This window comes from Cimex lectularius, unplaced genomic scaffold, assembly GCF_000648675.2.
Source record: "Cimex lectularius strain Harlan isolate CLEC.00 unplaced genomic scaffold, Clec_2.1 scaffold94, whole genome shotgun sequence".
NCBI classification, from domain to species: Eukaryota; Metazoa; Arthropoda; class Insecta; order Hemiptera; family Cimicidae; genus Cimex; species Cimex lectularius.
Window position 1 is genome coordinate 1,396,040 of NW_019392668.1, and position 144,179 is coordinate 1,540,218.

A 144,179-nucleotide genomic window follows, 5' to 3' on the forward strand; every position below is an offset into this window, starting at 1 on the left:
GTCTGACAGAGAAAATGACGAAATTACAGATTCCTCATCGAAGATCTCAACCAAATATCACATAAGTGAGTTCACTGTATATAAAACAATAAAATTAAAATATTGCAATTAATTAAGGTTTTCAGTTGAGATAAAAAAGTCAATGGCACGAACGGGATTCGAACCCACGATCTTCGGCTTGATACGCCGATTTTATCTCAACTGAAAACCTTAATTAATTGTAAGATATTAATTGGTCAAGCGGACCACGAAACTAGTGACTAAAATTAAATTTTACTGAAAAAATCGATTCATATCACACGATAAACGAAATTTTAAAAACTATAAATATTTAAATTAATCAACCATTTTACGTGAGGGTTTGGTTGACATGAAAAAGCTAGCGTCACGAGCGAGATTCGAACCCACGACCAATTCGAAAGGTTGTAGGTTGTGATGGGGAGTCGGTGTCCGAGTGGGTAGAAGTCACGATATCTCAAGTGTGGTGATTAGTGGCCGTTAGTCGATGATTATTCAGAAATCGGGGGATGCGGTCTGGTGTGACGAAGGTTTCAGAAAAACATTGTCTTTATCGTGCCAACGTTTCGATCTTTACTGGGATCATCTTCAGGGCCTGGATTTACAAACATTGTTTAAATTTAACAAATACATGTAGGATGTGGGAAAAAGTGAATTTATACAATGCAAAAAATATATTTTTTATATTCAATCAAAGTATATCTACTAACTCAAAGTGTTTGTTTTCTGCGTACCCAAAAAATTTTAAAATTAGTTTTAATATAAGACCATGAATAGGCAGATTAGGATGACGAGTGGTGATCAACTACACGTCTGTTCTTATCATTCAATAGTATAAAGTGATATCTGTTGTTAATTTATTTGAATAATAAAACCTAATAATATGAAGTATAAAGAGTACTGAAATTGAAGCAAAGTAACACTAGCGCGAGGCATAGTTTCAGGGTTAATTTATTTTTTCAACTTCGCTCTGCATTTCGCCACCTCTCATCTGTGACAGAATTTTAAATGGTGAAATGTAAAGAGCCTGACTGGAACACCGCGAGGATAAGCGGACCAGGAACGGCGATTATCAATGGCAAGATATCGGAGGACGTGTGAACGAAAATGTCCGCCACCTTGTGCCCGCCACTGGAACTCGTTCACCCTGGAATCAGTTTTCAACACCGCCTGGCGAGCCGAGGATAAACTGGAGAAAATGGCCCTCTTCTTCAACTCTTTTTCGTAAAACTTACTTATTAATTAATTGAAAAAAGTTATTCGGTCAATCGGACCTCGAATCCTAATGGACTTACTTATTCTGTTCACGCAGAAATAAATAACACTTAAAATAAATTATCTTTTTTCTTATCAGAGTCGAGGATTTGACGGATAAAGATTTGATTTGTTGACACAAAAGATAAATACTAACTTTTTTCAATTAATTAATATTTATGAAAAGTGTTGGTCAAGATAAATTAAAATAAATATTAATAATTGAAAAATGTTAATTGGTCAATCGGACCGCGAACTGTAATGGATTTAATAAATAGTAACAAAATTTTATTAAATTCATTATATTTAGTGGTCTATTGGCCAAATTACCTCTTTCAATTACTTAATCGTTTTACGTAAGGTTTTGGTTGAAATTAAAAAGTTAGTGTCACGAGCCGGATTCGAACCCACGACCTTTGGCTAAATACTCCTGCTGTCACCACTTGAGCTATCGTGAATTCGATTCATTCGGACACCAGCTCCCCATCTCAACCTATAACCTTTCAAATAAAATTTTATGCTTAATTGCTATATAAAAAAATAAGGAAATTTTGATCATTTGTTAGATTTGTTAGCCCATTTAGGTTTTAAATTGAGAAGGTAATTTAGTTTATCTACAAAAAAAATTACATTTTTCTTTCCTAAAAGAGAAAAAGACCAAATACTGCGCAACCTTACTGAAAAATCCCTAAACTACCTTTTCAATTTAGTCCTTAGGACAACCTATCGTCATATCGTCTAGAAGTAATCAATAATTACTATGATCTCAAAACCCAATGCGCCTTTCCACCTAGCAAAACCATACAGACCTATTTCCTTAAACTCATTTCTACCTAAACCAGAAAAATCTTCATTAAATGTATCTATCCGTTCCTAAACTCCCAAAACATAACACCGAACCACCAAATGAACTTGCGTTCAAATCACATCACATTGAACATGGTCTTCGAGATGACTCTTCCAGCCTTGAGCGAGGAGAGAATTGCCATGGTGTACTTCTTGACGTTGCGCGAGCTTTCGAACGAGTTTGTTTTTCCAAGTTAAAGGCTCTTCTCCCCTTAACGTATCACCTAATCCTCATATCTTACCTGTCCGATTGGTATTACCAAGTTGGAAAAGACGCAGACCTGTCCTCTTTCTTTCTTGGGGGATTGGAATTCCGCAAGTAAGCATCCTGGGCTCTCTTATATTCCATGTGCCGATATCCCACTAAATCCACATTCCTTGCTACATTCAAGGACGACACTTTTCTTTTTCTCGCATCAAAACCCAAATGTGGTGCTCTAACATCCAAGCCCATCTAAACGATATCCATGGATGGACAATAAAAGTTAATCAAAACGAATGTATACCCATATATGCTGATATAGTAAAATATCTAGGGATGTTTCTCGATAAAAGAATGACATGGAACAGCCACACTAAATTGAAAAAACAGGAACTTAACAGACGATACCAATTTCTCTTACTTATACTAGACAAACGAACCCGACCCTTCTGGACCTACGGAATAGAACTATGGGGCCCAACAAGACAGTTTCAGGCAAAATGCTCCAACTCCAAAAGAATTCAGTCACTTCAGTCAAAAATTCTCTGTAAGATCACGGTGCACACCGACCTTCAAATCCTTTTTGTCAAACTCATCCTTTGTCAATATTTAGATCGATATTTTAAACATTATTAATAAAAATGCCGAAATTCCCAACGCCTTTCTTTTGAATGATCCCTATTATAAATCTAATTAATTAGATCAGTCCGGTAGTCTAATGGGTCCAGACTGCCTATGCTATTATAATTTTTGATAATTTTTTTATTATTACTGATTAAATCCAGTACTCAAATTAGAGTTCGTGGTCCGATTGACCGAAAAACTTTTTTCAATTAATTGAAAAACAGCAAAAAAGAGGCAAAATTCAAAAGGTTGGGTTGAGATGGGACGTTAGTGCCCGAGCGGATTGAAGTCACGATAGCTCAACTGGTAGAGCAGCGGCGTATTTAGCCGAGGGTCGTGGGTTCGAATCCCACTTGTGACACTGAATTTTTAATACCAACCAATACCTTGCATAAAATATTAATTAACTGAAAACAAATTATTATTACTAAATTCACTAATTTCGTGGTCCGCTTGAACAAATAATATATTACAATTAATTAAGGTTTTTAGTTGAGATAAAAAAGTCTATGACACGAGCGTGATTCGAACCCACGACCTTCGGCTTGATACGCCGCTGCTCTACCACTTGAGCTTTCGTCACCTCGATCCACTCGGACACCAACTTCCCATCTCAACCGCGCCTTTTGAATTTTCGCTCCTTTTTGCCATTTTTCATTTTTGGAGAGCTTTAGTGAAGTATACTTCATTATAAATAATTAAATTCACTAATTTCGTGTCCGCTTGACCATTAATATATCATAATTAATTAAGATTTTTAGTTGAGATAAAAAGTCAATGGCACGAGCGGGATTCGAACCCACGATCTTCAGCTAGATACGCCGCTCTCTACCACATGAGCTATCGTGACTTCAATCCGATCGGATGGTAGATGGTACAGCAGCGGCGTATCTAGTCGAAGATCGTGGGTTCGAATCCCGCTCGTGCCTTTGACTTTTTTATCTCAACTAAAAACCTTAATTAATTGTAATTATTATTACTCTTGGATTTGTTTATAATATTGTAAATAAAAGTATCTATTTATCAGTCTAAATCGGATGAGTAATCATTCCATTAACACTGTAACAATTCATTGATTAACCTTGAAATAATATAAATAAGTATTTTACGTAAACACATTTCTCATAGTACTTGAAATAATTAAGTTCTGCCTCATTGTTTTTTTTTTTTTTTTCAAAGGTTACTCTCGAGGTATGAAAACAGTGCAACAGATCTCGACAGGAATTAACATTGATAGCCCTCCCCCTGAATTAGAAGAGGTGCTTGTCCGAATTTATTGTGGACTGACCTGATAAATGCCAGGGCCGTTAAATCAAGTAACAAACCGTTGTGAGTGGAGGAGGGTTCGTGAAGGGGGTTAATAAAAAATCGAAGGTGCGTTTGTGGGGAGTTTAAGGGCATTAATACTGGAGAGGGTCCAGATTTAATAACGCCTGTCCGGGCGAGGGGCCAGAACGCCCTTAACTTATTTACATGCGTACAATCCGCTTTAAACTGACCTGTTCTCGGCTTTTATGATGTTGTGATTTTATTAACTTAACTTGAGAGTCGTCGTTTTGCTATCTTACTAAATGGAGGCTTGAATATTTGATAAATTATACATTTTTTTCTGCGGCCGATGTATGACTATTTCATAAGTGAGGATGCAGACAAAGAGAGTGATGGAAATTCAATGGAAAATGCTTGGTTTCGAAGCCAGGACCGATCCTTTTCAAAACCGAGAATCACCGCGGTCTCATGTCCAGCAGGACATTTTAATTAACCAATCATTTTTTAATGCTAAAATTAACCTCTCTCATACCTTTATCCGCCGTACCAAAATGATTAAAATTTATTTGACCGCACGGAGTTCTATATCGCAAAAAATAAAATTATTAACATTTTTTTAGCACACAAAATACAGTCACATGCTTGCTAGTGCAGGATAATGATAGGCCCCATAGAGCACTTATTGTGTAAGACTACCCGAATGCGGTTAGAATTGAGTGCTTGGTGTGGCCGACTCGAAAAACAAATTTGAACCCAATCGAACACATTTGGGGCTGACTTAAGAGACGAAACTCAAGTCCTAACACCCTAGAAGAGTTGGAACCGGCTGTTCTTGATTCATGGGAAAGAATTCCTCAGGAGTTTACGAGATTCTTTTCCATGGAGCGCAAAGGCGTTTAACCGACTTGATTCGTGCCAGAGGTGGAAATAGTCTGTATTAATGGGTACAAAATAGTTTTTTTTTACATCTTTATTTGTTTTTTAATTTTCTGTTTTACTTACTTATTTTTTTGTTCTTTACTCAAAATTTTCTTATTAAATTGCTTATTTTTACAACCAAATCTATTTTAGTTATGCAAAAATTGGATAAACCTTACATAAAAATTTAAGGGTGGTCCATTAATTTTGTCCATCAGTGTATATACTGTCATAATTTTGGGCTTTTTATCGTTTTATCTAATTAAATACAATAATAAATCACTAGTTTTCGTGGCTCGCTTGACCAATTAATATCTTTCAATTAATTAAGGTTTTTAGTTGAGATAAAAAAGTGAAGTGCGTGAAAACTTGAAAAAGTTAAAAAATTGAGTGTCACGAGCGGGATTCGAACCCACGACCTTCGGCTCAGTCCGCCGCTGCTCTAACTTGAAGTCAGGATAGTTCAAGTGGTTAGAGCTATAAACTTTTTTTATTTCAACTAAAAACCTTAATTACTTGAAATATAATAATAATAATCCATTTATGTTTAATGGTTTAATTAAACGAATTACTTCTTTCAATTAATTATTCTTTTTATGTAAGGTCTTGGTTAAGATGAAAAAGTTAGTGACACGAGCGGGATTCGAACCCACGACGTTCGGCTCAATACGCCGCTGCTCTAACCACTTTAACTATCCCGACTTCAGGTTAGAGCAGCGGCGTACTGAGCCGATGTTCGTGGGTTCGAATCCCGCTCGTTACACTAACTTTTTCATCTGAACCAATACCTTAGTTAAAAATTATAATTAATTTAAATAATTAATACGATTATGACTACTAAACACATATATGGATTAATATATTAATTTTAAACATTAACTAGGAACATCTCTTTGCAATTTTGAAATCGCTGGTTTCAAGCAGAATGAAGTTGAAAATGAACCGATATAGAACAAAATCGAACATGGCAAAAATATTCTTAACATAGAAATTGTTACAGTATTGGATAATTGTCAATACTTTGGAATAAGCCGGACAATAATGCGTTTGTACAGTTTATCAAATTTCAAGAAAAGCTTGTGAAAATGAGTATTTTTCCCCGATTTAATATTCATTGCAATTTTGGGGTATTTTACTTGGAAAACCTGTTCGGCATCGACATAGCTCCGAGGGACCTTACGAAAAAAATTAATTAATTGAAAGATATAGTAATAATTGTTTATATCACATTTTGGCGTTAATTTTTAAACTGTAAATTAATTCAATTTATTGAGATCACTTTGTAAATTACATGTGTTGTAATTTTGGTACATATATGTATGATTTGTTTTAATAACCGTCTACCAAGGTTATTCTCAGTTTTTACGAGTTTTACAGAGTCAAGATCAAATTTGTTTATGTGAAGTTAAGTATGGTTACTAAGTTCATAATCTTCAATCTTCATAAACATAATCACGAACTCAAAAACACATTTGATCTTCACTATGTAAAAATCGTATCCTATATATTTCTGTTGACTAATTCGTTCACGAAGGTATTGTTTAGTTTGACCATAGTATAAAATGGCACATGGTAAATGATATTTCACAACTCTGAGAGTGGGTCTTTGCTTTTAATTTTGTAAAGAATTGATGAACAATTTTGTTCTTAAAATTGTACAGTAGCTTGCCAGAGATAGAATAATACTCTTCAATTGACTTCAGCCCTGATTTACAAATATCATTGATCATTTATAACGATAATAAACGCCAAAGGGGGCGTCAGTTTAGGCGATGACTCGGCGCTCATCACTGTAAGGTAAAGGTCCTGGGTTCGAATCCAGCGGCCATGCATTCGAACCCGACATACTTACTACAAATGGGTTGTTTTCAAAAACACCGGCACCCTGAGGGTTGATATGACCTCTGCAGTTGCGAATCTTCGTTTAAAAAAAAATTAATAAAAATAAAATAAAACGCCAAATGGGAAAATGGCATTTCAATATGCTGACTGTTATAATTATGTAGTTAAACCGTTGTAGATTAAATAAACAAAGTAAAAAAACAAGTATAATGAAAATAGAGCTATTAATGAAGGAATGATATCCTCAAATCCGTGTGTAAATATATCACCGAGGACGGCCGTGACAGGAGTTAGAATTAGTGGGTTTATTTTCACTGCTGTCAATATCAGTTGGAGGGATATCAAAAAGTTGTCGGCTTTTTAGCCCGCCACCCTGACCACGTAAAAGGGCGAACAGCCAGTCGGATAAATGCACAGGGCGTCGGAGCCCTTTGGGAGATTGCGGCTGTGTAAAACAGGTGATACTACCGACCGGTACGGTGTAAAACGGGCCCGACTCCAAATAATTCATCGCCGGCCGTGTTGGCCACTCTGCTAATGGCCTGCGGTGTTTTTCCAATCGTCCCGGCGCGAGGCGCGGACCCGTTTTTGAATTATTTGTGGTTTTTAACACCTCCCTCACTCGCGCCCCTAATCAGGACCACAGCCCTCATTCCACCCGACGGACACCAGATTCAACCATTTTTTTCACTAACGCTAAATAAAACTTCCCCTGGCGTGTTTCGAAAGATTCACCTGTCATTCGTTTACTATGGTTTTTACCTTAACCAACAGACTATGAAAAAGGTTTAAAATTACCTTTTTCATGGATTTTAACGAATAGGACTTCCAATCTGCGGTCATTGTAACATAATCCAACTCTAAGCAATAGTAATAAGTACTAATAACAAACTATACATTCAACATTTTTGTTTACGATTGGGATTACTGGATTATGTTTTTAGCTGGGTCATTAGTATCTGCCTTAAGCCAGATGCCCAGGAGATCGTCGCTTCTCAACCTACGGGGTTATGCTCCATCGGGGGCTTTCGACAGCTAGGTCGTTTCAGCCTCCCAAAATATAATCTAGCTTAAAAGTAACTAACAACTAATACAGCCGCACAAATAAATACTTTCAAATCAATGTACAATATACTCGTTCTGATTAGTCTGTAGAGTACTCGACATTCCTCCATTGACCTATACATAGTGTTAATAATCTAATCTAAATACGGGTAGATGAGGTACTTTTATAAATCTACCGCTATGTATTCTAAACAGACACACTGCTGGAGAGGCAAAGGTGACGGTACATTTCACCATCAGCCCCTCACCAATCACACTAATAAATACACGCACTCAAACACAACACATAAAACTGATCTATGTACAACAAAAAACCCACTTCATACAAAAAGCAAATGAGGGGGCTCAAAAACACATACTGTGTCCGAGAACCATTCTTAAATTCAGACGCATGTCTATAGCTCTCTGTAAGGATCCAAGGCATCACAAGTTTTTATTATGTGGGATAAATCGAGCAACTTTTCTCTGCATGAGAGGCATCCTGATTAGCCGGTGGATTACGATAATCCTCTATCTATCTACACACAATAGTCTAATCTAAATTGCGCACACTGCTGGACGAGCGATAGTGACCTTATATTTCACCATCAGCTCCTCACTAATAAAGTCACTAACTCAAACCAAACACATAACCACAAAGCATATAAAACAGATCTATTTGCAATAAAAAAAACCCCACGACCTACAAAAAGCCGAACAGGGGCTCAGAGGCCCGAGAACCATTGTTAACTTCGGCAGCCTACACGCTCTCAGTAAGGAGTCAAGGCATGACGACACACATCAAACAACCTTTCTCTGCATAAAGGACACCTAAGCGGATTTTGGCTCAAGTGCAGGTATGACCTATTCTTAATCTACTAAGGACGATACCTTTTCCGACTTAGAAGGTCAGAAGTATTTGTGTGTCGCATCTATTGGTACATTTCAGTTTTCTAAAGTACAGTATATTAGGCAAAACGAACTTATAACCTTTTCCGACCCAGGATCTCGGGGATAATGTTTATTCTTTTCCAAATTCTTGAATGAATTGACTTTCAGACGTTTGAAAGAGTTTTTTTTAAATCCTTCAAGGGGATAAAAATGTTGTCGTCTGTATATCTCCTTCAAATCGAAGTAAAGAAAAAAGGAAAGTGAACAGTTTTTAATTTATAGTTCGACTTAAAGCACATGTGTCGGAGGAGTGACCGATTTACACGGCCCCCGGGGGTGGGCGGGTGGTCGGAAAGGGTGAAACTTTTAATCGGGTGCCTTGTCCTCTCTGTATGGGATGTCGGCGTGGTTGCGACGGGGGATTGGACTTTGGGGCGCTTTAATTACATGCACATGCAGTGACTCACGCAATCACTGGCCATTTACAACGCCTTCCGTCATTTGTCCCCTTTACCTATCTACAGTTACAGGAAACCATTTGTTCAAATTCCAATTCTACTCCCCCGCCGGGCACGGTGGCAGTAAATTGCGAAATTCATTAATCACGCCGCGCGTTATTATTCTCCGCCTGTTTTCACTGTCTTTCTGTATAATTTCACCGCTAACAAACCAGCGCTACTCATATTTTTTCTTCCTAAATGTACATAAATTATTATGCAAATATTATGCTAAAAAACATCTTTACAGCCGCAATCAAAAATCAAACTCACCTTAGTTTTACTTATTTCAGCATGGATAAAGTTTAAAATAGTTTAAATTATCATCAACATAATTAGGATGAAGCTCATAAAAAGGTTTCCGATTATTTTGGACTGTTTGTCAGAACGAAGTTAGGTCTCATACTAAAGGCAATTATGATATTTCAGCCCTCAATATATGAGAGTTTTAAAACCTGAAACGTTAATTAATAAACCCTTATGTTTTTTAGTTAGTCCTATTTGACCAAAGAAATGATTTAAATTGATTTATAATTTTTAGGTCGTGTGGTTGAGATAAAAAATTCTGAATCCCGCTCGTGACACTAATTTTTCATCTCAACCAAACTTTACAAAAAAATTATAAATCAAGTTAAATAATATTTTTTCAATTAATTAAGGTTTTTAGTTGAAATAAAAAAGTCAATGTCACGAGCGGGATTCGAACCCACGACCTTCGGCTTGATACGCCGCTGCTCTACCACTTGAGCTATCGTGATTTCGATCCACTCGGACACCAACTTCCCATCTCATCCCAACCTTTTAAATTTTCCCTCATTTTTGCCATTTTTCAAATGTCGTGTAATCTATTTGAGATGAGAAGTTAGCGTTCGAAGTCACGATAGCTCAGGTGGTAGAGTAGCGGCGTACTAGCCGAAGGTCGTGAGTTCGAATCCTGTTCGTGACATTGACTTTTTTATCTCAACTAAAGACCTTAATTAATTGAAAGATATTAATTGGTCAAGCGGACCACGAAAACTAGTGAATTTAATAATAATGTTGAAAACTTAAGTTATGTAACTACCAATTGAATCTGTGGGGTGATGAGCTTGTAGTTTGGCCGTTTATGTCTGCTAATCATCGCCGTTTTGTCAGTGAAACACCTTACGGCTTCTCATCATCTTCAGTAGGTTTTTTTAATCTGTACTTATTAGGATCAGTTTTATAAGGTTGATGAGAATAGAAAAAACTGACAGCGTTTAAAATGATAAATCACTCTTTACTTAGCAATTTTCAGTGCATGTCATCAAGGTTCATCAAGCAGGGAGGGACGTTGATTTTTCAACTGTACTAGAGCGTTACTTAAAAACCTGGATATATCAACGTAAAGCATATTAGATGAAGAAGTTTTTGTGAAATTTGACAAGTTGTAGGTATTTTTTTGTAACCTCAGCAGAACGTGCAATCATGACCAAAATTTTAAATTTTTTAATTTTGACATGTTCCAACTGATATTGGCTAACATTTTATGTCATTCACATTATTGGAAATAGAAGTATCTTACAGAAAATTTAGCGTTCTTTCAAACGGTGTAATTGGATTTGTTGTAGTCTCAACATTTTGGAAGTTGTAAGCGTTTTTATGTGGTAAGGTAGTGAAAAGTTGAAAAAACCTAAATTGACGAATATCTTCAAAATAGAGAACGTTCGGAAAATTTTCTCCTGAGCACTTTTTGCTCCAAACGAAGAGTAGAATCGATTCCCTGAGTGTCGTCAGAAGGAACTGGGACACCCTGTATAGATTCATAATTTGTTAGCACACCATTGAAGATGACGAAAATAGACAGAAATGACAAATCTATACGTTTTTCAGCCCACAGACTGAAGTGTGAATTTCAGAAATGTTTACTTTTTAAATATCCATCTGCAACTCAGGAAGAAAAGCTCGGGAAGAAAGACAGACATACCACTTATAGTGCAAAATCAATTTATTGAGATTTATTAAAAATTAAATTTTTTGGAATTTATTACTTTCCCAGTTTTAGTCCATCAACTGAGGGGATGCAATCCTTCAACCACGGTTTTTTCTTTTCCTACATAAATTTTTTCATATTTGAAAAAATAATTAAATCAGCAATCATAATCATAATTAAAAAAGAAATTGCACTACTGTAAAGGTTATTAAATGGAGTACGTTTTCTCAAATTTGCTGGTCTCTAAGTTTGGAAATAATAGTTTAGAATTACCATGGTAAGTTTTTCAACTTCGAAAAATTTTTTTTTTTCAAAGTTCTCGCTACTAAAACGCTTATTCTCGAACGTTTACAAGTTTAGTATTGTATGATATATCTTATTGGAAATTTAGCGTTGTTTTCAATGGTATCAACGGATTTGTCCAAAATCTTTTAGTTTTGGATTATCATTGTTTAAGTGAAGCAAGGTATTTCACGAATCTTAAAAATGCAGAAAAAAGGGAATAACCCCGAAAATGTTGAGATTCGGACCATAGTTAATCACGGCTTTTTTAATGTAGAATATACTGGCAAAGTTTTTACCACTAGTAGCAGAACACCCTGTATACCTGATTTCGTACTGATCTTGGCTAGGTACTGATAACGGTCTGACCAACTAGAAAATAAGGCCGACCCTGATGATGGGAAACGACCAAATTTCGTGTTCATCTGACTTCAAAGAAAATCTCGCGAAAATATAGCTCTATTGCATTACGTGAAGTTCTAAAAATGTTAAAAATCTCTATGAAACCAAGTTGATTTGGAAACGTTTCAACTTTTGTCGATTTTTCTACGGCTATTGAATGGGTTCGTTCTTGGTATACCGACTGCGGTGAAGATTTTACCACAGTTGCCCATGTGGCACACACGCTCTCTTCCAGAAAGGCAAACATGTGTTGAAAACGGACAAAAAGGCCTTTCTGGCACGTGGATATCCTCTCCGACCACCCCTGGAACATCCGGACGAGGCTCGGAAACATTTCGCCCATCTGAGGTATGGATTGATGAATGAAATGCGGAAAGTCGCCCTAAACTGTTTCCTGGAGGGACTTAACAATTTGAAAACGACCAATTGTGTCCTACAAAAACAATTTTTTTAAATTATCAGGGTTGTCTAGTACGCAAGGATAACTCACTTGTCCTCATTATGATGTTAATGTTCTGCGCAATTTCAGAAAAGTATCGATTATGTTTACCACATTTTATAATTTCAAGGGAATTATACATTGTATTTTTATTAGACGAATTATTTTTAATCTAAAAGCAGTTTTCTTTTGGCCAAATACGCATTCATAAAATTCCGAAGACAGCTTTATACAAACTTACCAGATTGTGCTTGTATTATGCAGAACAACATAATACGTTTACCAATACACAATATTTTTTATGTTCTTTACAATACGAATGAGAATATGACAAAAGTGGGGCGTCGGTGGCCGCAACGGTTAGGCGTTGACTCGGCGCTCATCACTGTAAGGTAAAGGTCCGGGTTCGAATCCAGCGGTCCTGCATTCGAATCCGATATACTTACAAATGGCCGTTTTTCAAAAATACCGGCACCTCGAGGGTTGATATATCCTCTGCTGTTGCGGAAAAAATATGACAAAAGTTTTTTATAAGCCTAAAGCTTTTATTAATTAAATTATAAATTAAACGGGTGGTGTTACACTATGTAAAATTAATTAAATATACTTTTTTTAACATCAAGCCGAAATTTAAAAAAACTGATGTGTGTGGTGATTAGTGACCGTTAATCGATAATTATTCAGAAATCGTGAGATGCGGTCTGGTGTGATGTAGGTTTCAGAAAAACATTTTCTTTATCGTGCCAACGTTTCGATTTTTATTGAGATCATCTTCAGGGCCTGGGATTTACAAACATTGTTTACATTTAACAAATACATTTAAGATGTGAAAAAGTGAATTTATACAATGCAAAATATATTTTTTTAGTATTCAATCAAAGTATTTCTACTCACTCAGTGTTTGTGTTCTGTGTAATTGTGCCATTGTTACGTGTCGTGTTGAGTCTCAAAACGACACGCAAGGATGGCTCAGTTACACAGAATACAAACACTTTGAGACCGCAACTCACGATTTCTGAATAAAAACTAATAAGGTACACTTCAACGTAAAACTCTTTTAGATAATGATCAGGGTAATGTGGTAAAATAATTAACAGACCAAATCTCGATCATACCATAATACCTACCTATCATATACCTATCTATATTGAGCTGAAGAAGGATCAAATCAATAATACGGGTTATCCCACAGGAAGGTGGAAATATAGTTTGACAAACCCTTTCTTCGGTCATTGTGAGAAACGCGGTGTAATATTTGGCGTCTTCAGGGAGAAGTATCAAGGATATACCGAGATCAAAAATTCATTAGTTTTTATTTTAAAAAATTAATTTTAATGGTTTGGTAGAAAGAAATTTTGGTAGGGAGGTTGGGCACTCTCAACACGACACGCAAGAATGGCACAATCACGCAGAAAAGAAACATTTTGAGCCCTGAAGATGATCTCAATAAAGATCGAAACGTTGACACGATGAAGTAAATGTTTTTCTGAAACCTACGTCACATCAGACCGCATTTCACGATTTCCGAATTCAATTCACTAATCACCACACGTTTGGTAGAAAATTGATCAAAACACCTGAATACCATTTTTTATATAATGAATTTAACTAACAATTTATTTCATGGTTTTGCTCATACAATTACAACATTTTCGTCGACAAGCATCAGAACAGGACACGCGTATTTTTTGTAGTTTTTTCAAACTATGTATATGTAATTTTTTCGTTATATTAATTACAAAATTTCTATTTGAATGTAAACCAAATTAAACGAGATCAGAAATTCATGTTTTTATACAAATTATTTAATTATGAAGGTTAGGAAGAAAATTTACCAAAACACCCGAATAACTTTATTTAAAACCTTTCAATTAATTAAGGTTTTTAGTTGAGATAAAAAGTCAGTGTCACGAGCGGGATTCGAACCCACGATCTTCGGCTAGATATGACGCTGCTCTACCACTTGAGCGGTCGTGACCTCGATCTACTCAGACACTAATTCGAATCCCGCTCGTAACACTGACTTTTTTATCTCAACTAAAAACCTTAATTAAATGAAAGATATTAATTGGTCAAGCGGACCACGAAAACTAGTGAATTTATTTAAAACAATTAAGTTTAACAAACAATTTATTGCATGGTTGTGCTCATAAAATTTAACTAACAATTTATTGCATGGGTTTGCTCAAAATAATGCATTAAAAACAAAATAGGCGATGCAATTGCGATATTGATTCTTGACGTCGCATAGATGTGCACACCCTACATAAATGTGACAAGGCGTCGGGTAGCGTCGCATAGCGTTGCATCGGGTAAGTTTCCCTGCTTTAGACATCTGTGGTGTAAAATGACTAAACGACGCTGTATAACTTCGAAATTTACAGATGTAAATAAACCAGTATCGAATATTTTAAATATTTACGATCTGTTATATACAGGGAGGGAAGTTGGAGGAGAGAAAAAAGGGACATCAACATGAATGTAGCGAGAGAAAATCAGTGATGAAAGAATTATGTAGTCCGAACTTTATTTATTTTCACGTTTAATAAACTTAAAAAACAGTCAAATTTTAACCTTGTCTGGGGGGGGGGGCAACGGCTAAGCCGTTACGGTATGAAGATCATGACGACATTGTTAGGTAAAGGTCCGCTGGATTCGGACCAAAATACAAACTTTGTCTTCAAAAATCCGGACCCCGAGAATATAGTTATTGGTATATAGTTGAAATACCCTTGTAAAAAATTAATTTATAACTCCATTATATTTCCTGGTCTATTGAGCAAAATACTTCTTTCAATTAATTGATCTTTTTATGTAAGGATTAGTTAAGGTTTTTAGTTGAGATAAAAAAGTCAATGGGACGAGCGGGATTCGAACCCACGATCTTCGGCTTGATACGCCGCTGCTCTACCACTTGAGCTATCGTGACGTCGATCCACTCGGACATCAACTTCCCATCTCAACCCCACCTTTTGAATTTTCCCTCCTTTTTGCCATTTTTCAAATGTCGTGTAATCGGATTGGATTCTCGACGACAAATGAAATGGCCACGGAGAGCTTTAGTGAAGTATACTAGTTCGAATCCCGCTCGTGCCATTGACTTTTTTATCTCAACTAAAAACCTTAATTAATTGTAATATATCGGTCTTGATATATTGGTCAAGCGGACCACGAAATTAGCGAATTTTTATGTAAGGTTTTGGTTTAAACGAAAAAGCTAGTTCCACGAGCGGGATTCGAACTCTCCAGTTAAATACGCCCCTGCTCGACCACTTGAGCTATCCACTTCGATCCATTCGGACACTTGACCCCATCTCAACCTACAACCTTTTGAATTTTCCCTTCTTTTTGCCATTTTTCATTAATATATTAATTAATAACGTTACCAAACTTAAAAACACATATACAGTTGGCTACTGTTCGAGCCCAGTGTGGGACTGCGATGGAATATGATCATCACAAAGTTACTCGTGTGACGTCGCGTCATCGTGCCTCAATATTCGACTTCCCTAATCAAAAATAGATCTAACAGTTGCTCATAAATATATTTGATTCAATATAACATAGTATACGTTGAAAAAAGTGAGAGCTTAAATTATGTTTAACGTGAATTTCCGGTCCTTTTCAAACGATTTAGAAGTAAGTCGGGAGTGACCAGGGTTAAAAGCACGGTCATTTTCCTCGGGTAACTTTGATTTTAAAACAATAAGGGTCGAGCCGAGTGAGAAGGGTCGGCTCGTAAAAGGACGGCTGAGGTCCATTCCTGGATATGGATTACAGGCGAAGGGTCGGCCCTGTTACAAAGGGGATGAATTAAAAGAGGGGCCCGACGCGGAAGGTGGTCAGAAAAAGATAAATCGTTGCAATTAGAGTCCGGGAAAGCGTAGGGCGGACTTTGTCAAGCTCAAGTCCTCCGCCCCAACCCTTGCATCAACCTCTGATCAGCCCCACCGCATTAACAACATTTAATTCTCAACCCCCGCCTTTGGTTAATTTACTTACCTACCTTTATATCAAAGAAACCCATTCACCCTTCCCCTCCTTATCAAAGAGAACAGGCCTCTTCAGTGATAATCTTACCTATTTAATTAAGAACGTTTTTGTTTCCTTCTAGTTTTATGATTTGCAGAGGGCGGATTCCCTCTTTTTGCTTCTTCAATCGGTTTTTCTAACTAATCTCTTACAAACAACAAAGAAAACATTAAAAAAATTGTATGCCCTGAATAAATTAAAGATGATCATGAAAATTGATTAAATCAATTATGCAGATCTTTATAATCAAAAATGTATTGCAGCGTAAATCAAGTAGGATAAGTTAAATAAGCTCTTAACTAGCTTGGTCGGTGACCATCTCTTTTATGGCATTGGCTCGTCCTCAGTGTTGACATTTACACTGGCATACACACGAGGCGTAGTAGGCCAGGCAGGACGGACCAAAATACTAAAACGTCCATACTAAAGACCCCTAACCTGGCAGACCGAAGACCTTTACCAAAATGTTTACCACTTTTTAAAAAAACATTTGTTGTCAGGATACTTCAGAACCAGACCAACTTTAAAATTTTAAATGGGATTAAATGTCCGAGTGGCGATCCACTATACATATAATCCCAGAAAATCTCGTGGGTTCGAATCCCGCTCGTGCCATTGACTTTTTTATCTCAACTAAAAACCTTAATTAATTGTAATACTTTTTAGTGGTGTAATTTCTTTTTTAATTACTTTTACTTTAAATAATCAATAATAACTCCAAAACAAAGAGAATTTGGACAAATCCGTTGGTACCAATGAAAAGTACATTAAATTTCCAATAAGATGTGATCAATACTCAATTTGTAAACATTCCTGAAATAAGCGTTTTGTTAGCGAGAAATTTGAATTTTTTTTCAAAATTGAAAAACTTACTATGGTGATTCTAAACTACTATTTCCAGACCTGGAGACCAGCGAATTTCAGAAAACGTACTCCATTTAATATCCTTTTTAGTGGTGTAATTTCTTTTTTACTTTTACTTTAAATGTTCAATGGTTTAATGCATATATCAAAAGGTCTTACGGTCTACCTTTTGATATATGCATTAAACCTGGCAAACATGAAATAAACTCACGAAGTTCGGTCTTAAACAACAAGGATGTTTTTGTTAAATTCCGTAGTCTGGTTTTTAAAATTATCCTGGTATGCCTGTCACCAATTTTCTAGTCCGTCATCGGGCCAGCCAAAAAAACCAACGAGACTAGGCGTATCAGATAATCGAAAACCAGACTTCAGGTTCGTATATGAATTAATATGAAACAAACGAACTCCAGGTTGAAACTACCCCAAATGTGATGTGACTAGTTCAAAAAATTCTTTCAAGTATTTGTTTATGTACGGAAGGACGTGAGGAAAGAAAGGAAATTCTTTAGTTTTTATTTGTTTCGTACCATCATGGTGTGCACATTATCACTGTTTTAGTTTGCCATGCAATCTAGTATTCATAGTTTACCATGTATCATAGTTTTGACTAGCCAACCAGTCAAAAAGGACCTACCTGACTACTGGTCATCACCATGCAAACACTAAGAAGAAATTTATTTAGAAATCGTGAGATGCGGTCTGGTGTGATGTAGATTTCAGAAAAACATTTTCTTTATCGTGCCAACGTTTCGATCTTTATTGAGATCATCTTCAGAGCCTAAGAAGAAAGATAACTTCTGACATAATGAAATAACTCAACGTGAAGTATATTCATGACTCTAGGTTCAAATAAGCCCAATGGAAGTGTGACTTGTGTTCAAGAATTGTTTTAAGTAATTTGTTAACATCTGGATTAACACGAGACAGGACTGAGAAATTTTGTAGTTCGGTGTTTCCTCTCAGCCTTGCATGCCTATCATTGCTGTTTTAGACATGTTAAAGTACATCTATGAACACGACGACAAAAAGAAATTCTGTAGTTTGTTTCTTCTGATCACACTGGTTTGTCTGTCATTGGGATCACAATGACTGAAAACGATCACACTACAAGCCCACCACTCTACAGACCTCAAGAGATCACTTCGGACGTATTCAATAAGAAACAACCCATATGTGTATTTAGTAGACATAGTTGACCCTTAGTAATTATTTAAATAAAATTTTTTTATTTAAGTCATTGGTTGAGATGAAAAAGCTAGTGTCAAAATAACTCAAGCGTTTAGAGCAGCGGCGTATTGGGGAGAAAATGGTTCGAATACTACTCGTATTTTTTTTCCATCTCAACCAAGACTTTACAAAAAATGTATAATTACTTAATTTAAACAAGAAACAACGCTGGGTAATCGCACAAAAGACCAGGTTCAAACAACTCCAAGGGTGTCGTGACTCGTTCAGATGTTTATTTTTTCGGTTCTATTTTTAAGTATAGCTTTAAACATGAATTAATAAAGAGAAATCTTTACTTCCTGGTATGCCTGTCATAGCTTTTTTAGTGTGATAAAAATGGCAGCTGCATACAGTCTGCAATTTGTGTATCAGAAAGTTCGAAAAACACACTACAGTCCTGCACAGATCTCTAAAAGAAATATCAGTTTTGTCGTATTAAATATGACCAAAGGGGAAGTGAATTCAAAGTCCAGATTCTAAATATGCCGATAAGTAACTAGTCATCATGATTGTACTTAAATCTTTTTGATTTATTTTGATATCCCCATTCGAGCTGTTTTGGTCTGTAAGACGCGTTTAGCTCCATGTTTATATTTTGTAGTGCATAGAAGGAGACAGGAAGTTGATATTTGTCTGATAGGAGAAAACACCAAGAACAAGCAAACCATATTGGTATGAAAACTTCAGGTTTACCACCCCGCAAACCCTAATAGGAAAAGATGATTATTCGGAAATCGTGAGATGCGGTCTGGTGTGACGAAGGTTTCAGAAAAAATTATCTTAATCGTGCCAACGTTTCGATCTTTATTGCGATCATCTTCAGGGGTCAAAATGTTTGTTTTCTGCGTAATTGTGCCATTCTTGCGTGACGTGTTGGCACTGTCAACAATTACGCAGAAAACTAACACTTTGAGCTCTGAAGATGATCTCAATAAAGATCGAAACATTGGTACGATAAATAAAATGTTTTTCTGAAACCTACGTCACACCAGAACGCATCTCAAGATTTCCGAATAATCATCGACTAACGGTGACAAATCACCACACACACCTAAGAGGAAAGCTTTAAATAATTTTGGTTGGCAACTATAACCTGGTTACGAATGACCTGGGCAGCAAAAAGAAATGGCATACAATCCAAATAAAAAACAAGATTATAAAAAATTAGTAAAAAAACCAAATTTAGAGGTTATTAGCTAAAAATGTTATATTGGGCTTACAGAAAGAAATCTTCACCATATTTGAATAGACCTACAAATTTTCATCATTCAGTTCATTAAGAGAATCCCATTAATTTCTCTTATCGCTTACAGAAATCACTTCAAAATTCACTCAGAATATTGTAAAAATCAATCTATGTTTAACTTTAGAAAATATTAGCAGCATGATTAATCTGATGAAATGAAAAACTTAAGGTTTCTCGTTGGTATCTATAAAAAAATTCTCATTCCGATTAATAAAAAAATGAAATAACACAGTCCTCGAGTCAATTAAACATCTCATAAGGGATTCTTTCGTACAGATCTACAATTTTAAATTAATGACCGTGTAATCAACATTTACCCCATAAAATATTCACGTATCTGCTTCAATTAGCAAACATTCGTTGCGAACGAACATGTGTAACTTAGGGGCCGTGAATAGACTATGGCCCATGCGTCAATATCAGTTTAGGTTCCTACAGAACGGAAGCTGTAAGTTTAAAATTTAACAAACACGTATTCACAGTAATTTGGAACACATCTCAGGTATGCACGATAGCATCACTAAAATGGATGTATGAAGAAAAAGACCGCGTAATATAACAATCAACCCTTTACATGTTTTAAGTTATTTATTCATGTACACATTTAAATTTAAGCCAAAGATTTATTTGTTTTAATTGTATCTTCTGTGCGATCGACCAGCCCTTATTCAATAATAGTTGTAATTAATTTTTAAATTCGTATAGACATTTCACAAATTCTTGACAACTTACAGGTCCGTAGTTAAAATTGAAAAAGTTTAAACATGTTAAATAATAAAAAACCTCCATCTTCACTACTATTTTAAATAAATTTATTTGTAACTTGACTCTAATAATATTTATTCAGAAATCGTGAGATGCGGTCTGGTGTGATGTAGGTTTCAGAAAAACATTTTCTTTATCGTGCCAACGTTTCGATCTTTATTGAGANAAGAAAATGTTTTTCTAAAACCTACATCACACCCGACCGCATCTCACGATATCTGAATAAAAATCGAAACGTTGGCACGATAAAGAAAATGTTTTTCTGAAACCTACATCACACCAGACCGCATCTCACGATTTCTGAATAACGGTCACTAATCACCACACATTTCTAATATTATTATTATTATTAGAGTTAAGTTGTCGGGCTACTCGTGTTACACATTTTTCCAGTAGATTCTACATCCAAAATGGAACCAACAAGTCCTAATTAACTATGGTCCGAATCTCATCAGTTTCGAAGTTATTCCCTTTCTTCTGAATTTTTAAGATTTCACGACCTTGCTTCACATAAACTAAATTATAGATAACTCCAAAACTAAAAGGTTTTGGACAAATCCGTTGATACCATTGAAAACTACGTTAAATTTCCAATAAGGTGTGATCAATACTAAACTTGTAAACGTTCCTGAAATAAGCGTTTTGTTAGCGAGAAATTTGAATTTTTTTTTTCAAAGTTGAAAAATTTACTATGGTTATTCTAAACTAATATTTCCAAGCCTAGAGACTAGTAAATTTAAAAAAAACTTCCTCCATTTAATATCCTTTTTAGTGGTGTAATTTCTTTTTTAATAATAAATGTGTACATTAATTACAATAACAAAATGTTTTTCTGAAACCTACATCACACGATTTCTGAATAATTATCGATTAACGGTCACTAATCACCACACATTTCTAATAATATTATTATTATTATTAGAGTTAAGGTGTCGGGCTACTCGTGTTACACACTTTTCCAGTAGATTCTACATTCAAAATGGAACCAAAAAGTCCTAATTAACTATGGTCCGAATCTCATCAGTTTCGAAGTTATTCCTTTTCTTCTGAATTTTTAAGATTTCACGACCTTGCTTCACATAAACTAAATTATAGATAACTCAATAACTCGGACAAATCCGTTGATACCATTGAAAACTACGTCAAATTTCCAATAAGGTGTGATCAATACTAAACTCGAAAAGGTTCGTGAAATAAGCGTTTTGGTAGCGAGATGTTTGAAAAATATTTTTTTTAGTAGAAAAACATACTATGGTGATTCTAAACTAATATTTCCAAGCCTAGACACTAGTAAATTTAAAAAAACTTCCTCCATTTAATATCCTTTTTATTGGTGTAATTTCTTTTTTAATTACTTTTACTTTAAATAAGCAACAATAACTCCAAAACTAAGAGGGTTTGGACAAATCTGTTGTTACCACTGAAAACTCCGTTAAATTTCCAATAAGATGTGATCAATACTAAACTTGTAAACGTTCCTGAAAAAAGCGTTTTGTTAGCGGGAAATTTGAAAAAAAATTTTTTTTTTCAAAATTGAAAAACTTACTATGGTTATTCTAAACTACTATTTCCAGACCTGGAGACCAGCAAATTTCAAAAAACGTACTCCATTTAATAATACGTAATATAGGAAATGAAAAAACGTGGCTGACGGACTGGTAAGTTACGAATTCTTTAACCAAGGTTTTATCTTTTTCTTCATCAATTTCTTCATCTCTGAAAAGTAATTAAAAAAAAATTTCACCATTAAAAAGGATATTAAATGGAGTACTATTTTTAGAAATTTGCTGGTCTCTAGATTGGGAAATAATAGTTTATTGTAGAATCACCATAGTATGTTTTTCAACATCGAAAAAAATTATTTTTTTTCACAGTTATCACTAACAACGTTGGTGAAATGAAAGCGCTTTAGTAGCCAGAATTTTGAATTTTTTTTGAAGTTGAAAAAATTACTATGACGATTCTAAACTACTATTTCCAGATCTGGAGACCAGCAAATTTCAGAAAGCGTACTCCATTTAATATCCTTTTTAGTGTGTAATTGCTTTTTTAATTACTTTTTCAAAGATGAAGAAATTAACAAAGGAAAAGAAAAAACACCGTGGTTGAAGTATTGGGCTACTAAAACACTTATTCCTCCAACGTTTACAAATTTAGTATTGATCACATTTTATTGGAAATTTAACGTAGTTTTCAGTGGTATCAACGAATTTGTCAAAATCCTTTTAGTTTTGGAGTTATCATTTATTATTTTTTATTTACTTATTGTTTGTTTATGTTTTTTTACTAATGTGCATTGTTCAGATTCTAGGAGGGCTTGTCTTGTTCCAAACTCGTTTGTTTTGTCTTGTTTTTTAGCTGCTAATATCAACCATTCACATGGAGGTTTACCCGAAACGCCTAGTTTAAAGATAAATTTCGAGGCAACAAACACACAACTACACCCAGTATAAACAAACCGGAAGAAAAACTAATAAAAGAAATATTTCTTGTTGAATTTTGATCTGGTGAATTCAACTCCAGAAGGTTCGGTGCTGGGTCTCTTACTACAAATAAACTTCTATCTAGTTTATCTCATCTCATATATATTATTATGCATAAATGTATGTTTTATTTGTTCCATTAAACAAAGTTATTATTTTATGTGTGGTGATTAGTGACCGTTAGTCGATGATTATTCACAAATCGTGAGATGCGGTCTGGTGTGATGTAAGTTTCAGAAAAACATTTTCTTTATCGTGCCAAGGTTTCGATCTTTATTGAGATCATCTTCAGAGCCTGGGATTTACAAACATTGTTTAAATTTAACAAATACATGTAGGATGTGGAAAAAAGTGAATTTATACAATGCAAAAAAATATTTTTTATAGAGGTCGCGATAGCTCAAGTGGTAGAGTAGCGGCGTATCAAGCCGAGGGTCGTGGGTTCGAATCTCGCTGGTGCCACTGACTTTTTTTATCCCAACTAAACACTTTAATTAATTGAGTGATATTAATTGGTCAAGCGGACCACGAAAACATCACACGATTTCTGAACAGTTATTATTTTAATTGATTTTTTTTAATGCAAAATATGGTCGAGTTGAAAAATTAGTGTCACGAGCGGGACTGGAGCCCACATCGCAATCCGAATGTTCGTGTTCGAGTCTCACTCGAGACCCTAATTTTAATTAATTAATTGAGCGTAAAGGACAACTTTTGTCTTCCAGCTCAAGGAAATCAAAGTTTAGGCAGGTTGTATTGGAGCGGTAAATACTAATAATAAATATTTTACTTGTTTTTTATTTGACTTTATTTAAATTATTTATTTTAGTTCTTGTTCTGTATGCATATAATTGATAAATATATCTTCACTAAAAGCAAATAAAGATTTAATATTATTCTTTATGAAAGGTATTGGTTCATGAAAATGTAACGATGAGCTGGGTTATCGACCTGCTGGAAACATGAAGTTTTTCGGAGGATCTACGGAAGAGGTCAACACAGAGAAAAAACTTCCTTTCAGTTTTCGCCGAGCTTTCGACAGTATAAGAACTGTCGAAAGCTCGGCGAAAACTGAAAGGAAGTTTTTTTTCTGTGTTGACCTCTTCCGTAGATCCTCCGAAAAACTTCAGGTATTGGTTGAGATAAAAAAAGTGAGTGTCACGAGCTGGATTCGAACTTACGATCTTCGGCTAAATACGCCGCTGCACTACGGATGATACCAGGCACGATAGCTCAAGTGGTCGAGCAGCGGCGTATTTAGCCGAAGATCGTAAGTTCGAATCCAGCTCGTGACACTGACTTTTTTTTCTCAACCAATACCTTTCAAAAAGATTAACTAATAGAAAAAAGTTAATTGGTCACTCTGACTACGAACTGTAATGGATTTAATTTATTATTATTTATCGATTGTTCGCAAAATGATATTTTTTTAAAAAAAATATTCAACATAAATAGTTACATATTAATCCATTTATGTTTAGTGGTCTAACTGACCAAATTACTTATTTCAATGAACATAATTAACATAAAAAGAATAATTAATTGAAATAAATACTTACTTTTTATGCGCACGTTTCCTTCAGGTTTATGCGGAGGACTTTGTTAAGTTTCTTCACCCGATTCCATAGAGGAATAAGACGAATTCGCGTCGTGACGTTTTAGAATATTGTCTTTGCAATAATGAGATATTAAAACTATAAATTAGACTCAATTTGATGAATTTGAAAAAACAGAAATAAAGACAACGCGATCAACGTATGAAAATTAGTGTTGGGCAAATGAAATTTTGTTGAGATTGATAAATTGACGGGGGCCGGAGAGGGCGTTTTAAGGGGGTGAAAGTGAGTGGAGAGCCGTTGAAAGAGAGCGGTGTGATTCGCGTTATCTTCATAGCGGGCGATAATTCCGCCGGTGTAAATAAAAGGCGTTGGGGGAGGAGTGGCCGCCGGGGGTGGGTTGTAGAAGAGTTAGCGATAAGGAGGGTGGATAGGTGGTGGGGGAGTACATGTGTCCGCGGTAGAGTTTGCGTGGTTTGGTCGCCCCCTCTCCGCCGAGCCTCAAGCCGCACACCACTCAAACCCTCAGAAACCCGCTAACTATATAGCCGCTAACTATAAACGGGGAAAACCGGGATGAAGAGGGAACGGATGGGCTGATGCACTTGACTGCGACCACCGGGATGTCGCCCCAAGAGGGGGCCAACCCCCTCAGCGACACCTACACCAAGATGACCTCGGACATCCTCGCAGAGAGGACTCTGGGCGACTTCCTCGCGGAACACCCCGGCGAGCTGGTCAGGACCGGAAGCCCACATTTCGTCTGCACCGGCCTCCCGTCACACTGGAGGTCGAACAAGACTCTGCCGGTCGGGTTCAAAGTGGTGGCGCTGGGTGAAGTGATGGACGGGACGGTCGTCACCGTCAGGGCGGGCAACGACGAAAACTACTGTGCCGAGTTGAGGAACTGTACCGCCGTCATGAAGAACCAGGTCGCCAAATTCAACGACCTCAGGTTCGTCGGGAGGAGCGGAAGAGGTGAGTGACCAACGCTAAGAATCACTTGTGACTTTTTGTCGTGACATCTATGTCTGAATATCTTATCATCTTATTTTTTCTGACTGCTTAAATAGCACTCTTTTTGAATGACATCCAGTTTTCACAAAACCCGCTTGGTAGCGATCATAAAGAATTACCCTTTTGTTATAATCATCACAACTATTTGACGACTCGATCCGCTTTTAACACAGTGAAGGCGATTCTCTAATTAGTACATTCAAAACATTTCTTCTTGACAGATATTTTATTAACCATGACAAAAGTACCTTGTCAGTCGTTTTCGACCACGTTCGTGTTCTCACAGCCTACGAGGGCAATTGAATCGTGCACGCTAAAGATAAAACGGGTCACAAGGGTCAAAAAACGGGCCATGAAGTTTCTCGACATCGACCTACCTCCATCATTGGTCTCCCTGACAGACAGATAACGTCGCCGGATTTATCCAAGCCCTTAAAGCTAATGAATCATTACCTATATATTTATTTAAACTGTTTGGTTCTTACAGTGGGAATAAAATCATCACCGACTAAACGTCGAAACTGGCCGGTCCAGGTGTTTTATACCGTGCGACAGAAGAGCCGTTTTTTACGAGAAACGAAACACTTTTTCGCGCATGACATCTTGGCCGATATCAACAAGTCTCCACTCCGAGGATGACACTTTTACGTTCTACCTATCGACATCGGTGACATCCCCTTCCTATAAACTGCCCTCTTTCTCTCTTAAGTTTTAATTTACTCACCCCTCTTCCGAGACACGCCATCCTCAATCGGAACCCTCCCTCCAAACACACTCAACGCTAATTCCTCTTATTTCCATTTTCCCACTTCTCACGCTCATAGTCATTGTTAGCACCGACGACAATTAAATTACAGTACAATCATACACGAAATATACTACAATTACAATGATAAATTATAAAAAAACAAACAGTGTTAAGCGTTAGCTTATCGTCAGGGAAAGTTGATTTATTCGTATGGATAAACCATTGACCGAATTTGCAAGGTGATAAGATGTTAAGCGAAAAAGTCGACGACTTAATCAAAAACGTTTTTCATTCGGCAATAAAATCTATTCTGTTATTTGTGCCGGTAAAAAAGGATTTATTCGTTGGGAAGTGAAGAGGGCCCGTCGACAGTACACAAACCGTCCCACGCAAAATATTAACCGGAAAACATTGATACACCCGCGGAAATACACTTTTTGAACCGGTTCAGAGCGAATGAGAGAAAGTGTGAGAGGGAAAGCCGCCGGAACAGTTCACACCTCGCTTCACAATTTTTCCCGAACGAAATCCCATTCCCTGCGTTGAAGGGAGACATCGTCGAAATTTGTTTATTATACCGAGCCCTTTTCCATTTGCACCACTGGCGCACATTTCAAACAATTAATTACTTGCAGACAATCGTATCATTTCGATTCAGAAGTGCAGAACCAAGCAAGAATGCCATAAAGTGACTGTATATTTAAATTGCTTTTTTTATCGACACTCGTTTGTTAAACAACATTTAAACTCAATACAGTCAACGTTGATTGATTTAATTATTGGAAATCTTTAGACTATTTTCCCTCGTGACTTTTATCGTCTAAAATAATATATTGTACTAATAAAACTATATTGGAATACTTCAAGTTTCAATCCAAATTTTAAAAATATTGAATAACAGATTACTCAAGCACTAATTCTTAAAAGATAAGACAGCATAATGTTTTCTTAGAAAATGATTTTTATTTATAATTTTTTGGTTTATGTAAAACAAAAAGTAAACACATTCATTTTTTCATTTATTTGGAAATTTGGTGAAATTTCACCCATCATCAATATCTATTTTTTGTATAAAAAGACATTCCCTATTTTACATTTTATTAAAAACACTTTATATTGCATTAAATTTATAATTCATTTATTATTATTATTTATATTCTTTATAATAGCAAATTATAAATAATATACAATTTATGGTATGCTTTTTGATAAAATGTGGCAAAATATAAATATCGGTGTTATACGTCTTTGTATAAAAAATATAGATGCTGATGAGGGTGTAAATTCCGAAACGAACATAAAAATAGATTTTTGTATTTACTTTTTCGAAATAGTGTTAAATAATCAAATAACTAAAAACGTAAATACATTACTTATTTTCAATTATTTTTCGTTTCGGGAATTTTCCCCATCATCAGTATCTATATATTTTATAAAAAGGCATAAGTATAACATTGATAATCATATGTTACATTTTTTTTAAAAGCTGGCCTAATATTGTATTAAATTTAGAATTTATTATTATTACTATATTATTTGTAATTATTTGGTCAAACGGACCACGAACCCTAATAAAATTATTTGTAATAATAAATTACAAATTTAATACAATATAAGATAAGCTTTTTTATAAAATGTAAAACATTATATTATACGTACGTCTTTTTATATAAAATATTGAAAATGATGATGAGCGTAAATTCCCGAACGTAATATAAATGAAAATAAGTTATGTATTTACTTAAAAAAATGGAAATGTTTTCTAAAATAAACCGAAAAATTTAAATAAGACAAGTATCTGCATTCATTTTTTTGTTGTACCTCTTTCCCGAGGCCTTTTAATATTTCGTTTCAATTTTTACTACTTAATTTTTTTCAAAATACAATTTTTACTTGTTGCTTCATTTGAAAGAGATATCGTATAAAAAAAACTGGCGTCGAATTTTATCAAAAATGAAGAAAATTTACATTTAGAGCTTGTCGGAAAATACTTAACTGTATAGAAAATAAAAGAAACAGCACTGCAAAAAATCTGATTTTTAGATGAGCTAATTACAAATTTTGGAGTAACATACAGAAACTCTCTTGTAAAACAATTACAAACATTAAAAAAAGGAAAAAGCTATCAGAAATAAAACGAGGGTAATCAAAAGCGCCTATGCACTTCCTGAACTCTATTTTTTTATACAATTAATTAAGGTTTTTAGTTGAGATAAAAAAGTCTATGGCACGAGCGGGATTCGAACCCACGATTTTCGGCTTGATACGCCGCTGCTCTACCACTTGAGACACCAACCTGCCATCTCAACCACACCTTTTGAATTTTCCCTCCTTTTCGCCATTTTTCAAATGTCGTGTAATCAATTTGATTCTCGGTGAGAAATGAAATGGCCACGGAGAGCTTTAGTGAAGGATATTTCATTTTAAACATATTAAATCCTCTAGTTTCGTGGTCCGCTTGACCAATTAATATCATACAATTAATTAAGGTTTTTATTTCAACTAAAAACCTTAATTAATTGTATGATATTAATTGGTCAAGCGGACCACGAAACTAGTGAATTTATTTTTTTAATGTCTATATTTTTTACCAACTACAAACATTCTTCCACATTCAGTATCTGAGAAACGAATAAATCATTTTTTCAATAAGGCAAGATCTCGAAAAAGTCTAAAAAAAATATGGTGTGATGATTTAAGAAACTGTTAAAGATGATCGGGTTGAATTAAATTGGAGCGTAGTGAGTTACTTTAGTTCGGGATGAACTAGAACCTGGAAAATTCACCGGAAAATTATTCACCGGAAATATAAAATTATATATAATAGAAAATATTAAAACAATTCTTTTTTTACTTCCATGAAAATGTATGTAATACATCCGAAATGATTTCTCTCAAAATTGTGTCTCCTATCACTTAAGATGTCCTTTATCAAAGAAAGCGAAATAATTTTCAATTAATACAGTTATTTAACATTATTAACCTTTTTGAAAATTGTATCCAACGCTTGTTTTTAAGAAATTTAGGAAGGAATAAAAAGGTGCTTATCGACGATAGGGTTGGTTTCTAGTTGTACTTAAATTCAACGTGTGTAAAGTACTGATAATTGCGACGTTTTAAAATAAGTGTCTGACATTTGAATTTATTAAAATATCATTTTTAAATGTGATTTATTATTATTGTTAATTATTTATTATTTAGCAATTATGCGCAGAATTTGAGAATCATTCCTCACAATTGTTTTTCTTTTAGAAACTAATATTTGTCGTTGCGCTTTAGACCAGAATCTACTTGAAAATCATAGTTACCGGCTTTTTAAAATACCACTTGGTGTGAGTGTCGTGGCGCGGTCGATCCTTGTGTGCGGTGCCCTCCTAGACTATAAAACCGCAAGCCACTCCTCTCCGCATTCGCCAGTTGTTCAGCATCTTCCAGCTTTATTTTCCCAAATTCTCCATTTTCTATGCCGCAGTAGAATTGCACCTTTGAAGACACTTACGTTCTTTGTTACCATTATAGTAAACTATGATCTTTGGACGAAACTGCACATGCTAGCTTTTCCTTTTTAAATATATTTTTTAACAATAGCCTATCAGTGATCGAATATTTATTTGTTTGTAAAATAAAGATAATTATATATTATGAAACGATCTGAGATCAGGTCAATTAGGAAAAAAACATTCAGTTTCTTCGTCAAGGTTTTAATAAATGTATCCCTTTATCAGGACTTAAAAACTTTAATCAATAATTCCATTAGAGTTCGTGGTCCGATTGACCAAATAACTTCTTTCAATTAATTAAACTTTATGTAAGATGGGGGTTGGGTAAAAAAGTCAGAGTCACGAGCGGGACGACCTTCGGCTAAATACGCCGCTGCTGTCCCACTTAAGTGCCACTTAGTAAAGATATACTTCATTATCTCAAGCAATATTTTGCATAAAGTTTAATTAATTGAAAGAAGTTATTTGTTCAATCGGACCACGAACTCTAAGGAAATTATTGATTAACGTTTTTAAGTCCTAATCGATTTAATAAGTAAAATGAAGTATATCTCCACTAAAGCTCTCCGTGGTCATTTCATTTGTCGCCGAGAATCGAATAGATTACACAACATTTGAAAAATGACAAAAAGGAGGGAAAATTCGAAATGTGGGTTGACCTGGGAAGTTGGTGTCCGAGTGAATCGAAGCCACGATAGCTCAAGTGGCATAGCAGCGGCGTATTTAGCCGAAGGTCGTGGGTTCAAATCCCGCTCGTGACTCTGACTTTTTTATCTCAATCTGTCAGTACCTTACATAAAGTTTAATCAATAATTTAAAACAGTAACCGATGTAGAAAGGCTATTCTCAATTTTGTAACACATTGGTACAAAGAACGATGAAATTAAAAATTAAGATCATATGGCATCAATCCCGCCCCGAGGAATATTGAGTGCTCTGGGGGAGAGGACCTGACCAGACATCTATGTTTATGATTATGTATATATGTTTATTGTATGTTTTGTTTCTATTCTGTTGACTACCTGAGGTACAAACGAGATTAGGATATCGACGTAGTATACATCTAAAAGCAGACAGTAATACGAGCAAAAAACATAAAAAGTAGGAAAACACGCAGAAGGATGACCTCAACTGTTTGTCGGCCCATAAAACCCCCTACTTTATATATGGCATCAGAACATGACCATTCTATAATTGCTAATTAAATTATTAATTAAAGTTTCGTAGTCCTGATGAAGGGGATATATCATAGAAAGGGGTCGATAGAAGGACTAAGTGTTTCATCCCTTATTAGCCTTATCACTGATCCTATTTTAATATTTAATTATAATTGAAGGTTGGTTTCCAAATGTTTGGGAAATAATCTTAAAAACGACTAAAAGAAAAAATTGAGGAAATCCTTATCGATATATTTTTCTGTATCGTCAACTCACTTTACTTGACATCAACCCTCTTTCGAAATGACAGGCCGACTTGAATTGAAAGTATAGTTTGATAGTTACCTATCATCTGGGTCTACTTATCATCGCTGATTTTCGCGGTCAGACCCGTTTCGCCATTTCGCCATCAACAGCGTATGCGCTGTTTTTCTATGGACTGACAAAAATCAACGAGGATAGCCAGACTAAGGTGATAACTATCAAACTATACATTTATCACCCCGCAGAACGCAGAAGGAAATAATTCATTGAATTGAAAGTATGGAATTATGTACTTAGTTCACCGTCCGTCCACATACATGAACAGCATTTAGAAAACAGTTTTTTAATCGTTTATTTCGATAAAACATAAATAATTGAAAAAAATTAAAATCAATACTTTATTACAATACGCATTTGATGATATACAGTTTATTTAAACAAATGTTAAAATATGTAAAATGAAATGATAGTCGCCCATAAATATTTTTTTAAATTTATTATTTATACACTTGGGCCAATTGCTACGGTTTAGTAAATTTGATAACATTTTAAAACACAAAACAAAGTGAACAAGAAAAATATATATACTTAAATAAGAAGAACTATTCGTTAGTAGTCAGCCCTATACAGGGTGATTTGCTACTCGTATGACCAAGTTCTTTCTCCGATTCTTAACCCTTTCACAGATTTCAACATTGTTGTTTTCATCTAAGTACCACGGTTTTCGTCAAAAATCAACTCGTCGCTTTTGTACTATTCATTTTTGGGAACTCCAAAAAAGCACTGAAAAGTGCATTATATTTTCTCTAAAAAGGTACCTTTCTAAAAGTTTCAATTTAATTTTTGGTAAAATAACAAACACTATCTTTCAAAAACTGCTAAATTTAAGATTCGTAAAAATAGCTAAATTTGCAACTTGATTTCAACAATTCACGTTAGAGATTGGCAAATTTCATAACAACTTCTTCGTGGTAGAAAGAATTCAATTTTTGACATGGCCAAAATTTATTTCTCAAAATTCACTTAAAAAGAAAGTACAAAAAGAAAGAAAAACACATAAAAAATATATAATAAACGTAGCAAACAACGAACGCAAAAAATTGGGAAAAATACACTAAAAACAGATAAAAGACAAAAAATACAGAATTTGTCAAACTCAACAAATAAAAAAGGCCCAAAAAAAATTCAACGTAATTTGGTCGTTAACTATGTTTATTGCCTGTTAAATTTTTTTTTTTTTTTTTTTTTTTTGTGGGTAGTGTAGATATATCGTCCAATTTATCTGTCTTGGGTGTTCGCTGTTTATTGTCTGTTTTTTGATTCATTTTTTTCTTCTTTTTGTGCTTTACTTATTAACAAAACAAACAGTTGAACAAAAAGTTGAATTATGGATTTACCCCATTTCTCTTTTTCAACATCCACATGACTTTTTTCTCATTCAACATAAAAGTTGAGCGATTTGGTTCGATGTAATTAAAGAAAAGATTATACAGCTTGAAAGTTTATAAAACGAAGAAGTTGTAATAAAATTTGCCAAGCACTTACCATGATTTTTTCAAATGAGGTTGCAAATTTAGTTTTTTTTTACAAATTTCAAATTGAACAGGTTTCGAAAGACTTATTGTTTGTTATTTTATCAAAAATTAATTTGAAACTTCTAAAAGGGTACCTTTTTAGAGAAAATTTATTGCATTTTTTAGTGTATTTTTCGATTTCCCTGCCATTTGTTTTGTAAAGTCAGTTTGTCTAGCAATGTTCTAAGATGTGTAAAGCGTCTGTTTATTTCTTATCTTTTGAGTTGTGTGTGGTGGTACGATGTCGTTTGTCAATGTATAGCCCGTGTTAGCGGAATATATTGGTTGGTGGGAAAACAATACTACAGTGACAGGAGCAGTTATTATTCTCCGAATGGTGAAAGTACCTGGTCCACCTTCCACCGATCGAACCATTGCTCAAACAATATGACACGGGTTTGCAGGTTTCTGATTGAGACGGCAGGATCTTTATGAGAATAGATGAAATAAGGTTGGCGGTGTCAGGTGGTGAGGATCGTTTTAGGAAGGATACGAATATCTGCGGTGTATACTGTGTAGAGGATGGGCCTTAAAATACTGCCTTGTTGTACACATGCATCTGTGCGATAGCCGGACTCATGCATATTTTTTTATAGTAATCTTTATTTGTATGCTATACATGAATTATACACATTACAATTTGTTCTTAACAGTATAAAATTCCGGCAAAACACTAACACTACCAATGCTGGCATTCAGTTTGATATCGGGTTCAGGCGAGGAATTCACAGAGTCATCGTCGTTCCAGGCGACGTGGAGGGTTCTTGGGATGGGAAGACGTAGAGAGAGCTTGAGCTCTCCCAGTAGGGTTAGGATATTGAGGTGAAATATGAAGAAGCGGCAGCGGACCAATTTTTGACGAAGGGAATGTTAAGGTCATTGTGGATAGTGAGGTTGGAGACATAATAAGGCGTTTGGAGTTCTTAGGACTTTTTATTGAAAAGCTTGATTCCTTGGATGATAGATGGTATCCGTATGTCTAAATAGGTCAAAGAATTAAACAGTTAGTTTGTTCTGTACAGTCGTGTCTGAATTCGGTCCTAGAAGTCATCGCAGTTGTCCAAATCGTCTATTTAGTTCTTGTCTTTTGAGTCTTGTGTGAGGATTCTATGACAATCTACTGTCTAAGTATTTTCGTCGATGTCGGTAGTAATTTAATGTTAACGTGGACAAGGCTGTTTGTTTAGCGTGAACGTAATTCGGGTGCATTTGTCCTCGTTCAATTCCATTTTCCACGTTTTGCACCATTCATCAATGAGCTCACCATCCATGATATTAGAGGTAGGATTGGAGTTAGGAGATAAAATAGGTTTAGAGATAGTACTGGGATGTATCTGCATACATATATTATATAAAGATCGGTTTGTCTTCCGATCTTTATATAATCTTTCTCGGTTGCCGCATCTCACGCTAAGCAGCAGTCAGCTAATAAAATTTTAAGATTTAGTAAAAAAGGAGTCGGCAGGAACTGCTTTGTGCCAGACCCATAAATACACTAACAGGCAAAAAATCCCACTCACTGATTTTTTTCATTTTCTCGATAAAAGAAAATTCTGCCCTTAATTTGTCTCATTGTTTTTATAAATAAATATTTGTTTATGCTATGTTTTAAATTGGGAATATCAATTAGAGGCAAACATACAATGTTTACTTTTTACGGAATTTAAAATGTTTATTCGGTCTCGTTTGAATTCTGAAGCAATAAACTGTTTTCAAGTTTTCAGTCAAAAAAGTTTTCATCTTTGTTTTCTTACTTTTAATTTTTAAACTTAAAAATGCCACTTAGTGCTGAGGATGTTGCGCGTGGTGTGTCACTTATTGATGATGGTCGTTCCATCAGGAATGCGGCTATCGCCATCGGAGTTCCCTACGAAACTGCGAGACGCCGTTAGACGTTTTCGAGAAACTGTGTGCTACCATAGAAGGCCCGGTTCTGGGCTCCCTAGGGTAACAGAGCCACAGGACGACCGTTTTTCGACTGAGAGTTTTTCGAAACCGGCACCTTACAGTCGTTCAAGCGATTCATCAGCTTCAGGAAGTTCGAGGTGCCCCAATTTTTGAACCTCGAAGAAGAGTAAAGCAGTATGGTCTGATGACTATTCGCCCCGTAATAGGACCAGAATTGACCAAAACAGAAGAGTTGCACGGCTCGCATTTGCTCGAGAACAAAGCCATTGGTCTTTGGACGATTGGTCTGTTGTTCTTGTTGTTCTACAGATGAATGTAGATTTTCTGTACGATCTCCAGATGGGAATGAACGAATTTCAATGGAGGGTCGCCCAGAGTTGGTTGTTGTTCATGGAGGGTCTTTCACGCCCACTCGCTATTGATGAAATATTAAAACATCGTGTTGCCTATCCTCGATGAAATCAGCAACAATCTTATTCTAATCCACTATCATGCCCGTCCACATGTCGCTCGCATAGTACAAAAGTACTTTCAACAGCATAACATCAGAGTCTTAGCCTGGCCAACCCGTTCTCAAGACTTGAACCACATCGAACATGTATGTGATAACCTCAAAAGACGATTAAGAGCACGCCCATCACTTCTGATACACGCCTCGATCTTGAAAGGCCTCTTCGTGAATAATGGGCTAACCTCCAGCAAAAGAACATTTCCAGACTGATGGAAAGTATGCCGAGGCGTCTTCGAGATGTAATTAAGGCATGAGGACGAAATACGGGGTATTGAAATGTTAACAAAATTAAAACAAATTTTATCTCTCCGTCTTTTATTTTTTAAATTTTAATTTTCATTTTTCTTAGCGATTTACCCTTTTTTTTAAAACTTTTTTTGACAAAGGCTCAATTATTAAACGTTAAAAAAACGTGAAACTTTGATTAATGTATAAAAATATATACCAATCAACTTATATTACAAGTTGGCGGAATATTTAGGCCTGTCAGTTTATAAAAAATTGTATTACTAGAACAGTCTTTAATATGTTAAAATGATTAAACAACTATTTTATTCATTTGTTAATGGTGCAAGAATAATTACTGCAGTACCTGCAATAATAAAAAGTATGGGGGCAAACAACTTTTTGTCTAATGGAAAAATGGGTTAGTTGATGTGCTTTCTATGGTATTTAGAAGAATTTTCACGCATAATATAACAAAAAAATTATTTTCCATTTAGATATGGTGTTTTTGTTTTAGGCGAAACGTGAAAAGGTTAAGTTTGTATTTAAATATGATTTAATTAAAAAAAAACACAGGCCCTTTTCTGTGATACGTTTTTTAAAATTTAAGTTCAAATAGTACGAAAATAATTTTAGACCTTTTCAACGTCATGTTTTTGATGGGTTTAAAACACATTGTCATATATGGTCATTGAGGAGTCGGTGGCTGCAACGGTTTAGACGTTGACACGGTGCTCATCACTGTAAGGTAAAGGTTCCGGGTTCGAATCCAGCATACTTGCAAATGGGCTTTTTTTTCAAAAACACCCACACCCCATGGTCGATGTAACCTCTGCTGTTGAGAACCCTCGTAAAAATAGATAATATTTAAAAAAAAATATAAGGTCATTGTTTTATTACGCTGCCACACTATTTTGGTACAGCAGTACGTGCCATTTTATCTGGTTGGCGCTCATAATTGCGATGGCAAATTGCAGGCTGTGTGTCAGTGATTTTCATCCTTTTATTGATCACTCATTGTAGCATTGTCACACAAGGATGGACACATTAAATGCAATTTCCTTTTTTAGGGCCCTCACCGGCCGGCGAGCCGCTACAAATGGGCGGATTCGTCCCGCTTTGTGCAACGGACGGTCTCACCTCGTAACAACCCGATATCGAATGTTTTATTTGATTGAGGGTTGCTCGTTTATTGAAACTTGTCGGCCGATGTTCACACCGTTTATTGGCCACTTCAATTGGCTTTGTTTCGCTTTCAGAAGTTCGTTTTTCCCATTTCCCAGTCATTTACCCTTAAAACTCGTTTAAATGGGGGGACCAGGACGGAAACCGAGGCCACTCCTCTTTATAAATTGAATAATTTTAAAAGGACTTTAAAATCTACGATTCGGTTTTTCATTTTGGCTAATAAATCGGGTAATATACAGATACACCTACAAAATTATAATATCAAATTTTTACTAACAATAAAAATACAAATAAATAATTTGGGCTGCATTACCCAATATGACAATATGACTTCCGAATAATTTGTGAAGAGTGGGTATGGAATTCTGATGACAGATAATTGTCCAATACCGCCCCATAAATGAATAATTTAAAAAAATATACTTAACGAAAAGCAACTTGTTTAAAATTGATTAAATTTGTGAACTTTCCTCACAGGGTCTGCGAGTGTTAAAACTCATGCCAAACTGAAGATACCTAAATGCCAAAACGACCAAAATAGTTAAACCTATAAATATTACACACATTGACAACACTACTCCATCACCATAAATAATCTAGGGGGGGGAGTTGATGAAATAAATACTCATATCATTACACACATGCGATTCGCGCTAATAAATACTTTCAATCACACGGACCATTGGAGCTATGGCATTTATGGCATATTCAATATAAGCCTACATGTTCCAAAACAAATTAAACAAGGGCTAAGAAATCGAAATTTGATTTTAAAAATTATTATAAATGTTTGATAGCAGTAGATTGACCGTTTTGATCATTTTAGTTTGATTATCCTCACTGTTTTTGCCTGTCAGATACAATAAAGATTAACAAAACAGCATTAAAAAAAATGAAATCTAACAACTTAGAACAACGTACAAAGTAAAGCCAATTGAAATAAGAAAGTACAGGCTGTTTAAGATTTAAGACGGTAAATTACGTGAAATATAAGCGAACATGTATTGTAAGATCTTATATTATTATTATTATTTTACATTAAGTTAAGCTCTTAAGCCCAGTCTTAGAATTATGTTTGTTATTGTTTTATGACAATTTCTTGGTACAATGTAGTAAAAATTTACTGCTTAATTGTTCCTATGCTCTTTGATTATGTCCATCTTAAATTGTAAGAATTTTTCATTGGATCTGCGGGTGGTGAATTTGTGGGTTGGTCGTTTCCGATCATTTTGGTCTAGCTCACTTGATGGATTGGTCTGTCAGACTCGCCATCGTTAGTGCTGGGTCTGTGCGGCTCCCTCTCCCTGCTTATAACCTTGATGCCTCGTATTGAAGAAGTGATACGGCGAAACGCATCCGACAGAAACATGGAGGATAGGCAGGCCAAAATGATCAGAAATGGCCAAACTACATTTTTCTTTCGAACTACCAAAGGCTTATGCGGAAAGTCCAAAAAATTTGTATCCTCCAAAATCAAAATTTCCACTCCTATTTAGTGCAGCATAACTATCAAAAAAGATGGGGGGAATGTATTCCTAGCTTTTTTATTTCCCTGGCGCAGTGTTCAATCGCTATGATTTCAGACTGGAAAACTGTAGCATATTTACCTATGTTTATTGTCAGTTCGGTTTTTGGATTCATCCCGAAGACTCCAGCTCCCTTTCCCTTGTCATTTTTGGAGCTGTCTTTAATTAAAATTGCTGACTTTACTTCGCGCCAGTCCCAAACTCTTTGCTTCTAGTATGTATTGTATAAATCATGAGATGACAATGTTTTATTTGCCCGTTTGATTCTTTCATCTAAGCCAATTATGTTGCACTTTATCGGTTGATGGTATCTCAAACACATCTACTTTGGATCATTCCAACATTCACTGTTTACAAGCCGATTGGGGTACCACCATTGTGTTTGACCATGAGCATGATTAAAAATCAATACGGTCTGTTTGTAATCAGTTGGGGCTAAATGAGCAAGCCATTAGCACAGGAAGGGTTCGACCCTCCGGCCGGTCGACTCGTTCATAATTTATCCCTCGGCCGAATGCATCTGGCCTTTGCCGGTGAGGAAAATTGATTGAAGGTTTGAAATACTGAAACGTAAAATTAAATTGAACTTCAGAGACTATGGATTGTTACAATTGTGTTTTCTTGTACGTTAGACAATAAAAGAATCTCGAGGGGTCTGCGAGTAGTCGAACTTTGGTCCGCAGCTTGACAGTCATCCACCATCCATGCCCGAATATTCTCGCATTTTCTATCTATCGATTTAAGTGACCAGACTGCGGAAGAGTGCAAATTAGGTCGACATTACATCTAAACAACATTACCAAGTAAAATAAATATATTTAATAATAATCAGATGTGTCACTTATATTTAGTGGTCTGATTGACCAAATTAAAGAAGTAATTTAATGTTAATTAATTAAGGTTTTTAGTTGAGTTAAAAAAGTCAATGGCACGAGCGGGATTCGAACCCACGATCTTCGGCTTGATACGCCGCTGCTCTACCACTTGAGCTATCGTGACCTCGATCCACTCGGACACTAACTTCCCATCTCAACTGCATCTTTTGAATTTTCCCTCCTTTTTGCCGCTCGGGCCATTGACTATTTTATCTCAACTAAAAACCTTAATTATTTGTAATATATTAATTGGTCAAGCGGACCACGAAATTAGTGAATTTAATGATTAAAAATGAAGTATACTTCACTAAAGTTCTCCGTGGCCATTTCATTTGTGGCCGAGAATCCAACCCGATTACACGACATTTGGAAAATGGCAAAAAGGAGGGAAAATTCAAAAGGTGGGGTTGAGATGGGAAGTTAGTGTCCGAGTGGATCGAGGGCACGATAGCTCATGCAGCGGCGTATCAGGCCGAAGATCGTGGGTTCGAATCCCACTCGTGCCATTGACGTTTTTATCTCAACTAAAAACCTTAATTAATTGTAATACATTAATTAATTGGTCAAGCGGACCACGAAAATAGTGAATTTAATGTTAATGTGTAGAGTTAATAATATCAATAATCCACTATGTTTAGTTGTCTGATTGACCAAATTACTTCTTTCAATTAATTAATCTTTTTATGTAAGCTTTTGGTTAGAATGAAAAAGTTAGTGTCACGAGCGGGATTCAAACCTACGACAGAGCAGCTGCATATTGTCGAAGGTCGTGAGTTCGAATCCCGCTCGAGACACTAACTTTTTCATTTCAATCAAAACCTTACATAAAAAGATTAATTAATTGAATAAAATGTATGTTAAATATCTGGAGGATTGAGATTTTGGATAAGGATTCCAACCTTTTCTATACTGCGGCCTATATCGTTGTCCCGGCCGGTGTCCATGAATATGACCTATGGTTCAAAATGCGTTTTTTCACAGAAAGCACTTTCCTCTGCTTTGCCCATATTCTTTAGGAGGGGCAGTCATCGGTATAGACATATATTTTACTCAAATTTTGCTGAGAAAGAAGAATACCTTCGTTTTCTTATTTTAAATTTGTAAATCCTTTAGCCTCATACCTGGTGCTTTATTCAGTTCTTGAGTTGTTCATTTCTTAAGCTATTTTTCCAGCTCCCAGTTTACCGCACTCTTCGGCTCGCAAATAGTGCTTCCGTCTCATGAGAAGAAGGGTGTCCTTTCTTTGGCCAGTTGGACAGCCAGTTCATTTCCTTCTCTACTTTCATGTCCGGGAACCCAAATAACCATGTTTTGTTTTCCTAGTGCCACAGAGGTGTCAAGCCGTCGATCCATGTATAGGGCCATCTCATATGACATTAGTTCTATAGTAAAATTGACCATGAGTAATAAAATAAACGACTTGGAGTGATATAGGTTATTTTTTCAAATAATCACATTTTTATGTGGCCATGTGGAATGCATAATCGCCCAAGTAGGAATTAATATGTTTACTTTACTATCGGAGGGCAAAAGACCCAGTTTAGGCAACCACGCAATCCACAAAAAGGAACAGTTCGCCATTCCTGGCTGTATGTCAGTTAGGCGATTTTCTTCATGTTCCTATTGTGAGTTTGTGCGCCTGCCTCTCCTTGCTTATACCACTGACGCCACGCTATGAAAATGACAAAATGCCAAAACATATCTGTAGCCAAAGTAAATCAAAATTAGGAAATAATTCACCTTCAATCACCCAACAATATCGGTTCTCGTTACAATTTTGTTCTATTGTTTAAGGATCTCCTTTATTTTACTAGAATGTATGTTATTTTAAAAGAATTCAGAAATGTCCATCTTTAAAAATCCTTACTTAGCCATGACTTCGGGCATAGGTATATGCTATTTTTGTTGATTAGGATTAGGGTTGTGGTCTTCAAACAGTGTGGTGTTCAAACAACACGAATCCTAATCAACATCTTAGTGACAGCTGGTTGATCGCATATCAAACATATGCTATTTTTATTACCTTCTTATTATTTCCATGAAGCTGGGTGAACTGCCAAAGCAAGCAGTAATCACACGGACCAACTGTGAATATGGCGAGAGCCGGAAACTTGCTCGGCAGAAAAAAGATATTTAGCCCAAATTAATCACAGACGACCTAAAAATTATGAATTTTAATTCTAATACGACGGGAGCGGGACGATCCCTAATTTTCGACGCCAAACGGCTGTTGGTCGTTAAGTCCATCTGTATGACGGGAATTACTTTATATAACTTTCCACTTTTTTTATACGTGCAATCATCAGTTTGTAAGGAAAATGATATATAGAGATTTTGTAACATAAAAGTACAATATCACGGTTAAGCATCGATAAAAATAATCTATGGAAAGACAGTTGTGTCTGAAAATCTCCGATCGGTCAATCACTTAAATATGGTAACGTACAAAAAATCTGGATTAAAAAAAGGCTTAACGTCAAATGGCGGTTGAGAGGATTAAGGTGACAAATGGACAGGACGGGTTGAGAGGTGGTGGGTTTGATTAGCCGTTCTAATTGAGGGGAGCCGAGGGATTTTTATAAGTGTGACAAATGCGAGTTTGTCCATTAGCGGGATGCCACTTGTAGAGCATGGACACCTGATAAATGGACGAGGTGACCTTTTTTAATTCCTCTCCTCTCTTCTCATTGACTTAAAACGCTCACTTGACGTGGATTTCCATTTTCACGCGTCGCTCTATCTTTAACTCGCTTGGCGTTCATATTTATTCATATTCGTATTAACAACTCGTCCTATAAAACTATGTTTATTTATTTAGCGTTAATAACAAATACCTTAAATTTAATTTTTTCAATTAATTAAGGTTTTTAGTTGAGATAAAAAAGTCAATGTCAAGAGCGGGATTCGAACCTACGAACTTCGGCTAGATACGCCGCTACTCTACCACTTGACCTATCGTGGCTTCGATCCACTCGGACACTAACCTCCCATCTCAACCCCACCTTTTGAATTTTCCCTCCTTTTCGCCATTTTATCTCAACTAAAATCCTTAATTAATTGAAATATATTAATTGGTCAAGCGGACCACGAAATTAGTGAATTTAATAAGTTAAAATGAAGTATATCTTCACTAAAGCTCCGTGGCCATTTCATTTGTCGCCGAGAATGAAATAGATTACACGACATTTGAAAAATGACGAAAAGGAGGGAAAATTCAAAAGGTGGGGTTGAGATGGGAAGTTAGTGTCCGAGTGGATCGAGGGCACGATAGCTCATGCAGCAGCGTATCAGGCCGAAGATCGTGGGTTCGAATCCCGCTCGTGACACTGACTTTTTTATAGTTTATAGTCAACAATGTTTAGTGGTCTATTGACCAAATTACGTCTTTCAATTAATTATTCTTTTTATGTAAGATCTTGTTTGAAATGAAAAAGCTAGTGTCAAGAGCGGGATTCGAACCCACGACCTTCGGCTCAATACGCCGATACTCTAACCACCAGAACTAGAACAACTGAAATCAACTAGAAAACCGACACATCAGCACAAGCAATAAACGTCCGAATAGAGGGAAAACACGAAAACCCCACTAGTTAGAGCAGCGGCATATTGAGCCGAAGATCGTGGGTTCGAATCCCGCTCTTGACACTAGCTTTTTCATTTCAAACAAGATCTTACATAAAAAGAATAATTAATTGAAAGACGTAATTTGGTCAATATATCATCTCAACCAAGACCTTACATAAAAAGAATGATTAATTAAATTTAATATTCTTATTATTGGCGTAATATTTTTATAACTCAAAATTGATAATTGCGTAGTTATGAATATAAGGTGGGTGAAGACTCGCAACAACGCAACATAGCGGAACACGTCCTAAATTATATTAAGTGATGAGAATTTTTATTTAGAAGGATGTTATAGAAAAGAAAACCCAAGTGCTCCTTAGTATTTTTTTATTTTTACTTTTCATTGGCCCATCCTCAGCAAAGGATAACTTTTCAGTTTGGCTCCTTTCAAACGACGATTTGATATAGGCATACTACCATTATGGGCATGATTAGATATATGGAATTGATAGTCCAATTAAAAGATCTATTGTTTTTCGTACAATTTAAAAAAAAATGCATCACTGTATCATTTTCTTCATAAACGGATTATGTAAGATATCGCCATGTAAATAATCATATATCCTATATATGTTTTTCCCCTTACCCGAATAAAAAACTTTCTTTCTGCTTAAAGGTTAAAAATAAAAAAAATAACAAAAGCTAACAACTTGATCAACAAACTGATTACTGCAAGTTCTAAATTTTTACTGTTGTTAAGTCATAACTAAAAAGTCCACATTATTGTTACCATTAACCCTTAGTAACAGGTATTAAATTATAAAAATAGTCTACATTACCATTGAAATCCTGATATCACAGTTTTGACAACCAAATTGAGTCTAACTCTTAACAACAAGTCCTACATTATTGTATCCATTAAATCATTAAAAGAACATTCTAAATTACAGGTCACTCATAACAAAAACGTGGTAAATGGTTTCAGCCATAAACTCATAACAACGAATCCTAAATTGTTGCTGGAATTAACCCCATAACGATTCTTCAAATTTTGTCATTGTCTCTTCACAACAAGTTGTAAACTGTTTTTGCCATCAGCGTCAATCATTGTTTACAATTACTCTGGATAACAAGTCCTAATTTGTTACTTTATTTACCAAACAAGACAAGTTTTTGCCATTAACTCGAAAAAAATCTTAAAATTTTGTTGGCATTGACTCATCCAACTCTTAACTGCAAGTCGTAAATCGTTGCTCCCACTAAGTCATAATCGCATGTACTAAAATATTGTTGTCATTAAATTTTTTCAACAAACATTCAATTGTTGCCATTGACTCTTAAAAACAAGTCCTAATTGTTGTTGCTGTGAACTTTGAATAAATCTTCTATTTTTCTTGTCACTGACTCATACACACACTGACATTGGTATTTTTGCTCTGTACACGTTGCTTTTATTTTCCTTTAAAGGTCCACACCGCCACATCCAATCCAGAGACCGTCGATATCGCTAGTCTAGGCTAATACTTAAGTAATCAATGTTTTTTATCCAGTTTAGTTGTTAGAGGTTCGACCATCTACATTCTAAAGTACATTCATATCAGTCATTAAATACTCAGCATTCCATCAAACTTTACACTATACTATCTAGATTTACATTAATCTAATTGAACGTCAAAGTGGTACTCAATATTCCACCACCTGTCCTCTAGCAATACCCATTCACGCTAATAAATTCACACTTATGCAATAACAACCGTTTCTTCCTAGACTGGAACAGGAGACCCAAATACTCGTTGCCATGCTCGAGCACAATTCTTAAATCCGGTGGCATTCCTGCGCGCTCTCTGCATGGAGCCAAGGATTCGCACCCTCCTGTTAGGTGGGACATATCGAGCAACTTTTCTGATAATGACGATTATTTCAGAAAATTTTATTTTTATTAGTCTATTTGGAAATATGTTATTGTACACTCTTATTAAGGAAAAATTACTGTTCCAACAGTTTACGTAGTAGACGTTTAGAATTTGTATTACAGAATATTCCAGTCAATGCAATTTTTTCTCAGTCTATAATTATTTCTCATAAATTCGCAAAAGATAAAATTTCGAATGTGAAAAATGGCAAAAAGGAGGGAAAATTCGAAAGGTTGTAGTTTGAGATGAGAAGTTAGTGTCCGAGTGGATGGAAGTCGCGATAGCTCAAGTGGTTAGAGCAGCGGCGTATTGAGCCGAAGGTCGTGGGTTCGAATCCCGCTCTTGACACGAGCTTTTTCATTTCAAACAAGATCTTACGTAAAAAGAATAATTAATTGAAAGAAGTAATTTGGTGAATCACACCACTAAGCATTGTTGTTATTATTAACTCTAAAAAAAAGTTCAATTATTGTTGCTTTTTACTCTTAAAAACAAGTCCTAATTGTTTTTGCTGTTAACTTTGAATAAATCTTCAATTTTTCTTTCCATTGACTCATCAACTCTTAACAGAAAGTTCTAAGTTCCGTCATAAAATCATCACTACAAATCCTAAAGTATTGCAGCCGTTAGATTTTAATAACCAGTCTAAAATTGTTGTTATTATTAACTATAAAAAAACGTTTAATTATTGTTGCTTTTTATTCTTAAAAACAAGTCCTAATTGTTGCTGCTGTTATCTTTGATTAAATCTTCATTTTTTCTTGCCATTAACTCATTAACTCTTAACATAAAGATCTAAGTTGTTTCCGTCATAAAATCATAACTACAAATCCTAAAGTATTGCAGCCATTAAATCTTAATAACCAGTCTAAAATTGTTGTTATTATTAACTCTGAACAAACATTCAAATATTGCTGCCATTGACCAATCACAGGTCCTCAAATTATTGTTGCCATCAATAACAAATCTTAAATTGTCGCTATAAATGACCTTTTTATGTTGATGTTGTTTTTAACTGGAAACAAATCATCAATCCTTGGATATTCCTCTTTTTTTTTGCTTAAATTTGTGTCAAATGTAGTGTCCAAAACATATTTAAAATAATCCCGAAATATAACATTTTCAACCACCTAAAACCCTGCTCTACCTGACAACCTTTATACAGGATTAAGCTGTTTCAACTCTTATAAAAATTTGCTTTAATAAAAAATTATTGAATAAATTAAAATGTATTTGTTTTGATTTAACCGTTTTATAACCGTTGTGCCATTCTTCGTACGACCGTCGACTCTCGCAAGAGTTTCCTCCTTTGCTCGTAAGTGCTCCCCCTCGCCGGAGATCGAAGAGGACTTTTGAAGTCCCGAGTCTCCCAGATTAGCTTGTCCCGGCCGTAATGAAATACGGGAAGGTACGATGAAGATGGTACAAGCCAGTACGTGGCGTGCCCAGGCCACAAAGCACGCCAACACATACTGACACGAGACCCGGATTATCATATTCACGCGTTTCATGATCATAATTTCCGAACAAAACGGTTCTAAATTGACTGGCGTGATTTGTAATACACATCTTATCGTCTGGAGAAAAAAAAAATTCTTCTCGGAAACGTGTTTTAAAATAAGCTTATGATTATTTGGAACCAATTCCACATTTCATGAATTTTAATATCAACAAATTAATAGAATAGAGAGGCTTCCCAAACTGTAGTCTGCGGACCACCTGGGGGTTCGCCGACCCAAACTAACGAGTCCTTTAAAAATAAACGTTAAATGGATAAATAAAATTAAAAAAACTAATAACAATGAGTACAACAAGTAAGGTAAAAGGTCCCGGGTTCGAATCCAGCCGCCCTGCATTCGAACCCGACATACATACAAAAAACTTTTTTTTCAAAAACACCGGCACCTTGAGGGTTGATATTCTGTATATATCTGCTGTAGCAAACCCTCGTTATGAAAAAAAGGAGTACTGAAAATAATTTTATTTTTATTTTGCTACAGGATTTATGTTAAATATATTTATATATAACAAATATTAAATTATTTGTATTTTCCACAGGCATGCTTTAGCGATGAAAAAAATGTCAGGCACTGTTAAGAAAGTTTTGGATAAGTATGTTCAAATTATTAATTAAATTTCGTCGCGGCCATTGAAGCTAAGAGTTTTCAAAATACTACGTGTCGATAAGGGAAGCCTTCGTCATTCCCAGCTTCACCAAACGGAAGTTAGCTGGCCATCTTGTGCGAAAGCACTTTCACGATTACAGGAATTACGGTCTGACGTTTTCTCTCTGTTGATAGACCACAATGTCAAAATTTCAGTGATGAGAAACGGCAATGTATTCTGTCGTATTTATCAAGTATTTTCATTAAAATTAATGAGATGGGCCTTTCTTTGCATTGGAAGAGTATCACAACTTTCGATTTTAATGACAAAGTTCACGTCTTCAAAAGAAAAATCCAGTTTTGGGTTGGATCTGTTGTGAAGGAAGAGGAGGAGCGTTTTCCTGTGTTAAATGAATTTAAAAAAAAACACGTGGAGCTTGCGTACGGCACGTTGATTTATGAAATATGCGACCCTTTGAAGTTTGTAGATGTCTTTGAGCACTACTACCCAACAGCTTGAGATACAATGCTGCAAGACCGTGAGTGGGTAGTCAAGTCGTTTTCAATTTCGACTTATATTTCTTTAGACGTCCGTTAACATTTTATCCGTTCACCGAAAAAAAAACTTGTTCTTCTTCCATTTGCCACTATTTACTTATGCGAATCCGGATTTTCTTTCTATACAGGCACCAAAACTTAATAGCTATGTGTGGTGATTAGTGACCGTTAAGCGATAATTATTAAGAAATCGTGAGATGCGGTCTGGTGTGATGTAGGTTTCAGAAAAACATTTTCTTTATCGTGCCAACGTTTCGCTCTTTATTGAGATCATCTTCAGGGCTCAAAGTGTTTGACTTCTGTGTAATTGTGCCATTCTTGCGTGTCGGCACTCTCAACACGACAGACCTGAAGATGATCTCAATAAAGATCGAAACGTTGACACGATAAAGAAAATGTTTTTCTGAAACCTACATCAAACCAGACCGCATCTCACGATTTCTGAATAATTACTTAATAGCGATGCTGTCTTGATGCTGAACCCGACATCCGTCTCCAGCTATCAAAAATTAAAATCAATGTATCCAAACTGTTCATGCTAAAACAACGTCACTTTTCTCATTTCTCATTATTGTGTAGAGATTAGTGACCGTTAATCGATAGTTATTCAGATGTCGTGAAATGCGGTCGGGTGTGATGTAGGTTTCAGAAAAACATTTTGTTTATCGTGCCAACGTTTCGATCTTTTATTGAGATCATCTTCAGGGCTCAAAGTGTTTGTCTTCTGTGTAATTGTGCCATCCTTGCTTGTCGTGTTGAGAGTGCCCACCAACAATTTTATCATTATTGTTCAAATTATTACTTTTGAATTTGGCTTGAGTTTTACATACATATTGATTCCGTTCTGTCAAATTTGATTTTTGTTAATTATTCAGAAATCGTGAGATGCGATCTGGTGTGATGTAGGTTTCAGAAAAACATTTTCTTTATCGTGCCAACGTTTCGATCTTTATTGGGATAATCTTCAGGGCCCAAAGCGTTTTTTTTTTCTGCGTAATTGTACCATTCTTGCGTGCCGTGTTGAGAAGGCACTCGGATAGCGTTTTCACAGTGATAACCCTCTCCATCACCTAATTAGCAATGGACTGGCTAATTTATAAAACTTTAGTTTACTTCATAAAAGTATCTAATTTTAAATACTTGAATTCGTGGGGTCCGCCCTGGATTTGTTTTGCTCGAGGAGTCCGCTGGCTAAAAAGTTTGGAAAGCCTTGGATTAAAGCGATAAATGTTTATTTGTAAGAAATTTCAACATTAATAACAAAAACATGTAGAGGTAGATTGCTCGATGTGTTCCACATAAGGTTTTCACGATTTGACTCCTACTGAGAGCTTGTAGGCTGCTGTCGAATTTAAAACGGTTTTCGGGCGAGTTTCTGGCTTCACTGTTCCGCTTTTTGTAGCACGTTTTTACTGTATGCGAATCTGGTTTATGTGCTTTGTGGTTATGCGTGTATTTATAAGTGTGAGTGGTGAGCGGCTGATGGTGAAATGTAACGTCACCATCGTTTTTCCAGCAGTGTGTGTGTTAAGTTCGATGGCGGAATGTTTAACCCCCACCGACCCTAATTTAGATTAGATTATTTTTTGGTATCAATTCCATGTGAGTTATAAAAAGTAATTCCCTTACTTATTTAGACATTTGGAGAATTTACACTCCTTATCAGAATTTTTGTTAAATCATGCAAAATGAGAGGAAAGCTCAACTTTGACAGATCTTTCCAAGTGGATGTAGAAAATAGATATCTTTGGAAAATAGGCGGCCACAAGATGTGGCCCTAATGTATTACACAGATGGATCGAAGATAGAACTCAGAGTACGCGAAGGGATAAAAGAGGCCAATTTCACACTACTAAAGCTTCTTAGACTAACATCAACAATTTTCCAAGCGGAAGTCCATGCAATACAATTCAGTACAGGAGTTAATACAGAAAAATGAATCTCCACCGAATAATCAGAATGAGTGCAATGAACATAGGTCTAAACGTGTTTATTACGGAAGTCCGTTTTAGGCTTGATTATATTTTCCATGCGTGGGGATGATGACATAACTGTCGCAATCACCCGTTGGTTGGGGAGTGAGATCTGGCCAACTGGTTTGTGGGTGTACTAGTGACTATGCCACATAAAGTGGCAGGTGAACTCTCCTGAGTTATTGAGGTCGGCATATCGGGGAGAGACAATCCTCGGGGTGAAGTCCAATAACAAAAACAAAAATGTTCTTCGGCGTTTTTCGTATAGGAAGGATATATTGATATTATATTAACCCATAAGATTATCTTTGTAACAGTAAATATTGTCAATTCGCACGTCGAAAATCGTTTCAATGGCAGTTTCTAATTATTTTCTTTCATTTATTGGTTTCAGGAAAAAGCTTCACTTTGACCATAACTGTGAGCTCGACCCCTCCACAGGTGGCGACCTACACAAAAGCCATTAAAGTCACAGTGGACGGCCCTAGAGAACCTCGATCGAAAACGAGTAAGTGTCTCCTTTTGCAAAAATAATACAAATCGTTCATTGTTTTTCATGCGGCCGAAAGTAACTCAATTATCAGTTAATGGTTTGACTTAACTTTACAGACTTATCAGATTTGATAAATATATATTATAAATCATTTCTTGCAACAAGAACGACTTTATACATCTCTGAACATCCTGTTCTGTGTTTAATACTCAAAATTTATTTTATTTTGGTTGTTTGTCAACCCCTTTTTACTTTTATTTTTAGTAATAAATAATAGCAATTAAGTATTTATGACCAAACAAATAGAGATGGGTATTTGCAACTACAAACTTAACATACTAATTAAAAAAATTAAAAATTAATGAACGAGAAACCCATACTGCTGCATGTATAAAAAGAGCTTCAGTCATCATATTACAATTTTTTTGAAATTGAAGCACTTAGGAACACAAGAGGAAAACAAAAAATGGGAAAATGATTAAAGCTAGATTTATAATTTGTGGTTTATATGTGTAATTTGGGCAGTTTTAGGGTCGACAGCTGAGGTCATCGACGTCCTCTTATTTTCTTTGTTTTGCTGTTTTTTCGCGCATTTTGACTCACATGACTCCGTTTTGGTCGTCAAATATGATCTATATAAAGAGCTTCAGCCATCAAATTTTATCCTTCTTCTGAAATTTAAGCAGTTACGAACAGAAGAGGAAAACAAAAAATGGGAAAATAACTAAAGCTGCATTTATAATTTGTGGATTATATATATAATCTGAAAAGTTTATGAGCCAAGAGCTGAGGTCATCGCCTGTCCTCGGTGTTTTCCTTCTTTTTCTCATCTTTCACGCGTCCATGACTCACATGACTGTTTTACTCGTAATCTTTAAGAAATCGTCGAAGATCATTCTGCCTCTCGACGACGTTGAAGTCTCTTCCTACACAGCCTTCGGTTTACCCTTCACAGAGAAAAGTCCAGAATATTTAAGCAATTTTTATTTAAAAAGCCGTACATTTGCCATACTATAAATGAATCGTTACAAAATATTTTATATAATAATTTTTTATTTTAATTAGAGATATCGATTTTTAAAATACATTGCCTTCAACCCTTTTTTTATTATATTTATGTCAAAAAACAAGCCATAATACTTGATAAAGAAAGAAATATATAAAATCGTATCCTAGCTTCTACAAAATACGATCTCAAAACGCATATGAAACCCCCAAAAAAACCTAAAGCCGGAAACGCACTTACCCGATGCAACCCCATGCGACGCTACTCCATGCTACCCGATGCAAATTTAAAGTCCAATTTTCCATAAGAATGTATTACCCCCGTGCACATCTGCCCAATGCTATGCAACGCTACCCTACTCTACGCTCTGCGATCCACACTGTCCAGATTTTCATCGGGTAGCATCGAGTACAGTCGAAGCGAAAGAACCGAACACCCATACTTTTATTCAAACAACATGTATTATTGTCTTTATATTAATTACAACATACTTATTTTAATATAAACCAAATTAAGCGAGATCAAAAATTCGTTAGTTTTTATTTAAAAAAATTTTTTTTAATGGTTTGGTAGAAAATTGATCAAAACACCGGAAAACCATTTTTTGATATAATGAATTTATTATAATGAATATATTATTTATAATGAATTTATTTATTACACGGTTTCGCTCATAAAATTTAACTAACAATTTATTTCATGGTTTTGCTCATAAAATTACACCATTTTCGTCGAGTAGCGTCAGAACAGGACACTCATATTTTTTGTAGTTTATTTCAGACTAAGTGCATGTAATTTTGTCGTTATATTAATTACAACATTGTTATTGTAATGTAAACCACATTGAACGAGATCAAAAATTCATGGGTTTTTATAAAAATTATTTAATTATGATGGTTAGGAACAAAATTTATCAAAACACCGGAATAACTTTATTTAAAACAATTAAGTTTAACAAACAATTTATTACAAGGTTGTGCTCAAAATAGTGCATTAAGAACAAAAGAAGCATTGCGATTGAGATAGTGATTATTGTGATGCACGCTGTGGCGTGCGCTTGACGTCGTTAGTTGTGCAAACCCTACATAAACTTGACAAGGCGTCGGGTCGCATCGGGTAGCGTCGCATAGCGTTGCATTGGGTAAGTGTGTTCCTCGCTTGAAAGAATATCTACGTTGACGTTTGATCTAGGTCAATGTCAAACGAAACTTTAAGAGATTTAAAGATAAATCTGATAAACTTATAATCATAGATGGATGCCCAATGATTTTTCTTTTTTATCTCCGCTTACGTTGCACTTCTTTCCATTCGATATATTGCCTTTATTTAATTGGTTTTGTAGTCGATTTGTTCGTTCATCGCTTTATAATGGTATGGTATGGTAAAAAAGGATACTAGGAAGCGGGATTTGCGCTCCCCAGGCACTGCAGCCTTCTGGCTTATTGTACCTTCCTAGTTCCTTAGTTCAGTGCAATAGACTCAATCCTTCTTAGAAGAATCAGGTCATTGACTGTCGCTGCAATTTGATTCCTTAAGTTTTTTCCGTACGTTAGGTTAAATCTCCATTGAGCTGTTGCTTCGCATTCGAAGATGATATGAGTGGCTGTTTCCTCCTCCTCCTCATTACATAATCTGCAAATGGGATCATCGTTGTATATACCCATGTTGTGTAGATGTTTACTCAGATGCCAGTAACCGGCTAGTTGTCCTACCACTCCTCTGAGTTTGGCCCTCTTCAGTTGCAGCAGTGCTTGTGCCAGTCTTGGTAAGGGTTGTTTCATAATAAGTTTACCATGTCTAGCGCCGCTAGAGTTTATCCACTTCTCCTTTTGTTTTGTTTGGATCCATTCTGCGATGGAGGATTCTATATTTGTTTTTGCCATCCCAAGTATAGGTGCGGGGCCTATGTATGGTCTTGCAGATCCTCCTCTCGCCAGACAGTCTGCTTTGTCTTACCCAAAATTCCCCTGTGCCCTGGCACCCAAGATATCATCAGGTTGTTGTGTTTCCCCAGGTTTTGGAGATTTTGGATGCATTCACTGACTAATTTTGATGTGATTCTTTTACATGCTAATACTTTAATGGCTGTTTGGCTATCAGTTGTTTAGTAACCAATTTTAAGATTTTCTAGGGCACAAGCATTGATGGCATGTATTTCTGCTTGAAAGACCGAAGAGTACTTCCCTAATGAGTTTGATTGCTCATGTTTCGGGCTTGTACACAAAACGCCTGATCGGGTTCCTTCGTCTGTTCTGGAGCCATCTGTATACCATATCCTTATATCTGATGCTCTACTGTGTTCTTCCTCTCCTTTGTAGTCCGTTGAGACTTTATAGGAATTTGTGAAGAACGTTTCCGGGATCATATAATCAGTCCATATTTTTAATAAAGGGTGTCTGATTTAGTGGATTATGGTTGTACGCCCGAATTGTTTAGTTCCTTTCCAATTTAATTGTTTCTGGAGCCTAAGTGAGCTTTTCCTTGCCTCTCCTTGTATGAATATTTTCAATGGAGGTAGGATTAGCAGAGTTTCTAATGCATTTGTAGGGGTTGCTCTCATTGCCCTTGTTACCGTACCATACCATACCATCACTTTACAAGCTTAACTTAAGCATTTACAAGTTATATGAACTGAGCTTGATGAGCACAGTAGATTAACACCGTCATGGATCGATGCCTAGATGATTGAACGAAAAATCGCGTTGAAAAAAAATTTAACACTTAAGCTTTCCAAACAGCTGATAAGAAGCAAACGATACTGGTATTTTTATAAGTTCAACTGATGTTCATGAACCGATCTTTGCATCTTGAACACGTCATGAAATTGTCATAAATAACCCATTTTATACCAAAAGGAATAAAAGCTTAAAACGAGTGCTCGGTTTTTTGTTTCATCTCATTTTCATTTGGCCGAATGGTCGCAAGACTCGCGGTAAAATGGGGGGTGGGCGATCCTCGGGCGGCGTTCCGGCCGGGGGTTGAGCGCCCAGTTGCACCCTTATATACGTCGCCGGATTCCGTAAATATTTCCCGTTGAAATTGTTTGGAGACTTGGTGGGAATTATTTTAACCCAAACGGGACGGGAGCATTCCCCAATTCGGGAGCCTCGGCATAGTTTGCGACAGTTCCTTCCGCTTAATCTTGCGGTCCGTTTTCTCAAAACTTACATGCGTCTCGCTTATAATTCTTCTGCTAAAGACCGACCGCAAAAGGCTGAGAAATATACGGTCTGGACCGCATCTCACGATTTCAGAATAATTAAATTAATATTTTATGTTATTTCGATCATTTTCGTCTGTTTATCCGCTGTTTTGATCTACCAGACGCGTTTTCGATTCCTGCCATCATCTGTGTGATTTCCATTTAATCGAGTCTTTTTATAACATTGGGAAAGGCGGAAAAACGTTATTTTTGTCTGTAGCTGTCTTTGTACTCTGGTTTTGTCTATCTTTTCTATTAGTCCTTGTTAAGTCATTACATATTTTCCTTTGATGTGTGTACAATGCTTGAAAGAATTATGCGTATGCGCTGTTATTGTAGGTATTCAGAAGTTTTAGTCCTTTTTAAACGTCCTGGAGTAATTCAGTAGTTTTCGTGGTCCGCTTGACCAATTAATATCTTTCAATTAATTAAGGTTTTAAGTTGAGATAAAAAAGTCAGTGTCACGAGCGGGATTTGAACCCACTATCTTCGGCTTGATACACCGCTACTCTACCACCTGAGCTATCGTGACTTCGATCTACTCGGACACTAACTTCCCATCTCAATCCCGCTCGTGACATTGACTTTTTTATCTCAATTAAAAGTCCTGTAGTAATTTGAAGGTTGTCTGTTGTTCATGACTCGTCGTTTTGTGCGAGGTGAGTCGAATAGTCATATTTTATTTTATTAGGTTTCGTAGTCCGCTTTACCAAATAAATTCGTTTCAATTAATTAAGGTTTTGGTTGAGATAAAAAAAGTCAATGTTACAAGCGGGATTCGAACCCACGACCTTCGGCTAAATACGCCGCTGCTCTACCACTTGAGCTATCGTGATTTCGATCAACTCGGACACTAATTTCCCATATCAACCCCATCTTTTGAATTTTCCCTCCTTTTTGCCATTTTTCAAATGTCGTTTAATCGGATTGGATTCTCGGCGACAAATGAAATGGCCACGGAGTGCTTTAGTGAAGTATACTTCATATTGCTTAGTACATTTTATTAGGTTTCGTTAATTTTATGTAGTTTCACCTCAATGATATTTTTTGTTCTTTTTATTTTATTTTCCGTACTGCACGTCCGGTGTTTGTTTTTTTTCTATGGAAACGAATGTTATTGTATATTACGATTAATTAAGGTTTTTAGTTGAGATAAAAAATTCAATGGCACGAGAGGGTTTCGAACCCACGATCTTCGGCTAAATAGGCCACTGCTCTACCACTTGAGCTTCCCATCTCAACCACACCTTTTGAATTTTCCCGCTTTTTTTGCCATTTTTCAATTCCCGTTCGTGCCATTGACTTTTTTATCTCAACTAAAAACCTTAATTAATTGTAATATATTAATTGGTCAAGCGGACCACGAAATTAGTGAAGTTATTGTATATGCAGGGTGTTCTTTTTAGCTGGCCCAGCTGAATATTTCTTGAGATAGCACTATAGATAAACCAGAAGAAAGTATTTAACATTTTTTTTAGTCTAGCTTAAATTTTTACCACTTTTTAAAAAAACATTTGTTGTCAGGATACTTCAGAACCAGACAAACTTTGAAATTTTAAAACCCACTATTTTAAAAAAAATTTCCACTGAAAAAGGGTGGCGCAAACAGATTCAAATAGGTCAAATAATAACAGACTTATGGCACAGAATGTGAAAAGTTTCCATTTTTATTATTTTATCTCAACCAATACCTTACTTAAAGATTAATTAATTGAAAAGAATTTTTTTGATCAATCGGACCTCGAAACCTAATCGATTTATTATTAAGCATTTTCATTTGCTTTTTTTGGTGGTAGTCGATTTTATGAATTTCTTAGGATGATGTTAATGGGCCTGCTACCAGCTGGTTTTAGTTAAAAACCCGTACTTTTTGAAAAAAGGTACTCTACATGCCTGGAACTTCAAGAACAAAAAATATGAACACAGATATTTTCGAAACATATAAATTCCTTTTTATTAAAACATGAAACCGTTTATTAACTAAAAACGAACGTACCCATGGAAAGTAAACTCATCGATATATTACAAGAAATTCATAACATTTTCCATAATGTGTGTTTTCATTTTTTGCTTTGCTTTATCATTGATTGTTTTGGTATTGTTTACACAAATGGATTCGTTGGATTTAGACAACATGGAAATCTAATGTAGTTAAATACCAACTTTTGTTTACCTCCATGAACTTTAAATATTCTTCAATAAGTTTTTATCAGTCCGTCAAAATGAGCCGAAGTTTTGAGTTTTGCTTGCCAAGATCGAGTTTATATGTCGATATTTTCATTGAAAGTGGCGGAACTGCTTGACGTGCAGTCGAGCTGAACTCCCAAAAGTTTAATCATCGCTCGTAGGTGATCAACAATTCGCTTATTCTGTTTCACACAATATGAGAAGATGTGGATCCGTTTGGGGCCAATCAAGAAACCGGCCGCATCATTTTGACGGAGGAATAAACATTTTGTTGTATCTTCTGGAAAATTAACTCTCCTCCATTCGAATTGTCCTCAGAACATGCAATTTTAAACTATTGGGCTGGTGAAAAAATAATTCAGGTTTTGGCTATTAAACTATTTTTAATTTTTATAAAATAAAGAAAATTTATTAGAAATTTTACAATCTTGACATCTTTGCCAACGTGTAACAAGCGAAATAATTGTTTAACCAAAAATTAAGGGGTTGTGCTGTGTCAAGAAGCACTGTCTTGAGAGGTTTCTAAAAAACCTCAAAGTGCGAACACAAAATTGTCACGGTTCTCTGGCTGCTGGTTTTTATCGAAATTGACTTCTTTATAAAGACCTATTGACCTCGAAAACCCAACTCGATATATTGAATGAGAATGTTGCGTGGGACATCTGGGAAACCGCACTGGCTACGGGCCTTGTAGACTTTCCCACCCCGCACTCATGCTTGTATTGTTGGGCCAAACCGGATTTTTCACCTGCTACTTTTTCCTTCCAGCCCGCGAACAAAGTCGTGATTTCAAACAAAATAATTATACAATCCAATAGTTATCATTCCACAACAATTCCATTTATTATATGTTCTATGTGCAATTTTTTCCCAGTTCTTTCTATGCCTGGTTTTCTTAATTTAATTCTTGTTTGACCAGTCGAACTAAAAATTTAAACAACTTTTACAAAATTGACTTCTTTGACTACGAACAAGTTTTGTAATGTCATTTTAAGTCGTGTGATTTCCCTGTGTGGTTTGCCTTCACTTGAAAACTTGAACTTATGCAAACAGCACATACAACACTTCAATATACTCATAAACACACTAATTAAAAACAATTCACACACATCATTTACACTGTACAAATTAGAAAGAAAAAGGACCGAGATTACAAACACCGACTGGAACGAACAAAACATCCTTGACGACAATCCACCTAAGCCATAGACAAACAAAGATACACGCACTCCTCATGACGTTATTAAAAAGGTTGGCCTTTATAGAAATCCCACAGATCCAATAATAAATCATTATTTGTTTTTAATTTACGTAAAATCTAAAAGTACCATGTTAAAAATACCTTGCATTTTTGTGAGTTTTCGAGGCACCAAAGAAGATGAAGATTGTGAATAGTCGAAATATGTCCAACAGATTAAACTAAGGATGATAGGAAAAAATATACCCAATAACCTGGCAAGAATCCTTTATAAAAAGAAAACAAGCATGCATTTTTTCAATGTTTCCCATTTGACTGGTGAATAATGCTATACGGTTCTACTAGGACAAAGTGAATCATGGAAAAATCTTTGGATCACCTCCAGTCCGTAATTCCATATCGGCTAGGGTGTCGTAAATCAGTTTTCGTGAGTGAGGATTCCACGGGAATATCATTTTAGTAGTCTCGAGGGGAGATTTTTTTAACGGAGAGTAAAGTTAATGTGGGTCAATTTGTTTGTGTTAAATATTATTCTTTTCTTTTCATACTAAGACTCTAGTTGTTTGAGGTTTGTTGAAGTTTTCGAGTGAAAATAACAGTATCAGAGTTACTGTATCGTCTGCAAATGAGATGGTTTGACACTGAAACGATGGAATGTCACCTTTGTACACCTGGTATAGCGTGGGGGACAGAACGCTACCCTGAGAGACCCCAGTATGGATAGGGGAATAGTCTGAGAGGAGGGGGTAGCCTTCAATGACTAAAAAAAACCGGCCAGTGAGACAACTGTGCAGTATGAGATAGAAGGTGTAAGGAAGGTTATCGTTAAACCTGAACAGCAAGCCCGATTGAAAAACTTGATCAAAAGCTCTGCTTACCGCAAGAGAAGCCCAGTAACGCCCCAACTCAAGGAAGGAAGAGGTAATGTTATAACTACGCGAGGCACTATTGGACAATTACGACTCAAAAGGAGCTTTTTTTAATTTTACCCAAAATGGTTACTGAACTTGATCTACATGAAGTAGTACAATGTGTTGATTTTTTTTCTTAGTTTAGGGAACCTTCAGATATACGAGTTGTGTAGTGTTCCCAAGCTATATGGAAGTAAGTTGTACGAAGAACTGGATTAAATAGATATGTAATGAATATGGTAACCGTCTTTTAGGAAGGTTTTGGAAACAGTTTTGAGTAATAAGATCAAAATCTGGAACTTTCTTTTTCATTTTAGATGTTGTGGTAGAATGAACGTCAGAAGGTGAAAAAAATTAGGATGTTCAGATAATTTAAAATTCCTAATTCAATACTATTTTTTTTTTGTTAAATTTTCCGTTGAAAAATATTTCAAAATATTTTGCCAAACCAGTATGCCTGTGCTCTGACCATTATTCCAAATGACATACTTGCTTTTTTCGTAAAAAATATTTTAATAAACAACTGGTGATAAATTTTTTATTTATTTTCTACCGAAAAGTCTGAACAGGATTGAAGTTTAATATTTTATTGATTAATCGGAGATCGTGAGATGCGGTCTGGTGTGAAGTAGGTTTTAGAAAAACATTTTCTTTATCGTGCCAATATTTCGACCTTTACTGAGATCATCTTCACACCAGACCTCATCTCACGATTTCCGAATAATCATTAGCTAACGGTCACTAAACACCACACACTTTAATATTTTATTTTTTATTTTTTAGGCAGTGCCCTCCTTAACTGTAAGTAAAACCTATGCGAATTTAATTTAATACTAACCATTTTACATTACCTGTAGTGTGGTCATTTCCGACCATTTTAATCGAGGATATTTATTTAATTATAAATTTTTTATTAAAATGATGGTAAACGACCAAAATGCTGCGTCATTACCTTGAAGTTCCCAAGAGATGACTTAATTTTTTTCCATCTATAAATTGTAAAATATGTACAAAATATTAGTAAAAATTGACAAAATAACTGTTATTTTCTTGATTTTTCTGTGTGTTAATTTTATCTGTGTGTTAATTTTATATGTTTTTTTTTATGTTTATAAAATATGAATATGAATCGTTTAAAAATTTGGCTCACTTTCGAAGATAAAAGTAAAATGTTAAAGGGTGAGGATGCGTGGCCATCTCCGTAGTAGATTCCATTTCGTTCAGTGTTATCTCATTTTATCGTTTGTTTTTTCCTCCTTATTGGCCCCCGGGCCGGCCATGATGTTTCCTTATTGGCCGGATCGTGCATTTAGGGTTTTCTTTAAGTGGAACCTTTTGTAAACAGAGCGCCACATGGAGGTTTATGCTTCGCGGCCTGCTTTGAAGCCTCCTGTTTTCTTTACGCGTTTTCTTTTTTGTCATAGTTAAAAGTGGCGCCTCTCCCTCGCACGGGGTTTTTATTATCAACACGACCCAAAAAAAACCGGCACATAGAAAGAGACTAACGATCCACCGACAAAGCTTTGTTTCCCCCAGCTTTGTCGGTCGAGATACATCAACCGGCGATTCCTACATCGAAACTATGTTTAATTTTTCCAAATGTCATAGACGAGGGCTGGGGTAGTCAATATGGTTTGCATCACCGACTAATGGGCCTTTCAAACTTTTTTAAGTAAACATTTAAATATAAATCTCCATTGATCATTAAGTAGAATAATTAGGGCTATAAACAATATCAAATCCAACCCCAAAATAAAAGAACTCAACAGCTGTGCTAAGACAAAATGTAGAAGTTATTAGGTTGTAGTGCCCTTCGCTATACCGTAGGTTTCTAAAGTTGTTTTGCATTTTGTATACCATTTTGGGGGTGATCGGTATCCTAGATCTAATAGAAATGGTTGAAAACCTGGAAATTCCAACACAACTAAGACCTCGGCCCTTACATGGAAAAACTAGTTAAAACAACTACTTTCTCGAATTTTGAATTTTTGGGTCTTTTTACAGCAGAAGATCTTCACTGTATATAGCTCGAAGACTCCTTTTTAAGAATATCGAGTGTACGACCCGGTGCGCTGGGACATGTCACCGACTCAGAAATCTGGTTACGGTCGAACTGTTTGACCAACTAATTGTTCCAGCAAGCAAACAATCAACGCCATCGCTGGACATAATGCAAATGTTGAAAGAATATTCTGATTACTAGTAGCTCAGTGGACGAAAGAACATAATCGTCAAGAAATAGAAACAGACTTAAGTATTACTCAATTCCCTAGTTAATTGGTCCGCTTGACCAATTAATATCTTTCGATTAATTAAGGTTTTTAGTTGAGATAAAAAAGTCGGTGTCACGAGCGGGATTCGAACCCACGATCTTCGGCTAGATACGACGCTGCTCTACCGCTGAGCAATCGTGACCTCGATCCACTTCACTAAAGCTCTCCGTGGCCATTTCATTTGTCGCCAAGAATCAAATAGATAACACGACATTTGAAAAATGGGAAAAAGGAGGGAAAATTCAAAAGGTGGGGTTGAGATGGGTAGTTGGTGTCCGAGTGGATCGAGGTTAGGATAGCTCAAGTGGTAGAGTAGTGGCGTATCTAGCCGAAGATCGTGGGTTCGAATCCCGCTCGTGACACTAACTTTTTTATCTCAACTAAAAACCTTAATTAATTGAAAGGTATTACTCAATGAAAATTAAATTATAAAACGACTTGTTCGGAATTTCACAACTATGGTATAAACCGAAACTGCTGAAACAGGTGAAGACGTCTTCATAATATAAAAACAACGTGTTATCGGCGTTACTTAGCCTCTATCTTTTAATTGATATTCAGAGACATGAGGAAACTTAAACTGCTGTCATTATTTTCCTTAATCATTAGTTTTATGGATTTTGTGTTACAAATTTGAGTATCTACTTATTTGATTACAATTATAATTTTTTGTTGCTTATATATTTTTCCTTGTCTTCATATTATATACTTACATGATTCAATAAAATGATTTTTAGTGATATCTACACCTATCCTACCTAATTCAATGCATTTATCTTTCAAGTTCTAGATAAATTCTAGCAACTATACCTGAACTATTATAGCGATCTTTTTTTCCCTTCCATTGATGAGTGCCGTGTCAATTTCTTTCAATTGCGACCAGCGGTCCCCTTAGGCGTCAGAAAAAGTCCAGAGGCGACGGTGGGGATCGAACCCACGACCGCGGGATCTACTAACCGAGAGTCTGACGCCTTAACCACTCGGCTACCGCGGCCCCCCTCCATCCAATCCCCGTCATCCCTAACCATCCTTAACCAACCCTACTATATACTGATATAATTCTATTGTATGCCCTAGTGTTGTCCGATTTTATATTAGACTGCTTTGTGCTACTCTACTGCTCGAAGTTTGTCGATAAAAAGCTGTTTCTTCATTTCTCAATGATACGAAAACAAAGTTTTAGGAAAAACATTTACGATTTGACATCAAAACCTTCATTTTGTTGAGAACCTTCATTGAACCCCAAACTAAATCCTAATGTATCCTGATTCAGATAGAACGTCAACTCTTATCAAGGATATATCTATCCCAGGCCAATCTTCACTTAATCGACACCATACGCCGGCAGGAGAATGTCCTGTATATCTACGCACCAAATCCAGGATACAGAAGTATGTGTGCCGGTTGTTGAGTAAAGGGGTTAAACTGGGTTTAAAAAATAATCGCTTTCTCTAGTAAGTATGAGTTTATTATATGAACAAAAAAGAAATTAAATTGAATTCTAGCCAGATTTGGTGCATGTAATTAAAGAATATACGGGGTGTTCAGCTACTCGTAAAACTTTGCCAGTACATTCTACATCAAAAAGCCCTAATTTACTATGGTCCGAATCCCAACAGTTTCGGAGCAATTTCACTTTTTCTGATTTTTTACGTTTTCACGACCTTGCTTCAAATAAACGATGATAACTCCAGAACTAAAAGGTTTTGGACAAATCCGTTGAGACCATTGAAAAGTACGTTAAATTTCTAATAAGTTGATATCAATACTAAACTTGTAAACGATCGTGAAATGGCTTTTTCATCTCAACCAAGACCTTACATAAAAAGAGTAATTTTATTGAAACAAGTTTTTTAGTCAATTAGACCACTAAACATAAATGGATTAATATTAAATTTAATGCTATTTTTTTAAACTTTTTATTTGTTTTTTACAACTGCATTCTTCGACGCAACAAGTAAAACAGATAATATTTGCATGTAAACATATTAACGGAAGCGGGAAAGCTTGAACAATTACCGTGCAGTGATGGCAGCCGTTAAATCAATTATCAATTAAAGCAAGATGTACTCCATCGTAGGAGACCGAGGTCAATTGTTAAGGTTGTCGCTTCACCGACGCTTCAGTCTTCTGTTGGGATTTTGAGTTAATGTGGTGGATGACAGGTTTTTGACGAAAGGGTTCGGTTGATGGAGTAGTTTAGAATGGAACGTTTTGTAGCGGGATTGGGCTAGCTCGGTAACAAAAGGGACATTTAGGTCGGTATGGATGGTGTGATTGGATACATAGAAAGGGGCGTGTACTATTGTTCTGAGGATTTTAGATTGAAGAGATTGCATTCTATTGAGGTTGGAACGCTTAGCAGTACCGTAAAGTTCAAGTCCGTATGTCCAAATGTGGGCCAGGAGGGCAATGTAAAGTTTTCTTTTGTTTGTTAGTGAGAGTTTTGATCGTCTGTTGAGTAGTCATTTAAGCATGAAAAATCGTATATTACAGTCTGTGCGCTGGGGGTTCCACGTCAGTCATTTGTCCAGGTAGAGTCCGAGGTATCGTACATGGTTCGCAATTGGGATGGGGACGTTATTGAGGTATATTGGTGGGAGTGTTTTCTTGTTTAGTGTAAATATAATGTTTGTTGATTTGGTTTCGTTGGTATTGATTGTCCACCGACGGAGCCAGCATTTTAGGGTGTTTAGGTGATTTTGAAGATTACGGGAAGCAGTGACAGGATCTTTATCAAGAGAAAGGATTGCGGTATCATCGGAAAAGGTGAAGGTGATAGTGTTAGGTTGCGTAGGTAGGTCGGAGGTATAAATTGAATAAAGGAAAAGAGCGAGCACGCTGCCCTGTGAGACACCTGCAAGAATAGGATCGATATGAGACAATGAATTTTTGTGGGATACTTGGAAGTAACGATCGTTAAGATAAGATTTTAGGATAAAGTAATAGGTTGTTCTTGAACTTCCACAGCAGCCCAGAGTGCCATACGCGGTCAAAGGCTATTTTATTAACGCTAAATAAACAACCCGCTCGTGGTACTAACTTTTTCATTTCAACCAGAACCATACATAAAAGAATTAATTAATTGAAAGAAGTAATTTGGTCAATAGACCACTAAATATAATGGATTTAATTTCTATTGTTGATTGCACTAGTTAAATAAAGTAGTATGCTTTGTGTTGACGGAGATGTAGAAAGGCAGAATAACATTTGACATTCTTTGTGTGATAAACAAACGTAAAATATAAAAGATGAATTTAACTTTATCCTAATTTTGGTTTTTATAAACCTTTGTAAAACGTGACAAACAGGTTAAGTTATTGTGGTAATCGACAGTAGGAAAATTTTACTATGTACTTATGTAAAAGGTTGAGAGATTTTCTGATTAACAGAACTCAAATTGTAAAGATAGATAATATGGATTCAGAACCTATATCTGTTACCTCTGTGTTCCAAAAAGTGGCCACATGTCGCCTTTGTTATTTAATATATTTATTAATGATATTGTTAAATGTTTTACAAATAGTCCATTTAAGTTTTCGCGGACGATCTCAAAGTATTTAAAATAATAAAATGTATTGAAGACTGTGAAATGTTACAACAAGACATAACTAATCTAGTCAGATGGTGTGATCTAAATTATATGACTCTAAATATTGATAAATGCAATGTTGTTCATTATCATAAGAAACATAGTCCATTACAATTTAAATATAACATCTATAATATCTGTGATGTAGAACTAATAGCTATAAACAATATCAAAGGCCTAGGTGTAAGTTTTGATTTCTCTGTTTCTTTTAGCCTGCATATTGAATCTGCTGTAAATACATGGTTGAAACTACTTGGTTTCTTGAAAAGAAATACACAGGATTTTAATAGTATATTTTGACAGTAGTGTGGTCACCTTATTATCACATTTACATATATAGACTTGAATCTGTTCAAAATAAATTTCTTAGATACTTATTCATTACCGTGAGATGCGGTCGGGTGTGAGGTAGGTTTCTTAAAAACATTTTCTTTATCGTTCCAACGTTTCGATCTTTTATTGAGATCATCTTCAGGGCCTGGGATTTACAAACAATGTTTACATTTAACAATACATTTAGGACTTGTAAAGTGAATTTATGCAATGCAAAATATATTTTATATTCAAACAAAGTATTTCTACTCACTCAAAGTGTTTGTCTTCTGTGCCATCCTAGCGTGTCGTGTTCAGAGTGCCAGTGAGATTTTGCTGTTTTATGTCTATATATATGTTTATGCTGAACAACTACAACTCAACACTAACACATTCCACTATTACTAATAATACTACATTAAGTATATCAAATATAAACAAACAAGCATATATTTCCACATAAATTAAACACACTTCTCTCGTCCGATAACTTCAAAATAGCTTTCAAAAATTATAAGACAATCCAAACATTTTTTTCCAAAGTTAAAGATCCAACACCAATAACAAATAAATTTGACGTAATCTACAAGATCAACTGTTTAAACTATCCGGCAACTTACATCGGTCTTACATCGCAATATCTGGACAAGAGAGTAAAGCAACATATCTATGATTGCAAAAAACCCAAGCAAAATCCTACACCACTCGCTACCCACCACTTTGAACACCAACACAATTTTGACTTCAAAAATCCCAAAATATTACATACAGAACAAAACAAATATAAACGTAATTTCTTAGAAATGGTTTATATCAACAGAGATAAACACATCATCAATTACAGAACAGATACATGTAAACTCAGTCGCAGCTATGGCAATATCATTAATCAAATTCAATATAGATAACATACATATATCATTACATTACATTCCACACATCAAATACTTTTCACATAGTCTAATTGTCCAACAATTTAGCTTTCCTTTTCCTATTTATCCCTTTCTATATAGTCCTGAAAGGATAATCTGACCGAACCATTACCAACACATTTTTTCCCTTCGTCGGCTCTTTTCACTTCAAAGAAGCCGACGCCTTACACAAAATTGTCTTTTATATACCGACTTCCTTCCCCACCTCTTCAAAACCAAACGTATAAACATAAAACAGCAAAATCTCACTAGCACTCTCAACACGACCCGCTAGGATGGCACAATTACACAGAAGACAAACACTTTGAGTGAGTAGAAATACTTTGTTTGAATATAAACAATATATTTTGCATTGTATAACTTCACTTTTCCACATCCTAAATGTATTTGTTAAATGTAAACATTGTTTGTAAATCCCAGGCCCTGAAGATTATCTCAATAAAAGATCGAAACGTTGGCACGATAAAGAAAATGTTTTTCAGAAACCTACATCACACCCGACCGCATCTCACGATATATGAATAACTATCGATTAACGGTCACTAATCTCTACACATTTCTTAGATACTGTTCTTGCAAACTTGGTCTAAATTCTAGTTGGTTATCATATGAAACTCTCAGAAATGTACTGAACATTAGTTCATTAGAAGATCGTAGATTATCAATTGATAGTTTTTCTTATAAAACTTTTAAGGAACTTTTGTTGTCCTGAATTGTTGGAGAAGATATTCTTTAATGTACCAGATAAGAGGACCAGATTCACTCCTCTGTTCTTTATACCATTATGTAAAACGAACTACCTAAAAAATTCTCCCATTCCTAGAATATGTACTGAAGCTAATAACTTAAGTAGTGATCTGGACTTATTCTGTTCATCTCTGGTCAAAAGCAAAGCTGTGTAATTCCACATACTTTGAGTATGTGTACTGTTGTAAAATTGGCTACATGCCGTTGATGTAATAAATAAATAACTAAATAAAAAGTGGGCTGTAAAAATTTTGATTAGCCCTGGAATAAAATAGGAAAATAAATGTAACACTTCTCGATAATCCTAATCTGTGGATTATTAATTAATTGATCTGGAGTTTTTCTATCAGGAATGAAAAGTTAAATCTGGTTTATTGGAATAAGTCCATAAATAAAAAGGCGCTATATGTATGTTTAGAGGGTTTTACGAGGAAGGCTCGTCTGTATCTGTCACCGCCGGCTTGATCAGAAGGCTAAGAAGGTAAATCTTGGCTTTGAGACGGATTGGGAGGTGTTAAGGGGGCTTAGCCGGGGCGTGCCGGAGTCTCGGCTCTTCGGGATTAGGTGAACCACAGCCTCTAACCGTGAGGCTTACCTTAATGGCTAACCGTAGTGGAAACCTCATCGCCCGCGGAAGTTTGATGCTTTTCCTTCTCTTTCCAGCTCATCTGTTCCGTTCACAAATTAATGACCAGTCCTCGATGTTGCAGGGCAACAGCAGCAGTTCCACGCATTCGCTTTCGGACAGCGGCCCTTCCTGTCTGGCCACTTTGCCGGCGCCCTGGACCCGCTCCAGAGGGCACCCGATCCCCTAGCCTTCAGGATGCCTCCCGCCATGTCTTCCTGCCAAAGTAAGTATCACGTCTCACACATTAATTATATAAAGTATTATTTTCGATGTAATGCTACCAGTGGATGGCTTCCTTTATTTGTTTTCTCTATCTCTATACATTATTGCTTGTTACGCACAGGAAGAAAAAAAGCACATTCACTACGTATGTAAATTTAGACTATTTTTTTACTGTACATTACATAAAAACCTTTTGTATGCAGAAAATTTTTAATTAAATTGTAAGTGGCAACTAGATTAATATTTGTCGATCCTTTTGGTCTGTCTAACCCTATTGCTCTTGCTGTATGAGTTTAATCTAGACTTCAACCGTCTTAAATAGTACAGACCAGAGAGGGGTCGGCAAATTCTTTCGTAAAGGGCCAATTCGAAAACCAAATCAGGCTTGATGGACCAAGTTGAAAACTTGAATAGGCACTTTTAATAGGTATTTTTCTGAAAAACCCTTTTGCTGAATCCCATCCCGGGACATGGAGTAGAGGGCAACGAGAAAGCGGACGCATTAGCAAGCAAAAGGGCTGCTATACCGCTGATAGGCGTATCAAACTCATTGGCCAAAAAGAATCGAATAACCTTCTAGAAAATTTTGGAAGGAAAGAAACAACAGAATGGATCAAAGGAAACAGGATAAAAATTCAAATCATACCAGAATTCCTAACAGGACAGTGCAGATTGAAGGTGCATCTGAGCAAGGCATAACACAACACAGCATTGGCAGATTTTGCAAAGAAGCAGAAGAGCCTCCAAACACACTACCAACAAACTGTAGTGTCACATTTGCCTTCAGGGGGAAGCTTTTTGGGATGTACAACGACTGAAACCGAGCCTACTAATCGAGTTCCTTGATTAACTAGGACTTACAAGTGTGCTATAAGCACAGAACGGGGGATACAATAGCCCTTAAAGGGCGAAGTAGGAAGTGTACTATACACCACGAATGATATATCTACATTTTTATTGATAAAACAAAAAACACATTTTTGCCAATTTGTTAGGATAGTTTCTAGGATCGTTGAAGGAATAATGTTATGATCACTCAATGATATCTTAATCTTATACAATATGTTGAAAATGTAACAAAAATTGTCAAATTCATAATGGCAACAGCAAACACGCATGTATAAATATTAATAACTTATTCTTTTCTTGGAATAACACAATTGACTATTGGGCATTAAATGATCTGATTTCTTATTGAAATTCTGAACCTGTTTTCCCATCTGAGTCAAAATATTAAATTTACAGTCATCTAAGAATCGTCCCAGACACAATTGTCCTCATATCTATGTGGTTACGTAGTTATCCGGTGTTTCCTGTGGGGTTACCGTTATGTCAATTCAAGCCATATCATCCAATATGAGCAGTATCGGTTCCGATCAGAACTTTCTAGTACAGCCCAATTAGCTAGAGTTGTTGACGTAAGTGGTTTGTTTATCAGGTATGGGAATTGGAAGTTGCAGCAGAGACAACATTGGAGAAGCCTTGCAGCACCTTATGAACTTATCACAGGGACACTGTAGTGTTTGAACTTTTCGTATACCCTTCGTTACCACTGACTCGCTGCTGAATACCAAAATAAATCTGCCCCTAATAGAAGAAGTCACCTAAAGCGAACTGAGGAAGGTCGCACCATCTCATTCTCACCGGTCAGGGCACACATGAAGATAACGGAAAATGAATCGTAGATCAAACGGCTAAGGCTGCCTCCCAAAACGAGGAGTTGGTATTTGCATATTCGAAGATCAATCTATCTGTTGTTAAGTCAATTTAAGCTATATCATCCAATATGAGCAGTATGGATTCCGGGCAGGACTTTCTAGTACAGCCCAATTAGCTAGAGTTATTGACGTAAGTGGTATGTTCATCTGGTATGGGTTTGGAAGTTGCAGCAGAGTCAACATTGGAGAAGCCTAGGAGCACAAAACCTTATGAATTATCACAGGGACACTGTAGTGTTTGAACTTTTCGTATACCCTTCGTCACCAATGACTCGATAGTCCAATGATATAAGAAGTCACCTAAAGTAAATTGAGCAGTGTCGCACAATCTCATTCTCATGGGTCAGGGCGCACGTAAGGACAGCGGGAAATGAAATCGTTGATCAGCAAATTCGAAGATCACTCTATCTGCTGTCAAGTCAATTCAATGACTGAATCAACGCAGCGTGGGTAGATGGGAAGAAATTTGAAAAAAGAAAGAAAAAACCTGCGAATGGACAACAGGCGTACCCAAATCCTGACAGAACTTGGACAATTGGCAGAATATCTATTTTGCTTTAATATTATCTCCGACCCTGCTTGCTCTTGCAGTCGGGCATCTCTCCTCAGACTGTGGATCACCTTCTTCTGGAGTGCGACGCAGTGATGGATGCCAGGATTCCGTTATTGCGTGGTGCCAGGTGCTTAAGTTGGCCGCCCACAAAAAGTCATGCTTTTTAGAGACCATAGTACTATCGCATTTTTTGAAATTGGTCTTGTATAAGCCTTGTGTAATTAATACTTTACATTATTGTAAATAAATTGAAGATGCATTATTGTAAATAAATTGACGAGTTAAAACCCAATTGAGTTTTTTTAATTATGTTAATTATTGTTAGGGGTTAATAAACTATTAAGTGCAAAAGAAAAGAGTCCGTAGTATTCTTTTTTAAAATTGTAAATATGCTTTGTAATTTGGAATTATGTTACTGTTATTATGTTTAATTTATGTAATACCAAATGCAGTGGGGGATGGTATACAATAAAAAAAAAGTAAAACATATAATCTTCATCTGAGAAACTCTTCAAAAAATCTCTTCAGCACGATCCCGCTGGAGGCTCAAACTTCAAAGACGTTTATACACTACATATACGAACTAATTGAATTTATAGTGAACTTTTTCACTTTGAACATGCGTACAATGTCTAGTTCGAAAAGTAAGAAAAAGTTTTATGTAGTCGTTGAAGGACTCTGTCGGAGAAGCATAGGATAGTACAAACACAGTTAATCGGTTTATTGAGTTTAGAAACAAAAAAATTGACAGAATTAGAATTAATCAGCTTATTCAAATCTTTGTTTTCGAAGTGAAAAATGGCTAGGTTTGATTTATTTCACAATGCTTTAAAGAAACGTTTGTCTTTTCTGTTAGAGATGAAAAAGATAAGAAGGGTCGGAATGGGGAGAGTAGGTAATGATTTTGGGGGTGTGGGTTGTGATTGAGTGGTATCCGACATGTCACTTAATTGTGTCGAGAGTGTCCGAAGAACTGATAAGCCCCATCGGACTCATCCCACATCAATTATCGGCTTTCAATCCCCAACCCTCCGGCACGTATTTGACGGAAAATGTCACCGTCCCTTTCACCAGCGGCTACGTCCATGAAATTATCGTCCCCTCATTTCCAGTAAGAACGCATCAGATACAAATTTACGTAAATCTTTTCTAATTTAATTAAGCCTGTTTAAAGATAACGCTAAATTTAAAATTTAACACTGCTAAGACATAAACAACTCTTTTGACAAATTGACTTTCCCTACCGAGTCCTGAACAGGAGAATATTTTCCATAAAATCGCCTATTGTTGAAAAAGGCATCCGTGAAAAAGTGTTTAGGAAGAAACTCTGGTTAGGAGGTAATTTGTCAGAGTGACAGAAGGCGAGGAGCGCACGCGTTTGAAAGGAGGCTATTCTGACCACCTAGGGAGCGTCAACATCTGCAACCGGTCGACTCAGCCCTTATTTATTTCGGTTTTGAGGTCGAAAAGTTCATCTAAACAAAAGGTGCTTCCTCCCTCTTGAAGAGACACCCAGGTATATTTGTCCGAGCTTTCATTTTTGGCAAGAATGTCAGACGATTTTCAACGTTCAAACGCCTTGTTTGAAAGTTAAACGACGGCACCTAAAGTGGAAGCGACATTATTTTCAGCGCTTTTCATTCCTTTGACGGGTTAAAACCTTGCTACTCTATATTGCCTATATTATTCAGAAAGGTAGAATCAAATATGTAATTAATTAAAATTCGTATTTCAATTAAATTGCTTATTTGTACTAAAACACTCCATCCAAGATCACAGAACGAAACTGAGCATACCAAACATCCTTATTTTTGATAGTACATATTTCAAGGCAAAGCGTGCCTCTTCTTGAGCCACTTCGAGTTTGCAGAAGAATCTGAACAATTACAAATATTTAACTGTTAATTGAAATTAACACTTGTACTCAACCCTCTATATATATTTAAGAATTCTTTCAAGATCGTGGAGTGTATCAGGAAGTGATGAACGTGCTCTTATTCGTCTTTTGAGATTATCCTATAAATGTTCGATGGGGTTCAAGTCTGGAGAACGGGATGGTCAGGCTAAGAACCTGATATTTTGCTGTTGAAGGTACATTTGTACCATGCGAGCGACATGTGGTCGGGTATTATCGTGCATTAGAATAGTATTGTCGCTGATGAGGACCACGCACGATGGTCCAAAATTTCATCCACATAGCGTGTAGCCGTCAAAGACCATCACTGAGCTATGTTGATAAGTTTGTGGGAAAAATGACAAGCTATGTACTGCTGCAGATCAATCGTCCAAACACCAGTGGCTGTGTTTTCGAGCAAATGCGAACCGTGCAACTCTGTGTATTTTGGTCGATTCTGGACCGCTTAAAAATAGGGTGGAAAAGCCATCAGTTCATATTGATTTAGTCTTCTTCAAGCAGTGGGTTCAGAAATTTGAACTCTTCGAACTTTCTGTAGCTGATGAATCGTTTGAACAACAGTAAGGTGCCGGTTTCGCAAAATTCTCGAAGTCAAAGAACGGTCATCCTGTGGTTCTGTTACCCTAGAACGTCCACAACCGGGTACTTCTTTGATTTCTCGAAAACGTCTATTGGCGACTCGCAATTTTTCGTAGGGAACTCCGATGGCAATGTTGAAAGTACTTTTGTACTATGCGAGCGATATGTGGACAGGCATTATAGTGGATTAGAATAAGATTGTCACTGATTTAATCGAGGATAGGCAACACGATGTTTTAATATTTCATCCACATAGCGAGTGGACGTGAAAGACCCTCCACGAACAACAACCAACTCTGGGCGACTCTCCATTGAAATTCCCGCCCACATCATCGCTGAGGTATATTGACAAGGTTGGCACTGAGAAAAATTACAAACTTCGTACCTTTCATTTAGCCTTTTCCACACTCTTTCATGCCTATCTGAAGATCGTAGAGCCAATCTACATTCATCTGTAACAAGTCTGTAACGTCCAAAGACCAATGGCTGTGTTCTCGAGCAAATGCGAGAAACTCTTCTGTTTTGGTCAATTCTGGTCCTCTTATGGGGCGAATAGTCATCAGACCATACTGCGTTACTCTTCTTCGAGAAATTTGGACTCCTCGAACTTCCTGTAGCTGATGAATCGCTTGAAAAACATTAAGGAGTCGGTTTCGCAAAATTCTCGAAGTAAAGAAACGGTCATCCTGTGGTTCTGTTTGTTACCTAGGACGTCCATAGCCGGGTACTTCTTTGATTTCTCGAAAATGTCTAACTGCGTCTCGCAATTTTTCGTAGGGAACTCCGATGGCAATAGCCGCATACCTGATGGAACGTCCATCATCAATAAGAACCACACCACGCGCAACATCCTCAGCTCCAAGTGCATTTTTAAGTTTAAAAATTGAAAGTAAGAAAACAAAGATGAAAACTAAACTGTTTAATGCTTCAGAATTCAAATGAGACTGAATAAACATTTTCAATTCCGTAAAAATGAAACATTTAAAAATCCTTTATCCTTGTTTGGGATTAAGGATTAAGTGTGTTTACCTAATATGATATTTCCAATGTAAAACATAGCATAAACAAATATTTATTTGTAAAAACAACGAGACAACTTAAGGGCAGAATTTTCTTTTGTCGAGAAAATGAAAAAAAAAATCACTGAAATCACTGGAAGGCCAATCACTGAAACTAGCATGAAAATATACTCGATGTTTAAGTGGGGAGGAAAATATCAAGATATTTTCAATGAATGGCGTTGAGTTGAAACGAGGCCCAGCTAGATCTGCCCGTTTTGACATTGTGTACTCAACGGTTTTTATTGTTGCAGATATGAGCCAGTTCGGCTTAAACAACGGGCACCATTGGGGTTACAGTGCTACGGCGCCTTACTCCAGCTATCTCGGAGCAGGGCCGCTGAGTAGCTGCTCGGCGACGACACCGGCCAGTTCCGGTTTCAACAGCACCCCGGCGATCGGCTTCACTCCGGCCGACACCAATCACACCCAGGAGTTCTCGCAGACAAATACGACTACCGGAACAGGTACCATTCCAAATCGGAGGTACTCCCTTTCATATGATATTGTACGACTGTCGTTTTTCAGTCGTGGGCGAGAACGGCGTGGAGTTGGAGCAGCAGCTGCTCGGCCAGCCGAGGTACGGGCAGACCGAGTTCACCGGCGGGGCCAGGTCCGATTCGGGCGAGTCACCTGGCTCGGAGGAGATGTCCTTCCAACCCCAGTACGGCTCTGGGGGCGCTCACTATCCAGTCCTTCCATCCTTGCTCTACTCACAGTTGTACCACTCAGAACCGGCGCCGCCTGCCCCCAGGCAGGAGGACACTCTACGCTCCGACCACGCAGCCGTCTGGAGGCCTTACTGACCTACCCGGTACCAGTGCCAACCAAGGATATTCGTGTCCTGATTTACCTGTGCAATATCTCGGTCTCGCAGAATCGCCCGAACTTTAACGGATTCGCCGACTCGGTGGTGATTCCACCTCTAAAACTAATCAGTATTTACCTCGCCGGCAAAAGCAGCACCCACAAGTTCATTCCTTCGATATCGCGCGAAAAACCCTTTTATCATGGTATCGAACGCTTAACTTTTTTATCAAACGATAACATCAACTACACAGGTTCAACAAAATATTTGTATCGGATGCGAATTAACCAGACTAGATGTTCACGAAGTGAAACTGTATCCAGCTATCGTACTCCTGAATGAGATTTTATTTTATCTAGCTTTAATTAGTTGACCAAAGTGCAAGTTGAAAAATCGTGTCAAGCTAATAAAACGATACCTCACACCAATTTGCCCGTATCCATTGTGTAACAAATCATCAACAATTTTTGCTTGTTAACTCTAAAATTCAAAATAAGATAGATTCATGGGAATAAGTAAATCGTATTAAATATTAAGAACAATTTTGAGCAGAAGTCCGACGATACAAAGTTGAAATCTAATCGTTAAAGTAATTTCTAATTTTGAGCAATCTCTAGCATTGTTTTTAAAGTGATAATTTGTGGGTGCTGCGAAGTCTCGCTCTTTTCTTCTAGTCGACGGAGGACTTCGGCGTGAAGGTGGCGGTACGGCAGAGTCTCGATGAATCAGTGCAATAAACGGGAGATGCTTGATTATGCAGACGTTCGTGTAAATGTGCCAAAGTTTCTTTTCCTTGCAAAATCGTGATATTGTTTTCTATTATTGGTTTCGTAGAAACTGCTCAAACAAGAGATGAGCTTGTGTAATATATTTATAAAAAAAAAAAAAAAAAAAAAAACTAAAATGAATAATGTTACGGTTCTTTACGATGTTACCATATTTTGTTGATGCAATATACATTAACGTACTTAAAGTCTTTTAATACATATTCTTTGTGCTGTGGCTACATAGACAACAGCAACATTGTATTATTATAGAAAATAAATGAAAAAACTAAATATTGCCTTCTTTTTTACACTTTCACATCTTTGGCGTATAAAATTACATACATTTAAAAAAATATAAATCTTCCTCAAGAATGATTAAAATGAGTATCTATGGTCAGCGCTCCAGCCAAACATAGACGGTAAGTGTCTTTATTTTTATTATGTCATTATGTCAACATCATTATGTTAATGCTCTACTTAAAAACATCCCTAACCATTTCCAACATTACAGTTTTTACCTTAGATGAAAGAATTACATTTATTTTATCTTCAACTAATTTATAAAATAATGTTTTAAATAAATATTAACAAAACACGGTGGTTTTAACATAACAAATTTCACTGATGTAATAAAATAAAATAGCATTTAATCTTATTAGCGAGAATGTAGTGGGTTCAACCTCGTCCGAGAAATATGAAGTACTCTGGGGGAGTGACTGTGACCTATGCTATATAGTATGTTTTATATCTATTCTGTAGTTGAAAACCTGAGTTAGAAATGTGAGGCTAGCGTTTAGCACATCGATTTAGTTTTCATATAAAAGCAAAGAGTCACTAACAGAACGAGACGGTCAAATAGCTGCAGGCTGAACAATACACGTGAATGAGGAGAAAAAGGAATAAAAACCCGTAGAGGACCAGCGATTACGTCAGCTGTTTTTCAAGTTATAAACTTCCCACATTATTATTATCATTACACTTTACAAAATTTAAGCTCATAAAGTAGAATATTATTCGTAGTACGCTACTATAGTAGTATACATATAATACTAAGTATACTACTACAGTATGTATACTACATCGTATGTATTCATACGCTACCATACTATTACACAGATAATAAATGTATACAACTATAACATTTATTATACGCTACTATATTACTATTCACACTATAGTAGTATACAAATAATAGTATGTAAACTACTGTATTATGTATATTACATAGTATGTATTCGTACGCTACTATACTAGTATATAGAAGAAGAAGAAAAATAACTTTATTCTGGGACTGGTGTCCCCTAAGAATAATTTACATGAAATAAATAAAGGTATTTCCTTCTATGGAGTTAAAAGTAAAAACAAACATACAAATCTTGGCACAATGTATACCAATAAGGCAGGACAGAAGAAAAAATTACGAGAATATTTATAGATAGCTAATAGTATATAGATAATAGTATGTATACAACTATATGATGTATATTACATAGTATGTATTCATGCGCTACTACAGTTGTATTCATAGTACGCTACTGTAGTAGTATAGATATAATAGTATATATACTATCATAGAATGTATACGACATAGTACACATTCATACGCTACTATATTAGTATTCATAATATAGTAGTAATAAATAATACAATAGTATGTATTTTACTGTATTATGTATCTTACATAGTAGTATACATGTAATAGTATGTATACTACTATAAAATGTGTACTACATAGTATATATTCATACGCTACTATATTACTATTCATACTATAGTAGTATACAGAAAATAGTATGTATACTACTGTATTATGCATATCACACAGAATGTATTCATGAATATGCATAGTACGCTACGTTTTTGTATAATATACTTGTTAAAGATGCCTTCCTCTTCCGTGAAAGTTAAGTTAAAGATATTTTTAATGAACATTGTTAAATTTTTTGTGAATATTACCCTTGCTTTTTTGATATGACATACGCAATTAGCCAATTCGTCAGTTTTAGTTATTTTATTGTTAGTTTTAGTAAAGGTTTCGCATTCCAATCATTTAACTTTTAGAAAACCTTACAATAAGGACACAATGAGGAAAAAACACACGAAACGTCCGGCTTGTAACTGATCATCCTAGGTTGGTTGGTAATGCGTTTTGAATGAAAGAGAATAAGAAACATCGTCCCATGTCATATTAAGACGCTAAACTTTATCTGCATCGTAACATCGCATTGTCTTAGAGTGACATTGGCGAGTCGCATCAAAGGCATATTGCGGTGATGGAGTTGCGGCCTGGGACTGCCTTACAGAGCTGTAGTTTTTAATCATATTTAATGTTTCTCCGTTTAAACTATATACTCTATGAATTTACCGTGTGAACAGTATTCATAATTTTGTCTTGCACACTGCACGGACGTAACCAACAGTGGCATAGCTACCGGAGACCCAGTATGTGTAATGCAAACCCAGGGCTTAGGATTGATGAGGGTATAAAATTATATGCTTTTGACTAAATAAAAAAAGCCCTCAAAAGAGCGCCCATTTCGTTTTTGAATCCAAGCTACTTAATTTCTAACTGTTGCACTGTACATGTTTTCAACAAGAACCGACAGATGAAGCGGAAGTGTTACATATACGCATGGATATCGTGTGTTCTGTGTATGTGTTACGACCAGGTACTGTTGCGATGTTAAGTTGTGAGTCAGTGTAGGTTGGATCTAACTGAAGAAGACGGCGCAGTGTAGAAACTTCAGATAAATCGAGCGAAGATAGGCCGAATAGATTAGTCACCAATAAATGTCTAATTTTCGATAGAAATGTAATTCGTGCTGCATAAATTGTATCAACGGTATTAAAACATCTCTTCGAACAAAAACACAGTTCCGCGAACTCGGACAACTGTATGGAGAAATTCTGAAAACGTGAAAGGAAGCCCCGAGAGGCTGTAAATTAATAAGCGGCAAGTGAAGTTGGCAGTTAAGAAAAGATTCAATTAGGTGGGAGCAGTCCTGAGTCAGGGAGTAGTCCCGAGGGTGCAGTATCGCGGTCAGCCAAGTTGCTCGCCTCATTCCCCATGCAACACGCCGGCTCCTTCCTTACGATTCATCCTTCTTAATAACAAGTCTCCTCCGTCTCTGGGTAATTAGTTCGTTTCTCTGACCCGGCCCGTTTCGCGGATTAATCAAAAAGCCGGCCTGTTTTAACTTGAGCAGTCGCTTTCCGCATTGAATTTAAATATACGAAGGGTTGAGGATTAAAGGGAAATCTTCATTCATCCCCTGTAAGACACTTTGACTAGCAACATCCGGTTTTCAGACGGTACAAACAACATGAATTTCATTGCTATCGAAAGGTTGAAGGTAAAAGAAACCTACAATAATGTGACTACAACAAGTGCATTTTAAGTGTTGCAATTTGAATATCTGAGATGTCCAACAATACTCAGATACTTCGTTTTTAATAACTTAGCTTTTAACTTATAGCTTAAAAACATTGCCCTTGGATTTCCTTTAAAAAGGGCGTCCTCTGAGAAAGCATCCTACGGCCCCTTCTATTCACGATTTGTTTGATCTTCCTAACATATGTAAGTCCGTCTGTCAGTATACAGTCATCCCGATTCTTCCCTTGCTAGTCATAATATTTAACTATGTTACTCAATTTCCCTAAATCACCTTGATTCTGGAAAAGGATTAACAATAATTGTTGGAAAACAATAAATTAATCAAATCCTTCCACGTCCCCTTTACCATACGCAAATCTACTAATCGTTAAATCAGTCTAAATGGAAAATCCATTTCAACATAAGAGGTTGCGCGCAACTTAAGACTGCAATGTGATCGATAATGATGAGGACTGTACATTGACTAATATCAAAAACTACGGTATGGAGTATGATCATATTGACTAACATGGGCAACGACTTTGGAGATTGTCTAACATGACAGCAATATTAGGGACTGTACATTGACTAACATAATCAATAACAATGGGGGTTATACAGGCTATACAGCTTTCATAGTCACCCATTTAATTCTGAAACGATTAATTTTAGCAAAAGATGGTCTGATATAAACTTTTGGTCAGTATGGACAATGATACTGATGAATAATGATTATATATTGACTACCATGGACATCAACAACATATAGACTATACAATGAATAATATGGACAGTGATATTAATGGGTAATGACTATATAATGATTAACACGGGCAACCCCACTTAGGACCGACTCACATGTACAACATCTGGGCTAATATGGACAAAAACGATATGGACTACACATTGAACAACATGGAAAGCAAAGATATAGATTGTACATTTACTAACATGGTCAATACTGGGGATTGACTAACATAGACCACAATGTGTGGTGATTAGTGACCGTTAATCGATAATTATTCAGAAATCGTGAGATGCGGTCTGGTGTGATGTAGGTTTCAGAAAAACATTTTCTTTATCGTACCAACGTTTCGATCTTTATTGAGATCATCTTCAGGGCCAGGGATTTACAAACATTGTTTACAATTAACAAATACATTTAGAATGTGGAAAAGAAATACTTCTTAGAAATGGTTTATATCAACAGAGATAAACACAGCACCAATTACAGAACAGATACATGTAAACTCAGTCGCAGCTATGGCAATATCATTAATCAAATTCAATATAGATAACATACATATATCATCACATTACATTCCACACATCAAATATTTTTGATAGTCTAATTATCCAACAATTTAGCTTTGCTTTTCCTATTTATACTTTTCTATATAATCCTGAAAGGATAATCTGGCCGAACCATTACCAACACATTTTTTTCCTTCGTCGGCTCTTTTCATCTCAAAGTAGCCGACGCCTTATATACAAAAGTCTTTTCTATACCGATTTCCTTCCCCACCTCTTCAAAATCCAACGTATATAAACATAAAACAGCAAAATCTCACTGCCACTCTCGGCACGACATGCAAGAATGGCACAATTACACAGAAGACAAACACTTTGAGTGAGTAGAAATACTTTGATTGAATATAAAAAATATATTTTGCATTGTATAAATTCACTTTTCCATATCCTAAATGTATTTGTTAAATGTAAACAATGTTTGTAAATCCCAGGCCCTGAAGATGATGCCATTAAAGATCGAAATCGTTGGCACGATAAAGAAAATGTTTTTCTGAAACCTACATCACACCAGACCGCATCTCACGATTTCGGAATTATAATAGACCACAATGCTTGTTACAGTAGTACATTGACTAACATGGTCAATATCGATGATGACTACGTTGATTAACTTGGTGAAGAACGGATGGGATATTGACTAACATGAACAACAACAACCATATGGATTATGCATTGACAAATATGGATAACCAACACTGGGGACTGACTAACACCAGCAACATCAGCACTTTTGATTATACTTTGACTAACATGGAGAGAACAACACGGGGGAACTATGTACTGACTAACATGGATACTACTGAGTAATTACTGTATATTGATTAACACTGACAATAAAAACAACAACGATTCTGTGGACGAGATATTACCTATTTGGTAAAACAAATCTCCAACCTTTTCCACATGTTGGAAATTGACCTAAGATCTCACCTGTCAAACCAACTCACCTTCTGCAAGACACTTATGAGATTTACTGATTGCACATTTACTGATCTCTAGGTTTGGGAATATCACCATAGTAAGTTTTTCAACTTTGACAAAAAAAATTATTTTCCATAGTTTTGGCTACTAAAACGCTTATTTAAAAAATGTTTACAAGTTTAGTAATGATCACATCTTACTGCACATTAAACAAAATTTTCAATGGTATCAACGGATTTGTTGGTTCAAACTAAAAGTTTTGGAGTTATCAATGTTTATTTGAAGCAAGGCAGTGAAATCTTAAAAAATCAGAAAAATGGATATAACTCCGAAACTGTTGAGATTCGAACCGTAGTAAATTAGAACTTTTTGGTTTTATTTTGAACGTAGAATCTACGGGTAAAGTTTGTAACACGAGTAGCCGAACACCCTGTATAACAGACACCTACAAGATATATATAAACCTAAAAGTGAGTAGGCTAGAGCGAAAAATGTGTAAACGAAACTTGGTCATGTTTATAATAGAAAAATTAATCATAAGCTATTAAGATCAAAAAGAGTTTATTAAAAGGGTTATTAAATTGCTAACCTCTTGGCCCCGAGTTCAAATCCGTCATTCTTACAAACGACTTCATCAAAATCGAATTTAAAAAAGCCATCACAAAAATTGAGCCTACTTTAAAATAAGTAATGACTTCCTTTTTCAATTTTCTTCAGCGCTAAGTACGGCTTCACGTGAGGGAAGGATTATTATACAGAACTCAGGAACTGAGCTGACTGACCGTGGCATTGGGATCAATGGATAAATACCGATGGAATTTTTTTGTTATCGATATTTCTGGGACACGTGGAATATTAAGGATGCGGTGTAGGGTGATGTTTGGTACATAAAAAGGAAGATTAACAAGTTTTCTTAGGACTTTTGATTGGATTCATGAGTTTGAGAGTTTGAATAGTTGACCCCAGATTTCCATACTGTAAGTTCACATAGGTTTGAAAACCATGGTGTATATCAATCGTTTGAGGTTAGAAAGTTTGGATCATTTGTCGAGCATTGGTGATAACGTATGGTGTTTAGTGACCGTTTTTTTTTTTTATATAACTTTCCTTTAAGGAAAGCTAACTTATGGCCTTACGTTAATCATATTAGCCAATGATTGTAATTATGGATAATTTTATTTAAGAAAAAACGTTCTCTTATTTTTATGTCTGTTATATTATGATTTTATTGCGGTAAATGTATTTAATTAAGGGTTCAATTATATCAGATCTGTGGGAGTAACATAGGAGATTGGACACTGTGATGGGAAGAGGTATGCCGGCCATAATCAGCGATCTGTAAAATGCTTCTCTGCCTGAGGCGGTAAGAGGGCACTCAAGAAGGACGTGGTTGGCATTGGCCACTACTAAGTTGTTGCAGGAGCAGTAAGGGGAATTAAGGATTTTGATTTTATAAAGGTGGACAGGTAGACTATTGTGGTTTAGTCGGAGACGGATTATGGAAGTAAGGGATTGTCGGGGATAATTCATAGAACGGAACCACGAGAAGGAAGGAATATAGGTTTGAATTGATTTGTAAACCTTGGCATTACTTGTGGAGCTAAACTCCCTTTGCCAAGATCTCAAGGAGTGCCTATACAAATGAGATCTAATATCTCCAACCGAAATGAAAAACTGCAAAGGACCAGATATGGCTGCTTCTTTAGCCAGTCTATCGGCTTCATCGTTGTAAACATTGTCGTTATGTCCTTTTACCCAGATTATATGAATGTTAGTGTTGGAGGTTTTTAACTGACATATTAAATTGAAAATCTTTGTTAGGATGAAGTGATTGGCTTTAAGGATGCTGTGGAGGGAATGGACCACACTTTGGCTGTCAGAGAATATAATTAAGTCGGAAGGGTTCATAGTTTGAGCATACTTTAAGGCTTCCAAGATTGCTAACGCTTCGGCAGTAAAAATGGAGGCGACCCCACTCAGCTTAATTTGTATGGCGAAATTATTGCAGGGATCAAAAAATGAAGCGCCCACCAGATTGCCCTGCTTGGATCCGTCCGTATATAGGGTTAATGCCGCGTCAGATTGACCCCTCATGGCTGCCTGTTCTACATAAGGAGGGAAATGAGACCAATCAGGTACAGCTAAGGGATCCGGTATAGCGTAAGTATGGCTAAACAATAAAGGAAAAGTTTGGGTAAGGTACCTAGGATGATTGGGGGTTGGGGGGATGGAGAGGGTCAATTGAGAAAGTTTTAAGAAAGACTGGACCAGCAATGGAGTTCGTTTGTTTTGCCAGTATCGATTTGTGCTAGCAAGCATGGCTAAGTGTCTGATACGAGCAATAACAGGGTGATTTTCAATAACCATGCGGGAGGATAAAAATCTGCCAGCCACCAAAGATCGTCGCATGTTCAGAGGCATAATTTTGGCCTCCACTTGGAGAGCATTTATTGGTGAGGAATGCATGGCTCCTAGACATATTCTGAGACATTTATTTTGAATTTTGTCCAATTTCGACAGATGAGTTTTGGCCGCATCGCCGAACAATAAAGATCCATAGTCTAATCTAGATAGAATGATAGCTTTATACAGCATGAGAGCAATACTCGGGTGCGAGCCATAGCGGACCTTCGTGACACATCTTATTATATTTACTGCTTTTTCGCATGTATCGACCAATTTGGTTATGTGGTTCCTCCATAATAGTTTGCGGTCGAAGGTGACACCAAGTAACTTAAATTGGTCCGTTCTTTTGATCTTATGAGGCCCCAGTTCGATGTATTCACTGGAAACGATCCGTCTCTTCCTTGTAAAGATAGTCACTGCACTCTTAGACTCCGATATATGGAAGCCGCTGTTTCGATTCCATTCGTCGAGGACATTCATTGCTTCAGACAATTCAGACACTGCTAGGTCTAAATTTTGGTTAGAGCAGTAAATAGTTATATCATCAGCAAAAAGAAGTGTTTTGATGCTGGAAGAAAACGCTGAATCAATCGACGAGACATAAATTGAAAAGAGAACTGGGCTCAAAACTGCTCCTTGAGGTAGGCCAGTATATACCGTCCGTGGGCCTACAATTTTGTCGCCGCATCGGACTAATATTTTTCTGTTACACAGAAGGTTAGTGACGGCTGTAACTATTCGCACCGGTATCTTGATCTCTCTCATACGGCTGATTAAAAGATTGATGTTGACACAGTTGAAAGCATTAGTTAGATCTAGAAACGCAGACACTAAACATTTGTTTTGCGAGAAGCTTTCATAAATATCTGACGTAAAGGAAGTAAGCACATCAAAAGTGTTATGCCCTTTTCTAAAACCGTGTTGGTTTACTGGAAGTTTCATATTTTTTTCTAACCACCATTCGATGCGTGCCTTAATCATTCGCTCGTAAGTTTTGATAAATACGGAAGAGAGGGCAATTGGACGATAAGATTCTGCTTTGTCAGGAGGTTTACCTGGTTTTAGGATGGGTCTGATAATTTGAGTGGACCATTCAGGAACATAGACATCATTTATCCAAGCAGAATTAAATATATTGAGGAGATATGTTTTAGCTATCTGTGGAAGTTCCTTCAACATCACATATTGTATACCATCCTGACCAGGGGCTACATTTTTAGTATTTTTAATGGCGAGGTCTAGTTCAGTTGGAGTAAAAGGAAGATCCATCTCAGAGAGTTCATCAGAACAGGCCGAAGGAATAAGTTGAGGAGCCATAGGAGGAGCTAGAGAGTTGGTGAAGTCCTCAATCCAGTCTATATTATTGGTTGGATAAGAGCTGCGGGTAACACCGGTGGATAGTCGTTTCACTCTCTGCCATACCATTGATAAAGGGGTTTCTCTGTTCAGCGAGTCACAGAAGCTACGCCAGCTATCAACTTTTTTTTGTTTAAACAATCTGGAGCACTTTGCTGCTGCTTTTTTGGCCTCAAGGAAGTTAGTCATATTGGGATGTGATTTATATAAAGAATATTTCCGTTTACTTTCATCCCAGGCGGATTTGCACTCAACATCCCACCAGAATTTGGGAGCACGTGGCTTGTTTGAAGGACGATAATTTAGTCTCAAACGTCGATAAGGAATCGTTTTAGCCGCTGCCTTTTGGATTATTTGCAAAAAATTGTCAAAGTCTCCTGGCGGGTTTTCTGAGCAAAGTGCACTGATTGTATTTCTGTATGTAGGCCAATTGGCTTTTTTTGTAATCCAGCCCTCCCAAGAGGTCGCAATACGCCCCTCGACAGCAGAGCCTACTTTATAATCTATGAGAATAGCTAAATGATCTGATCCTAATATGTGGTCCAACACTTTCCAGGAACAATGGGGAGTTAGAGAAGCGGATGTTAAGGTAATATCTGGTGCTGAGGGGTTTCGGTCTGGTCTAGAGACAAGGGTAGGAGTACCATCATTGAGGAAGCAGAGGTGATGCGTGTCTATGGACTCCATGAGGTGTCTACCTGGGCGGTCAGTATACGCAGAACCAAAAGCTGTATGGTGGATATTGAGGTCGCCTCCCAGAAAAAATGGAGAGGGAATTAAATTAAGTAAGGAGGACCAATCAAAAGAAGATAAATTGAGAGCTGGTTTAACATATAATGACACAAAAGATACAGGGATATTGTTAATATTAAGAGATATTGCACATATTTGGACATTACAACCAAAATTGTGCGAAATATTTATTATTCTGTAATTATAAGACTGTTTTATTAAAATGGCACATCCCCCGTAGCCATCTTGGCGGCCATCATGGATAAAATCATAGCCACTAAATGTAAAATTATGGTTGTTGGGAAGCCAAGTCTCGGATAACAAGGCTATGTCAATATTGTGGGATGACACTAAAACTTCTAAGTTAGGCTTATTAGCTCGAACTGATCTAGTATTCCATTGTAAAATATGGAATTTGTTGCTTGTTGTCATTAATGAAAAAATAAAATAGGATGAATTATTGAGATATGGATAGAAGTTTTAACATTAGCTTTCGGCAACTTCTTTATGACAGTATCCCAGGTTTGACACGTAAATTTATTCCTGAGGTTATTGTAAACAGAGAAGAGAGATAAGGGTTGAGAATTTCGAACTTGAGTTTGGATCCTGGTATTCATGAAATCTTCTAAGGGACAGGTGACGTCTATCTTGGTAAAGATTAAATTATTTTTAATCAGGATTCCAACACCTCCATATTCGTCCTTCCCATCCACTCTAAGAAAATGAAAATTTGGAGAATGAATTTTTTGTTGTGGGCGAAGCCACGTTTCAGAAAGAAGTACTATATTGATTGAGGAATTATCAATAACTTGTTCTAAAAGTCCTTTTTTTGGAGTTATTGAGCGAGAATTCCATTGTAAAAAACGTAAGTTTAGGTGTGGTGTTAAATTCATTTTAGATTAGGTTTATAATTTTTGTTTTGAGGATTAAGTTGTTGCAGTTCGTATATAATGGTTTGATAAGCTTTTGAGATAGTTTGAATTATATCTTCTGGGTCTATATAAGTTTCATGGTTTAAATCTGATAGTGTGTTTTTAAGCATGTTAATGCTGTATGAGAATTTTTCTTTGATTAAGGGATTAAGTTGAGAGTTGGCTTGAAGGCCAAAGTCAGGAGCTGCCTCGGGTTGGGTGGCGGTTTTTCTCAGTGTTTGAGAATTTGAAGACTCTTTGTTATAAGTGAGGAGAGATGGGTCTTTTCTGCCAGGTTCTGGTTGTCCTGGACGTTCGTATGGTTTTTTTTTATAAGATGTCAAGCGGAGTGTCCGGGATTTTGTGTTGTTTTGTTTAGTACTTTTTAAATGGGTTTCTATGTCAGGAAATTCCTCTATGTTTTCGAGAAGATTAAATCTATTTGAGGTGATAGTTGAGTAAAGAGTACTAGCATTAGCTTTTTTCCGTTTTTCTTCTGTAATCCTGGCATATTCAGGGCAGGTTTTATCGCTAGATTTATGCCTGCCTGAACAGTTAGAACATTTCGTTTCTCCTTCACAATTATTGGTGTGATCATGTTGGAGTCCACAATTCTCGCACCGACTTTTGCTTTTGCACTGGTCTTGCAGATGATTAAAACGGAAACAGTTGCGGCACTGCCTAATTGGAGGAACGTAGGGATCTACCCGGCATCTCATTCCATAGATAGATACATTCTCCGGGAGTTTTTGAGCGTCAAACGTGAGAATACATGTACCTAACTTGGATACTTTTATTGTGGAGTCCTCAGAGATTGTTTTTGTAATACGTCTAACATTTTTAATTTTGATTGGAGATTGAATTACTGACAGGATTTCTTGATCTTCAAGATCTATATCGACATTTCGGATCACTCCCATCTTATTTATAAAAAATGAGGGGATATAAGCATAAAGATTGTGTTCGTGTAAGCAGGAGGTATCTACAAAAGAATTAGCTGTTATCTTAGTTTTGAATTCAACTTTAATCCTATTCCGTCCTGTAGCGATCATATTTATTATTTCGTTGTTATGTTTAAATCCTGATGAAAAAATAATTTTTCCCAATTTCATGGGATGAATTTTTCCAGCATTGCGGTCGGGACTCTCCACGAAAACAACAAACGGGCCAACATCATCTGTCTTATATCTGTTTGAGGCTAACGATAGCAAAAAGGATTTTTTGTCTAGTTTATTTCCGTCAATGTTTATTCGTTTATCATTGGGTGTAACTACAGTGACTTTATTAAATCCTGTAACAGGTGACGCGGGTCTTTTTAGTGAAATTCTTTGTTTTTGATTGTTATTGTTAATAGAATAACCAGTACAATTTTCCAGTTCCATGTGTTCGGAGAATTTGTCTGGAGGATCTTTCCCCCCGCTTGAACTTGACATGGCAAAATGAAATAGAAATTAGACAAGAATATAAATTAAATTAGAATAATTATTCTATATAATCCTTATATGGAAGAATGATTTTTCGATTGTTCGAGGTAAACAGCACAATTATCCGTGAACGGAGATAAGACCAGAAACACGTCCGCACCTTATCGAATCCACAACACGACTAAGTGACCGTTAGTCAATGATTATTCTGAGGTCGTGAGATGCGGTCTGGTGTGACGTAGGTTTAAAAAAACATTTTCTTTATCGTTCCAACGTTTCGATCTTTATTGAGATCATCTTCAGGGCGTGGAATATATAAACACTGTTTAAATTTTACAAATGCATGCAGGAGGTGAGGAAAAATGAATTTATACAATGCTAGAAAATTTTAGATAAAAAGAAAAAAATGAGTTTATACAAAGCTAGAAAATCTTTTCTATTCTAAAATTTATACAATGCAAGAAAGTTTTTAGATTAAAAAATGAATTTTCTCGCATTGTATAAATTCATTTTTTTTAATCTAAAAATTTTCTTGCATTTTATAAATTCATTTTTTTTAAACTAAAATTTTCTAGCATTGCATAAATTCATTTTTTTCTCACCTCCTATATATGTCTTTTTAAAATTTAAACAATGTTTATATATCCCAGGCTCTGAAGATGATCTCAATAAAGATCGAAACGTTGGCACCATAAAGACAATGATTTTTAAAACCTACGTCACACCAGAACTCATCTTACGATCTCCGAATAATCATTGGTGATAACAGTTTGTAACGTCTGTTTAGTTAGTTTCGTTCCTTGTGTTTGGGTTTCAAGTAAGTCGTTTGTGCAAGTGAATTCCCAATTAACGTACATGTTCGGCAGAGGGTAGTAAAATCTCGTTAAAGTAAACTTAGTGTAATAAAACTTAGGGTAGTGTAATACAATTCCAAAAAGTATGTATTTTTACCGTTTTTGCGAGTTTCACCTACCGGCTGAGGGGCGAGTTGCGAGTTGGGGAATAGAGGTATTCGACTAGTTCTTGATCTCATGTGCCAATCAGGACCAAAATTGTGTGTTAATTGTTAAGTTAATTAGTTCTATGAAATCCAAATGAGGATTTCCTCAAAAATCGTAACTACTTAATTGCCCTTACAGCACTTTGAGAATTCACCTTCAACATTCTTCGCCGATACCCTAATAAATCATATTTCAATTTAGTATTTTCGAAAAGAAATAGTTTTTTTAGTTAATTTAGGTGGAGACATTTCGGGCACTTCCTTACACAAAGCATTAAGCACTACGAACGTCGTCCTGGTGTGGCCATTTGTAACCTGCCACCAAGTAACCAGGCAAATTATTTTGTTACTATCTAGCTTGTCACGTCCGGTGTGGGCTTAGGCTTGTTGCATTTATTTTAATTCTTTATCCACACGTTAAAAAAAGGTTGCTTTCGGCAGATAATCATCGGGAAATTGCTGGATTTAAAGAAACCTAGTGAGGAGACGTTTTGACTCAAACTTTTAAATTTTGAATTTTCCATTTTCTAATCGTTTCACCTTTTTTCCTCCCGTGAAAGTCTTTGCGATTTACGTTTTAGAGCGGCCCTTCTGATGTTTTGCATAAAACAGGCACAAAGTTGGTATTTGGGGTGAGGGGCGACGGGAGCCAGAAGGGTCAGTAAGTGCTCCAGTTGCTCATTACCCTGCGGTCGCACTGACCATCCGCGGAATCCTCTCCTGATTTGATTACTTATACAGCATTCCGCCCCTTGTCCTCCTCCATCTCTCTTTGTTCAAACGGCCCTTCTAAAACGCGACTCCCTCAAAGAAAATTTAATTCTCGCTTCAACGGCCGCTCCCGGATTATTTTCGGAATGCCGAGCTCGATGAACGCAATATTCCTTCTTCCTTCTCTTACGAATGTTTATCGAACGGGCTAGATGATAAAAGAGTCTTTCGAAACAATGTGTGGTGATTAGTGACCGTTAATCGATACTTATTCATATATCGTGAGATGCGGTCTGGTGTGATTTAGGTTTCAGAAAAACATTTTCTTTATCGTGAGATGCGGTCTGGTGTGATTTAGGTTTCAGAAAAACATTTTCTTTATCGTGCCAACGTTTCGATCTTTATTGAGATCATCTTCAGGGCCTGGGATTTACCAACATTATTTAAATTTAACAAATACATTTCGGATGTGGAAAAAAGTAAATTTATACAATGCAAAATATACGTTTTATATTCAATCAAAGTATTTACACAGAAGACAAACACTTTGTGTGAGTAGAAATACTTTGATTGAATATAAAAAATATATTTTGCTTTGTATAAATTCATTTTTTTCCACATCCTTCATGTTAAATTTAAACAATGTTTGTAAATCCCAGGCCCTGAAGATGACCTTAATAAAGATCAAAACGTTGGCACGATAAAGAAAATGTTTTTCTGAAACCTACATCACACCAGACCGCATCTCACGATTTCTGAATAAGTTACGAAACAATTTTGTTAGGTTGCCGACCCAGTGAGAATCACACCCCTTTCGTGGAAAGATTAACAAAGCCAGCAAATAAAAATAAATCATTCTATACATTATATTTCGTGGTCCGATTGACCAAGTAACTTCTTTCAATTGATTAATTTTTATGTAAGGTAATGGTTGAAATGAAAAAGCTAGTGTCACGAGCGGGATTCGAACCCACGACCTAAAAGGAGGGAAAATTCAAAAGGTGGAGTTGAGGTGGGATGTTAGTGTCCGAGTGGATCGAGGTCAAGATAGCTCAAGTGTAGACCAGCAGCGTACCTAGCCGAATGTCGTGTGTTCGAATCCCGCTCGTGACACTGACTTTTTTTCTCAACTAAAAACTTAATTAATTGAAATATATTAATTGGTCAAGCGGGCCACTAAAACTAGTGAATTTAATAAGTAAAAATAAAGTATATCTTCACCAAAGCTCTCCGTGGCCATTTCATTTGTCGCCGAGAATGAAATAGATTACACGACATTTGAAGAATGGCAAAAAGGAGGGAAAATTCTTTTGAAGGTTGAGATGGGAAATTAGTGTCCGAGTGGTTTGAGGTCACGATAGCTCAAGTAGTAGAACAGCGGCGTATTTAGCCGTCGTCGGTTCGAATCCCGCTCGTGACACTAGCTTTTTCATTTCAACCAATACCTTACTTAAAGATTAATCAACTGAAATAAATCATTCTTTTGAATTTGGACCTAAATAAAGACCCCTAAAGAATAAAGAAACCCTCCTCCCCCAATGATTTCCGCCCCATTTCTATTATTTCCTCTTCAGTATGGTTTTCGTCTCGGCTTCTCTACGAATTCCGCTATTTTGAAAATAACTTCGGATGCTCAAATGGCTCTGTGGATCAAGATAAAATTACTATTCTTGTCCTTCTTGATTTTTCTATATCCTTTGACACCATATACCGTAACTCAGTGCACTTTCCTTCTCCTATTCTGTTTTTCGATGTTTCATTCTTTCCTCCCATCCCGTTTGAAAATCATCAGAAAGCCTCATTCCTCTCCCCTGCTCGTCATTACTGGTGTTCCTTAAGTCTCCAGTTTATCCTGCCTCTTTTGTTGTTATATTAATGATCGTCCAAACATCCTGAAATATTTTCTTCCAAATTTACCATTTTCAACACATGACCTTCAGATCTCAATCACACGAATTGAAAACGATCATGCCATCAGCTCCTGGGCATCGAAAATTCATTCTCTCCCCCAATATCAATGATTTCCAGGCTATAGTATTTGGATCCCGTACTCTTTTCGAATCTTAACCTCCTATTCTTCCTTTCTGCGTTAACTACCAATCAATTTCCTTTTGTCTATCTGTTAAAAACTTTAGGATTATTCTTGATCATACCCTCTCCTGGAAACACCATAACCTCCGCCCTCCGCGAACACCTGGACACTCCGTTGGGCTTACCCATCTTGATTATGGCTGTTATGGTCTGTGGTGGACTCACCTGCGAGCTTGTTATCGGACTCACGTTATCAGAGAATCATGAACTCTTTTCTTTGGCTAATTTTTAGCTCCTCAAAAAGATCTCGTGTGTCTAATATGTATCGTGGTTTGAAAATGCGGCGTGATATCACAGGCTGTACTTTTTTGGCTCCTTGCTCTATCAAACCATTTCTTCCCATTCCTCTTCTTTTATTTATAATTTGTTAATAGTTGAGTCTTCTATATCCACTCGCAACACTCGTTTCCGCCCTTCAGATCTCTATCCCCTTTTATACAAATCCACTTTATTTGTGCCTGTAACTTTTGCAATTCCTTATCTACCTCCATTCGCTGTGCCTCAACCCTTTTTATTTTTAAGTCCGACTTTTTTACTACCTCCTTTCTCAACAATTTAACATTCCCCTTTTTATTTAATTTAAAACGTGTGATTAATTTTTATGCTATTTAATTTAGGTCTTTATTTATATACTCATTTTGACAGGAATTCTGCCAAATTTTGTACTTTTTGTTATTCAAGGTGGCCCGAAGGCCCAAAATAAACTTTATTTTCTTCTTCTTCTTCTAACATATAATATAACTTCATTGCAGAGACAAATTTAAAACCAAATTGTTCTTTTGTTAATATTAAGAAATTTAATAAAATTCTGTCTATATTTGAGGTTTTCCGTTCGTTCACTCATCGTAGAAAAGTTTGTTGACAACACTTTTTACGGTTTTCTCTCGAAAAGAATTCTTCCCTGAGATAAAAGATGATTCACCACCACAAAGCAGAGTTCTTATCACATAAGAAGTCCAAAGTGAAATTTTGTCCGAGTTTTCCCATAAGGAGTAAAGTGTGTAAAGGGCGCATGCCCATCCCGCCAAGAGGGTGACTTTCTTGGCGCCAATCTTTCCAGCATCTTTTTCTCGCCCCTGCCACTCGAGGGTGGTGAAGTCTGGGGAAGTTTTTGCTAACGTGCTGCCATCCCCCGGCCAAGGAGTTCAGGCAGCTCGGCGCCTCCGTCAGCGGTCGGCGACCCAACTTCTTAAGAAAGACTCGCCCCTTTCTTAAAGATCTCTTAGCAATTTTTGCCCTCTTGCTTCCACCCACCCCTAAGAGAGCGCGGTTGTGCTCTCTCTAAAGAGAAAATCCTTACATCGTTTTTCCAGTATGGCCGACGAATATATTCCCGATACATTAAACACGAAAGTAGTCCCACTCAATTTGACGCGATGGGAGAAAAATAACTTCCACTGGTGCACCAGTCTTTGATATAAGTATAAGATCCGCCTGGTAAAAGGCCGCATCGGATTTCCCGAAGGGAGGCTCAAGGCTGTAAGTTGAACGGTGAAAGGCGGAGCCATTTTGTGGCTTGTGGAGACCTCAAAACCACATCTTACACGTGGTGATTCTGGATCGGTTCTCATCCACTAATGATTCGCTCACACCTCGCCACGCGTCCACAACTTCAGTGATGGATAAATTGCGTTTTTCGCGTGGGCGACGTCTTCGACCGACGTTGTTTACTCCGGGAATCGATATTTCCCTTCATCTACTCAGAAACGCAGACTCCGATCTAATTGACCTTTTTCTTCCGAATCCGACCACTTCTTTGGCGCTATTCTCGGCTCTAAAAGCCGATTCATGAGATTCCCAGATATTTGTAAAAACTCTCAAAGAAGAAAACTCGTTACATAGCAAAATGTAATTAAAACAAATCTGACAATTTTATAAGACTGCCAAATTAAAAGTCAAGTATATTTCCAACTCTCAAGTAATTTTAGATTATTTTGAGGCATATTCCATAATGAAACACAAAACTAATACTATTTGTTGGTGAGGATTGGTCAAGAATGAAGTAATTGAAAAAACACTTTTTTCATCTCCTTTTGCAGCGTTTCGACCTTTATTCGGGTCATCTTCAGGGGCTGGGCAAATTACAAAGCATGTGTTGATAGCTACAATACAAATAAAGATGTAAATATTAATTTGGAACCAACTATTTCATACTCATATGAAGTGTGGTGTTATTCTTGTCGTGTCATATTGATGTTGTTTGAAATTGTTGTGAAAAGTGATTTTGTATTCTCTTGTTTTTATAAGATTGTGAGAGGGTGGAGGACGCGGTAAATCTGAGAAAACTTCTTTAATCATAGGCGGTTTTATTTAACTCAAAAGAAGTCGAGAATGGGGATTTTCTGGATTTGTGATTCGGTATTCAATATTGGCAAGGATGTTAATTATTAAGGACGATAACGAAGGAAAGGGAAAAATAAAATTAAGGTTTGATAGTTTATTTGCTTTATGATGTTGGCGTAGCTACGGCTGAGTTATATGTATCTGTTCTGAAACGGATTTTCCTACTAAAATGTAGACAAATAAGATATTTCCTACTCACATAAAAAAATAACTTTAACTTTGCGAACGTCCCAACCAAACACCTACATCAAAAACATACAGAAAGTTATTCACAAATTTAAAACAAACATTTTAAATATTGAAATTAAAATTTGCATTGATAACATGAAAAAAATTAACAGACAATATCCCCAAATTAAAACACATTGCTTCAACCAGCTACCAACTGGCAGAGGTCACTAAGAAACATACATTTCGTTTATGTTGCTTTAAAATTATGCCCTTTTTATTTTTTATGTAATACAGCATCGACCACTTTTTCACTAACCAATAATCTGGATCACAGTATGGTCTTGATGAAATTATCATTGTCAATTTTTATACCTACATTAACGTCATCATCAGGGCCTATATTAATTACGCATTATGAATAAATAATTGTATAGTTGATTTAACAATAGATCTTATGAAACCATCTTAAATATGTCTACAAATTGACATAATTATGTTTTTAATAGATGATGTATACCTCGTAAGGAGGTATATACCTCGCATAACGGTTGGTAATTTGGGTCGATCTTCAATGAAATTTAAAATCAATTTGTAGACAAATTTAAGATTTGTAAGGTCTATAGAGTTGTATGTCGACTGTTGAATCAAATGTAGAAATATGTATTCGTAATGTGTAAGGAATGAATACCTGATGATGACCTTAAAGTAGGTTGAAAGCATGGCACTAGCAATTTGATTTGCTTTTTCATCAAGACAATAACGTCAAAGTTTTTATTTTATTTTTATTTTTTACAATTAATTAAGGTTTTTCGTTGAGATAAAAAAGTCAGTGTCACGAGCGGGATTCGAACCCACGATCTTCGGCTCAATACGCACTACACCGTAATCTTGCAATCAGAAAAGAGGGCAAAATTGTCATGATGATGTCTATGCCAATGAAGGAAATCTCGTAGGGAAAAAAAGTTTATTTTCACATTAAACGCAATTGGAACGTCAAGGGTTGCAGTGTATACATGTGACAACAAAGTTAAGTATACATTTTTTCACTTAATTAATCTTTAAGTAAGGTATTGGTTGAGATAAAAAAGTCAGTGTCACGAGCGGGATTCGAACCCACGATCTTCGGCTAGTTACGTCGCTGCTCTACCACTTGAGCTATCGTGACCTCAATCCTCTCGGACACTAACTTCCCATCTCAACCCCACCTTTTGAATTTTCCCTCCTTTTTGCCATTTTATCTCAACTAAAATCTTTAATTAATTGAAATATATTAATTGGTCGTGGACCAATAAAACCAGTGAATTTAATAAGTAAAAATGAAGTATACCTTCATTAAGTTCGCCGTGGCCATTTCATTTGTCTCCGAGAATCAAATGGATTACACGATGTTTGAAAAATGGCAAAAAGGAGGGAAAATTCAAAAGGTGGGGTTGAGATGGGAAGTTAGTGTCCGAGTGGATCGAGGTCACGATAGCTCAAGTGGTAGAGCCGCGACGTATCCAGCCGAAGATCGTGGGTTCGAATTCCACTCGTGACACTGACTTTTTTATCTCAACTATAATCCTTAATTAATTGAAATATATTAATTGGTCAAGCAGACCACTAAAACTAGTGAATTTATTTTTTACCTTACAAACAATAGCTTTCTTACATCTGAGGAATTTAATTATTTATTTTTATAATTTGGATTACACTTTGTACATTAATTGCTTTGGGAATATATACCTTCGGTTTCTTTTTTTTAATGAAAAATTTCCTTCAGAAAGAAATTCAGAAATAATATTCATCTCAATTCACGTTACATTTACATTCATCATGTTTTAGTTACAACAAATAAAGTCATATTTACAAATTTTATGTTTCCTACTTCTGGGCATAAACATATCAACATAATTCCTATAAAATCAACAACTGTTCATCGTAGGTAAAATATTTACTTGCCCAGGTGAATTTAATTTGTGTTTAAAATTAAACGAGGGTAGATCCGGGCGATGATAGGTTTCGACGTTAGCTCAAGCACACCGCATAATAGCCGACCATGGCATTAATCCATAATAACCCTCATAATCGGCCTTTGTTATTATTTGAAGAAGCCGATATAATTGAAACTAATCGGAATCAGGAATATCCGTACATAATTACATATATACTTTTATAAATTATATACTACAAAAGAAAAGTAATACCAACTTTACCTATTTGTAACTGGTAGTGTAATGGGGCATGCCACGAACATATATGGTACTTCGATTGTAATAGATCATTCTGGTTCTCCCTATACTCACGTTTTGGTATATCAATTACGTTTCGGGCTTGGTAAGTCTAAACAGCTAAGTTATAACCTCAGACGACAAAAGGTCATTACCGATCATCCTGGTCTAAGACGACCAATAAAAAAAAATTATATTCATTATGTGATTTTTTAAATGTGTTCGTCCCCAGGAATATCGAGTACTCTTGGGGAGTGAATTTGACCAGTCATCTATGTTTGTGGTGATGTATATGTATTGTATGATTTGTTTCTATTTGACAACCTGAGGTACAAACGAGAGACTAGCATTCTAGGATATCAATGTAGTACCTATTTGAAATCAGAGTCAGTAACCAGATTGAGACGCTCAAATGGCTGCAGTTTAAAACAAAATATGCTAGAAAGCTGTTTGTCGGCCCATAAACTTCCCACTTTATTATTAAATGTGTTGATTTGATTCATATAAGCTCGAATCTGCTCATGTATGTACATATAAACAGATTTGAGCCTGTCACTTCGGTCCAAGTCCACCAACAATACGAGCTTTTGTAATTTTCAATCAATTACCGGCAGGCCTCGAGAACCACTCAACCGGCAGTCTTTTCTGTGCAGCAGGTGCTGTCAAATCTAGGTTATTTCAGCAAAGGCAAGTTTCAAGATTCACGAGACCAGAGGATGTAATACGTCTGATTACGAGCAAAAATAGGTTAAAAAATTGTTAGTTCAATTCGAATCTATCAGGAAAAATGATTTTTTAGTGTTTATCGGTTCGCAACATTATTTTGTTCCAAAGGGACGAATTTCTGGACCATGTCGTTACATGCGAATTTTAGTGAATTTCAATCGTTTCGTCACCCCCGAGGATTTTGTTTGTTTTGACTGTACCTACAGCACTGTATATCGTTGTTCATTGTTCAATATCTAATGATGTTCCCTGAAGATGATCTCAATAAAGATCGAAACGTTGGCACGATAAAGAAAATGTTTTTCTAATACCTACGTCACACATCTGACGATCTCCGAATAATCTTTGATTATTAGCATTTTAAATGAGTGAAATCAACTTATGAGTTTGACCAACCTCTCTTGGGATTATTTTTCCAGGTTTTATGAGTAGGTACAGTCAGGAGAGAAATATAAAACTATGGTATGATGGTTGACTGTGACGAAACGATTCCGAATCGGTGTGACGAACCAATAAATGGTTTTAATCACCGAATGTAATGAACCGAGATATATCAAGGAATCTTCAGGAATCTAAAATGTAAAAACTGTCGGTTTCGACATCGGTTAATTTTGTGTGACAGTTGAGTGACGTAACTTTTATTTTGATTGTGACATAACTTTGATCACTTGCATATTAAATGATTAAACCGATCGACCCCAGAATGCTCTTTCAAACTATCATAATTTGAATGATTTGAAATAGACCATCATCTGAAAATTAGAATTTTTCCCAATACACACGAAATTATGATGTAGCATATTCAGACTAACCCACTTTAAATGAAATAAAGGAGTTAGTTTAATCCTTGATAGACGCCAAAACAAACTGGGTACAATTTCTACGAAAAGAAAACTGCGAAGCCTTGACGAGGCGGGCCGCCCTGAAAAGTGGTCCTGGGTGTGGTTTTTCGGTTTTACTTCTTGGAGGAGGAGGTGTAATTATGTTTGCGGTGAGCATGGTCGAGACGGGCGACGTGGATTGGCCGGGAGGGACCAATGGGACTCACACTTGCGGTGAACCGCAAAGAAAATGTCTAAACCGCAAACTCGGCTCCGACCCCACCACCGAACCACGCCACCTGCCCGCACCTCGCCCCGTCTTGTTTACACCCCGTAGATTGATATTTTCCGATGGCAAATGTATTTTCACCCTCTTCATCTTCTCAATCGGTACAATTCCACCATAGTTGTACAGTCTGGTCAGCTGGAAGTGTTAAATTTTTTTAAACAGTACATCGAAAGTGGTGTAGAGTGACGTAAACCTGATGGTTTTATGTCAATCCGTTCAAAGGTCACGATTGTTTGATGCCAATTTAAGAAAAACGCGTTTCTTTTCATAAAAGCAGAATTTTCTCCAGTTTTCCACCTCGATCAACTAACTCTTGGGCCATGCATTTAATTCCCAGGATATGTACCATACCAGTTTTCCCAACGTCCAACTGAACTTGCACATAAAAAATCAACATAATCTAGGTTTGGAAAGCTTTTAAAATGTTAAAATTTAATCTGGTTTGGCATTTTTAAAAATGTAATGTAGGGTAGCTACGGTTTAAAGAAGTTGATCCAAAACTACCATTTCGCCAATTTCATGCTGTTTGTCCAGTTATTTGGTAAGTAGATAGGCAATCCGTCGTATCCTAGTAATTAAATGCATGACCAAGAGTTGATCGAAGTGTAAAACTGGACAAATTCAGGTTTTTTTGAAAAGAAACGCTTTTTTCTTAAATAAACACCAAAAAATCGTTACCTTTGAGGCAAACACATGAGGTTTATGGCATTCTACTCATTTTGGATGTACTATTACCAAAATCTTTACGACTGTGTTTAGCTTGTGTAGCAAGAAAGAAAGTTCAAGGGACACGATCTCTTAAAATTTGAAGGAACTCGGTACTAGTTTTATTTTAATTATTTATTTATAGTAAAATTCAAAAAATTAAAAAAAAGCCTTAAGACACACTTTTGGTCAAATTAATGGTTATTTCCCAATTCTGTCTTTGTTGCCTTTGGACTCTCTTGTCGACTGTAACCATAATTCAGTCCAGTTACGTCCAGTTTATCATTTTGGAGTGTGCAGCATGGGTGACAGAGGAAAATTAGTTTATTGCTTTTTGGTGGTTGCTTGAAATTAGAATCTTCTTAAAGAAGATATAAAGCGGAAAAAATGGTCCACGGAATGTTGAATGGTTACATATGCAGTGATGACAAACTGTTTTAAAAATCACGCAACAAAGAAAATGTCTGTACATTTAATTAAATTCAGTCAGATCTAACTTTTTTATGAGCCCATCGTGAATTAAAGACAAATTGACGAAGATCGACCTTTCCTGGAGAGAACTGTGGAAACGTCTGTTGACTGAACTGAACTTTACTTCTGTTAAGCGTTCAGACATGATCATGATGGGACATAAAAATCGGGCAGATAAACAGCGTGAAAGGGTAACTTTTTAAGTTTATAAACGGTTAAGGAACAGAAATAATATGGTATTTATCTTTGTGTCATCAAGGATATAAGCAGGGAGAGGGAAACCACCAAGTCATTTCTAGCTTGATTGCTCGGACCCAGCCTAAATTACAAATAGCTTGCTTATTAATTACTGAAGAACGTTACACAGTAAGATATTATTTTTATAGATGCATAATTTTTTTGGAGGGATGAAGATGGCGAGAAGTTTGTTTGATAGACCAAACGAGTACATTACCCTACCGACATCACGAGGAAATAATACAATGTTATAGATTTTTTGTATTTGTACACTTGAACTCGCATTTAATACTTGTGAAAAATACTATTAATTTAAGTATTAATTTATATTTTATGTATTTTTATATATAATTAATAAAATACCTATTGCCCCAATTCTTTCATTAACAAAAGGACGGTACATGGATGAGAGGTAGGAGAGAAAATACCAAAATTTTTAAGCCAAATGAAAACAACAGTGGCAGCTTACTTAAAATTACAGCCACTACACAAGAACAAAAACCAAAGATAGTTACACATATTAAAATAGCACAAGAAATTAAAAATTTATCTGCTAAAAATGCGACTCCAGATATGTGCTTATCACTAGAGAAATATTTTAGAAAATCTGTGTTATATTGACATAGAAAAGGTACTAAAATTGAACGCCTTTTATAGAAAAATTGTTCATTGTATAAATGGAAAAATTATTTATAGTTAAATTTTTCCATAAATAAGCAAAGATAATTTATAAGATTAAAGAAATACAATTTTTGTAAATGGCCTCAAATATGTAATTGACACACTATCATTATGCTCAGTCTTTAATCTGTAAGAAAAGAACAACTTGGGACATTTTTTTAAAATTTCCTAATACTCTAAGCTCAAAAATCCTTTTTTTCTTTTTAAGAAATACATTGATAATTGCGTAAATAATAAAATTCAGGAAAATTTGAGTTCTTATTAAAAGTTGAAGAAGCAAGCCAGGCAATTGATGTGTTTAATTTAATTTTATTATGAAACACTGAAATTGAGGGCTTTCATTGGCAACGAATAACATTTTTATATGAATGAATACATTTTTGCGTCATTTAATTACTTATTTTAAGTTTAGCCTCTCGTATTTAGATTATGTGTTTTATTTAGCCCTTCTTCGACTATTCATATCATATGTTTATTTAAGTCTATTGATTTTTTAAAATTAGAAGGTCCATGCTATTATTATTATTATTAACTACTTTTGTAAATAGAGTGTCAATTAAATTTGGAAGATATCTTTATATATCTTTATCTACATATCTTTATTTTGCCATTTGACAATAGCTATTGCTGAAATACACTATGATTCTGTCTATGTACAAAAAAAATCCGAAAAAGGGTTTTGTTAAAATTACACATACCAATATGCTGAAGTCTGCCGAAGTATTATAATACAAAAACTTGGGAAATCGCCGAACGAGGACGAATTTTTAAGTCATCTATATATAGTACAATTAAAAAAAGCTTAATTAATGTTAACTGTGATATCAAAATGTACCTGAAAAAAGTAATATTAAGAAAAAGAGGGATGTACTTTTATGTGTATTTTAACCGAGGTAACCGATACGACCACTTTGTTTTTTAAAATGTTGTTTTTATTGTTTTTAATTAATTCCATAGTGTTAATGTTTATATACTGAGCTTCACATAATTTTAAATAATCTTATTATAAATGCAGTTTTTTTCCTCAAGATATATTTCAACACTCATCGAGTTAAAGTAAAAAAAAATACAGTACTTTTTTAATTTTGTTTTTTTAAATTATACATGTTCTAACTGCGATATTTTCCTATAATAAATAGGCCCTGATTATGGCGATATAATCGTCAAAAGCTCGGCATAAACTTAAAAAATTGTCGTTCTGTTGTGACTTCACCAAAGATCCTTTTTGACAAGAAGTTCATCATTCTCATCTTTGAGGTCAAATTTTATTGATCAACCGACAGTTTCTATCCTTTTAAAAACGTTATAATTAAAAATATCAAAATCCATTGTAGAAAAAATATCATCCTTGACCTCTAATTTGGATTCCGAACATGACATTCTACAATTAGGCCAAATTCACCGAGGAAGTAACAAAAAAATTACAAATTTGTCCTGCTTTATTCATTCGTAACAAGATTTTAGCAAGGTCTGGCAACAAAGACTTATCAGTAAGCTAAAAGGTATGATACCAAAGTAGGTACGTAGTTATTAACAATTCCTAACTAACTGACAGACATTTTACAGTCAAACAAGAAAACCAGTAATAAGAATTAAAAAAAAAATAAACAGAGCAGTGCCACAAGGTAGCATACTAGGTCCACTACTTTACATGTTATATAACAGTGATTTTGAGATAATAAATAGAGTAAAAATTGCAACGTTTGCAGAAGACACAGCGGTGATAAAAACTAGGATCGACGATCGACTATTCATCAAAAATCCTTCAAAAGGCTTGTAACAAATGGACAAAATCATGGAGAATCATCCTCGATCAATATATCTGAACATATAGATTGAAAAAACATAAAATTTAACTATGTTCCGTCTCTCAGCAATGATGGTGTTATTATACCATTGAGCGATACAGCTAAATATCTGGAAATGACCTTAGATGTCAAGCAAAAATGGAAAGAGCAGGTAAAAAAACAAGCGAAAATAGGTTTAAAGTATAGACAACTATTCAGATTGATAGGACGCGGCTTCAAAGTTACTGTAAAATAAATTATTACTATACATACAATACTATACAAGCCCTAAAGCCTGAACATAAGGTATTCAACTTGGGTTTGTACCAAATACAGCAATATCAAAATTATACAAACACTTCAAAATAAAATCGAACGTTGGTGCATAATGAATAAGGACATGATCTTAAGATCCCTGAGGTCATGGCGGAAAAGAAAGATTTGCCCCCAAACACCATCCGCCTCATCCAGCACGTCGAAAATGTGGAAGCGATCGAATCTTATTGTACCAATGGGTTTATAATAATTTATTTATTGCATATCATTGTAAAATGTATGGTTGGCCTAATAAGGCCAGTTTTAATCAACAAAAATAAAATAATTTTTTTAAAGATAATTTTTGGAGGACCTCATGCTTGCTCAATATTGATTTAGTCAAAGATAATTGTAGATATATTTTAGAACAATGTGTAGTTTGTGTCCGTAGAATTAAATGGTTAGAAATGGGAATTTCGCGGGCTACCGTTCTGTCATTGTCTTTATTCAAGAATTTTCTCAACCTGTAGTTTTTTTAAATCTATGAGGAGTATGGATACAAAGGGAGATTAGGGATGGACCTTGGGAGGCGGGAGGGAGTCGGGCTGGTCAATTAGGTAGTCTGAGAAAGGAGGGCGTTCTATGTAGATGTAGATGGACAAGTAATGGCATCCGGGCCTCGGGGGAGAGCCATCAAAGGGCGACTGATGAGGCTAATAATGCCGGCTCCTCCTGCTTTTAGTACGACTGAATATTACATGTTCCAACCCAAAAAGAAAGAAAGCTAATTTTTCCTTGAGGCGGACATGCATAATAGAAAAGGCAGGGAAAGAGGTTTTTCTCAGCCCGACAAACCTAAAAAGTTCTTTTTTTTTGTTAAGAAAGAAAGGGACATATCTTATTCACGGTGATTATGAACGGCATACAAACATGAGCTGACTTTGAGGTGATTAAAGGCCACTCCGTTTGCCATCTATTATGGATTTAATGCATTTCGATATTGAAAGAACCCGTCTCTCTCAACGTTCCGCTTTTTTCCCCGACTTTAAATTAAATATAAAAGTTACAAAGGGCTAATGCAAAGTTCAAAGAGCTTTTGAAAACAAAACCGTTAATTCCTTTTAGTCGACTTTACGCCCCTATTTCAACGTGTTGGATCGATTTAATTTTTAACATATCTTCCCACGATTAACGCAAAATTAGATCTGTTTGTTTTAGCTGGTTTGTTAGTTTGGCTACAACGGACTCACCGAAGATATTAGGGCTATTCACGATTTTCGTGTTAACCCTGTTAACTCTGTTAGGTCGTGCTAGATCGAGAAAAATTATGACGTAGACTTTGTAATGGAGCTTTCTCAAACAAGGAATTTGGTAATTAAAATGGGTTTATAACAGTAATGTTTTATTGGAAATAAACAAACAGGAAAAAACGAAATTATACAAAATCAATAAAAGAAATTGAAAGTTCTTAGCTTAAATTTTCTTTTTTTGACACGCAGTCCCTTCTTCAAGATGTTTTCTTTTTATTTTATCTTCAAGGTGTTTTCTTCTTTTTTCTTTCCTCAAGAATCCTTCTTTTCTTTTCTTCGATTACAATCGCCACGTGCGAGCCGATGAAAAAACAAAACTCCACTGAACTAAAAAAAAAAAACTCAAACCTTCCTCACTCCTCCCCTCACTCATCCTTCCCGCGCTCTTCAAAAAAGCTCGCCTCGTATTCCCTATTTACGTGGCTTGTTTGTTATAACTTGTAAGAATCGGCTAGTTAACATAGCTCGATCTAGCAGGCCAAGGCCCATGTTGGATGTTAGGTCGAAAATATAGTCACATTGCTATCCGTTAGGGCGTAGGTAACCAACATGGCAGCCACGAATTTAACAGCTGTTTTTTGTTTACACGTATTTTTATTCTTAAATACACATTAATTAAATCAGATCAATAAATTTCTTTTCATAATTTCTACCTGTCCTTATACTCTCATTCATAATATATAAATCCACTATTCTATAAAGTTGTAGTCTGTTAGACGTTAGGATACAAGTTAGGTATGCCGGCACGAATTGAAGCGTGTCATTTGCTAGTATTTTTCGAATGCATAGATAGCATTTTGAATGAAAGAGTTGCCTAATTTTACTTTTTTACTAACTTCTGGCATCTTAAAATTTAACGCAAAGGAAAACAAAACAAACAACAAGCCTTCAAGGACTGCTATAGCTTTATTTTTGGTTCTACCAATCGCCACGCGTAGCATTGCGTAAAAATTAACATTCAATGTGCTAAGAAAGAAAGGGGGCGTTCACGATCTTACTGGACATTTCTTTATTTGTGTTAACACGAGTTAACATCTTACAAATATTGTGAATATCCCTATTCCTGAACCTGAATATTGTTGAAGACAACCTAAATAACTAGCAAGTATAGACGGACCCAGAAAAGTGTCGATCAGTTCATTATAGGTTCATTCGCTTACAGTCCTGCAAACACGAACTACTTTAAAGATAGAATTGGTTCAATACTCTATTTTGTCCAGTTTATATTACTTTTATCGAATAAGATTCATACCACATTATAAATGCACGTGATACAGCAACTATGGACTGTGGTTACTTTGGCGTTATTGTAATATCTACAGGCAAATATATTAAGTTAACTTGATCTTTCGATAAAATTAAATAACATTGTATTTTTAGGCACGAGGCTGACGCATGGCCACCTCTTAATTAGAAAGAGACCCAGGGTATGTCCTCTGTGTGGTGCAGTTGTGACAGTGAAGCCCATCCTAGAAGAATGCGAACAGCTGGCACGACACAGAGCGGCGCGACCTACCTTCCGATATCTCAAAAATTCTAAGGCATAACAGCGACCATAAAGATCGACTTATGACATATTTAAAATCAATAAACGTTTACAGCCGCATATAACCCCCTCATTGTATTGTACGAACGTATTTATTAGCGTGAGTGGTTTAGCATGCATGGGTGCGGCTGTGACTGAATATCGAGTGCACAGGCCCACCGATTTAGGTTAGTGATAATAAATTTGTAGTATGATTGTGGGAAGGGTCGACAGCGTCTTGGTTGTAGTAATACCACCGAGATGCTGCGTCCTTTCTAGTATGATTGTATTTATTAGCGTGAGAGGTTATGTGTGAATGGACGTGGCTGTCGAGGAATATCGAGTACTTCACAGGGCCGTCAAAAAAACCTTAGGATTATTTTTATGGATGAGGGGAATTTGTACATACCGTGTGAATGTATTTATTCGCGAGAATGGAAGGAGGCCGGCAGGATTAGAACCATCTTACCGACCTCCTCTTTAGTTGTAATATTAGGAAACTAAGTTTATTAGTATAAATGTGTATTACGAATGTGTGTGTATGTAAATGGTCAAATACCTCAATTTACCACATGTGGAGGGATACAAAGAGAGATGCAACAAAAACCGTAAGGTCCGATGAGTAGCCAATTAGAATGAAGTTATCAGTAGAAAGTGCAGATTTTTCAAAATGTGAGAAAAATATATGCGTGGTGCCGGCAATGCCCAAAGCAGTTAGCCGGCCGGGAAAAAAAGTGCAACAATTGACATGTTCCCGAATTTGTTAATTTGCTGATTAATGACTGAAGCTAGAATAACGTTTAAAAAAGGCGTCTCGCTCAGCGTAAAGTTTTCTAAATAATGAGACATATTAACAGGTCTGTGACTTAAAAGGCTGAGAAAATATGGATTTCAAAAGTTGGCCATTTTTTTGTGTGCAAAAACCAGGTGGTCGGTATTTGTGCAATGTATTTCAGTGAATAAATAATTTCTTGTGTGAAATTTTTAAAGTATACTAACGGCAGAAACTGAACAACATTAGGCAAACTGCTACAAACATATAACTACAATTCTTCTTATTATTGTTATGTATTAATTATAATTATTTATTACTATAATTTTTACTTGTTAAATATTGGTATGTATTAATTACTGTTTAGATTATCATAGTACACACCGCTGACGTTCTGATACCCCGTTATTCGCCTTTGTGAAGCAATCATTTATTATTTAACGTTCCTGTCATGTTATGGTCACTATTTGGTCTCATTTAAATTAATTTGCATCATTATGTTTGCATGAATTAAAAAATTATGTCAATTAGTAATAACAGAAACACATTACTCACAATATCCGGAGATCTTGCATGCATCTACATAACGGGAGCAATGAGAACATGTCCTACAATTAGCATGGAAAAGATATTGGGACTAATCCCCCTACATCACATGGTAGAAAGGACAGCACAGAAAACCATAATCAACTTTATTAGAGAGAAACCTCCAACAGAAATAAAACTGAAATGGAGAGACTGAAACAAACTGTGGAAAAACCATCCATCACTCATGGGGCTCCAAGAGATGACATGAACAGGATGTTTGAATTTAACCAAAAATTCCGAATACATCTGGGCACCAAAAAGGAATGGGAAGGAAAGGGAAATAACTCCCTTAAAAATGGCACCATCCTTTGGTACACAGATGGATCTAGAACACAAGAAGGTACGGGAGCAGGAGTATTTGGACCCGGAACCAAATACTCAGAACCCATGGGAAAACACACCAGTATCTTCCAAGCTGAGATTCACGCAATTGAAAGATTTATCCAATTCAATCTAAATAAAGAATACAAAAACAAGAATATAGCTATCATGTCAGATAGCCAAGCAGCCATCAAAGCACTAAGCTCAAATACCATTAGTTCAAGGATGGTGCTGAACTGCAAAACCAAACTAAATATAATAGGTATGCAGAATAAAGTCAGCCTCTGCTGGGTCCCAGGACACATGGGAGTAGAAGGCAACGAGAAAGCGGACACCCTTGCAAGGAAAGGGGATGCCACACAGCTAGATAGGATCCGAACCCTTCTGTGGCATAGGAATCCACCCTATTAACGAATATCTCAGACAGAAGGACAAAAAGAAAATGAGGGAACTTTGGAATCCACTTATTGGACATAGACAATCCAAGAATCTTCTAACCAATTTTGGCAAGGAAGAAATCACAGAATGTGTCAAAGGAAGCAGGAACAGACTGCGAATCCTAACAGGATTCCTAACAGGACACTGTAGATTAAATGGACATCTAAAGAAAATTGGAACAATCCAAGATGGCACATGTAGATTCTGCAAGGAAGCAGAAGAGACACCAACACACTTACTAACAAACTGCGGAGCTACACTAGCCCGCAGGAGGAAGTGTTTTGGGATGTACAATGTGACCATAGAAGAGCTTCAACTACTGAAACCGGGCCTATTAATCAAGTTTCTTGATGAAATAGGACTCACCGATGTGCTTTAGGCAGAGAAGGGGGGATACAAAGGGCGCAGTATACTATACCCTGAAATTACATCTACATCTACATATCCGGAGATCACATATTTCTATTGAAGTGTCCGGAAAATAAGGTTTTCAGGTTTTCTTTCAATTACCCCCTGTATTACGTTTGATGGATTATTGGTCTCTTTTACTTCTCGTTGGTGTGTTTCAATTGGATTGATTTACCACAGTTTCTTGAATCATGGCGAATGTATGTACGTAATCAATGTCGAAATGTATTTCTCTCAAATTGCAGTGTACCAAAAATTGGTATTATTGAGACTGTCTTTGTTCAATCGGAAAAGGCAGATTCTCTTACACGACAACGCTCGGCCACATGTCTTATATGTGACAACACGAAAACTGTTCGACTTTGGTTATGAGGTTCTGCCTCTTCCTCCCTATTCTCGAGACCTCTTGCCCACCGACTACCATTTTCACACACCTGGACGACGTTTTACAACATAAAAAACACATTGATCAAAAGAGTTAGAAAATGAGTTTACAGAATTTGATTATTCGGAAATCGTGATATGAGGTCTGGTGTGATGTAGGTTTCAGAAAAACATTTTCTTTATCGTGCCAACGTTTCGAGCTTTATTGAGATCATCTTCAGGTCGTGGGATTTAGATTGTTTACATTTAACAAATACTTGCAGAATGTATGTATGTGTCTTCTTTACGCAGAAAAAACAAAACAGTTTGAGTAAATAGAAAAACTTTGAATATAAAAAAATATTTTTTGCATTGTATAAATTAACTTTTTTCCACATCCTACATGTATTTGTTAAATTTAAACAATTTTTGTAAATCCCAGGCTCTGAAGATGATCTCAATAAAGATGGAAACGTTGGTACGATAAAGAAAATGTTTTTCTGAAACTTACATCACACCAGACCGCATCTCACGATTTCCGAATAACCATCGACTAACGGTCACTAATCCCCACACATTTTTACAGAATTTGTTAACAATAAAGACTCACAATATTAATCAAAATGTATAGAGAATATGCCATCACGTTGAGCGAAGTGTAATGAGAGAGATGGAGGGTATTTTAATTAGTAAAAAATGTGTAAAATCATTTATTTAATTGTTTTTATTTTAAAACCATAAACCTCGATTATTTTTCGAACAACCCAATACAAAAGTTTAAATTGCTTATGAAGCAAAAAGCTTATTGTGTAACGCTAGCTCTGAGGCTTCGGGTTCTTCTCTTATCTTTTTGATATTGATTTCATGTGTAGTCCAACGATATTTTGGGTTCAAATAGAATCCGTTGGGAATATGTTCTATTTGTAAATCTTCCATGCACAATCTTGGATTTTTATACTTGACATTCAGCCCGTTATAGAGTGATCATTGCCTTCGGTTAAAACGGCCAAGACATGTTATGCGACTGCATTATCATAAAGATCGGTTTTACGATTCGCAAACTCAATTACACAGTTTCTTGTAACATCCAGTAATTTCTTAGTTAAACAATTCTCATGGTGAATATCGCTCGCAAATATTTGATTTGAAGATAGTGGAACTGGAGGAGGGGTTTTGTCAAGGGGTGGAAATCCGCTCGAGAGCGAGAAGCGCTGGGAAGGAAGCTAAGAAGGCCCCTAATTGGTAGCCCCTCTGAAGTCGGCTAATTAACGGAGCAAATGCTGATTAATTAAATTATGTGATGGGCTCGATACAAGAGCGAGTCAGGTGATCCTCTACCTCGACACAATATCTTCTAATTCAATAAAGCCGACAAACAATTCGAAATATCCATTCAGAAATTTCTCACTCCGGAAATAGACCGCTCTGTTTAATTAACCTTCAGCGTTTGCCTCCAGAATCTTAAAATCGAAAAGCGACAAGAACGGAAAATTAAAAAAAAAATCGGAAATTTCACGACTTATAAGTTGGTCTGCACATCTTCCCTGTTTTGTATTGTCAGAACATGTTAGAAACCCCCCTCTTCAGTCCCGCCATCTTCAGTCCATTTATAAGTATTTTAATGTTTTAAATGGCCTAAATATTTTTTTTTTATATATTTAATTTTACTAATATATAATTTTTTCCATTTAATTTTAAAATATTGTTTTAAATTCAAATAAATTGTTTTCTTTATTACAAAAATAGAACTAATATAAAAAATAATATAACTGTAATATAACATATATTAGTTATAATAATAACTGAAGGGAGAATTCTTGCGAATTTTAAATAACTATCCCAATTATAAAGTTTTTTATACCGATGGGTCTAAAAATGAAATTGGTGTAGGATGTGGGATATTTGCTGATGAGTATAACCTCAGCTGGACTCTATCGAATGAGGCTAGCGTATACACTGATGATCATTAAAAATTTTCTTGCGTTTTCAAATTATTTTTTGTCTTAATTATTTTTCCAAAAAGGAAAGACCATTTTTGATTGGGTTAGTTACTTCAGCCCTAATTAAATATTGCATTCTTGTATGTTTGACGTATTTAATCATCACCACTAAATCCAATACAGGAATGTTTTTTTTATTCCTGCATCCACTGTGATTCTTCTAATTTCTCCTGGCTGTATCTACGGTTTGTTGCCTCTTACTGCCGGGTGCGGGGTTTTGTAATTCTATTTAATTTATTGTGCTAAATAGTTTATAGTCTACTTTTTTTACGATTTCATTTTCAAAGCGGGTCCGTCAGAATAACAGACCTTTCGTATGGGCATCTATCCTCCTTATTTATTCCTTTCTAGTTGGATTATTCTTTTGATTGTGATGCCCAATCCGGGATGGACATCGTGGCGGCGGTCTGCTTTTACGTGGACTTTGTTGATGATCTCGATATTGTGACGTCATACAAAGGATTAATTTTTTTAAATTTAACTCGCAAATGTCTAACTAGTTAATACATAAATGTATTCATAAATAATTAGATTTATTACTCTACTGGGCGTGTGATTTTTTTTTTTTTTTTTTGAGGTTTGCCTCGGTAATTATCTTGTGTAAGTTTTTCTCCAGACAGTATCTTTCATAAATGAAGATTTCACAGTTCATCGTGCATTTCATCACCTGGTGAACCGCATAGGCAAAGTGGTGAGTCTACACATTTGAATTTGTAGAATTTGGTGGGGAAATTTCCGTGCTCTGTTAAATATTGTTTTTAATCCTGCATGTCCGATATAATTTTGTCCGTATACAATGTTATAGAGTATATACGTATTTTATTTAACGTTCGCCAGAAGGTTTTCCCTTTTTTTAAACAGATAAAAACAAGTGACCAATGGTAACCGCCTTACATTTTGCGAAGATTCCATAACTCGTCAATTTTTACTTCGACGTCAAGTATCATCGACGTCGACGTTACTTTTTTGTTTCAAATGGGAACCGCAAATTTTTATCTGCTTTCTGAAATTAGATTTTTTCTGAGATTAATGGGAACCAACCAAACCAACCACCTCCAAAATCGATGGCTCTACGATTTTTAAGAAAATTTCCTGAAATGTTTATTAAACGCAAGTTTCCATTTTCTTTTCTTCCCCATGAGGTCTGAAGTCAATTTTGCATTTTTATACGTCAATTTTGCATTCGTTTACGAAGCGATAAATCAGATAGAATATGTCATCCCTGCCTGTGGAAACGAGAAACTCCAGGCAAAACGGCCTTGTTAGTCCTTCCAGAGACTGAATTCCCTTAATGAACTTACCTCGGTTTTCATCGTATTCTGGGCATTCCATCACTATGTGGCTTAAATTTTCCAGACAATCACACCTAGCGCAATTAGGGGATTCCATACGTCCCATTCTATGCTTATGAGCACCCCACATACCCGTTCTCATACGGTTAATTGTTGTAAAATATTGACTAGAAGCCCTAAGATTTTTAAACCAAGGTCGCTTTGGTATCATAGAATACCTGTTCCTATATACAGATTCCCCTGAACTAGTATTGTGAAAATCCAGCCATTTCGAGAGCCAGTGCCTACTAAGGATCCGTTTGCAGTCAGTTTTGGTCATTTTGTAGTCGCATAGTACCGCGTATTCTGCCACTCTCTTCGCAAGCGTATCAACCAACTCGTTCTCCGAATACCAGAGTGCCCTCGTATCCAACACAGTTTGTCCTCTTTACCACTGTCTACGATTTTTTTATATTCTATCAATATGCTCACCATTATATGATCGCATTTCGAATTAGCGTTTACATTTGTCATATGAGATACCACACTTTTAGAATCCGTTAAGATTGCGGCTTTTCAGATATTCAAATTTTGGATGTATTCGATTGCCTTTAAAATTGCCATAAAAGATAGAGCAAAGTGCGGGGAGAGCAAACATTTTACTAACCTTGCGTATAGGATCATAGATGGCAAATCCTAACTTTCCTTCTTTCAATGACCCATCTGTAAAGATCAGGTTCTCAGATCTTTGAGGATATCTCTGCCATCAGCCAGAAACTTTTTCTCTGCCATCCAAGTAGGGAATTTTGTATAATCTTCAAAATAGATATTCTGGGGTGTAGTGACAGCTGCGGGTATCCCAAATCTGTAAACTGGATCTATTTTGCTTTTAAATGCTGTATATATAATTCAATTAATTAAGGTTTTTAGTTGAAATAAAAAAGTCAGTGTCACCAGCAGGATTCGAAGGGGGCTGTATATATATATATATATATATATATATATATATATATATATATATATATATATATAGGTAGTTGGTACGCCCGGAGGAACGCTGTAACGACAGGTCGTGATTTATTATACAGCCAAAATTTGCTGGTTTGAACATCTATCGTCATTGCAATTATTTTTGACATATTTGGTTTTTCGTTTTGGTATAGACGGATAATCTTGCTCACAGCTACTTTTTTGATCCTGGTATTTAGGGGAAGGTATATAGCCATTGTAGGGGTGCTCTGGATATAGAGGTCTGTAGTTAAACATAATAATAATAACAAACTGTAAACACAACCATTTCTCATCATTAACATGATAATTTAATTTTTTAATGAGAATCTTTCATCAAAAAAATACATACTTTCGTTCAAGTAAGCAATTTCATTCATTTTTTGAGAAATCGTTGTGTTTAAAGTTTTTTATTATTACGGTTACTTACAAGACTTCATGGGGAAAAAATGAAAACTTTCTTTGTTTAATAAACAATACCAAGCAATTTCTTTAAAAAATCCTAGAGCTCCAATTGTGGAGGTGTTCCAAAGTTGTGGTACTCATTCTTCTCAGAGAAAATCTAGTTTCAGGAAATAATTAAAAATTTGGGGTTCTCATTTGAAATAAACCATTGACCCGACGTCGACTATATTTGACATTAGAAAAAAAAATCGACGTCCTTATTGGAATCTTCGTAAAAATGTAAGTTACCATTGGTTACTTGTTTTTATCAGTTTAAAAAATAGAGAAAACCTTCTGGTGAATGTTATAAAAAGTCACTCTATATTCCATTTTTGACTTGTCGGTTAGTTTTGCTTCATGAGTTTTCCAGTTTTGTTTTTTCTCTTCAGAACAGGTTTTTATGCCCAATTTGTTAAAAAGATTAGTTAAATTATACCGTCTGATTCCTTTTTTTCTGATGCAGTTGTAGTCCGGCTTACCGTGTACTGAATTTTGAAAATATAAAAGGTATAATTTTGCTAGCACTATTAAACTTAAAAGGGGAAAAAAAGGAAAGCGAGGGCGTCAAAAATGAAACCGCACTTGTTATTTATTTGTCCCGAGTGCCAGGGATCATTTTCCCCAGCCCGAGTGGTAAATCAATTCTCGGAGTTGAAGCCGGGATCGAAAAAAGCTTTAATAAGGGCGAGGGTATGAAGACGATATATCTTCTTGCTGACGCGTCGGGCGTCGGTGCGCAAAAAGTCGTTGGGGCGTCGTCGTGGGACGTCCTGGAACGGAAGAAGGGATGATTTACCCTCAGCCGGGTTGTGTTGTGAGTACAATATGCTCTTGTTTTATAAATCACGGGCCGGAGGGCATTAGGTAGCCAGCGCCTGGGCCTCCTATCAAAACGACGTATTTCCAGACCTTACGCTCCGTATAAAACACCCTTTAATAATCTTTTAACATTTGTATTTTACGACCACTCCCTTTTCATTTTCAACGCGGATACTTTCCGTCAAAAAGAATTTATACTCCCACCACCGGGTTATTTTGACATTCAACACCCCCGGGAATCCTACGTGGGCATAAAACACTTATGTTTTCATTACATTCCAGCATATTTGAACCGAAAGAAACGCTTTTGGATTTTTAAAAAATCTGAATTTGCCAACAAAATATATCCTCTGTATAATTCCGTCGGTTCCGATCATACTGGTCTGTCTAGTCTCGTTATTTCAGTTTACCAAAGTGGACATCAAGGCGCAACATATGTACGTCATAATTTCCAGGATCATCAGCTTTTTTTACAGAATTTAATATCCGTAGTTTGGCTGGATCATTCTGGTCTTCATAGTCTACTTGTTGTTGCCTGTCAAGGAAACTCCAAGACATTCAGATGTAACGTATGGCAACCAATGCGCAACTCAATAACGTGACACATACGTCGTTCCTGCAACATGATACACAAAACTTTTTTAATTTGTGAATTGAAAGCAGCGGAACATATATCACCACAATATTGCCAGTTGGGTCGGATCAACATATTAATTCTTTGATGTGTAAAGGGATGGCTCAACTGTTACGTACAATTGCATACTTCCGTAGTTTTCATTCATAAATTTAATATCAGAAAATTTATCCCAGCAACGCATCTTGACATGACTGAAGATCATACATGGCATTTGCAACATGGCATCGAGATTTACGCAACACTGTCCCGTTTTACCTACCAGGAGTGGCCTAATAACGTGCAGTCTGCAGGATACAATTATGGATATTATGTGAGGTGTTTAGTGACCGTTAGTTAATGATTATTTGAAGATCATTAGATCTTTCTCAGATCCTACATGTATTTGTAAAATTTAAACAATGTTTATAAATCCCAGGCTCTGAAGATGATCTCAATAAAGATCGAAACGTTGGCACGATAAAGAAAATGTTTTTCTTAAACCTACGTCACACCACACCGCATCTCACGATCTCCAAATAATAAGGACATTATATATTATAGCGACATGGGCTAAACATATTTATTCAAAAGAAGAATATACAATTACTAAAAATTACCTTTATATAAAAAATTTCAAGTGGTTTGTTTATGCAGAATGTCACCGACAGACTTTGCGTTTTTAATTAATCTAAAGTTGGGAAAACAGAGCACTAATAATAAGTGCAGAAGGCTATTTGTGTCTTAGAAAGACTAGTCATTAGTAAATCCTTCTTAAGTTTCCAATAACTTTTTAAGGAATATGTTCAAGTGAGAAAAATCGATCCACTCCTTGTTTGAAAGTAAACCAATGTTACTCAGTTCTGTCTAGGAAACAAAATGGCGAAATGCCTTCAATGTAAAGCTAAAAAACCGTTTTAAGGCTGGTTATAGACGAATAAATAAAAATGATAATAATTTCACTTACCGTCTTTCCAAAGCACACATGCTAGGAATTTGAAGACAAAATTAAATAAAGTGATACTGAAGAAAACGAGGAAGTTGAAGTAAAGTTCACATAGTTCCAACCTATGTCGCTAAGTTAGTTAATGTTTGCAATATGCAGTGGATGACGTGGAAGCGTAAGATCGTTTATGTCGAAAAACTGACGATCTTCTACTGGAGTGTACTGGCTCGCTCACAGTCGTCCGGGCTTCGCCCAACTGTATCCCAGAATTTTACCTATATCACGATGTTGCGATATCACAATTACGGTATGATATCTGTATATGATACGGGGTGGCGTTTCGTTTCGCTGCTTCTTTACAGATCTGGACCGTATTTTCAGACTGGTACCTCATTTCGCAATCTTCAGAGGTGGTTCAACCATAAAGCTAAAACTACGAGATCATGAAACATAAATCTGGCCAAACTTTGAAAGAAAGGATTTATTTGCCGAAGAATTCTGACGAAAATTGAAAAGGCATTTTCCATTGGGGTAGAAAATCGTATAATTTTGTCAAATTTTACAATATATGATACATTTTCTATTTACTCCCACCAATCTAACATAGAAGCTCTATTTTTTAGAAATTTAATTTTCATTTTTGTCTGTTTTCAGTCGGGCATGCTTAATCTGGTATTTATTACTTTTTTCCAAAAAAACAGCAAGGTCATAGTCGATTCTCATTTATGTTTTTCACACTTCTTCATTGATCCCCTCTGCATTTTTTATCTTTTTATCTTTATAGGCCTGGGACACCTTCACTTGCACCTTTCACATCTTATCACATCACTTTTTGCATCAATACACCAGTCATACAAAAAAAAAAATATCTTCAGGACAGACTACCATGATATGGTAATTGAAAATCTTCAGAGGTGGTTTAACCATAAAGCTAAAACTACTAGATCATGAAACGTAAATCTGGTCAAACTTTGAAAGAAAGGATTTATTTGCCATGAATTAGGACGAAAATTGAAAAGGCATTTTCCTTAATGTAGAAAATTGTACAGTTTTGTCAGATTCTACAAAATATGGTACATTATGTACTTACTCTCACCAATCTAACATAGATGGTCTATTTTTTAGAAATTTGTTTATGGTATGTGTTTATATTCAGTCGGGCTTGCTTAATCTGGTATTTATTACTTTTTTCCAAAAAACAGCAAGGTTATAGTCGATTCTCATTTATGTTTTTCAATCTTCTACATTAATCCCCTCTGCATCTTTTTATCTTTATAGGCTTGGGACACATTCTCTTGCACCCTTCACATCTTATCACATCACTTTTTGCATCAATATGCCATTCATACAAAAAAAATCCTCATGACCGACTACCATGATACTCTACATTGCGATGTAACCGATCATCATTCACACGAAAACCTATAGCCTAAACCACCATGCATATCCATATAAATCACTCTCGCAGATAAATATAGTTACTCGCCAATCGTTCATACTAATGTCTACATATATACTAAAGTATTTACAATTAAAAAAATTCTACTAGGCGTACTCAATATTTCGCCATTGGCCACTCCTCTTTCATACTATACACCAATATCTAAAACCTAGGTAACATGTCATCGAAGTATTTGAATCGTCGAGAGGCGTTTCAAATACTTCTCATTCAACCAACTTTCTCGCTAATAAATACATACGCTGATTATAAAGCATGAAATATGGGAAGAGGTAGATTACATTAGGGTATATGCATTCACCACTCTCAGAAATAAAAGTAAATTTTCCCTTTAACCACTGGAAAGCATTAAGATTGTTTTTGAAGGTAGGCCAAACCGTTTTATATAGATTTTTAAAGCGTCCCCATGCACTAGTAGGTGATGGACTATTTATTACTAGTTATTTTTATTATCTGTATATGTATTATTATTTGGCGTGTTTTTCCAATTTTATTTAAAGTGATCAATTTTTAGATTAAATGTTTGTCCTTTCTTTTTTAACATATAACAAAATGTGAGACTAATTAAATCTCTGAATTTTAAAAGGACTCAATTAGGAGCTCATCAAACTTTCATGTTTAATTCATGTTCCACCAATTCGTGTTTTTAAAAATCCAAATATGAATAGCATAAATTGTAAGTAATGTTTGGATTTAACTTTGTAAATCCAAGTCTATGTGCAATTAAATGAATATTTAATAAACAGTAGAAGGAAAACAAACAGAGCTTCAATGTTAAATAATACGATAGATTTTGTAGGAGAAAACACCGGCGGGCCCTTTGTTGGGCTGAGGCCAGTTGTGTAGGGTCATTAATAATTGCCCGTCCCTGTGTTATACCAGGGTTCTCTGGCTTCCAGTTTACATTATTCACAAACACTCTGCCCTTACTCAAATCTAAGACCAACACGAAAACAGGCTCCCTTACATCTCCCGTATAAAACAGTAACAAACTTTCCTCCCGGTAATTTCCTTTCTCTTTTGAGCGGAGGAGAGGCCGGATACAGATTTTTGAATGTACTCTTATCCCGAGCTATTTTTTTAATGAGGTGAGCCCTCCCAAAAGGGGACGCTGAAAATGAACATGGAATAATTTACTAGTAATTTTTTGTGAGATTTCCTTATGGGGTCTCGGAGTTGTGAACCAGGTGCGTTTTGGTACTTCGTCATATCCAATGCGTCGTATCAAGGTTTTAAGGGAGGTAAGGTAGCTTGTGAGCCACCATCTTCAGTGGGTTATACACGCAAATAATTTTTTTTAAAATTTGTTTATTTGTAGCCTATACATACTTGTACATAATACAAATGTGATCACAATGTATATTGTTCACCGCTCGGTAACAGCACTAACACTGATGCCAACGCTGCATCCGGAGGACGCATGCCATGAGAAGCCAGCCAGTGCTGGCACTCATTTTAATAGATTAAGGGGCAAGGAGGTCTCGGGGCCATCGTCGTTTTAGGCGACGTGGTGGATTCTCGGGATGGGAATATGTGGAGAGGGCTCTAGCGGTAGGGTTAGGATGGATCTTTAGGTTGGTATGAAATTTTTGGAATCGGAAATGGATCAGTTCGTGGAGGTCTTTGTGGATAGTGAGGTTAGAGACGTAAAAAGGAGCTTTGTCGATTTGTCTGAGGACTTTTGATTGGAAGGACTTGATACGCTGGATATTGGATGGTTTGGCGGAACCCCACAGTTCCACACCGTATGTCCAAAGTAGTTGCAATAAAGTCTTGTATAAGGTCAGTTTAGTGCTGATGGTCAACCTGGATTTTGGTCCTAGTAGTCTGCGTAATTGTCCAAGTCTTCTGTTGAGTTGTTGTCTTTTAAGTCTTGTGTGGGGATTCCACGTCAGTCTGCTGTCAAGGTATAGTCCTAGGTATTTGACTTGAGTGGAAGTCGGTATCTCTTCATTGTTGATGTATAGTGGAGGGCAAGACTGTTTTTTCAAAGTGAACGTACATTGGATGCACTTTTCTCCGTTTAATCTTGTCCTCCACTTTTTGCACCAACCTTCAATGAGCTCAAGGTGTTCTTGGATATTAGAGGTAGTTTGGGAAGGATTCAAGTTAGAGGACAAAATTGCGGTATCATCCGCGTAGGTGGTAATGATGGTATTGGGGTGAGTAGGTAGATCAGCATTATAGATGGTATAAAGGTAGGACCAAGGATACTCCCTTGTGGGACACCGGCTTGTATTGGCCTGACTTCAGAGAACTCGTTACCGCACCTCACTCTGAAGCAGCGGTCTGTCAGGTAGGATTTCAGGATAAGGTAATACGGAGTGGGTAGGAAGCGTTTGCGATTATAAAGCATGCCCGGTTGCCACACCCTGTCAAAAGTTTGTGCTACATCTAGGAACGCACCCTGACAATACTCTTTGTTCTCAAGAGCAGAGGAAATGGTGTCCACAACTCTAAAACCTTGTTGGGTCGTAGAATGATGTGGGCGGAAGCCGAATTGGTGAAAGGGAATAATATTATAAGTATCTAGGATAGGGATCTACAAAATTAAATCTGAAAATAAATTAATGTCATACAAAAGGGATAGGGAAAAGAGAGGCGGCCACAAGGCCTACTGCACCTCGACCTGAATAGATCTATTGTGCTCTTCTGTTAATTACAACTCACTGGCCAGCTTCAGGCTATTAACCAGCGTCCACAGCTTTGCCAGCGATTCCTTGTTGTAAGATCTTACTTGTGGTTTTTCTTGTCCTAGATGCAAGAATCTACACCTACATAGACCTTCACAGAAACATAAAATGTGTTCGGCGGTCTCCTCCTCTTCCTGGCAGTATCTACACAGTGTTCTTCTGTCTGTACTCCTATCCGGTGCATGTGCTGTTTTAATTGGCACTGCCCTGTCAGGAGTACAATCAGAATACCGATTCGGTTGCGGTTGCCTTCGAGTAATTCTTTTGTAAGTTTTGCGGATGGTCCTTCTATGAATTTCTTCGCGTGCCTCATACCTGTGGTATTGTTCCACCAGGTTTTGGACTCATTAAGGATCCATTTTAAGATGTGTTCTCTTTTGTGGCAGGCTGCTAGGCCGCAGTAGGGTCTGGGCCCATAGAGTCCATGTTGGCTCCCTTTGTGGCCAACGTGTCAACATTTTCGATGCCTCTATGCCCCGAATGTCCAGGGACCCATGCCAGGGTCAGGTCATTAGTGTCGCTGAGTTCCGTCAGGGCCTCCATGCATTTCCAAACACTCTTCCACTTCGCCTCGCATGAGGCTAAGGCCCTGAGAGCTGCCTGGCTGTCAGAAAAATGGCTATCTTCCGGGAATGTAGTCCTAGCCTTTTTTATTTCTCTGGCGCATCGTTCAATCGCTATCATTTCAGACTGGAAAACTAGCATACTTGCCTAGGTTTACCGTCAGTTCGGTCTTGGCGTTTATGAGGGTAAATAAAAAGATTAATTAATTGAAAGAAGTAATTTGGCCAATCAGACCACTAAATATATAGGATTTAATAATTTTGAATTATTATAAAGTTTGATGCTTATTGCTGGGTGATCGGATTCGGATGTGTGGTAAAGAATTTGAAATATTTTGAGTTGAAAATAAGTACTAAATTTTCAATCAAAACCCATGGAGGGCTTTAGGGGGGCTACGTTAACTGTATATTTTCAGATTTTCTCTTTGTATAGACCTTTATTTATAGAGTAGAAATTCTTTGGAAGGCCCTAGTGAATTGGAATCCATAGTCTCAAAGAAGCGGAATACTTTTCTGGCAGAGTATAAATTTATTCATGCTCGCCTTCTGTCTGAAAACACGAAACAATTCAAAAAAGGGAATAAAAGTAAGACGTACATCGGCGTTTTTGTATTAGGCCATTCGCCCCACCTGTCATCTCCGCGCGCCCACGTTTCGTGGATTTAAATCCCAGCCATGCCTTGTTATAAATACAATATCAACCTTGTATTTACAGAGTGTCGCTGACAACTACTGTTAAACTCGTGTGTCATACATGTAATTAATGTTCTGCCCGCCCACTTCCTCCAAAGCATATTTAATTAAAAGCGGCCTCCCTCATAGATTGAGTTTCAATACACCTAGCTGCTTCACTCTGTCCGAACAATCAACACGTTTTACTACAACTTTTCCCTATTGTTCTAGTTTAACCGACTGATATGATGATATGATCAAATTTGCGCCACAGTACACACTTGGTATGCTATCAAACGCTGTTGTTTTCTTTATATGTACATATATATAAAGATATATATATGAGTTGAGATATCTCAACCTATTTAACTAACACTTCCCCGTGGCCACTTCATATGTCGCCGAGAACCGAATCCTGATTACACGACATTTAAAAAATGCCAAAAAGGAGGGAAAATTCGAAAGGTTGTAGGTTGAGGTGGGGAGTTGGTGTCCCAGTGGATCGAACGATAGCTCAAGTGGTAGAGCAGCGGCGTATTTAGGTATAGGTTCGAATCCCGCTCGTGACACTAACTTTTTCATTTCGACCAAAACCTTACTTAAAAAGATTAATTAACTGAAATAATTAATACATACAGTTTAAACAAAATGAATTACAGTCTTACATTGATTTCCCTAATGAAATATAATTCACGGTACACAGCTCTGTATCTCTGTGCCCAAAGGGTGGTTGAAGTTGCGGTTCTTTTGTATGTACGAGTCTGTCGGATAGATCTCTGCGTTCTTTTGTGTACTTATTGCAGTGCATGATGATGTTTCGAGATCTGCATATGCTCAGCAGTTCACAAGCGGGAAACGCACCCGATGCAACCCCATGCTACGGTACCGGATGCTACCCGACGCAAATCCAAAGTCCAATTTTCCTTAAGAATGTATTACCCCCATGCACATCTGCCCCATGCCAGGCAACGCCCTACTCTACGATATGCGATACCCACTGTCCAGAGTTTCGTCGGGTAGCATCGAGTACAGTCGAAGACAAAAGAACCGGACACTCATATTGTTATTCAAACTACATGTATTATTGTCGTTATATTAATTACAACATACTTATTCTAATATTCACCAAATTAACCGAGTTCAAAAATTCATTAGTTTTTATTTAAAAAATTAATTTTAATGGTTTGGTAGAAAATTGATCAAAACACCGGAATACATTTTTTTAATATAATGATTTTAATCAACAATTTCTTGCTCATAAAATGCCAACGTTTTCGTCGAGTAGCGCCAGAACAGGACACATGGTTATGCTCATAAAATGCCAACGTTTTCGTCGAGTAGCGTCAGAACAGGACACATGGTTATGCTCATAAAATTTAACTTACAATTTATTACACGCTTCTGCTCATAAAATTTAACTAACAATTTATTTCATGGTTTTGCTCATAAATTGACACCATTTTCGTCGAGTAGCGTCAGAAAAGGACACTCATATTTTTTGTAGTTTATTTCAAATTATGTATATGTAATTTTGACGTTATATTAATTATAACGTTCTTATTTTATTAATATTACATTTTAAATAATATAAACCAAATTAAACAAGATCAAAAAGTCATGAGATTTCTTAAAAATTATTTAATTATGATGGTTAGGAAGAAAATATACCAATACACCGGAATAACTTTATTTAAAACAATTAAGTTTAACAAACAATTTATTACATGGTTATGTTCATAAAATTTAATTAACAATTTATTACCCGGGTTTGCTCATACAATTACACCATTTTCGATAAGTAGCGTCAGCAAGGGACACTCATTTTTTTGTAGTTTATTTCAAACTATGTATATGTAATTTTGACGTTATATTAATTACAACGTTCTTATTTTAATAATATTACATTTTAAATAATATAAACCAAATTAAACAGGATCAAAATGTCAATGAGTTTTCTTAAAAATTATTTAATTATGATGGTTAGGAAGAAAATTTACCAAAACACCGGAATAACTTTATTTAAAGCAATTAAGTTTAACAAACAATTTATTTCATGGTTTTGCTCATAAAATTTAACTAACAATTTATTACACGGTTTTGCACATACAATTACACCATTTTTGTCGAGTAGCGTCAGAACAACACACTCATATTTTTTGTAGTTTATTTCAAACTAAGTATATGTAATTTGTCGTTATATTAATTGCAACATACTTATTTTAATGTACACCAATTTAACCGAAATTCATTAGTTTTTATTTTAAAAAATTAATTTTAAAGGTTTGGTAGAAAATTGATCAATACACCGGAATACCATTTTTTGATATAAAGATCTCAACTAATAATTTATTACACGGTTTAGCTCATAAAATTACAACGTTTTCGTCGAGTAGCGTCAGAACATGACACTCATAGTTTTGTAGTTTATTTCAAACTATGTATATGTAATTTTGTCTTTATATTAATTACAACATTCTTATTTTAATAATATTACATTTTAAATAATGTAAACCAAATTAAACGACATCAAAATTCATAAGTTTTCATAAAAATTATTTAATTATGATGGTTAGGAAGAAAATTTATCACAACACCGAAATAACTTTATTTAAAACAATTAAGTTTAACAAACAATTTATAACATGGTTGTGCTCATAAAATTTAACTAACAATTTATTACACGGTTTTGCTCAAAATAGTGTATTAAGAACAAATGAGGCGTTGCGATTGTGATAATGATTATTGTGATACACGCTGTGTGACTGTACGTGGCGTGCGCTTGACGTCGCGTAGATGTGCATACTGCACACCCTACTAAAACGTGACAAGGCGTCTGGTAGCAACGAGAAGCGTCGCATAGCGTTTCATCGGGTAATTGTGTTCCCCGCTTCACAGTTTGGTGATGGGATTATATTCAGTCTGTTGAAATATCCCTTGTACAGTCCGTGATTTGACCTTATTGCTTTTCAAAACGCCTTCTATTTGCTATTTATTTTACTATTTCTGGCTTCTATTTATTCTATTTTATTTTATATTTGCCAATCTATGTGCAAGTGTTTTCAGGGAATTGCCTGTTGGGGTGGCATCTATGGCAAGCCGATTTACTACATCATTGTGCTTGAAGCCTGTACGGCCTTTGATCCAGGTGATTACTATTTTATGTCGTTTACACCTGATCTTTGCAGCTAATTCGAAGAAATCTATAACGTTAACTAACGACAAAGAGACTATGGCAATCTGTACATATGACAACATTTGGGAAATGGTTCCTGATCGTATGCTTCATAGCTTTCTTTATAGTTCTGTATACAGTTAGAGAGAGGTACTGTGGTAGTGAAATCTTTCTGCTATAGCTCTGAATAGGATCTTAAAATGCACACGCTGTGTGTCGAGTGATCCGTCGGTATAAATAAAATTCCCGTTTGGAAATCTCGCATAAAGATCACATAAGTATTTTTGGGTGACCTGGATTTTATTCAAATCAATTTATGTTTTAGAGATGTATGTAGATATATAATACTGAAGAACACTTTCCAAGTTGAAGGAAAATAAGTTAATGGGCACAACGATTCGACTGATGGTTTGTATTTGGCCAGATTGATGAAAGGGTATGTTAAAGGTGGTTCGTTCTTTTTACTCCAATATTTATACGTCAGTACCTTACAAGACAAGGGAGCAATGCTTTGATATAGTTGTATCTTTCTGGCTATAAGTGATTCCTGTAGTTCAGAATGGACAAATATGTGTTAATTAAAAATAAATTAAAATTTGTGAGGAATAAACGGTTTACTTTCACCACGGAAGAAACCAAACATAGTATGAGCATGTTTTCTTTTGTATCGAAGTTTCGAATAAATAATGTCAACAGACGAAGCAAATGTAATTTAAATTTAACAGAATTTAAAAAAAACCTTCCGGAAAAGAGTTTGCCTGGTTTCGAAAGGATCCCATTGGCAGTTTTTCATTATAAGGCTCGAGAGCTGCGTCAATATTCTCATTTCCTCCCCCTGGGGCTTCACGACTGCTGTTCGGCGTCGGCTGTTTTTAAATCACTCCTTGGCCTCGCTCTAAACCGTGGCTCGTCAACGGCTGAGATTTGTTGTCGACGTTTATCCTTTTCCCTTCTCACCACCCTCTCATTTCCAGCTTCCAACCCCGCCATAAACCTCTTTAATCCTTACACCTTTTTTTCCCTCGACTGCTGACAAAGACGGAAGACCATTTTCCATTAAATCACGCCTCGTCGTTTATTTGTCGCAAAAGGCGATGCGTCAGTTTCAAGACGTTGGAAGTTTTCAAGCCCGTGCTTTTGTGTGGACTGCAAAGTAGTTTGCTAAACTTGTGGGAAAATTTTAATAAAGTCTAGAATAGAGACGGATCTAACCGAGGCGAGAAGCGCAAGAAGCAAGAGGCATTTCACGGCATGAAAATGTTGTCCCGGAGGGCACTAGGTTCGAGGCTAGTTTTTTTTGCTTTTGCTCATTTGGCTCAAAGACAATCTGTTTCCCTTTCTAATCAAATTTTTGAGCTCGTAGCCCTTATAAAATCCAAAACTGTATTGTGCACATCCATATCATTTAATTGCAGTACGGATTTATAATTAAACGGCTTGATCAGATTTCTAATTCTGTACAGCCTGTCCAACATCTTTGTTCTTTCATTATTATCCTTTTTGCATAATGCGTCTTTTCCCTATTTTCTTGACATATGTTCCACTTATTCCGTGGTTAGACCTGATTCTATTTATTATAATGTTACATACTATGTTATCAACGTAGCACATATAAAAGCAGAGTAACCAGATCGAGACGCTCAAATGGCTGCAGTTTAAAAAAATCGGCGAGAAAGACCAGATAAAAAGAAAAATCCGTAAAGAATTGGTGATACCTAAGCTGTTTGTCGGCCCATAAACCTCCTACTTTGTTATAATTGTGCCAAAGCTTGAGAGCAACTCACTTTTTGGTATAACAAGCAAAATCATATGAACTCCACGTTGCCAGTTTTGAAAAAGCTAAAAAATTAAAAGTACTCTGGGATCTTTACATTGACGAGTCTCCCTGTCAACTCTATAAAGCCTTTTTCCCACGGCATGTGGCTTGGCGAGCCTGGATTGAAGTTTGTCATACCTCATGCAGTGGGAACGTAAAGATGGTTGTTGTCCGAGATGGCTCTGCTTTTTCCGAGTATTGTCGGTAAATACTCCGGCATCAAAGGCTTGAGCCTCGACGGATGACAAGCCTCAGTTCCGATGATCTGTTGTGGTTTGTTGCAGTTCTGAACCAAATTCATTTCCAACATTTACACATCATAATAGAACAGTGTATTAGCATCTGATTTAATTAAAAAACGCCAGACCACGAGAGATCACAAGTCTGTGAGAACGCACATCGAGTCACACGCCGTTCGAACAAGGCTACGTTGCGGTCACCGGCAAAAAAAATTTGTATCGAGTAATACAGCCAAACAAACACTTATACATTTTTTTCCGACCGTGAAAGCTTGCTATATCAGGTAACTTAAAGAATTAAGTAGTCACTGAACAGACCATTCGCAGACATGAATAAACTAAATCATCTTTTGCTTTACACATGACCACGACAGATGTTTTACAAACTAGAATTAGAAACTCGAAATATACCTGAACCTTTATTTTATAAGGATAAACTGACCCAGAAGATCATTCAAGGTGAAACATATCCTGCAGGTTTTGCCATCGCGGTTTTTGACGCTCAGAATAAAATTTCTGAATTGGTGCGATATGTTATTAAATATTAACTTGACTTTAATAATTTTGTCCTTATAAAAATAAACAGTTGTAAAATAAGTCAAGTGTAATTATTACATCATTGTACTCACATTGTGAAAAAAGATGGAAGAATTAAAAAATAATAATAGTTTCATTAAATTCACTAATTTCGTGATCCGCTTGACCAAATAATATATTACAATTAATTAAGGTTTTTATAAAAAGATAAAACTTTAAATCCCGCTCATGCCATTGAATTTTTTATAACAACTAAAAACCTTAATTAATTGTAATAATAATAGTGTTACTATTTTTGTAGTAAAATGATAGACTGTTCCTACTGTGCACTGTGTCGCATACAATTCTTTCATTATTCTTCCACTTCACAGTCATTTTTATACTTAACTCCATTAGGTTTGCTGGTCCGATTGACCAAATAAACTTTTTTCAATTAATTAATTGGTTGAGATAAAAAATTGGCCAATCGGACCACGAAACCTAATGGATTTAATAAGCAAAATGAAGTATGTCTGTATGAAGCACTACATGGCCATTTCATGTGTCGCCGAGAATCGAATAGATTACACGACATTTGAAAAATGGCAAAAAGGAGGTAAAATTCGAAAGGTGGGGTTGAGATGGGGAGTTGGTGTCCGAGTGGATCGAAGTCAGGATAGCTCAAGTGGTAAAGCAGAGGCATATTTAGCCGAAGGTCGTGGGTTCGAATCCCGCTCGTGACAATAAGACTAACTTTAAAAGAATCAACAATAGGACTCAGCCACCCCACCATAAATGAATCATTAGGTTTCCGTTTTTTGCCGTACATTGGTGAATTAGTTAGTTAAAGTTTTAAACAAGAAGGATTTAGAATAGCTTTTAGAAGTACGGGTTCACTTAAAAACATCCTCACAAAACCTAAAGACAAGGAAGATAACTTCGCAAAAAGAGGGGTTTACCATAATTGTATGATTGTGATATTAAATATATACGACAAAGAGGTAGAGAAATAAAAACGAGAGTAAAAAAACACTTACCTAAATCGAACAAATTTTCAGAATTTAAGGACCATCCATAAGAAACAAAACATAATTTCAATCCAAATTTAAATACAACAGTGTTACATAGTTTCAACAAAGGGAGAGAACTAGATTGGTTTGAAAAATTTGAAATTAAAAAATGTAAAATTAAACATGGAGATAAATGTATTAATAATATAATAGATTTTGATCTACCTCCCATTTTAAATATGTACATAAATAATATTAAACGTCCAAACAATTAAATTAATTATTTTAATTGTTATTATTTTTATAATAATTTAATAATATTAAGGTATTATTCTAATTTTTTACCTCTTATCTTTAATCACTAATTTATAATTAATTTCTTACAGTATTTACCACCTTAATATTTACTTGTGTTATAATTCCCGCTTTTCATTTTTTTCAAATTTAGCGCTATTAAAAAACCAACTTCTAATTGGAACATCGCGTTGGCGGGGGTATCGGCGGGTTCACTTTTGCAATTCATGTCGAGAGACGTGGTTGTAGAACTCCTTCAACCTGATGATGAGCTAAGGGTAAATCTTATTGTGAGTATACACTGCAACGCTTGACGTTCTAACTGCGTTTAATGTGAAAATAAACTTTTTTTTTCCCTATGGAATTTCCTTCAATGGCATATACAACATCATGCCAAGTTTGCCCTCTTGTCTGACCTCGCTACATAAAACAAGTCACAGATTTAAGTTACAAAACTGTCCTTAATTGACAACAGATGTTTCAAGTTATTTCCTCAACTCCTAAGACCTATCGCGAAATGGTTATCGGCTATTTTAAGTTCTTTGATCATTCACGGGAAGAGAATGGCTGTAGTCGAACCGAGGGAGGTAATATCAGATATCGCGGTAGGCGGGGGTGTTTACAGATTGGGGTGCCCCGGGGCCACCTCTTGGGAGCAAAGAAGGGCCCTTGTTTATAACTGGAGTTAAATTACTTTTGAGAGGCCCCTTCCCAAGGGTCACATCGTCCCATTTTATTACTACCTGATGCTAACCCCCGGGTCCTCAATTATTCAAAGGGCCGATTAAACTCTCACAATTTAAGTGACAGCTCCTTTAATGTCCAACAGTCGGCAGCCTTCAACTTTTATTACGCTTCATACAGTTGACCTTGCACCAGAGAGTGTGAAATGCCGATATTAATAGTACCTAATTTCTTTTTGTTATACTGATCGACCCTATTTGCTTTTAGGTCTGTAAATTTTCGCTGGTTTATTACGTTGCAGTCATATGCAATTCGGCATCATGCTATTTTTCAGTTACGAACAACCAAAAAACTAAGTGCTGAATGTGTATCCTTCATAATATCTATCTAATAATATATATTTTATTCAAAGTTATTTCAAACAATTAATTAAGGTTTTTAGTTGAGATAAAAAGTCAATGGCACGAGCGGGATTCGAACCTACGATCTCCGGCTTGATACGCCGCTGGTCTACCACTTGAGCTATCGTGACCTCGATCCCCCCACCTTTTTGAATTTTCCCTCCTTTTTGCCATTTTTCAAATGTCGTGTAATCGGATTGGATTCTCGACGAGAAATGAAATGGCCAAGGAGTGCTTTAGTGAAGTATACTTCATTTTAAATCATTAAATTCACTAATTTCGTGGTCCGCTTGACCAGTTAATACATTACAATTAATTAAGGTTTTTAGTTGAGATAAAAAAGTCAATGGCACGAGCAGGATTCGAACCCACGATCTTCGGCGAAATACGCCCCTGCTCTACCACTTGAGCTATCGTGACCATGATCCACGCGGACACTAACTTCCCATCTCAACCCCACCTTTTGAATTTTCCCTCCTTTTAGCCATTTTTCAAAATTTATTGGTTATTTCAAACCATTAAAACACGGTTTTAGGGTTTATTTTTGATTTTTGAGAAGTCTGGCAGGTTGTTTTGTCAGTCTAGTTGAAGTCTTCACCCTTTAGAGAGGATGCCTATTTTTTAAAATAGCAATATCCCTTATTTAATTTATAATATTATACATTTTTACAAATAACTAACTTTTCGGTTGAAAGCAATTTTTTTTCTCGCAAACAAACATTATTGTTCTAACCTGAAAATCTATGTTGTTATTAGGCATAAACTTAAAATAAACCTGCTCGAAAATGAATAGTAGTGAAGTGTAATTTATTCTTATAAATTTAATTAAATTAACCAATATATTCTTCTTAGTTGGATAAAACAAAATGGAAAATACAGACAAACGTTAATCCTCATTTTTAATAACGGATTTACTTAAGGATAGTAACCATGAAAATTAATCATTTTGTGAACAAACACCTTTTCTCGTCTTTTTTCCATTTTAATCCTGTTGTATTCTGTTTAAATGTGTGGTGATTAGTGACCGTTAATCGATATTTATTTAGAAATCGTGAGATGCGGTCTGGTGTGATGTAGGTTTCAGAGAGTGCACTCTCGACACGACACGCAAGAATGGCACAATTACACAGAAGTCAAACACTTTGAGCCCTGAAGATGATCTCAATAAAGATCGAAACATTGGCATGATAAAGAAAATGTTTTTCTGAAACCTACATCACACCAGACCGCATCTCGCGATTTCTAAGTAATTATTCTGATTAAACATGAAAAGACATCATCTTGAACCAAAAGTTTGCATTATTGTTGTGAGAAGGAGTCATAGAGGTTACGGCAAGTGGTTATCGCGGAACGTTTCTCAGAGCATGGTCTCCGTGCTTTAGCCCGATTCCGAGAGACTGGAAGTGAATCTCAGGGCATTACGACGCAATAGGAGAACAGAAACATAGTCATAGCTGCAAGACGGAACTCTTTCCATAGTGCACGCCAGATCCTAAATGAAGTACAAAATGTTTTGACAAGGTACCAACTGGCTTCATTTCGTTTAACCTTTGAGACGACCTGCGGCAACAGCTCGCCACCGGCAACTCAGGAGAATATGGTACAGCGAGCGCCTAGAACACCAATTGGAATGCTGTTATGTTTACTATTGAGGTAACGGGATGAATCAATCAGGGATGAAGCCATGTAGGTGAAAAAAAACCTACTTGTCCTTTCTAAAAAGCTAGTTACATTGACAGTAAGTTGTTTTTCTCGATCCGGATTTCAAGCTTTTAGCTCATCATCAGGTTGAAGGATTTCTACAACCATGTCTCTCGACATGAATTTCAAAAGTGAACCCGCCGATACACTCGCCAGCGCGATGTTCTAATGAGAAGCTGGTTTTTAATGTCGCTCAATTTTCAACGTGCGAAAAGCGGGAATTATAACACAAGTTAATTTATATTAGTAAATACTGTAAGAAATTAATTATAAATTAGTGATAAAAGATAAAAATTAAATTAAAACCTTAATAATAGATTAGTAAATTATTATAAAATTAATTACAATTAGATTAATTAATTGAATTATTTGGACGTTTAATATTATTTATATACACATTCAAAATGGGAGGTAGATCAAAATCTCTGATATTATTAATGCATTTATCACCATGGTCAATTTTACATTTTTTAATTTCAAATTTCTCAAACCAATCTAGTTTCCTACCTTTGTTTGGCTTGATGATTTGGCTCATAGACCGTATGTTAAAACTTTCATTTACACCTGCTAACTATAAAAAAGAATTAGAAACTATTAAAACCTTAGCAAGAAACAATGGATATCTAGAAATATTTATTGATAGGTTCACCTACATGGCATCATCCCTGATCGCTTTATCTCAATATTTATCATGAAGGTCGATACTATACTCAACGTTATGCTTACTGATGAGCCTGTATAGTGATAGCAGGCGCCGAACAGTCTACCGAGAGCATGCCTACAATTGCCCTGGTTCATGCTCCCTTCGGTGCAGTTTGGAGAAAGCTGTGAAATGGTCTGAACTGGGATTTACACTGAAAGCCTAACTGGGCTTTATATTGTTGAAGGCAAACTTCAATGTCCAAGAAGTTATCGAGGAATACATCCCTCAAACCAGGGATCTCATTGGCAAGGATTTTCGATTTCTGTATAACAAGCCGGACCTCGTAGAGGCAGGCTTGTTCATCAGTGTTTATAAAACTTGAGAATTTCCCATCTGCCCTTCCGCCATTGTCTCCAGACCTCAATCCCATTTAGCACATGTGGGATGTGTTGCAGAGAATGCTTTTCGATCACCATCCGCAGCCAGTTGACCTGCAACAACTGAGTGCATCTTTGCAACATCTATAGAGTGACATTCCTTATGAAATTGGTGGTAACATTATTAACAGTATGCCTAACAAGTGCAAAGAGGTTTTAGCTAAAAGAGGACATACACGGTATTAATTTTTTTTCCAACTACGAGGTTATATGAACCCTCGGGGTGCCGATATTTTGAAGAAAAAAACCATTTGTATTTGTGTCGGGTTCGAATGCAGGGCCGCTGGATTCGAACCCGGGACCTTTACCGGGACCTTTAGTGATGAGCACCGTGTCAACATCCAAACCGTTGCGGCCACCGCGCCCCCGGTATTAACTGTTTAAAAATATTATTGAGTCCAATAAACAAAATTATGGCAGAACTTTTATTTTTCAAAATCCTTTAATTAAATTTTCCTTCAGTAAAACACATAATAATTTCTAATAATAAATTTTAATGCAATTTATAATAAAAATAAAATAAAAATGCTATGGAAAGTAAATATTACAAAAGTGGCAATATTCATTTTCATTATTTAACAGTTTGGTATGTTTACTTGAAAGGAAGAACGTTTTTCAATTCGTCGTGATTTTCTAGATCAAAGAGAGTAGTGTGTCAGTTTTAGTCGTAGTTCGAGGTGAAAAATTTTTCCGGTATACCAATCACACGAAGGATCGGTTGTCAGCTATCATGACCAGATTAGTGCGGCGGCGTCAACCGATGTTTTGAAATCGACACGCCGGTTTCTCCAGTTTCGTTCAAAAACCGTCGGCATTCCGGGAGGAGGGAAGTGAGGTTATGCATGGTCGTGTTGGAATTGATTAACTGGGTGGGAACAGGACGGGAAGAAGAAGGTGCAAAGGGAGGAAGGGCGTCGAGAGAAGGGAGAGAGGAAGAAGAGCTCCCAAGAGATAGACAATCTTAATTACCCTCAGCCTCGTTCCTAATGAAGACGCTCATCTCGAGCCTCTTTAGCACTCTCTTCTCTCCCAACTCCACCCCTACCAACTTTTACAGGGCCCATGAATATTCACAAACCGGGCGACACTTACCGCTTAAAAGACCCGCCGGGTGGGCCAGTCATAAACATTACTCCAGTTGAATTTCAACAGGAAAATTCTTTTTTGTTCTAGCAGAATTTCCTTTTCTTACAATATCTCAGACGTGGTTTTTGAAATTTTTACAAACAAATAAGTCAATAACGTCGTCTGACATATTATGGTTTATACAATGTACGTGTTACTATTTCCTTTCTCCGTTGCATTTATTTGTATAGAACATGTCGACATATTGCATGACACGCTTCCTTTATACTGCTCAGTTCGCCGAACCGGCCGCAACTGACACATGACCGTGGAACCAATGCCAATTATCACAATAAGAAAGCCTGCTTATAAGTGTTTTAATTTGATCATTATTCTGTCCTAACCATAAATGATCTAAAGTTTTTTTGCTATTATTTCATTTTTAATTTTTTTTAATTTTTCAACCTATACGTTTCAGTAGATTAGTGCATAATCCAACACTCAAGAAGGTGGTTGAAAATCACGTGACGGGGAAAAACAGCAAGAAAGGCGAACCGAAATAAATATTGTTTATATTAAAATGATTCTATACCACGAGCTAGAAGCTCGTCACCCCCTTACCACAACAACAAACCTCCCAACTTTTACATTTTTTAAAATTGGACATTTCCGTCCGTTTTTATCTTTATACCGTTGGTATTTTGATCTGTCAGATACCTCTCGGCTTCTCGCCATCTTCAGTGGTAAGTCTGTGTGATTAATGTCCCTTTTATAAATTCGTGAAAGAAGGGAGGAGTGGTTTGCAGTTAGAAACACAAATCACTCAGTATTTCACCGTCTTCAGTGCGTCTCATCAAAGATACAAGTGGGGAGATGAAAAACGAAAAATGGATGAGACCTGGCTATTGAAACCACAAACTACAAATATTTCTTTCATAATTTTTATAATAACAAAATATTGCCATACTAGATAAACATTTTTAATTGGACATTTCGGGATTTTACCCGTCATCAGCAACTATATAATTTTGTAATAATAAATTATATTAATTAAGGTTTTTAGTTGAGATAAAAAAGTCAATGGCACGAGCGGGATTCGAACCCACGATCTTCGGCTTGATACGCCTCTGCTCTACCACTTGAGCAGCGGCGTAGCAAGCCGAAGATCGTGGGTTCGAATCCCGCTCGTGCCATTGACTTTTTTATCTCAACTAAAAACCTCAATTAATTACAATATATTAATTGGTCAAGCGGACCACGAAATTAGTGCATTTAATAATAATAAAGTATTTTACAACCATTTTAAAAAAGTATGCTAGGTGATTATTTTTTGTAATTTTACATAGTTTTGAACTTCTTTAAAATCAAATATGCAAAAAATAATAAGATAAGGATAACAATTTTTTAAATGATTATTCAGAAATCGTGAGATGCGGTCTGGTGTGATGTAGGTTTCAGAAAACCATTTTCTTTATTGTGCCAACGTTTCGATCTTTATTGAGATCATCTTCAGGGCGTGGGATTTACAAACATTGTTTACATTTAACAAATACATGTAGGATGTGGAAAAAGTTAATTTATGCAATGCAAAAAAATATTTTATATATTCAATCAAAGTAGAAATACTTTGATTGAATATAATTTTTTTTAATACAAATTTTTTAAATAATAATAAAATAATAATATTCTTCTTTTAAGGAGGAAAAATGTTTTTATTCGAAAAAAATTATAGTGTCTGATGATGGATATAATCAGGACGTTCAATAACAATAAAAGAGATGTAAAACATGGAAATGTTTTCATTATAAAAACTAAAATTTGATAAAAAGACGAAAAGCCTGCTACTATATCTAGTTAAAACACTTAAGTATAAAATAAAAAAAAATTACTTTGTTTATTCACTTTTTTTTAATGAATTATCCATTTACTTTCGATTAGATTCATTTTCCATTATTCAAGTTCCCCTATCTTGGTTGTATTGTTCTGCCAGACGAGTTTCGGCTTCTCTCCACCTCCAGAGGTTTGCCAGTGTGATTTCTGTTTATTATCGTCCCTTTTATAAGTTCGTGAAAGGAGCGTGTCGAAGTTACCAAATCTCGGGATATCGGAATCTTCAGTGCATGTCAGGAGGATCAGATCAGGCTCATCAAAAGAGCAAAATACGAATATTTGCTTTTTCGCGTTTCAAATTTTCGCCATCTTCAGCGGTGAGTCAGTGTGACTTCTGTTTATTCGGGTCCTTTATTTATAGTTATATGTTATTATATTATAGTTCGTTAAAGGAGAAATGGGCGTATCAGAGTTATAAAAACAAATCACTCGGTTTTTCGAAATCTTCAGTGTGTCATCAAGGGAAGGCAAACTAACGGGGATCAGAACTGGCTATTCACAACGACCAAACTATAAATATTTTTTGTTTGTGTTGTACTTTTTTATTGATTTTTGTTCACTGTTCATCTTTGATGTGATTTAATAGATACAAATTTGTTTTCATTCGCGACCCAATTCTGACGAGAAACAGAAACACATCTGACAGGCTAAAAGAGTAAAGATAAACAAAGCATAATAAATAATTGTTTAGAATAAAATAATCGTAAACGAAGGTCTACCAGATTATCACCCCGCAGACCAGAAGACCAAACCTCCCCTAAATTATACCTCGATTTTCATCCAGTACCATTCTGGTCTGCCTATCCTCGCTGTTTTCACCTTCATGATCCTAAGTGTTTGTTTTCTTTTGCATCTTTCCATTATTTACCAAATTTGAAAAGAAAGACTTCAAACTACACAATCGGAAACCACTAAACTACAGATTCACCAATTCACCACTTCACGAAAAAACCTCCAAACTTATTAGTTTGCGCGTTTATGATTATTATGTTCCGCTTATCTTTGTGGTCTGTCAGACGCGTTTTCGCCATCTCGCCGTCTTAATTTTACGAGGAAATTTCACAAAAGTTTTCAGATTAATGTATCAAACGGGAAAGACTTTATAACATGGAGAACGAAACAAATTCCCTCTAGGACCAAAAAAGCAGGCGAAATTTGAAATCAGACATTACTCAATGAAACAGTTGAAATGCAATTTTAAAAAAATGTATCAACAGCAAAGCGTCTGTAAACTTTCTCACTCCAAGAAGCTAGGGAAAAGTTTCTATTCATAGAGACAAAAATTGTTAAACTTTGTAAGCGTAGATAAGAAAAAAACATTTTATTAGATTTTCCAACATTATCCCTTGTAGCGATTAAATATTTTACCATTAAAAATCCATCAAATTCCATTCTACGTAAACTTATCAGTTTTATTTTGATGCTCTGATTGATAATTGAACGTTTGCAATAATTATTTAATTTTTCTCACTCGTATCTTCAATCTGACTGTAATAAAGTTCTCCCTTTTCGTAAACACAGATTGTCGGACGATATTTATAGTGGACAAAAGGGTAAATTTATATANTGTCGCACAAACATGAGGGAGGGAGAGAGAGAGAGAGAGAGAGAGAGAGAGAGAGAGAGAGAGAGAGAGATTTTGGAGAAGAACAAGAGACCGGTATATCCGCGAAAAATTTTCACCCCGGAGAAGTTATGGAATTGGTGGTGATATGGTTTGAGTAGGCATTTCTAGGGAATGTCGCACAAACATGAGGGAGGGAGGGAGGGAGAGAGGGAGAGAGAAAGAGAGAGAGAGAGACAGACAGACAGACAGATGAAGAAAGAAAAGGTCATTGGGTGAAAAAATGAGAGGAATAGGTCTATAAATAAAAACTAAACGTAGTGATTGAACTATTTTGCTTGAATATTTGAATTTCATTCATTATTAATTTATTTACTATTTCTGTCAACAGTTCGACACTACAGCGTTAATGCGTTTGGAAAAAAGGAAATTAAAACAGTATGTTTTAGTAGTTTAGTGAATGGCAGAAGCAACGAGAGGGACCAATTTACATTTTTAGAATTTGTGCGTCAAATATATATTTGTTTACTAAATTTACTAATTATATTCTAGGTTTGATCCTTGAGGTTTTCACTGACGGAGGATCTGTCTCATTGGTATATTACGAACAATCTGGATTAAGATCGTGAAGTAGAAAGAAAATTTATTCGCAACTGCCAAGCCTTCGACCTATTTTACGGTCATCGGGGCAAAACAACCTTAAATATGTCTCCAAAATGACAATTTAAATTTTTAAGGCAATCTCAAATTTCCTTGATGAATGACTCCCACTAGCAACACCATACCTTGATCCAGAGTGTTAATAAATGAATAAGTGTTCGATACTTCTAATACTGAAGACAGAAACATTAATGATCTATGTCTACTTCTTTGTATTTCTTGGTTTTCTCATTGATACCAAGCGATTATATCTCAAAGTACTAAGTTTTTGTTTTTTTTAGGCTCATGTCTTTTGTTAGTGTTGTTAACCTGGCACGGGTGCTTCGTTGATTGAATGGATTATGCGATGCTTTCATCTTGGTGGTCGGCGAGTAGATGAACTCATGTTGAACTGATCGAGAAATATCCCTTTTCTGGGTCAATCCATTCTCTCAGCTTTACATTGCACTCATACGAACTTCGACTTCATCAGGAACAATACTTCACTGAATATAGCATGGTGCAAAATTGTACACATGCAACGTAAACCAGCGAGAATTGGCGGACCCTTAAAAGTGATTAGTGTTAGTTCAATATGAATTTTTCAGGTTTTCTCGTACTCTTCGTCCAACTTCCGTCATTTTTGTAGCTTCATCCTACCTTCACGCTATTATATACATAAGACATTCATTGTCCAGTCAAATTTTATTCGGTCGTCAGGTAGATTTTCCTTTGCCACTTTGGGTTTATTTCTTAGGTATCAATTTGTACGATTAGTAAATATTAATTCTTTATAATTAGGTTTTTGAATTAATCTATTTAAAATAGGATTGAATTGATTTTCTGAAATAACGTCCAAGGATGTAAGAACCTCTATTTCCAATTATTGCATTTTTTTCGGAATTCGCAACGGTAGAGGTCAGATCAACCACCTGGGAGTTTTGGTAAAAAAAAACTGATCGGTAAGTATGTTGGGGTTCTTACAGTTATGAGTCGACGTTTCAACCCTTTAACCAATACAATAAATTAAGGTTTTCAGTTGAGATGAAAAAAAGTTAATGGCACGAGAGGGATTCGAACCCACGATCTTCGGCTAGATACGCCGCTGCTCTACCACCTGAGCTATCGTGACCTCGATCCGCTCGGACATCAACTCCCCATCTCAACCCCACCTTATGAGTTTTCCCTCCTTTTGCCATTTAACCTTTGCCTTTAACCAATGCTGCCAACGACGCCCCTATGTACTGTTAATTTTTATTATTACTAATGTACTTTGTTAAACTTGAGAGTACCTCGGCAAGAAGGCAAAATCTTGTTTTCTATAATGGACCAGGCTTTGTAAAATGTCTAGGTGTCGGTGATGATGGACGCTTTACATATTCCTTCCTTGTTAGGTACAGCCATTTCAGGGATTGAAGCAATTCTGCTTGGTTGGTAGAATATACTTAGCTAAGCTTAAATTTTCCCTCCTTAATTATTTGATTTTCCTTGTACACAAAAAATGCACAGACAACATTGTCATTATGTCGAATTCCGACTGAGTAAATGCCCATGAGATTCGTCGGGTCGAGCCCAGTACCACTCTAGTAGCTTTGCAGTTCCGCATCTGTCAGCTGAGTACTTCCTCCATCTTATTCTATCTTCAAGTTTAACAGCCTGTAAGTTTCGCTCCATTGCTCTCTGAGAAAATTTTATTCTTTCTATATTCCTCTTAGCCATAGTCACCAAATATCAGGATATGAGGCATGGAAGTTATTTATTACTTCTTTTTTTGAGATTTCCATAAATTATTATATATTATTTTGTACCTACCTAAGGGATAGTGTTCATGTTTCAAAAACGAACTGTTCGAAATATTCTGCCTCATTTGTTAGAATAAAACCTGTCTGGTTGTTATTAGTTAATTCTATTCTCCTTGATGATATTTATCAACATCCTTAATCCTTTCTTCATTTATGTCCACTAACATAAACTAATTCTTCTACAAGTTAGGTATACAGAAGTATACCGTCCGCAAACTTTTGATGATGAAATTTTTACCATTACAATTTACTGATGATTATTCGATGTAGATATGTAGGTGAAAATATACCATGTGATTTACACGTTTTAAATTTCCTTTATGTGCACGTATCTAGAATATTCCCAATCTAAAAAATTTCTACCAGAAACAGTTTACAGGAATAGCCTTATGTTTACAAAAAACTTGATTATTTGGAGATCGTGACATGCGGGTTGGTGTGACGTAGGTTTAGAAAAAACATTATCGTGCCAACGTTTCGTGCTTTATTGAGATCATCTTCAGTGCACTCTCAACACGACACACACAATAATGACATATCTACACAGAAAATAAACACTTTGAGCCCTGAAGATGATCTCAATAAAGATCGAAACGTTGGTACGATGAAGAAAATGTTTTTCTAAAACCTACGTCACACCAGACAGCATCTCACGACCTCCAAATAATCATCAAGTAACGGTCACTAAACACCACACAATTTTACAAAAATGTTTATGTATTTCGAATTTTGTATCCTTCCTTAATTAATTTGTAAATTTGTACATAATTTATATCCGTTAAATTTTACCTAAAAGGTAGAATCCAAAGCATTTTTACATTACAAACTCTTCTGTTAGAAGATTAAGATACAAAATAGGTAAACATTTTCAAAACCAATGATTATTTATACCTGTGGTAAAGGCATTTTCATATTTAGCTTAATATATAAGTTTTAGTTGGTCCTATTAACCAAAGTGCCTGTTTAAATTGATTTATTATTTTTCGTGCAAAATATGATTGCGTTGGAAAAGTGTCACATGCAGGGCTCGACAAGAAGTCGGGGGTACTGACCGGATGTCGTGGGTTCGAGTCTTTCTCGTGACACTAATTTTTCAACTCCGTGCATTGCATCAAAACGAATAAATCAAATTATTTAAATTTATAACTACCATTTAAAGTATAAATTTTTGTTAAATATTTGTAAATATTGTTTCATAGACACAAATCAAAACCGAAGAAAGGGCTAAAACCTGTCATATTGTAACTTGAAAATGGTTTTTTTCATTTAAGAAACCATGTCGAGATGGTTTAAAACGGGCTTTTACCCAATTTACCCAAAATGTAACTGTTTGATTCGACAGAGGCCGTGGAGCGGCGTTTAAAAAGGCTGTCCACTTTATTTGTGAGTTTGCGGGCTTTGATTGACTCCCACTGGGGCTGATTAAAAGGGCCGCGACGTGTCGCTTGTCCGTCCGATGCACGTGCGGCTGACTGGACAGATGACCCCAATTACCCGTCTGCTGATTGCCTTCACACACACCGGCCCGAATACAGCCTCTGCACGACCACTTTCAACTGTAAACATACATGGTATTACCTACCTCCTCCTGGTCGATACGCCCGCCACTATTTGCTCGGAAACAAAGTACACTGCTATTCAAACGCTAATTAACGTGATCCTATGCTCTGTCTATTACCTGTAAACGAACAAGCGACGAGATTATTTTTATTATTTTTCAGCTCAAGCAATCCACGCAAATAAATATGGGACGAAGTCTAGGCGAAAAAAACAAAACAATCACACTTTGCATTGTAAAAATATTTAATGATAGGCAGCAAGGTCATTAGGTCGTCCGATTCTCGTGCTCATCAGTTCTGGTTTGAAACACATAACTTTTCTCAATTTCATTAATTTCAATGAAATAGTATTGTAAGGTGGATCTCATCAACCACACTTCAATAATTGAATAACCAAAATACCGGATACTTTTCGATTGACCATAGGAAAAACGATGCCTGCATATATTTAAATGGACTTTCATGAAATTTCCTTAATTTCATAAATAAAAGGCATCGCAACTCATACAGCATGTGTAATTGTTTAGTAAAATAAAGTAAACATGAAAACGTGAAATATGTGTTTGTTACATTGACTTTGAATTCATCAAAATATACTCCACTCACGAGTTACTTGGGAAAGCAAGATTACGGTGTAGTGCGTATTGAGCCGAAGGTCGTGGGTTCAAATCCCGCTCGTGACACTAACTTTTTCATCTCAACAAAGACCTTACAAAAAAAAGTGGAATTTTTTTAACACAAGTTATTTGGTCAATTAGACCACTAAACATAAATGGATGCATATATAATAAGTAAAGTAAAAATTACTTCACTAACAGCTCCCCGTGGCCACTTGTCGCTGAAAATCGAATCATGATTACACGACGTTGTAGGTTGACATGACGAGTTGGTGTGCGAGTGGATCGAAGTCATGATAGCTCAAGTGGTCGAGCAGCGGCGTATTGAGCCGAAGCTCGTGGGTTCAAATCCAGCTCGTAACATTAACTTTTTCATCCCAACCAACACCTTACATAAAAATAATTATTAATTAAAATAATTAATATGGTCAATTAGACCACTAAACATAAATGGAATAACATAAAATAAGTAAAGACGTAACCACTTCACTAAAAGCTCCTCGTGGACACTATAAGTCGCTGAGAATCGAATCATGAATACGCGAATTTAAAAAATGGCACAAAGGGGGAAAATTCGAAAGGATGTAGGTTAAGGTGAGTAGGTGTTGTCCGAGTGGATCGAAGTCACAATAGGGGTTCGAATCCCGCTCGAGACACTACCCTTTCCATTTCAACCAAAATCTTACACAAAAAGAATATTTAATAATAATAATTAGTTGAAATAATTTCGGTGTAATTTGGGCGTTGCCGTTTTGATCCGCCTATGCTCGCCTTTAGAGTGGCTGTGTGATTTCTGTGATAAGTCAGCGAACAATTTACATTTTAATCACTCCGACCACGGGAAGAAATTTTTACATATTGGAATATGTAATTGAAAATATGGCAAAAAGAGAGAAAATTCGGAAGGTTGTAGGTTGAGATGAGAAGTTGGTGTGCAGCGGCGTATTTGAGCCGAAGGTCGCGGGTTCCAATCCCGCTCGTGTCACTGGCTTTTACATCTCAACCAAGAATTGTATCAAACAGAGATTTATCTACCAACATAGATATCACGATGTTTCGTTTGAGAATCATGGATGTGGTCCAAGATGAATACTGTTGTACCTTTACAAATAGATGGGGTTCAGATGGGAAATTAGTGTCCGAGCGGATCGAATTCACGATAGCTCAAGTGGTAGAGTAGCGGCGGATCAAGCCGAAGGTCGTGGGTTCCAATCCCGCTCGTCACACTGGCTTTTTCATCTCAATCAAGACCTTAGATAAAAATTATATTTAATTTAAGTAATTAATACGATTATGACTGCTAAATACATATAAGGATTAATATATTAATTTTAAAGATTAACTATTGAACATCTCTTGCAATTTTGAAATCGATGGTTTCAAATAGAATGAAGTTGAAAATGAACTGATATAGAAAAAAATAGAACACGACAAAAATATTTTCAACTTAGAAATTGTTGGAGTACTAGAGAATTGTAAATATTTTGGAATAAGTCGGACAATAATGCGTTTGTTCGGTTTATTAAATATCGCGAAAAGTTTGTGAAAGTGTGTATTTTTCCCCGATTTTATATTCATTGCTATTTTGGGGTATTTTACAAGGAAAACGTGTTCGGAATCGGCATAGATGGAAGAGGTTTAATCGTAGCTGGGCGCCAATTCGAAGCCTCCCCGTGCATAATGGATACGACTAGGTTCTCTTAACTATTCCTGCTAATCCCATGTGTACAGGGTTGTGATTGTCTTAGACTTACGCCCAACTTAGTCCCATTCCAACTGCTAACTCTGAAGTTTATTAATAATTAAGAAAACTGATCTTCCATTTGGGAAAATGTCCTGGACGTTGGAAGAATCCGGCGCCGTTAATAATTTGGTTTAATTAGCTGGATTATTTAATTAAAGGTTTTTATACTTAAAAGCAAAATTAACAGTAGCAATAACGATAAATAACTTTGTGAGGGATCTCAAACTGTTTTCTTGTAGATATTTTTTCGCCCTAAATTTCAATCCGGGGAGCGATCCTCGAGATGAGAGCTGAAAGGCGGTAATTAGCGGATAGGTATGGTAATGGAAGAGGGGAAATTAATTAAGACGCCCTTCCATAAACAAACGAAGTTTCACGAGAGGGAAGCGATCGCAAATACTTATGAATTATGTTCCGGGTTTGATAGAAGTTAGCCCGCGTTAGCCTAAGGAGCTAACAATTAGAGTGAAGGAGCAATAACACAAAGCACAATTAGAGGAGCATCGCAATGGTCCTCTACCCTTCCCTGTTTAGATTAGGATTTATAGTTTAATATTGCAAGGGCCTAGAAGGCGTGGTAGTTAGGGTTGGAAGCATCCCCGGAACGCACCCGTTTCTCCTTCACAATTAGTCTAAACCCTCGGCCACCCCTTCTTCCCCAACAATAACTTGGAATTAATACTAACCGAAATGTCTATACTATGTCATACAAATGTTTGTTAATTGTAAGACCTTAAACCGATTACAAATTATTACGGATTACGACTCGTCGTTTAGAAGAACAGAAAGTAGACTTAATCATGAACTTGATTGTCGGGGGAAAATTATTTCCAGGAATATTTTTTTTCTAAGTGATCTTTTAGTAATGATCCGGTATTTCGATCGTTTTCAATCATCCTGGTCGCCTATCTTCAATGCGTGTCATCAGGGTTATAAGCAAGGTGAGGCAGTCGGTTTCATACTGGCTAATCGGAACGACCAGACAACCAGTATTTCTTTGGTTACTTAATATTTTTTACTAATTCCTGTAACCTTTAGATGTGATAAATGAACGACAATCGAGATATCATACTGACATCCAAATATTTGGACGTTTCAACCCCTATTCGAGAACCTCTATAAACCACTTCTTAGTTGACCTACCACCCTTTCTGAAGATCATCACATTAGATTTTTTTTAGGTCAGTGCATAATTATATAATTAGATGCCAGTTTTTACAATATTTTTCTAATATGTTTAAATTTAACTGAATAGCAATTAGGTAGCCTGTAAGCACCCTTCTACATACAACAGTGTGTTAAGTTTTGTGTTTCCGGCCCTAACTCCTCCTTCAACGATCGATGGAAAATCGTTTAAGAACAAAGAAAAAAGTATCGAGCTTAAAAGGCAGGCAAAAGGATTATTAATTAACAGTTTTTCTTTTATGGTTTTTCACCGCCATTTTTATTATGTTCATTACTTGGCTAGTTTAAAAACAGTCGCATTAATGGATCCAATTGTTGTTTCTCATTATAGGTTTTTAAATTTTATTTCTGTAGCTTCATAAAAAATACTAATAATTAAGGTTTTTAGTCGAGATAAAAAAGTCAATCGCTCGCTCGAACCCACGATCTTCGACTAGATACGCCGCTGCTCTACCACTTGAGCTATCGTGAGCTCGATCCGCTCGGACATTAACTTCCTATCTCAACCGCACCTTCTGAATTTTCCCTCCTGTTTGACTTTTTTATCTCGACTACAAACCTTAATTAATTAATTGTAATATATTAATTGGTCAAGCGGACCACGAAATGAGTGAATTTAAAAAATACTAATATGTAGTTGGACAAGTAGCTGAAATCAATTTAGCCGTTTCGGGATATTTTATCTGCTTAAACGAGTTTGGTCATTTGCTATTTTCAGTGCACAGCCTGAGCGCCTGCCTCTCCCAGCTTATATTTTTAACGCCACACACTGAAGATGGCGAGATGCTGAAACGCGTCTGACAGAAAAACCCTAAGAAAAAATGAAAAGAAAATCTCATAATTGATGATTGTTTAGAGATCGTGAGACGCGGTCTGGTGTGATGTAGTTTTAGAAAAAAACATTTTCTTTATCGTGCCAACGTTTCGATTTTTACTGAGATCATCTTCAGGGCATGGGATTTATAAACATTTTTTAAAGTACACGAATAAACTTTCCTTTTTGAAGGTGCGATAATAGGTCATCTCAAAAAAACCACAACCAGTTTTTATCCAGAAACTTTCGGATTTATTTTAACTGTTGAGGTCAAAATATAAGAAAACATTAGGATATATAAGACATAGTACAAACTAACATATAAGAAAACGTTATACGAATAAATGTAAGTATTGAAAATTAATTTATACAACGATGTGCACGATATAGAAGTTTTAAATTTATTCAAACTATTTGTACTCACACAAAGTGTGGTTTTCTGTGTAGATGTGTCATTCTTGTGTGTCGTGTTGAGAGCGTTAGTGAGGTATTAATATTTTTTGTTTATATATGTTTGATTTTGAAGGAGTGGGAAAGTAAGTAGGGATAGAAATCCATTTTTCTAAGGAGTGGGTTTCTTTGAGGTGAAAGGGACCAACAATGGGAAAAAAGGATTATGGTTTGTTGTTCGTGCCATTATTATAGGCGAGGATTATTATGGAAAGAAGAGATAATTTGTTGAAGAATTAGACTACGTAGAATTGTTTGATGTATGGAGAGTAATGATTGTTTCATATTTATGTTATTGATATTGAATTTGATTAATGATATTAGCGTACCTGCGACTGAGTTTATGTGTCTGTTCTGTAATTGATGTGTTTATCTCTGTTCATGTAAACCATTTCTAAAAAGTTACGTTTTTGTTTGTTTTGTTCTGTGT

At 36.1% G+C, this 144,179-nt stretch overlaps 1 protein-coding gene across 3 annotated transcripts; it reads left to right on the plus strand.

Moving 5' to 3' along the window:
• The first annotated feature begins 25,016 nt into the window (after positions 1–25,016).
• LOC106670233 (runt-related transcription factor 2-like) lies at positions 25,017–74,592 on the plus strand. Of its 3 annotated transcripts, XM_014400371.2 has the most exons (6): positions 25,017–25,630; positions 49,656–49,769; positions 59,042–59,059; positions 66,825–66,965; positions 73,042–73,254; positions 73,316–74,592. In XM_014400371.2, the coding sequence occupies exons 1-6, from the start codon at positions 25,252–25,254 to the stop codon at positions 73,591–73,593; spliced, it is 1,143 nt and encodes a 380-aa protein (XP_014255857.1). In that variant the 5' UTR covers positions 25,017–25,251; the 3' UTR covers positions 73,594–74,592. The 3 variants fall into 3 exon arrangements, with proteins under 3 accessions (XP_014255857.1, XP_024080965.1, XP_014255858.1); XM_024225197.1 differs by lacking the exon at positions 59,042–59,059 and having other exon boundaries at positions 66,810–66,965; XM_014400372.2 differs by lacking the exon at positions 59,042–59,059.
• The last annotated feature ends 69,587 nt before the right edge of the window (positions 74,593–144,179 follow it).

Excerpts from the sequence above, each read along its gene's own strand:
- LOC106670233 (XM_014400371.2), top strand. The coding sequence starts at position 25,252 with ATGCACTTGACTGCGACCACCGGGATGTCGCCCCAAGAGGGGGCCAAC. Across the intron at positions 25,631-49,655 it reads CGTCGGGAGGAGCGGAAGAG|GAAAAAGCTTCACTTTGACC; the intron begins GTGAGTGACCAA and ends TATTGGTTTCAG. Across the intron at positions 73,255-73,315 it reads AAATACGACTACCGGAACAG|TCGTGGGCGAGAACGGCGTG; the intron begins GTACCATTCCAA and ends GTCGTTTTTCAG.